We start from the raw sequence: 144,179 nt of genomic DNA on the forward strand, positions 1-144,179 counted from the left end.
CCGCAAAAAGTTAGAGAGGTTTGATACCAGCCTCATAGCACACAGCCAGCTGCAGGTTAGCTTAGCTTAGCATAAAGACTGGAAACAGGAGGAAGCAGCTAGCCTGGCTATGTCCGGAGTTAAAATAATCAGCCTGCCAGCACCTTCAAAGCTTAATGGGGTAAGCTATAAAAAATAGCGGTCAAACTGAATGCATTCAAATAACCACTGGCACTGCTTTTGTGTTACAATAGCAACTTTAATTTCTCTTTGAAGATCAATAAAGTTTGAGAACGACACAAGCACTATTGATGACTTAGGCTGCAGACAGTGAGTTGAAAAGGCATTTTTCTCTAGTGAGCATTAATGGGCACATTGGTTTTCTATGAGCTGCTTTATTTAACTATTCCATTAGGTTTTCTACATAAATCTATGCTTCTCTTTCCTCTTTTTACACCGAGGCTGCTCTGCCTCTAGAAATGTTTATCCAACTAAAAACTTCTTGCTGAATTCCACAGGGACTGCTATATTTGCCAACAATAAGTTGGGGGGATCAATTGAGGCTGAAATCCATAACGGCGTTAACACGCCATCCCATCAGATTCTGGCAGAGGAAAATCGAGTGGACGCCTGTCATTGGAGTTTTGAAGCGAGAGAGTGCAGCTTCACTAACAATTACACCTTTTTTCCAATCCTGTGATGATACCTTTTCATACTCTTTTCATACTGATGATAGTGCTGTGCTGTAATAGTACACTGTGGCAGTCCATCATTGTTACCCTTCCCAGATGCACACGGAGCTCGAACCCTGATCATTAAAAAAATGGCGAGCAGAGGTCTGTCACAGATTACCGACTTGCAATCACACAAAGTAAAACCCATCTCTCAGGTACTGTGTGCACTTAGGCGTTGGAGAGTCTCTATTTATAACCTCTATTGCTGCTGACAGAGTGGTGGTTATTGGAAGAGGTATAAGCCTGTCTGTACCACTAAAATCCACCGTAAGTCTGGTACTGACGGGGGTGGTGGGGCAGTCAGACATCACCCGCTCCCCCCCGGGCCAACTGTGAGGAGTTAGTGGTGACTGAATCACCAAAAAAACCATCTCTGACCCATCTCCCTTCCTCCAGTAAAAAAGAAATAAGCAAGGCCCACTCCCAGATCCACGGAAATTAATTTGAGCCAGTATCCGTGAAGATTTACCATGCTCAGGGAAGCTGGCACAGAGTTCTGGCTTCATATTGATTTTCATGTTGTTGTTCATGTATCTTGTTTTCTCATACCAGGGTGCTGAATCCAAGACAAATTGTACTGATTGTATGTGATACAGCCCACCACTACAGTACACCGGCAGCCTACACGCAAATAACATAAATATCCCCATGATTTATGCGGATTTTAAATAATGAGTTCAGGATTTGAGCACCGGTGAATGGGTTAATGTCCTGTGGTTTGACCACGGGTTTGACGCAGGAATGGTTAATAGGACAGGCAGCAGGTGGAGAGACATGCAGACTGATGAGCAGAGCAGAGGAGCAGCAGAGGAGCAGAAGAGGCAGCAGAGGAGCAGAAGAGGAGCAGCAGAGGAGCCACTGTGTGCGGACAGCTCGGGCTGAGCCGTGGAGAAAAGAAGCGACGATCGCCCGGCACTGATTTTTGCTCCACGCAGCAAACATTGTTCTAATTGCAGGATTTTAAGGCACCTTTTTTTTTTTTAAAAAAAAAAAAAAAAAAAGAACTAGAAGAAGATCTGCTCAGGTTTCTCCGTGTGCCTGCGTCGTCGAACGGGACGCCGGTGACCACCACCACTGTGCGGACTCGCTGCTGCGTAAATGACTTGAGGAACTCTCGTCCAAGTCAGCGCACCGGAGAAAAGCGGCTCTATGGGAAATGAATGTGACCGGGAACCAGCACCCCGAGCTGATCGAGCGACCCGCCAGCCTCCTGGTTCCAACTTCGGCAAGTAAAAAAAAAACCCCAACCTATTCACGTGGATGGAATGAGCTTGAATACATATATAGAGAAGTGAGAAGTGTCAGGGTGTACGCGCGCCGCTCCATCTGTGGTGCGCGCTCTGAACTCCACGCTGTTCGGTGCTCCGGTGCCTTTAAATCCCTGCGTGTCGTTACAGGGCTTTAACATACAACTGTTCCCCGTCATAAGTAGCAGCATCTGCACACGTCGGCAAATATGCTTGAACAAACGTCTAACTTTGACCATTAACACCTCATCACGCAGGGCGCGAGAGACTCGTGTGCAAGTTCGCAACGCGTTTCATTGAAATACGGCATCGCTTGCTTTATTGTTTTCATACGACGTTTATGCCGATTTAACCGGAGGACTGTGCTCGTGAGACAGAGTCCCTTTGTGCCGCTACACGTGACGTGTCATTGGAGCGATACGCAATTACGCATTAAAGTACCGGAAATGTGAACGCAGTCTGGTGTGACGTGGCTTACGTTGAAACGGTGCGTTTTGGGTGGATTTGTCTATCAGCTGTGGTTTGCTAGGTTGCAGCAGGTGTGCTGTACAGACACCAGAGGAGCTTTACTATCAGAACTTTTTGATAATAGTTTGTTTTCTCCATATGCCTGTAATCAACACAGAGCTTCAATGAGTGCGAGGTGAACGTATGCCTGGCTGGTTGAGCATTCATTATGTCATGAATTACATTACATTACGTTACATTACAGTCATTTAGCAGACGCTTTTATCCAAAGCGACTTACAGGAAGTGTATTCAACATAGGTATTCAAGAGAACTACTAGTCACCAGAAGTCATAAGTGCATCTCCTTTCTTAAACAAGCATCTTAAAGCATAAACCAGAGCAAAAGTATAGTGCAGAAGCAAATTACTACGAAAACAATAATTGCAACAGACTAATACGAATACAATAAGTGCTACAAACTACTACGAATAGGATAAGTGCAGTAAACGAATACAATAAGTGAATTCAATAAGTGCAGCGAAACTGATAGCGAACTGATACGAATACAATAAGTGCAACGAACTGATACGAATGCAATAAGTGCTACGAGGAAGGCTCAGGGTAGTACTTCATGAAGAGGTACTGAATGTTTCCATTCTTTTCTTTTGTCAAACACAGATGTGTATTGAGCTGAGCTTTCTTTCCTAAGGGCTTTATATTCAATTGAGCATTGTGGTTAAAGCTACTTCAAAAAGAATACAAATTATTTTTACTTTTTTTATTCGAGCGGCAGTTCATATTCTCTGAGTGGGCTGTTAAAAGCAAAAAAAACCCCCAACACATATTACTTATTGTATTGTGTCTTAAATGATACCAATCACAATCTAATCAGAAAGGGGAAAAGGATATATTTCAGTTTTTACATTACACTGATGTTGATTTAGAATTGTTCCTGATCTGCCAGTCACCTGACACCTTGCATTGTATTTCTGAAGTGGTCAGTCATATGTTTAGAATTCATGCCTACATCCTCTTCTGGCTAAACATGGCCCGTTGTTTTTATTTGCTGCATGGTATCCAGCTGCCTGTTAATACATCCGCTGGACACATAGCACCTCATCATCTCATCAGTCCCCGGGGTCCCTGCTTTGTGGGCTCTTTCCGGTCACAAAGCATTGGCTTTTAAAAAACCGGATACCTGAGCCTCAAGGGACACAAGTCTGTGGCTTAATTCTGCTTCTAGAGTGTGCCCAGTTTTCACACATTTCCCACTCTCCACTTACCACTGAGTGATGGCTAAAATTACACAGCAAGCAGCGATTTCCTGTAGAAATGGGCTCTCCCACAAACGCAGCAATGCCTGCAACGCTCTCACTCCATCATGCATATTTTTGATCACCTGCAGTTCAGGGAGTTGAGCGTGGACTGGTTTGTGCTTCCACAGGAAGGGAACTCAAGACTGTGCAGGCCCCTTAACGAGTCAATCAGAAATGCTTGCAAGTAGCAATCAATCAAGTTCGCCAAACCTAAAAACAGCTTTTTAAAAAATCTTGCATTTGGCTTTTAAAACATGCGGACACTCGAAATTAACGGATATGTTGAAGGCCTGTTTGGTGCCGAAGGTGTTTTAACAGTGTTCTTGATACAGTAGACAGGTTCTTGTGATCCAAACACAAGCAGGATGGCCGGTGTCTACAGTTTGCATGAGTCTGGATGTGTGTTTGAATAGAATGTCAGGGTATATTAGTGCTGTGATGGACAGGAAGCGTTTGCAGAATGTTTACCTGCCTCCCCATGTTAGGAGAGGTCTCCATGCCTGTCTTAGTTCAAGCAGCATTTTTGTCATATGAGGGGTTAAAATGCGCTATGTACATTTCTGTAGACGTAACTCTATGTGACTTGTATATCCATTACACTCCGTGTGTGTGTGTGTGTGTGTGTGTGTGTGTGTGTGTGTGTGTGTGTGTGTGTGTGTGTGTGTGTGTGTGTGTGTGTGTGTGTGTGTGTGTGTGTGTGTGTGTGTGTGTGTGTGTGTGTGTGTGTGTGTGTGTGTGTGTGTGGTGTGTGGGGGCCTTTTTCAGTTCTTGGTAACAACTGGTTTCAATCCAGTGATTTAATAAATTGGTTTGCACCATTCAAGCTTAAGAAACGTCAGAGCTGCAAATACTTTTTCTTTTCTGTAAATTGGTTGCTGGCAAACATCTGGAGCTGGCTGCACCAGCAGTTGGCGAGTACAAACTTAATAAGTGACAAGCAGTTTCATACTGATGTGAATATTTAAAATGACATTTCACCCAATTCCACCCTCTTGGGACGACTCTTCGTTTAGTTTGGTGGGTAAAAATAACTCAGGCTACTTTTTTATCGTTTTGGCAGTATCCACTGACAAAATGTTTGACTCTATCCCTCTCTTTATGCGAGTAGTTGATTTGAGAGGGACAGAGCCTAACCTCAGCAGGCTCAGCTCGACACGCAGCGACTGATAACCATCCTAAACAAATGACATTTCTGATTATTACACCCAACTTTAAATGTTTTTCTATTCTATGTATCTGTTCTAATGCACAGTTTATCTAATAGACTTATTTATCTTATTTTTATGCCTACTATTTAATAATTTTCATTATTGCAAACACAGTTTTGAATGAGTGAGTGAGTGTGTCTGAAATTAACATTCAAAATGAAGCTACTCAGTGACGATTGAACTGCTTCTTATTGTCAGTTCAATCTGGCAACACTGGATTCAACCACCCTTTTTTTACTTTGGTGATGAGCCCTACATTAAAACCTGTACGAAGTGCTTGTGTAAGTTTGATTAAAGCTGGAAACATGTATTGCCTATAGTTCGGTGCAGGGATGATGTATCCTTGTAGGCCAACCCGGAAGTTAGCATCGCACTGGTTCCCTTGGCAAAAAGCCTTTTGGATTTTTTTCATGGATTTTGGATTATTGCAGAAAAAAAGCTCTGCGGCAAACACAAGTTTATGATAATTACATGATTTCTAAGCAAGATAATCTTCCGTATAGACACCACTGTTGTGATATTTTTTTTAGTGTAGGCTGTCAACGCACCGGAAAACGTGATGACAGTAACTTTTTTTTTTTAAGGCACGTACAAGCTTCAAGATAAGATAAGATAAGATAATCCTTTATTAGTCCCGCAGCGGGAAAATTTACATGATTTACAGCAGCATAGGGTAAAGTGCAAACAAGAGACATAGTAAAAAAACCAAGATCAAAACAAGTATTATAAATAAGCAATAAAAACAGTAAAGAATCCACAATAACTGAAATATCATATATACAGACAGAATAACTATTATAACTATTATTGCACAGTGTATTTGTATTGCACAGGTTTTTAGTGTCATGTGGTCTTCAAAACTCCTCAGGTGGTATCTAATGACCTATTTTTAATGTGTAGAACAAAATGTTAAAATCTCTTAAACTTGTGTTTACCACAGACCTTATGTCAGTGTAATGCATTATGATTAACTCATAATCAAAGCCATGTACCTTTCTAAAGGCAGGATAAAAATGAAGTGACACGCATGTCATATAAAATGTCTAACCCCCTGTGGTAACACGCCTGATGGTCTCTTGGCAGGAGCCGCAGAGGCATAATTATACCCCAGTGGAGTGTGAAAGTCGACGCTTTTGTATTCAGGAAGTCAATCATATTTTAACCAAATCACTTCTGTTGGAGCATGAACATGAATTCTCTTTTTAACATTTCATTTTCCCAGAGCCAGGTAATTGGAAATTACACAAAACAATCAGACCTTATTATTTTCAAATATATTAAATATTCAGTTTGCTGAAAAAAAGGTAATATTAAGTCTCTTTCAGTGCCTGAAAAATATTCAATTGTTGTTCCTATCATTGGAGTCAGTCCTTCAAAATGAACAGGGTAATTTAATGATTCCAGATTAGGAATGGGAACACGTTGTTTGACTAGACTTTTCTACCGTTGTTTTATTACATGTTTCTGCACCAAACATTATATATAGACATACAGTGTGTGTGTATATATATATCTATCATTTCCAGTAAGATGGCTGCACAGTTTCACTCTTGAAGGAACATGAACTAATGACAGGAACTCAAGGAACCCATGAGAGTTGTGGAATGGGCCAAAGGGCAGACTCCAGTGTTACATCATAAATTAGTCTTTTTTTTTTAAAGCGTATAATTAGTCCCTGTAGGAAGTGCAATGATACATATATAATACAGTGTTATGCACAGCCATATTCCATAATTCAGACAACTACAAAAGCGGGCTTTAATTAAAGCCTTAATTAGGTGGCGTTTTCAATTTTTAAAGTGTCGAGAGGATATTTTGTCATAAATCCTGATGCGTCAAAACAGGTTGCGCCGTCACTGTTTGAAACTCTTTCTTGAAATGTTTCCCCCAGCAAATAAAAAGAAAGTCGTCCTCTGCATTATTAATACCCACAGCGTTTCATTAGCATTCTTATTTAGATTCGAGGCAGGGAATTTATGCATTTTAATGTCCCCATTCATTTCCAAGTGAGATTTAAAGAAATCTACCTTGCCCCTCTACCAGCCGGTAGTGGATTTTCTTACCACTTATGATAGATGCGCTTAATAATAAAAAATGTAAAAAAGCAATGGTTGTTTTTTCGTCCTTGAAATGGGAATAAACGAGTGTCGGAAATATTCACAGTCCCAGATTGGTTCCTCAAAAACCTTCATTCACCCCGAATTACTCCTCCCACAGTGCCAACATAAGAACAGCCAATCCCCACTCGTGCATAACTCCTAACTGTTACAACATTGTTGGTTTTGTGCATTTGTGTTTGTATTGTTCGCATGAGAGAGAGAGGGACAAAGACACAGGCCTTATACTCTCATATCAAAAAAGAAAAGACACTGTTTCAGACTAGCTTTAAGCCTAATCTATACATTTTCTTCATCTTGTGTTTTGCGCTCACACAACCACACGCAATAGTCTCACACGGGTTGGACGGATTTGGGGTATTTGCGACTATCATAAAGTCTGCCGTCCTGCTATTTGAGCTGTGCGAGACGAGCCTATTCAAACAATGACTATATACAGTGGAGAGGAAATGCATCGAGTGGCTTTGAATTCCCACAGAGACACTCTTGAGTGGAAGATTGAAGCAGGATGATTTCAGTGAGCTCTGTGCATACGAGTCCCCTTCCAGGATATTGACACAGCACGGCTCTGCACACACTGAATTTACTGACACATAGGGACGTGATCTATGTATAAGATATTTTACCTGCAGAGCAATTTCAACCAGGATTTGTGACAAAGTATCATCAAATAACCTAGTTTGCCATTAAGCAGGGGTGCTAATAAGGGCCACAGGGCCTGTGGGATGGGGGGGCATAGAGTGAGCAGACCCTCCAACAATGTGTTGAGTGAAGAGCTGACCATTGCGAGTAGGTCATTTAACCATCTCAGAAATACGGCTGTGTTCAAAGAACAGCTCAGTTAAATTTAAACTCGTGCCATTTGGTATACATGCCCTCATAAAGGCAAACCCATCTGTTAATTGTTCTTGGCTAAAGTCAATAGCAATTTTTAACTTAATGATTTTCTTAATCTTCCTAAACTATACATACCATAATAAACGATTCGATTAAATGAACAATATCTTTGTTATTTTGTATTCCACAGATATGCAGTGGTGATGGGTACGACAGATGATAACATGTCCTGATAGCTTTCTCTTCGATTGCTCTACTTTCCTAATACAAGACATAAGTACCTGTAAAATCCAACACATTGTTGATGAAATATATGCATAATGGTGTGTGTGTGTTGGTGTGCACTTCAGTACTAGCGTGTACCAGTACCCATCGTAATGGTGTCCACAGGGGCCGGTTGTAGCTACCTCACTCCTCAGCCACAAGACATTATTACACTCCAAGTAACTCTACTGCAGAACTCTCCTTCCAATTTCTAATCTTCTTGTTTGGACAAATATAAAGGCTGAATGACTTTCAGAAAATATCTAATTGCGATTATTTTGACTGATGTATTTGTGACACAACTTGGGATATTGAAGGAAATTATGATTTCTTTTTTTTTTTACATCATTGGTATGTCTTCATTAAGCCATTTTCTGACCATTAACCACTAACAAACACCTCAACAAGTATTTATCTCACTTTGCACAGTGAAGCCCGTCCAGATCACCAAGGTTCATGGTTTTAAAATTCAAATGGATATTCATCTTAATAAAGGCCTCCAGGACATCGCGGACAATTCTCCGAAATGGAGCCACAGAGGGACAATTCCCCAAAATTGTGAAAGTGGTTTGCCACTGTGCTTCCACAGGACCTCCAGCATGCAGTTTGATTAGAGTAGTTTGTCTTTTGCGCTGAAGTGCAGAGGAATAGAGTCCCATTCTTCCGGCTGAATTCTTTCCAGGAGGGAGGACTTGTTATTAACCATTGCTATCTGCAGATCCTGTCCCATTATTCCAGTGTTCTTTCTTCACATCTTGCTTTAAAATTCAGAACACGCTCTCTTTTTAGATACTACCGTATTTTCCGCACTATAGGGCGCACTGGATTATAAGGCGCACTGTCAATGAATGGTCTATTTTCAATCTTTTTTCATATATAAGGCGCACCGGACTATAAGGCGCATTAAGCGAAACAAAACTGTCAGTCAGTCAAACTACATTACCCATGACCGTTAGCGGGTTGATGAGTTAATGATGTGGGACGGGGGAACGCGTGTTGTGTTTTCAGAGCGAATGCAGAGTGTGAAATAAAGCCGACATTTATTTACTCCGTCCACAAAAAGCCTTTCTCAGCCCTTTTGTTTCCCACACTCCTACAATATATAAAATACTGATAGCCTTGAGTTTGAAGTCCGCGTCGTAAGCGTGTCTCTTGACAGGAGCCATGTTGGGTCCTTATACACACACACACTGTAATATTATGGTGAAGCACAGTATGTATTACTCCTGACGCTCCTGACTACGGTAGCCGTAATGCTGCTGCGGTGCGGCTTTGTAGTTTACTAAGTCGTACTAAAACATGTTGACAGAGCGCCGTGTACCACACAAAATCGCTTCGCGGTCAGTAACCACAACCAGAATTAATCCATATATAAGGCGCTCCGGATTATAAGGCGCACTGTCGTTTTTTGAGAAAATTAAAGGCTTTTAAGTGCGCCTTATAGTGCGGAAAATACGGTACTTATTGGTAGTGTTTTTATGGGCTTTTTGAAAAATATGTAGGATTTTCTTTCCCATTGTGGTGTCGTCTTTTGGATTAACTTGTAAATACCAAATGCATCCTGATTCTGCAGATTAAAGTTGCCCTTTAGGTCCTTCAAGTTAAAACCGTACATTGAATTAAACGTATGCAATATGCCATCTTGTTCTCCTACAAAATTACATTCCCACGCAACTAATCTGCCCTCTCAATTAGGTTTTAAGATAAACATATTTTTTCCTGGATTAAAGTCTCAGTTTGAAACACATGGTTTACGTTGTAAATTGCAAAAAAAATAAATAAAAAAAAAGCTACAAAACAACTTTATTAGGTTTAGACAACCAAACATGGTTTGGTTTAAAATGACACTAGAATTTGAAACGACAAAAGCAACATAAGGTACTTGGTTAGGTGAGGTGTAGGCAACAAAAGTACTTGTTAAGGTGAGGTGTAGGCAACAAAAGTACTTGTTTAAGTGAGGTGTAGGCAACAAAAGTACTTGATTTGACGGGACATGGACAGCAGTCTACTGTGTAAAGGCTCTGTGTTTTTGGACTCATCCACCGCCCTTACGTTCCCCCTGTGTGGACTTCCACGGACTTATTTCAAACGTATTAGGATACTTCAAAGGCAAAAGTAGTCCAGGTAAAAATACGTCGACCCTCAAAATGTAATTCACAATGCCGTTTCCTTGTATCGCCAGATAAGTTTAAGGTGACGTCTGTACATGCAGTGAGACCATCTCCAGTCCTTTCATATTAACTGGGCATGAAGTCCAGACAAACGATTTTAAGATTCAGTCCTGCCCTTTCATTGTTGCCTTCTAATCATTTCATTTCATATATATAGTGAGCTAGTGATCGAAGTGTTATTGGGGTCTGAAAGATGACATGTCAATGTAGAGCCTCCCACTAATGTTTTAACTGGTTAGCCTCCCAACACTGTGTACAGCTTGCTGACCTCCAGGACTTGGCTGTATTTCTAATGTTACAGCATGCCTGCTCATAATTCATTTGGAGGTGGGTCTCTGAGATTGACAGCGTGGTGCTCAGAACATAGATTAACTTGAATATATCAGTTTAGGAGGACACATTTGTGCAGAGGTTGTTCATGACTAACCATTTGTGATCTCAGGATTGATTCGATAAAAGAATTAGGCCAGCCTTCTTCTCACTGGGGAAACAATTTTTCTTCCTGCAAATGTTCGTGCCTCATTCAGAGTGTGCACAGAGAGGAGTGTCTTTTTACAGACTGGTCTGTGAGGCTGGGACAATGAGGAGCGAGTGAATCAATATGCCACGCACAGCTCTACAATGAAATAAGAATTTACCCATCTTAAATTGTATAAACAGTAGATATCAATCTGTGATGTAGGGCTGTACTGAATATAATTTTTTTTTTTTTACATTCAAAACTTGTAATGAGGTTTTTGAATGAAGCTTTGAAAGTCTGTAGTCTAATGGCGTCATCGCCCTCACAAATAAATCTGAATCTTCAAACAAAATCCTTTTGAATAAAGTGAGTCATTGGATTAAATGAGTTATTTTTCAATTTCTTTTTATGAAAGACCAGTGTCAAGGATTGTGGGGGATATATTGGCAGACATGAATATTTTCATTGGTGTAAATCATCACCTGTAACTAATAATTATTTTGTTTTCTTAACTTTATAATCTTATACCTTATGCTTTGTCATGTTTCTACAGTAGCCCAGAATGGACAAACCAAATGCTGGCTCTAGCGAGGGCCTTCTTCACCACTAGATGCCACTAAATCCTTCACACTTTCCCTTTTAATGACTATAAATAGTCAGTGCATGAATCCCTTTTGTGTGTGGAAGGAGCTAGATCATGACCTCATTGAAGGTGGGTTGAATGTGTTTTTCTGTGTTGTTGATAAATCTCCATAAATAACGTTAACAATTTTTTTGTATGATATAACATTATTCTGTTTGCTGAACAATCTGCTTTCAATGGACCAGGGGTTGCCCCGTTCCTGCACAGAGATTTGCAGAGATGTAGATAAAAGAGATAGCTTTACACAGAAAAAGAAGACAGAAGTTCTTCATCAAAGCAGCTGCTTTCTTAATCTCACATATCGGCCTATAGTGTAACGTCAGCCTATTTATTTGTATGTTGACAGCACGTTGTGCTTTTGCATTTTGTGATTATTTTCTATTATATATTGAAGTTTATAAGTGAGTTATTTAACACGCCTGGCCGAGCAGCGCTATCCATGGTGCTGAAAGAGGGATTTGATTCTGACATGTTAAATTAGCATTCAACATCTAGTTTTGCTGCGTGTGATCGTTTCCCTTATGCGTCTACATGAGGAAAGAACGAGGCAAGAGACTGAAAATACGGCGCTACTTGATATATTAAGTAAATCAAAAAATGTATTTGTATGTTCCATAAAGTTGGAGGTGTCCTAGACAACTACAGTCTGTACAGTCATCACATATTACTCTACGCCATTCAGTGTTAGGTATTAATATTAAAAGGACAAAATTAAATTCAAAGTGAAATTGAACACATTATCTTAGAGCAGTTTCTGAGCGTCAGCCATTCCTCTGATCCGTTTGTTTACTTCCTATTTGAAAGAACATCATTGGCAGATTCAGTCAGGTCAACAACTTATAAAATTGAAGTCTAATAAGTTGTTTAGGGAGCGTGTTCAGAAAAAAATATTTAGTTTATATCACTTAAGATCGAGCATTTGAAAAACTAAAGCAAATGGGACCAATTACTCTGATTGGCACCCCCATATGTCCCCACGCATGAAGAAAAACTTTTGATTGGCCTGTTAACAATACAAAGTAGGATCATTGGATTAACGATGTTACTATCATATCAATCAAGCTTTGTTGGTTCCCAGGAAATTCACAAGCGACCGAGTAGTATGTAAAGTCATATATAAAATATACGTAAATACATTTAAATTAACTTCACATTTACCAGCAGCAAAATTAAAGCGAGTAACACACTAATGCATCAATAATTATTATCCAATAATATAGTATAAATTAGTATGCAATAAATCCATTTGTTTATCAAGGCAATATGTTGTTTTCTTGTTGCATTCTAACAACAAAAAGATCCAAAAGGCTTAATTTTTTATTTCGTATCTTGTCGCCTTTTTCACTACTCCGTAGTTTGCAGGTCTTTGAAGAAGACTATATTATGTATATATATATAATATAAAGAAACAGTTTGATCTATGACATTTTCAAAAGTCCTAATGCTCAGCAACATTTTCACAATATTGCAAACAATTCCTGATGGAGCTTTTCCAAAAGCTTTTCTTTAACTGTAACTCCAGCGTACTTCTGTGAGGAGTCACGCACTGAGTATTGACTGTACCACTGTCTGCTGCAGGTTCACCCAGCATGTCTGAGTCATAAGCCCCTGCTGTTTTCAAAAACACATTAAAAACAGCTTAAGTGCAGACATGCTGCTGCATTGATGAATATAATCCATCACTGTAAATTAGATGACTGTTGACTTTCCCCTCATACAACTTATTAAAAACACAACTTATTAGGAATTACTGCAGTGGTATTTGAAGTCGGTCTGCTTTGCACTAACTGAAAGTGTACAAAGACACTTTTTCACATTTAATTTGCCCCTTTGCTGCCACCACTCTTATGTAAGAGCGTGTCCTAATGGAAAGATGTGAAAGAACAGCTCCACTAAATGTGGTAATTAGCAGCGTGGTGAAAACCATGTTTGGTGAAATTACCAAAGCCGTCTCATTTAAAATTATGGATTATGCTCATCAGTGCAGCTGGGCTGTTCTTTAATGTGTTTTCTGAAAATCGATTAATATTTTTAACCTTTTAACTTAAAAGCTGCCAGGCAACATGGCCTATTGGTGCAAACAAAAGGTCAATTTGCCACAGTTGGACACAATTTCTAAAACGTGCATGTTTGCAACTATTGAAAAATGTGCTTGCTGGTGAAAAAATGCAAGCTCACCGTTTGCAAAATATGTGTGCTTGCACTTTTGCCGTGGAGGTCAGACCTGTCTGCATATTAACTATTCCAAATAAATTAGAAAATGCCCATTATCCAATCGTTTTCTGAGGGTTGTTTATAAATACAGCAAATACTTTGACTTTATGCGTAGTTGTAGCTCTCTGCTTGAAGTTCTAAGACGATTAATGATAAAAAGAAAACCCTAAACTTTCCAAAAACAAACCCCAGGCAAATTAAGATGACAAATCGACATGGATGTTTAACTGTAGAACTGAAAATCCACTGCTATTTCACTGCTGACACAACACTGGGTAGTTTGAATTGACTCAGAGTGCTGGGTTTTGCTTCTCATCCTCTTCTCTGTTTTAATATGAATATCTTAAAAGGATCCAGCTACATATCCATAAGTTTATTGGTTGACGACTATGCGATCAATATATAACTATAAGTTTATAATTAATGAATGTAATTTTGACTGTTGAAGTTGTTCTTGGGCCTTTTTTATTCATGAGGTGGTACATCTTTCAGTCCAGTCATGTTTCATACTTGTTAACAACCTCTGGGTTGAAGTGGATGTTCTTTCATTATAGTCAGGTCCGCAGCCAGAGACAGAAAATTGGGAGTGATGTCTTGCTATGGCCCAGAGACAGTTCCACTCATCGTAACTCGTGAATCATGGCTGAAACTTTATAAAATCGGCGATGAGGGGTTTGTTAAACTGAACTGATAAAACTAAAGTGCGATTCTTTAGAGAGGACTGTAAGCGTAACGAGACTAGATGTTTTTTGCTGCTTTAGTGCATTGGGCGGATTTGATGATGTACGTTATCTGATGGATCTGGACAAAAATGTGTGAGTGAGCCCTGGCCGCTGGCTATATTTATTTAACAGCAATGCCCCTTGTGTGTGTCGCTGGACAGTTGAAGGTTATCAGTATCTGGAAAAAGTTTTCTGCCACTGTAGTTCCACAAAGCGCAGCCAACCGTCAAACTATCCTCGGAACAGGGAGGAGAGGTTCGAGGAGGCAGACATGTCGACACATTCTCACTCCCAACCCGTCAAATGCCGCCGATCGGTGAGTGCCCCTCGTTAGCTTTTAATGTGTCGGGACCCAGTGTTAATATAAGCTAGTAACACGCATAGTGTCCTTTCAAAATAAGACTGCTAGGTTAAGGCAACAACCCACTTAGGTTTAGGCGAAGAGAGTGGTTGACGTTGACTTGAGTACAAGCAACTCACGTCACTACAGAGTGTCTAACGACTTTGACTTTTGCAAGTTAAAATATTTATCAGGGAGGCCTAGATGTGTGACTTTATGTCTGAACAAGAACAGTTAACTTTGACTTGACCTGACTGGTCTGGCACATGGTCAGATAGAGGCATTCAGGCCCCGGGCAACAAAGATCTGTTGGCCCCATTCGACACCCGGCACCACCACCACTGTCTCTTTTAGCATTCTGTTTGTATTCTGTCACCTTCAAGTAAACTAATAGAGCGGTTTCAGCATAAAGCGGGAATATAGACCTAAATATCATAAAAAATGTATGAAAACTATCTTATGCCACAAAGCCCTTCTCCTTACTTTTGGGTTGATTATATCAGCTGTATTGACCTTAACCTTAACTCTGCAACAACCAAAATTAATGTTTGTCTTTGTCTGGTTAACGTGGTATTTGTAAAGCAGGCATTTGTTAAATACTTTTAGTAAATAACAATACTTTTGATTATCTCTCTACAAGCGCAAGTGTGTATTTTTGTAGATCAGAAAGGTTGACCCTTTTGGGGTTTTTTCGCGTCACCAATTTTGTTGGTTCTTTGATGCTGAATGTTAGAAAAGTCGGCTAAACTGCTTTGGAGCCAGATACTGGTACAACCTTCTCTACTACCGTATGATTGAGATCAGTAGCCAGGCAGGATTTTATACCTGAACTATGACCAGGATGCACAAGTTTCATTTCTCTGACTGCGTGGTTTTACTTCACAAATGATGAGCAAAGGTAATAAAATGTATTTTACAGGTAAAAGACTTGAAAAGTGGATCTTATAGGACTTTATTGGGGCAGCTACTCTAAATGTGACCATGAGTAATACTTCATACAATTATGGATAAAGTGTATCAGTAATTATGTATTTATAAAAACAAACAAACTATATCTAGATAAGAAAAAGCAGGACCTGCAAGTAAATGAAAATAAAAAGGAAACTGGTAACTCGGAGTACTTTGAAAATCCTGATCCAGGTGACCAGCCCTAGGAGGCTTCCCAATTTTGGCCTCATTGACATCACTTTGCCGTAGCTGTAGCTAATCAACTTAAACTCTTTAACAACTAAATTGAGTTTGGCTGTTGTTGCCTTGAAAATCACTCTAGTGGCTTGTTTTGTTATGCAACAACACCCAACAACAGATTGTGGGTGAATGAATGCAAGAAATAATAGTGTATATTAATTTCATACAGAGGCAAGAGATAATCCAAAGTAAAGGTGGTAGCTGATTATGTCTGATGGAGGGGGTCTTCGAAGTTATACTGATCTTCATAACATTTCTATATTTAAAGCTCATGGACTTAATAGTTATCCATCGGGATCTCCAGTATTGGGAGAAAGTACTTTGACAGTGTGTCAGACACATTAAATCAACATTTAATGCTTTATGCTGCTCCTCTCATTTACAGATTGTAGCTACACGTTGTGAACATTAATTAGGCTGCCACTAAAAACAGTTCCTGCCCTCTTAGGCAAAAGCTCCTCAGAGATCTAAATTGAATCTTCTATGTTTAGTTATTTAGAACAGTAGTTGGCAGCAAATTAAGTAGAAATCTAATCAGATCTGATTAGGGATTGTGGCTCTGTCAGTGAAGCAATTTCACCTTTGCTGTTAATGGTTGCTGATAATACCTCATAACAGTGTGATATTAGGTATTATTGACTTCTTTTTTTTTGCGAATTACGGATAAATGATGTAATTGGCAACAAAAAATAAGCCTTATTGTTATACCATGAGGATATCGTTGTTTTTTTATATGACAAAAATGAGAATTTTATAACTTATAAAATTGAAACTTAAACATGTTAACAATTGCAAACAAACCGGCATGTAAACACTACAACAAATACAAAGATTGAAGTCATGTCCATATATCGTACACTAAGTCCATAACTTAACAATGATTGAATTAAATTCCACATATTGTACAATAAGAAAAGAATGTAAAAATGATTGAGGTCATGTCCATATATCATAAGATAATTAGTTAACATTAAAAGGATTGAGGTCATGTCTATAAATCAAGTAGAAAATGTTTAATTTATTTAGGTCATGTCAATATATCGTACAATAAGTCCATAACGTAAAATTGATTGAAGTCATATCCATATTTTGTACCATTAGTAGATCACGTAAATATGATTGAAGTCATGTCAATATGCTGTTCGATAAATAGATATTGTAAAAATTATTGAAGTTATATCCACATATCTCACGATAAGTAGAAAACGTAAATCTCATTGAAGTCATGTCCTTATATCGTATAAGTCAATATAAAAATGGTTAAGGTCATGTCCATCTATCGTACAATAAGTTGATAACATAAAAATGATTAAGGTCCATTTCTATACATAGCAAAATAAGTCAATAATGTCACAATGATTGAGGTCATGTCCATATATTACTTTTTAAAGGCAAGCTGCAAGATTGTGCAATAAAGCAGGAGCTGATATAAGTGTCTTGTTTGTTCCAGCCGTGGAAATGTTTTAGCACTGAAAGGGAAAAAAAACTAAAACGAAATGTGGTTGGTCATGCTGCAAACCTGACTGTAGTGCTTCATTTCCAGTGAACTTCGAAAATAACATGTCCCTTTTTAGCAAGAAGTGATCCACTGAGAAAAAAACTATGATTTTTTTTTCCACTTCAAGTGCGCCAAGCGAGGGGAGGTCTACTCTGATGCACTGCTCCTTTCAACTCTGAAAAGTGTACTTTACCCTCTGCCACTGGAACCACAACTGCTATGCCTTGGTACGAACACTGTTAAGTGTTGAGAAGATGGTTGAGACAGTTTGCAGCCGCCGTCTCGCACAATTTAGAGGTGCTAGTGTTTTGTAGAGAAGACGACGCGTCTCTTGAACCTTGTTTGTCGAAACCTGACTGAAAAAACCCTGATGTTTGCTCAGGCAGAAAAGCTGTCCTCTCTTTTGTGCCTAAAGCAGATACTCTAAAGATATACTGTGAAATCTGGTCAGCTGCACACAATGTAAATTACAGCGTGGAGGACAGCAGTCTGTGTTAGTTATATTCCAGACAGTCCAGTGGACAGGCTACCAGTTAACCTCGGTCCCTGCAAACATGCAAATAGTTAAGTATGCTGTACATGTTTTTTCCTGCCAAGGATAATGTTGTTTATTTAGTTAAAGTTACAATATTGAAACTGAGCGATAATCCAGAATGCAGAAAATAAACATTATCTCATGATAATCCAAAAAGGAAATATTTTTTTGTCATGGTGTAATACATGGGTAAAGTATGAACAGTTGCTAACATTAATGACCATCAATGAAGCTACCGGAAGTTTGTGGCTGCTCACAATTCAAGCCTTATCGTGTGTTCAGACGGAGAGCAAGGGAAACAAAGGGCAGCGTGAACCTAGACAAGTTGAATATGTCTTAAATACAACATTTGCTCTTATTCTGAGGCTGGATTTACTTCATAAACATCCAGAAATTAGAGGAAAGATAGAAGGAAAGAACTGGACTTCCTGGTGAGTTCTGAGAACCGTGTTGCTTGCCAGCTCACAGCAAGTGACAGTGGTTGAAATGCTGCTTGGGGTGAATAAACACGAGCGCAAACAATCCAAATTCAAATTAGATTTCTGTCTATATGGGTATTTACAGTGATTGGCTCACGGCTAAAACCTTTTAATTGAGGAAAAAGCTATCAAACAGATTGCTGGGAGCACAGTCAACATTATTTGGCTTTTTAAGAGTTTTTTATATATATATATATATATATATATATATTTTATATTTTTTATATATATTAAAAAAAATGAAACCATACTTATTAGTTCAGCTTTCTGCCATGTGTGACGGTGTCCTAAATGAACACTAGCAACAATTTGAACAGTGTTGGTAATTTGGAGGAACACTTTTGTCACTGCTCTTCCCACTGTTTTGAAGTGGGCTCTTCTGGGAAAAGTTGGTGATACACGCTTCCAAGCACCAATCAGTTAATAAATTAAGCAACATTCGACAGTTGTTTGTTAATGTTGCTAGGCCACTGTCAATCAGATCTTATCAAACCTCCCACACAGTAACTACATTTATATTTTAAGCTTTAAACCAAATGATTTAACTGTACAAATTTCTGAAATCAGCATTTATTGTTGAGAGTGTCTCAAAACTCAATCTACTGAGAGGGTGGATTGTTGGTGAATCATCTATGTCTTGAAATAAAAGAATGTTAAAGCCTTCCAATTAGAACCCCCCCTCTTCTCGTCTCCCAACAACATGTTATCGCTTTTCACGGAACAGAAGAAGTCTGTTCTCTCCTTTTCTGCGCACAGGAAATGAAGCTATCGGCACATCACAAAATCTGGTGAATCGGCGTTAATGATTGATAATCGTGACAACAGGAAATGAAGCATCGTTTAGCGGATGGCTAACATAAGCTTTGCTAATTCCACCATGTTTTCATGCTAACGTAACACTGGACACAGAAAATGAGCGGAACAGTGTGCTGTTTGCCAGCAGCAGAGCTCTGTCCCTGCTCCCCACCGCTAGGCGTTAACAGCCTGGAGGAGAGCAGGCGGACGCTCCAAAGACAGAGGCGCCATGGTTAGATGAAGTTGCTCTCTGAAGCTTGCGCCAACTCTCCTTCCGGCAAAGTAATCTCCCAGCGGTGGGCAGAAAGGTGGCGTGATGAGTGGGAGATAATTCTTGTCTCATTTGTGATCTGATAAACTGTGATTATATCTTATTTAGTGCCCAGTGCCAAAGTCCAATCTACTATATCTGTCCTGTTTGTCGACGCTATATTGAGGCTTTTGTCATACGGAAGTGGGCGTGGTTTCATCTCTCAGCTCCATGCCTTCCCTTTTTTTTTGCATTCTTTAAAATGATGCAGTAGGTGAATTCAAGCTCAGACCTGGGGATGAAGTTGAATACTTAAAATTTCAAAGTAATTTCTTCCAGTGTATAGAAAAGAGACTTAAAGCTTAATGTGTCCACCTTAATATGTTTGCCAATCTATCTTCTTTGCTGTATGAGCACTCTGCCTGGTCTTTATCATTTAGCAATGCAAATAAAATCACTATTGATGTGATCTCTGCTGCCGACATGGTTGTTAGCACTCCTCTAGCCAGTGTGACGAATCTGGCTAATCACCAACTGTCAGGTCAAATTTGCACTCCGATTCACAGAGGACAGAGAGTGTGAAGAAAGTATGTTTAGGGGAGCCTTCAGACGGCAACAGAGAAGCCTCCGACCTTCTCTTGTCTTTGGGAGTTCAGAGATCTCCACAGCTTGTGTGCCACGAGTTCTGTCTGTTCTTTTACTAACTCGGCAACCCCTGCTGACATTTCTAAGTCTTATTATACTTCAGAAAAACAGAAACTACAAACAAAACCCTTCCGGTGGTTGTATTAGATGATCGCTTCAAATATAGCCATGCGAATATCAGGATCCTTAATTGCAAACATGTTTCTCTTCCTTTTCCGTCTTTGAAAATCTTTTTGTAGTTGTTCATAATTTAGATGGTTGTGTCTGAGCGAATTTCAGATATCAAGTGAGACCTTATGCAATGCCTTTGACTGATGCCGTGCTCGCTGTTTGAGTTCACTCACCTACTGTGTTTGAAGATACCCTCCAACTAAACAAATTATACATGCTCACCCTTTGGCACAATTCGTACTTTCACCATCTACAGACAACTTTTGAGTGTAGCTTTGATTTTTCCTTCAGTATTGTACATGGATTCCCAGATGCTACCGAGTGACCTCCCGCCTTCTGTAAATCTTTATTTAATGAGGCAACTTGGCAGACTTCTTTATTTTAACTCGACACTGTGCCTTAAATTGAGTTGGTTTTAAATGGCTGCGAACATTGGAAAACTTTACAGAATTTCATCACCCAAAAGTCATGAAATGCGCACTTGACAGCGAATTTCGAGCTGTCTGGTAAGAATGAATGTGCTTAAGAATGGGGACACTTTAGAGTACTGACTGTGGTCCACATCGGGGGGGATTTAAGTTAGACTTTACTTATGAATCCAATCTCTTTAGACTGATCTGACCGCAGATACTACGGATCAATTTGAGAGCTGCCATTTTGCACGTGCGAGCGAAGTGTGTGTTCGCCAGTGCACGCCAGTACATTATCACATTCTGACATTAAAACATCCAGCCAAACAAACGTCGGCAGATTATATAAATTGTCACTTATTATTTTAATGGCTTAAGGTATTTGCCAGAAGGATTAAAGACACTTTTCGCTTTTATCTGTTAATGCACTTTACGCAAGCTCGTTACTTTTATCGGCCAGAGATCATTTGTGAGGTAAAAGAAGCATGACTCTGTAAAACTACTCAAATTTTTCCAGCAGTGGGTATGTTTTTGTAGGTCAACGAGGCCAATGGGTGGCAACTTTTTAGCTGTTAGAATCTTCCAGTTCAAATTTCCATCATATCATATTCATATTTTAAGCTGATCCAGGACCTTTAGTATTAAGAGCAAGGAGCTTGTGAAAAATAAAGTGTTAAAGTCGGTGTGCCACAGCTGTTATTTCAGGGGAATATTTAATCAGCATTTCATGTCTTCTCTGCTCATCTCGTATTCAGGCTTTATGAGTTATGATAAAAATAAATTATGCTGCTACTCAAAACTGAAGTACTTCTGCCTTCTCAGCCAACAAAGAAAACAGATCTTAAGGACGTCTTTGGGTTTTATTTTAAACTTTTGATACAGATGTTCAGAGTGGAAGACAAATGGATTTGATAAGAGACTCTAAACACGGCACAACAACTGATTTATTAAGCTTTTAAATGCTATATAATGTATTCTAAAGTTACAGATACTAATTGTAAAAAGCATTTATTTAAGTAAATTAACTAAGTTTCAACTTAACTTTCAGTTGTCTGTCTCATGTTTGTCTGATGAAACAATGCGCTTCTTTTCTAACAAATCCATCTGTCTATACAGGCCACCTAACAGCTTGTGTTAAAATGCGAAAGCAGGCCAAAGCAATTTTAATTTTTTTTCTGTTTTACCTCAAAAAATACAGTAATTCTGTTGGGCTCTCGCTGAACGATGCCAAAATGCAGTCGTTTCTGGGTCTTGACTCAGGTCTTGACACAGCGCTTTGTAAAAGTAACAGTTTGGCTCTGACAAAACCATCCGACTCTAGCAGAAATGATTCATTCACATACTACAGACAACTACGGCTTTGATGTTTACCATGACTCGAATCAAAACCTCTCAGACAGTGTCACTAAAACTACAAAAACTGGACATTTTTACGCTTCACAAAAACTGCATTTATTGCAGAGTTGCTGTGGATTGCATTTGGTTGTCAGCTTCACCGCCCACAGTGCAGCTGCAAGGTTTAAATGGAAAAGAGGACACAATTTGCCCACAGTCAGCGCAATGAATATGATATGCTGTCACAAGATTTTAACTCACTTCAGCTTTGAATATATTGCAAATACATGTGCTTGTGCGGCGGCTGTGTGATTTGAATGTTAACTGTGTTTTTTAGTTTTTTTTGTCATTGGATTAAAGAACTTCTGACTTACTGCCTAAGGAAAATATACGACCAGCGTGCGGCTTCTTAACAAGATTGTATTATGAACACGTGTCCCGCAAGGTGGCTTTCATCCCCTCTATTGTTTTCAATCTGCACAAATGTAATGAGGTTGCAAGACGGCACCATAGTCTCTAGAATATTCTTTGTGATCCCACATGACTGCACACACTGTCACACATGAACAAGCAGGCTGAAGAACACCGTCTTTAAATGATAATGCCAAGAGGTGTTACTTTTTATTTTTTTGGGGGAGCATCAGTTCCCACTTCCCACACATTTTTCCCACACTATGGATTTTTTCTTGACGGCCCCCATCACTAAACACTTTGCCGAAAATATTTAACCCCATCATGGTCACCATAGCAATATGCAATGCCTGATGCTACATTTAAAATCAAAGAAAAATGAAACAGTTTTTTTTAAATTGAGAGTCCCGTTAAAGCTGTCCATCCAGTCATGCGTCTCATACATGAAGCCAAGCAATGTTTTCCTTCAATTAAAAGCATTCACACCGAAGGAAGCATGGGTTCAATTAGGTGCCCAAGCAAATGTGAAAGATGTCTTTGTGCGACGCTATCAGATTTTGCTTTTATAACTGACGATAAGGAAGTATAAGAAATGAGTGCTTGTATTTTTTTATTAAAACAAATGCAAACGGTGTCTAAATTTCAAGCCTGTTGTTGGGCTTTAAACCATAGCACAGAGTTACATAAGAGGTGTTCAAATCATAGTTAGTCACAAGTATTATATTTGATATTGTCTTTTTAGCTATTGTTTTAATTGTCTATAGCCTAATCAAATATGTACAGAAGATCTTTAGTTTGTGATGCAGTCAAGCTCTTAAACATCATTATTTAAAGTTAATGGCCTATGTGAATGTCATATGTGATTTACTGATGACAAGATCGAAGACGGGAAATGAAGCTGAAGACAGCTAAATAAGAGAGTGTGTCTTGTTTTGTGTCCCATGGATGTATCTACTGTGCTGCCCAGCAGCAGGAAGAGAGCACGACCTTCATTCCAAAGTCTCTTAAAAAGAGAATTGGTTGACCTCGCTCACGTACGGCTTGTCACCTTTTTCCCCCACTCCATCATCCATGAAGAGGTCAATCTTCTGCTATTCTACAGAAATCTGCCTGCAAAAGAACACAACACTCACATTTCTATTTTTGTGCTCCTTATACTGATCACTGTTTTGTTACCATCAGAGTTGTTTCATAAGCATTTCAGTTTAACACCATTACCCAGGACAGACAGTCACAAAATGATTTAAAGTATAAAAGGAATGTGAAAGGTCCAACATTATATGTGAGCATGCATGTCCACAAATGATCATAAAAGAAACATAGCCTTCATTGTTAACTTTCTACATATGATAAGCAAATGTAAAACATTGCTAAAAGGGTTAAAATGGTAAGGCGCTCTATGTAGTGCAGCTCCTTTTTTATCAACCGTGTCGTAGGAGGCGTTTAATGATACTTCAGCCCAAAGGGAAACCTAGAGAGTAGAACCTGCTACAGTATGAAATGAAAGAGGGGGTGGGCACAATAACTGAAATACAAGAGAAACACATTGCAATACATCCTATCTATGTGAAGCTTCAATTCTAGTGAGACTGCTGAAATCATGCTGATTCTGAGTCTTTAGTAACGGGTCAAGGGTTAGTCAAGGGTCTAAAATTAAGCAGCTCAATGTTTTTGTCTTCCATTTCTGAAATCCATCTAGACAGTTTGGAACTGTAAACACTGAGTCAGTGGTACCAGACAGTAGATATATGGTCGACCATGGTGGCCAACATTTACCAACATTAACATCTTGGTTGAGGCCATTGTTTGTGCGAATGTATTGGACTGCAACATATATGCATTCCTTTCTGTTTCATCCACTCCTTGAATATTAAGCCTTTTCTGTAACTCGCAGTCAAGTCACATCAGTTCAACAGGCAATTGTTTTTCCATCAAACATGAGCTGTTGTCCTTTTCATTTGCTTATATGACACATCATCTATCAACCATATTGACTCCAGTGGCAGGATTTTGATGAATCTCTGGAAAATAATAGTGTTTTCAAAGCAGGAGGGAATTGAGCATCTCACCGCTGTGTTCAGCCATTTTCAAAATGATATACTGTTTGTTTCAATACCCATACTGGGGCTATGTATTATGCAGGAAAATAAAATGTAGTATGTCCCAATACATAGTAAGCGAAATGCAGTATGCTAAAAATACCAGGTTGTTCTACTGTATTCATTGGCATTTTGCAGTATGCAAGCCGCATGCTTTTCTGGCTATTCTGACCCACAATCCTTTGCGCAGCAGATATATGAGCAAGAAGGTCAAAGTTAAAGGTGCAATGTAATGACAAATTTGTGTGTCCCAATTGAATGCATACAGCATGCAACAGTACGTACTTTGTATGGCCAGCTGCAGAATGCACTAATATTAAAAAGAAAAAGTAGGCTATTTTGGGCGCAGAACAAAGTGTCATTGGCCTTCACTAGTTGCATTTCGTTATGCATAGGCATCTCAATCTTTTCATCGCCTCTTCTCCTTGTGTCTTAGTTCTGCCCACAGGAGATGATAGAGGAGGAGGTAGGGGCATTTAACAAAATGATGTACCCATGCCTCTGAGTCGTAGTAGTTAAGTTTGTCAATTAAACTTTAAAGAACTACTCCTTCTTCAGGTCAGTGGTGGCCTCAAAACATTTAGAGACCTATTTACAGAGCCCTGATTTGAATTTTGGAACCTCCAGAATAAATGGGGTGTTAGAAATATATCCAGTAAATACAATTCAGAAGAATACATTTGGACCATGTTACGTCACCTTGATGTAGGGATACTTGAGCTCATCTAAACAGGGGAGTGTGAGACAAAAAAAAAGGGTAAGGTGCCACTGAGCCATATGTGGCTAACAGCACGTTAGAACTTGAAAAAAACTTGGGTTTGTAATTCATTACAGTTAGTACGGTGTTTGTGAAATCAAACTGCACTGTGGTGTGTATGTAGATCTTCACCTACTCAAAGATAGCCATCCATCAAGTGTGACGTCTCTGCCTTGTTGTTTTGTCAGTCGTCTATTGTCATTTCTGTCCTCAAAGTGTCTGAGTACAATTTCCATGAACTTTTTCGTGTCCCCCTTTTTCTTTTTTTACTTAAAGATATGAAGTTCAAAACATGCAATCCGTTTTTTTTTTTCTATTACACAAAAATTCACACTTCCCCAATGTCAAGCAAAACCAATTACCACAAAAGTAGACCGGTAGAATGGGGAACACAAGTGACACATTGAGAAAAGAGGATTAAAATGTTCATTGTGTACATAATTGCTCTGCTTGGCAAAATGTCAATTCCTCTTCTCAATTCCAACAGACAAAATCTGGAATTGCTCTGCTGTACAATGAGGAGACCAACAATACCTATGACGTCTGCCTGAAATTGACCAAAGAGGTATTAACCATACAGAAGCTGGACGTGGTTTGCACCAGTGAAAGTGAATCCCCAGTAAATGTAAGTGCGCCCGAGGGCTCCACACTTTGCAATTGCTATTCGTGATGCATGACTACAGAATACTGTTTCAATGTTCACTATATCCTATTGCCAATAAGAAACTCCCACTTTCTAAAGCACAGAACTGTTGTACTGCGAAGACAGGTGACTGGCGGTCTGGGCTTAAGCATCAAAGTAAGCATATGTTTTTTTGGATTATGGAGAGACTAAAGTGGAAACGGGAAAGCAGTTTTAGCAGCAAATTTCATCACCGAAACTCAACAGCGGCCACCCTCATTTATTCTCTCCTGTGTTTCAGGGAGGTGCAGAGCACAACGTGCCTGTGGTTATTTCAAAGATTTTCAAAGATCAAGTAGGTAAGAAGTGTTTCATTTCTCTACTCCAACGTGGAATTGGAACCGGTTTTCCGATGCAGTGTTAAATGTCATTGATCAAGTTTATTATGAAAATGTTAATGAAATTAGAAAGGGACACTGGATATTTTTCAGGTGACATTTGAGTTCACAATTTAATTTTGAACTTCAACATTTCCTTTATAGCAAAATATTGGGTGAGGACATATTTGCAGAGTAAGTCATAGAAAAGTGAGTGAACAAATTGGTTACATTTTTGGAAAGTCAGATAGAAACATTCAGTTTTGCTCTCTTTACAAAAAGGAGCGAGGGAGGGAGAGAAGGAGACTTGTGATATTCATCTCATGCATGAGTGTTAAGGGGTCCTACAAGTTGGGGAAACGTTTTGACAGAAGAGAACAGTAAAAATTAAAGCGGCATATTCCATTTGACCCCCAGCCTAGCTTAGCATAAAGGCTAGGAACATCAGCGTAGCTCTGAAAAAAACATGCCTACCCCCTAACACTGACTTAGTTAATCAATGTGCCTTTGTTCAAATCACACATGAAACATTCATTTAAAAATCAACAATCTGTGCTTCTACTGGTTGGAATATGAAAGCACCACACCTTATGACCTTATTGACATCCTGAAGCTGCTCCCAGCTGTTGTTCGTCAAGAAATGGTTCCATTGCATAACTCACCCTAAAAATATAAACGTTAAAGCATTTGTTAAAAACCACTTCACATTCCCCTTTTATTTCCCTTAAGTGGTTTTAAGGTTCGAAAAACAACTGAATCCAATTATCTTGTCTCATATATGAGAAGTGGCTGAATTATTAGCAACAAAGACTTGTTTTTGGAATTATTCTTAATGCTTTTTTTCTATAGCCTGAGATATTGGACAACTTAGGATACGTTTGACTCCACATCATGTGTTTGTAATGAACAGTGACCGCAGTGAGGTTTCATTAGACAAACAAGTCGTATAAGTCACCTTTTAGTGTCTTTGTGCTAGCTAGGCTATACATGTCCGGACCCAGCTCCGTGACATGAGATTACCGATCCTCTCCTTTTTGTCGTTGTAGAGGAAGCAAAAAAATGTAGATATACTGTATTTCTTTAAAATCAGCTTTATTGGTTCCCCCACTGGTAAACAATAGGTAAAAGATGAGCTGTTTTTACAAGAAGTAACATAGTTTGCTTGAAATTAAAAAGCAAAAAGAGAAGTTGTTAAGAAAAGTGTGGAAAGAAACACTGAAACGGAGTAAACAGCTGCAAGATTGAAAGAGTAATGTACTCATGCTGTTAACTATTGGGAGAAGAAAAGGCTTTAATCATGTTCGTCAGTTGAATTGTTAGAACTGATTACCTCTCGCTATCCTGTTGGGATTCAATATCAGAGCCTCATGTGAGTGAATCGTTTCCCTGTAATTTGTCCTTTTGCCCACATCCCTCTTAATACCTTTTTGGGATACGAGGAAATCATGTCTTCATATCCCCGGGGGCGCTAAGAGCCCCCTTCACAAGGCTTTACAAATCTTTTCACAACAGGGCTCTCATTGTTTCCTCCCGTGCCACTGCAAATGAGTTTATATCCTGATTAGTTTCAAATTTCATGCTTTCCTGTGTTCTTTCTCTGAGCTGACGTTTCCAGAGATTAGTCAGACAAAGACACTGCTTGCTATTTCCACCACATTACCATGTATGAAATGAGCAATTATTTTCTAATGTTTTCATTAACCTCTGACACTTGACAACTGACGCCTGCAGCCGATCAGACGGGGAAGCTATTCGTCGGGGACGCCGTGTTGCAGGTTGGTACATCAGTTTGTGACTTTTTGTGCTTTGAGGTTGATCCGGGTCACTGCCAAGAGTGACAACTTGTTGCCTCTCAATTTCAGCCCTTCTTCTGTTTTGACAGTGTAATTTCATTTTCAAAATGGGGCGAGATTATTTTTGAAGTTTGAACTGCATGATATTAATCAAATGAGTCATTTAATGTGTCTGCTCTTTCTGCTCAAACATATTCTTTTTTAATTCTGTGGTAGATTAATCATAGGGCTTAAATCATCTACACCCCAAAGTGTCTAGGGTTAAGTAATGCTGTTCATTTAATCTTTTAAAAAGTTAATTTGAATCTGTCTGGCAGGTTTATTTGGCGTGATGTTTATCTAGAAAACCCAGTAGATTCATCAGACAGCCAAGACATATTAATACTCATATTGGAAGTTATTAGGAATGATATTATAAATTGAATCGCTATTGCTTTCACCTTTTGGCTCATGTTTGCCATATTTGCAATGACTTTGAATTGTCACACTGCAGAATATTGCATCTATTTGCTTACTTTAAGCCATGGCAGGGAGGCAGCAAATCACGGGATGGGTTGGAATAGAATAGGAGGGAAAATAAACTTTCTAATTTAATATGAAATATTATCGTATTATAATGTGTTGCTGCTACAGCTCACAGCCATGGACAAATTTTGAGCCGCAAGGGCCTTGGACACAGACGTGTACAGATCCCTGTGGTGAAATTGTCTTTGTGGTTGTTTTGCATCTCTTTGTAGTCATTCTGCGTCTTTTTTAAGTCGTTTGGGTCTCTTTTTGGTGGTCGTTTTGCATTAATTTGTCGTTGTTTTGCATCTATTTGAGGTTGTTGCATCTCTTTGTAGCCGTTTTGCAAGTCTTTGTGGCCGTTTTGCAATTCTTTGTGGTTTTGCATCTCTTTGTGGTCGTTTTGTATCTCTTTGTGGTTGTTTTGTGTCTCTTTGTGGTCGTTTTGTATCTCTTTGTGGTCGTTTTGTATCTCTTTTTGGTCGTTTTGTGTCTCTTTGTGGTCGTTTTGTGTGTCTTAGTGAGCATTTTGTGTTTTCATGGTCACTTTGTTGGTCTTTCTTTCAAGAGATTTGCCTCTCTTTGTGGTTATTTTGTGTGTCTTTGTGGTATGGTCTTTAGGTGTGGTGTGTTTTGTTTTGTGTCTCTTTTCTGGTCTGTTTGTTTGGACCTGCACCTAATAGGCCCGTTCAGTAGGCGTGTACCGTTTCACAGAGGTCATGTTTCTGTTCATATCCAGGTTTTGGAGTCATGGTTCCGAGGAGGTTCAGTAAAAGAAAGCCAACCCAAATACATAAGGATATGTTTATTTCATTTGTTTTGGACAAATGAGTTTGACCATTGGTGGTTCCATTAGCTGTTAGCGGTTGGCCAAACACACCGTCCAAAACAATAAAAGTGAGCCGCAGAGCAACAGCCAAGAGGTACAGTAGCAGTGTGTGTTCTGGTACTGGCCTAAGAGTAGTGAGTAAAGAGTCAGCTAGCAGTCAGTGGCAGTCTGAGGTAGTAGAAGATGTTTTGGGAAAGTATGAGTCACCGCAACTACAAGAGGTCCTTGAGCCTGAATCCACGACTGGGCACCTAAAATATTATGCAGTTTGCTGCAGGTGGGGGAACGGATGGGGGAGGGGGTTGCACCAGGGGTTGCCAATCATTTTCCACCCCTGGCCACCCCTCTGGCCCTGTCGCTGCAGCAAATGAGCATAGAGTTGCTTAATTACACACTTTCTCCCCCCTGTAATTACTTTGTTACTTTTCCACTCTCTCTTTTGGTTTCTTTAGGTCAATGGTATAAATGTGGAGCCCTGCACACATGAGGAAGTTGTGAGTATATTAACTGTTATAAAAAAGCCAACACACTGCTCCATCCATCCGTTCATTGCTGTTCCAGACTTCTACCAGATTCAATCCCAACACCAACAATCAACAATCCCAGTTGTCATCTTGACAAGAGGCTGTTTTCCTTTTGGTTAACCATGTGACAAATTGAAAAATTAAAAAATAAATCCACAGGAGTTGAGGGTGCTTATGTTTTTCAGTGTCTTTTATACAGGTCACCTCTTTTTTTTTTTGTTGTTGCTCAATTTCTCTTTCAAACTTAGCTTCTCTCTTCGTTAAACATGTCCTTTATACTCTTGCCACACCCCCCCCCCCATCTCCCACACACAAACACAGGCACACACTCTTCCCATGTCTGTCGTCCTTGTCTCCTCATGCAGCCCCAAACAGCTGTTCACTAAATTCACCTCCAGAGTGTCAAAACACATGAGCAGTTTCTCTTCAGAAGACAATCCAGAGCTTTTTAATGGCAGGCTGTCCCACTGGCAGCACTGACAGATGCTCGGGCTCAAGTGAGGCGACCGCACAACGTTTGAGAGGATAGCCAGGGATCTGATGGCAGATGTACATTTAGGGTACGAAGAAGTGACAGTCAAGTGTCTCATTTGCGTATTTATTATCCTATTTTTTCCAAGATGCGCGGCTGATGGACAGATTTAATGTTTTAATCCTCTAAACATAACCTTAGTAAATACCTCTTTGACTCGACAACTTTGAGCACATATTTTATATCACTTAAACATCAGATAGTCAGACATTTGGAGCGTAATTACTTTTTCATGTCAGCTGTCACTTTGCTGACTGAAACTCCGGCCCTCAAGTTCGGCCTTTCATGATTTAAGTGACTTCCTTCAAGCTTAAACTAATGAAAACATGTTCTTCACTCTTCTAATGTTTTATTTTGTTTGCTCAGGCTGTGTACGGCTTGACATGAATGTGGCTTGTTTCATTTTCACAAGATTCAATTCTTATCTCGCTGCATCGCTCAATCGTTCTCTCTCTGTCTCGCTATCTATCTTAATCTCAATCTGTTTCTCCCTTTCTCGTTCCCGCCAGGTTCACCTCTTGCGCACCGCAGGAGATGAGGTCACCATCACCGTTCGCTACCTGCGAGAGGTCCCATCATTTCTAAAACTGCCTCTAGGTAAGAGTCGTGTGTTGTTGATGCCACGCAAGCTCACAATAAACTCCATCGCGTCGAGCATTTTCTTAGGGGATAAAGGATTCAACCACGTTTATGGGAGATTGTCTTTTAGCACACCTTGACGCTTTAAAGCCGTTCAATAGATGGGCATTTATTTTTCAAAGTAATAAATTGTCATGCTCGATGGCGTGAGGCAAGCAGTCAGAAACACCCAGAGCTGCAATCCCCTGCTCCTGTACTTACAGCCAGCAGCTGGAAGAGTGGAAATCACAGATTCTAAAATAATCCATGTGGAGCCAGTAAAAGGTGAGAAATCAGGGACGCAGCTGAGAGAGGTGAGAAAATGATAGCGCGCAGGAAAATGAGAACTTGAGGCCGCACTGAACACAAAAAAGAAAATTGGAAATTTTATCAATTTTATAAAGCACTCTTTTAAAGGTAGATGGGACTGCTTTGTCTCTTTTTTATATCAAGTAGAGGAGATAGTTGTGTACCTGGAAAAACTCCAGATATCTAATCTGAGTTTATTCATTATCTATTCTGAAAATGATTGTTAGTTGCAGCAATATTTGATTGACATGGGCAAAAAAACCACCAAATGTCATCTGATTTAAAGTAAAATATTACTGAATTGTAATTGGTACTCAGAAGTACGTGAAATCGTTTTTGACAACAAACTCCTCTTCTTCAACATACTAGCTTTTTATTTCCCCACACAGCTTTTAACCACATCTTGGTGTTTTCTTCAGCAGACAGGGTTTACGGTTCATCTCTATGATAACTGAGTAAACTCCATCTGGTGAGAAAGACTGTCTGATGAAGTTGAAAGGTTCAGAAAATAAGTAGGTAGACCTCAGATTGGGGTGTTTTGTCAAGGTGGAGAATTTTCTCTGTCAAAATTGATATATAACAGATATCACAGTATCATTGAAATTCACTTATTCACTTTCTTCCTTAGAGTCTGTATGCTAAATATGAAGCCACAGCCAGGAGACGTTTAGCTTGGTGTACACTTCAATTTTTGTACGGAGTGAACAAACAAGATGATATTTATATTAAATGTTTAATTCACACACTTTTGAGCTATTCCTTTAATCTCTTAGGTAACACAGCCATGACACATGTGATAGGGAGCGCCGTGTAGCTCATGGGAACTTAACATCTGGGGCATCATCTGTTCACATTTGTGTGCTAGATACAAATGCACAGACTACTAAACCACCAAAAAGTTTTGTCTAAGGAATTAGCTGTAAGCAAAAAAAATTAACGATGTAAAACAAATCATTTCAGTCGCCGCCAGTAAACATGGTGATCATTTTGCACAATTTACCAAATTATGAAGAGCACACAGATGTGGAGAAATCATTAATACTAATAGATGTGCATGAATATTTACAGCTCATTTCATTAACCAACAACACACTCTCCCAAATTCAAACTGAGATCTGTGAGAAGTTCAGCCCTCGTCTCTTCTGGGTAAGTTAACATTCATAGAAGGCGTCGGTGCAGAGGCGCTCAGGTTTTTTGCTGTAGGGTGTTTGGCCGCTGAGTCTTGTTTTGTTGCCGCGAGAACAGAAAAGGTTCAAAATGTATTGTCTCTAAGCCGCCCATTGTTTCACCGTGGCACAAATGACAAGCAGGAGAGACCAGGAGCGGTCTGCCACACGGTGTGACCGAATTAGAAAGAAGGTCTAATGCCAAGCTTGTATCATATCAAAGAGAAGTGTTTGTCTCTTTTGGATTGTCTGTGAGATGCGCTGCAGAATAAAGTCAAAAGCCGGGGCACGTTGTTTGAAATTTAGGAGCAACTCTTGACTTGTTTTCTTTGTTTCTGAAGATATTAAACATTAAAAGAAACATGAAGATGGACTAAATGTTTTGCCGGGATTCTTCAGAAGCCTGTTTTGTACAGAACATAAATCATTGTCTTTTGTTTCTCAGGTTCTCCCGGGCCGTCCACAGATCACAGCCGAGTGTCCTCTCCACTCTTTGACAGCGGCTTACATCTTAATGGAAATGGAAACAACACAGTAAGAAAGATCCATTTGATATTTCATGTATGATGTTATAAAGTAGCCCCTTCACTTTGTGTACCAGTTTGTTTTGTCAGAATGAAGAATTCACTGTGTATACACAGTATGATTGCTAAAAAGTCCATTAAAAGTCCATTAAGACTGCCTGTGTCATTCATATGGACCAATTATCCTCCTGCTCGTTTTGTACCAGAATGCATTGTGTGTTTGGCCACCACGAGTGAACCCTTATACTGGCCTAGCTTTGGGACTACGCAAGTTCACTGAACGGCTAGTGAAGCTTCTTATCGTTTCTCCACAATGACCATAACAATACATTACAACACAAACGCTATCTAGATCTATGAGTACCTCATGTGTGGTTTCAAAGGCTCAGGTGAAACCAGTGTCTCCATCTGGCTGTTCCAACTGAGAAAGGTTAGCAGCTGTACAGGAACGTCAGCCAAGTCTGCATAGTCATGTAAATTCCACTAGGAATGTCTCATCTGCATATGGACCTGGATCTGCATCACACACATTCACGCACACACACACGCACACACACACACACACACACACACAACACACACACACACACACACACACACACACACACACACACACACACACAAACAGTAGTCATTCAGGCTCATTAGACAGCTTGTTGGGATAGAGTGCTGCTGAGTGATGCTGGGATTCATGTGAGGGTCACAAAAGTCCATGGCTAGGAAATGTATTGATATTATATGGATATTATGTTATGAGACTAGATATCTTGCTAGATTATGGATATTGTTATTGAATAATATGGCGTAAAAGCTGTCTTTTCCAATTATAATTTATCTTTTTTTGTAGAGGGATGTGATGATAAGTCCGGGGGTTGTCATCCCTGCACAACTCTATGTAACAAGTAAAACAAGTAATTACTTTTGGTGTTGAATAATTAGCAAAATAATGTAGAAGATGTTTCACTGAGAAATAAAAGCATCAGTTTACGTTGTACTAGTTACTTTCGTCATTGAACAAAGGATGTCTACGGCCTGTTAAGGACAGAAAACACCGTCCTTACTGTCGCCAGCAGGCCTCTTGTTCATTAATTCATTGTTTTTTGTTTTGGTGTATGAGTGAAGAAAGTTTGAACGTTGATGTTGGCAGCAGAATCAGATAAAAACTCATCAGCTCACAATAAGCCTCACTGCATTTTTGACTACATTTTACTTAACATTGGAGGGCAGCATGGGGAAGAAATACTATTCACTGGCTATAGAGACTCAGTTTTTATCATTTTAGCTAGCTCAGCAGGGCTAACCACTAGTGCAGCAGCGCTATCTGCTGCAGCCTGAGCCTTTGTGGACTTTGGCTCGTACAAATCTGCTTTGACTTTGACGTGTTATTAAATATGAAGTAATCCATAACGTCCTCTACGCATATGTGCTAGGACGGTGTTTGGCGCTCCAAAATATGTGGCCCAGCCCTGATAGCTGACTGCTGTGGAGCTGATCTCTTGGCAGAGGGAGGGAAATTAAACTTATCTCAGCCAAACTCTCCCTGTTGATATGTCAGAGGTTAATATAAGTAAACTAGGGTTGTTGATTTTTCAAGCATTGATTAAGCGTTAGCCGTATCTACAAACTGGCCCTGTTTTCATAGCCAGAAAGCTGAAAGAAAGTTACCCAGTGATTTAATTGCATTGATCATTTCAAGTTGAATGTGGGGAAACCCATCTGATTTTTTTGGATTTTTCATGTCATGTCTACAGCCAAATGATCGATGTGTGACACAGTAGCAATACGGCCACAGAAATGCCTCCGCTGCAAAACCACAACAGCCCAATCAGCGACTGGGCTCTCTTAGGATTTGAAGTCTAAATCGTTCATTTTGATCCATGTTTTCTCCTGCAGTGATGTTATTAGCTCCCTGACCTTGCCTGATATAAGAGTGGAGATGGCTATGATTACAGTGTATGCTGCTGGGATGATGTAGTGGCAGCTGATTCCACAGAGGGATATTTCAATCACCAAAGCATGTGTCAGCTCATCACCCATATCAACAGGACAAATTCAGCATTAGCTTCCAAAAACATTTGGTAAATTCCCTATATTGCTATTCTCATCCTAGAGAAATTTGTTCAGGTAACACTAATAATAACCAAATGATATTTATAAGTACGCAGGTACAACTGTGTTGCGTGCGCTGCAGAAATATCAAGCAAATTGCTCTTTACGTCAGTATGTAACGTTTAGCTGGAAGTGCACTGTAAATGCAGATCAGTGGGGGAGGGAAAAAAGGTAAATGTAGCTTTTTCTGCCTGAAGCCCATCTTTTACAGTTTTAATGGTAAGTCTGGATAAGATTACATATTAATATGGTTATCTATAATGAAAAGAGTAGCCATAAAAACAGCATCTCTCGGCTGTCATTTTACATGAATAATTCAGATAAAGCATGAAGAACAGCAGGTGGCCACTTTAACCTTTCATAGATAATCCCGATTTCAAGTGTTTCCATTTAAAATCCTTTGCATGAGCTGGAGGTAGGCCAAACATCCATGTGCACTATAGGCCTTTGCATGGTCTGCATTATTTTTGATTTCCCACTATGTGCACTTGGTTTCTCTGAGGGGAAAAAATAAATAAAAGATAGACGATGACACATGCCTACCTATGCAAAAAAACAAACGAGGCATGACTCAGTGCGACATATCAGGTCAGCAGGCAGCAGGGATCTTTACAATTAATTCTCTGGTTGAAGTTGAAGACAAACACAATTATCCAGGCGGTTTATTACCACAGAAATAAGATTTAAGCAGCAAAAAACACAAAATAGCAAGAACTGGCCTCTAGTTAGTCAAGTGAGATTCTTCTTGCCTCACAAATAAGGACTATTATGTCAGTGGTTGTTTTTGTCTTTAGAGTAATTGCTTGTTGTGGTGTGTTTTTTTTTTTTTTTTTTTTTTTTGTCTCTCTCCCCAGTGCAGTATGAGCCCTGAATCCACTTTAATGTTCAGGATATAATGATAGGGAGCCTCAAGATTTGCAGGAAAGTAGGGCAACTCATAACTTTTTCTTTTTTTCCAGCAAAAGGAAAAAAAATGACATTGCATGCCATTAAGAAATTCTGCATCCTACGAAAGTCTGTAATGGAAAGGGTCATTAAGCCGGAGGTTGAGCAATGGTTGGAATGGTAAATGACCTCAGACGTACTACACAACTTCTGCACATTCTGTATAGTGAGAAAGATGGACTGGGTGTTTCTAATTTATTTTTTTCTGCTGTTGACTCATGCTTTGAGCAAGGGTTATAATTTTCTCATTTGAGAATTATCCTAATGAAAGGCTAATTTAAAAGCTGCACTAACGATGGTGCAAAAGAGTGTATCATGTGAAAGGATTCTCTTGTTGTAATGAACCCACTGAGAATTATCACCAAACTCTGCAGCTCCCCTGAGCTCTACGGGGCCAGTTAGCCTCTTTCGGCTCATTGTGTTAGTTTTATGGCCCGCAATCCAAATGGTTTTGGTTCACTCCAATTCCTGTCATCAGTATTGTTTTTATGGCTGTAACGCTTCATGTATTTGCAATGAACCGTCACGGTACGGGGGTCATGCAGGATACACAGTATGTAGATTAACGCACGTAATGTGGAACAAAAGTTTACTAGCGCAAGTTCCGCCTGCAAACTTTCACCTCTACGCCGTTAGCAACATTTGTTGAGGTTGGCACAACACGCTAATTGGTGTGCGAGTCAGTCAACCCATGGCGAGTGCAAATTAAACACTGGGGCTGGAAGACCCCACCCCACTTCGCCTCTGTGTACACCACTCATTTTTACAAACTATAACAGGCAGCTGTTTTCAGTGAAAAAGCCCTGATAAACACCTCTGTGCACTACCTGCCCAGCACAGTTAGTCAAATAGTTAGCAACTAGCTAATAGACATAGCTATGCATTTAACTTTTGAAAGAGCCACATATTTTTCTCAGTGGTTGGGGAAGACCAAAACAGAGTGAAATATAGAGCGAATATATTGGACTTAAATGGTGAAGTTGGCGGAAATTCAAGGTGAATGCTGATGCTACCCTGTGTCTGCTTAATGTGTAAATAGCCAGTCGTTTGAAAATGCATAAAAAATATCCGCTTCATAAGAAGAGATATAATGTATTTGATCCTGTCAATGTTTTGTTTTTAGGGTTTTCTACTGCTCCCAAGTGGCCAAAATATAAATTCATACTGCTTTAATTACTTTTGCCTCTTTTATAATCTTCTATTCATCGTTCATTTTGAATCATATTGTTCAATTACATTTCAATGTTGTTTTAAGCATATTTGATATGATAATTACTAGTTGTAATCATTTGAACTCAGTGGGCTGCAAGATTAGTCTATTATTTTTAATCATTCAATTGTTTGTGTGCTCGCTAACTTGCAATTCAACAAACAAAGAGACTTTAATGCATCTCTAATTTCTGAAGCTTTTATGTTCCTTTTGATTAATGTTACGTGTGCTGGAGCTGATTGTTAGACCGGCTGTGTGCCAACTCTGTTCTTTTTACCTTCCCAAGTAATGTTGCGGTCAACCTGCCTGACCCAAGGCTGTGGTTGGGGATATATTTTTACATAACCTTGATAATATTCACAAAGACAGAATAATATCCCAAATACATATTGGCACTTATAAAGAGGTATGAGCAATGCTCCTTGCATCCCTGGGACTATTTTGCTGTTTCAAAATACCAAATGTCTCCACAAATTCAATATTTTCAGCACATGAAGTTGAATAGGATGCTTTTATTTTTTCTAGAACATTAGCGGTAAATGCTTTTGATTTGATGTCCTCAGAAGGAAGGACTTCTTCTAGACTCACTAGTTTTCATTAAGGCTCAACAATCACACAGGGAGAAACGGTAGAGAGAGTAAGAGACAGCAATTTCTCCACTGACAGCAGACCCAATAAACCCGAATGCAGCGTAGCCACAAGGGGCACAGTGGGGTGAGGCGTGTGATGCCCCCGTTTTCTTGACAGAAAATACATTGCTTTTTTGATGTTCATATCGCTCTCTACTCCTGTACATTAAACTGCTGGAAGCTGCAAGGACAGCTGAGTCTCTCCTTGGGGGGGCGCTTGGGGCATTCTGGAAATGTAGGAAAAGCAGTCAAAATAGGGGAGGCAAGTTCAGGGATGGTTGATGCGACAAAAAATAAATTGCCATATCTCATCACAGAAGAACTCCTCCAGTGCTCCATGGCAGTAATGAACACCACTATAACTTTACCTCATGGAATAATGTGGTAATGCAGAAATCTTTTCAATGTGTAGCCCCATTAGTATAATGTGTTCTTTCTCACAGGTATCCCTTAGTAATTACCTGGAAAAACTTTCCCGCAATCTAAATTGTTAAATTAAAAAAAAAAAAAAAAATAGCTTTACTAGGAAATACATTTTTACTACATGTTCCTTCTCTTGGCTTTTCTACCACTTTGGTCCGGACTGAAATAGTTAAACAGCTATATCGGTTTGATTGCCATTAGCTTTAGCACATTTATGGCCCCAAGACGATGAAGCCTACCATGTCAGCACAATACAATCGATGCCTGACATTGACAGTTTTTTTTATTAATTGCTGTCTAAATGTCAGATTTAAATCTATAAGGACCCCTGGGATTCAATATTAGTTGAGTCAAATACATTCAAACAATGTTACACTAATTAACCACAAGAAACCAGACCTTCTGGTGACATTTTCTTTATTAATACAACAGTTGTACAACATGGTTTGTTCTCAAAATGTAAATGGAGTTCAAGAGTTCATTAAGAAATGTAATTAACTATTTCACTGACATTTGCCAAAAATGAAGGATATATATATATATATATATAATATTTCCTCACAAAATGTTACCTAATTAAAAATATTAAATGTCCCTTGGAATATTTAACAAACTATACGAACTGATCAAGCACTGTGTATAAAGTGAAATATAATGTCGTAGTCTTGCAAATAAAGGTCCTAAAAATTCAAATTCAGAGAATTTCTATGACTGAGGGATTGCGTTCACAAGACTCTTAACATGGCAACGGTTGAGCTGGCGAGAAAAAGAGTTACTCCATTCGCTACCTTTGACGATATTATTTCAGTATATCTTTACATAGTTGTGTCATGCCTAATTAATGCTCATTTTCAATCGGTATGAATTATGCAAATCTGAGACAGATTAAACAAAACCAAATATCATTTTCTTCATAATTTGTCTTAATGAGGCTAAAAGAAAACATTAAATACCAATCCAGGTCTACAGTTTATTGTGCTACAAACTCTCATAACATGCAGTCTTTCCTTACTGTCTCCTTGAAGGGCCTCTTCTCTGCCTTGCATTCCCGCCTGCAGCTGACAGTCGACCGCTTGTAGCGGTGGAAGACAGTTTTCTGTAAATCACCTTGGAAGTCTAACCTTGACAGATTATAGCAAGATAGTGGTTGGTTGGAAGGCTTAAGGCGGTGTACAGAAAGTAACTTTCCATGATGATGTTCACTTTTATGAGACAACATTTTTATGTACGTAATGTGCTTGTTGACAAAACAACAACGTACAACTTAATAAAGTCTAATTGCATGCAAAAATACTGACAAACACAGCCTCAAAATATGGTGAGAGATAGTGTTTACACTTACTCTGACATTCTACTGCTTCTCAATTATCACCTGAGTGCAGCCAGGTCTCATGAGAAGCTGAGTATGGGATTTAGTCGTGCCAATGACCACTGCTTGCATGTTGTCGGGACCATAAAGTGTGGTAGGTAGCCTCTGAGGTAGATTCAGAAAAAAGACTTAGTACTTAGGACATAGTCAGCTTTCAGCTTGTACTTAGAATTCATATCATGATATGTAATATACTACTGATTGTAAGTCGCTTTGGATAAAAGCGTCTGCTAAATGACTGTAATGTAATGTAATGTAATGTAATATCACTCTGACAGTCTCAAAGGAGATGTCAGCACACAGTTTGAAATATTGTTAACATGAATCCTTTAAAAAATACACCCACAGAAGGTTTTCCTTTAATTGAAAAGATGACCACAGAATTTTATAGAATTTTCCTTGAATGTTCTTTTGATAGACAAAACTTCCATTTAACATTAGACATGCTGATAACTAACATTATCCAACTGCAAGCTGGCATTATTTTCAGCAAAAAATACAAACAAATTGGAGTAGCTAATTTCAACATTAGACAATATAATGGCACACAAGGTTGACGTGTTTGCTGTAAAATAAAACTCAACCTACCAGGAACTAGGACATTTTGGTCTGCTTTGATCCATTTTTTCTCCTTTTTGTTTTTTAACTGAGTATATGAGCCTTCTGTTTGCTTGCTCCCTACCTAATAATAATCTTCAAAAATAGCAACTATTACAATCAACATGGCATTTTTCTTAGGTAAAATATTAAAACTTCTTCACAGGATAGTGCGAGAGGATGAGAACATTGGGCATCAGGAGCAGTTAAATATGGCTCGACTCTCCATCCTTTGCCATTTCAACTACTTTAAGATGTTTCCCTCAAGTATAGAATATCTTCTTTATAGTGTAAAACCAAATAAGTGGCATGCATCAGAGTGAAGAAGTGCTTTATTTAAAGAATGTGTTCCCACCCCTCTAAAATGGTTGTTCCCAAGTCTTCATTTTCATGTTAGCCAGCTGATGTTAGCTTTTACCTTAAAGTGCTGCTTTGTCAAAGTACAGCCTCACAGAGCCGCTAGCATGGCTATACACTTTCGTCTTTAGATTTCTACTGTGACCGACTCACTGATGACAATGTGTCTTGGTTGTTGTTGTTGTTGTTACAATGCCAGATAATGTCATGGTTGATGGGTTTTTCCCTCCGAACACTCACACGACTGAAGCATTTTCCTCCGCTGTAGGCGATTAGCATTCACTAATCTTTGTCGTCAGCAGGCTCTCTCGACATTGAAATGACTGATATAGTTTTCCTTTTCCATTGCACCCTGGACAATTTACACTCCTGATTCATTTACTTGCTTTCAAATAATTATGCTTGGTTCACCACTGAAGTATCAGTATTCATGGAGGAGTGTTTGATTGATGTAAAGAGCAACACTGAGGCTTGAGTTCGTGTTTCCCAGCTCCTCAGCAGCATCACGTGTTTTGTAAGTGTAATACACTCGGACGGCCTGATAGTTTTCAATTTCCTGTCACCACACCGACCCCACTTGACGTTTAACAAAAAGATTAAAAATTCTGGGATGACATAAATGGAACAAAGGGTGATAATTTATTCAGAAATGTAATAATTACTGGGGAGGAGCTGACAGGGGTCTGCATGCGACATGTCGTGCTTCAGCAATGATGTGCGACTCATTTTGCAAAGGTAGGCAGTTTTCCGCTTATCACTATTCCACCCCGAGGCTATTTTTAATTCTATGGCTTATATGTTCAGCCATTTTAAACTCAGAAGAAGGCAGGTGATTTGGTTTCTTTTGTGATTAACACATCTACCTGTACTGTGTGTATAATGCTACAGGGGCTACATCAGGCAGTTTGCCGTTGTTTGGACGAGTTTGGGATTTTGTGCTGACAGACAATCTTTAGCTGCACGAATGATTCACTGTTTGATGCTGCTAAAGCTTCACTCATTTGATCCCTGAGCTTGTAACTCATTAGATAATATGTTATAATGCATCTGTTCTTCATTAAGTGCGTTGTGATTTGCATTTAAATGTGGCACTCTTCCGGCTATCAAAGCTTTCTGCAACATATTGTGCTTCAGGACCTTTTAGAATGGATGCTTTTTGATGCGCTGCCATCAATCTCAGAGGAGGTTTTTCATTAAACTTTTAAATTTTGAACCTTTTTTTTTGAGGCATCTGAAACACAATCTGGTGGTCTGTGAAGTGAAGCCCAAATTCTGACTTTGATATCAGTACTAATAAAAATTGCCTAAGATTAAAGGATTGCTAAAGTATAAAAATGCTCTACCACACTTTTTATCAAAATTGATACAAGTTCTGAACCAACCACATCAGCTCTAGGCTCCATTCTAGGCAACTTCACTAAAGAGCTGTACAGTCTGCTTCAAAGCTGTCTTCTCAGCATCATATATAAATTCTGGGATTATTCTCCTTTACTGAAAAGACTCAACCTCTGTCCTCAAACTCTAAGCCATAACAGACCCTTTTCAAATCTCGCTATCATGTTCAAACTGCAGCATTGGATAAAATAAGATGATCCTTTATTAGTCCAACAGTGGGGACATTTATATCCAATAGCAATCTTCTTGATAAGTTTCAGTCAGTATAAACATGGCGTTCCACAGGGATCAATACTTGGACCATGTATGTTTTATGTGTACACTCTGCCAAAGCTGCCAGAATTCTTAGAAGATCCACCAGGTTTGATCATATAACTACCGCCCTAATGTCTTTGCATTGGCAACAAATACAGTGAGGGCTGATTTCAAAATCCATTTGATTTAAAAGGCTTTAAATGGACTAACTTCTTTTTAAATCTCCAGTCTTCCAGCTACTCCGTTAATGCAATCTTTACCTTTACTTTCTCTTGAACGTACTGGTTATTTAACTGTTTCTTAAAATAAAAAATATTTATTTTTATTACATATTTTACACATATGATAATACTGTGTAAAAATAATTCACAACCTCTTATATTACTTTATATACACCTGTACAGATATGGTCACGGACTATCTCGCCACCTTCTTACACTTTTATTTTGAGTGTAATTAACTTCCCAAAAAAGAGAGAAAATGCACAATAAACAAGGACAAAGATTTATTTGACTAATATCATTGCATCAAGCAAATTAATGATTTCATGTGACAAGATTTTTCTACAATTAAACAAAAATAAAAATGGACCAATTGTTTTGGACAAAAGAAGCACAATTTAAATTCAGTACCCTGCTTACTTTGCTTAAGTTAAAAACACAAACCAAGCCAGGACTCTTGGTGTAGTCATGTGCTCGGACCTCTATTTAACGTTCACTATAAGATGATTACAAAAAATTGTTTACTATCACCTCAAGATTATATCAAAATGAAAAGAAATTGTGGCGTTGCAGGATCTAGAAAAAGTTGTCCATGTGTTTATCTTAAGTGAACTCAATAGACCTAATCGGTCTTTACAGGTCTCAGATCAGACAGCTGCAGCGGATTCAGAACGCTGCTGTTCGAGTCCAATCTAAGACTCTGGAAAGTGGATCTCATCAATGCAGTGCTCAGATCCTTACACTGGCTTTCTGTTTGTCAAATAATTTACTGCAAATTAAATTTTACTGATGGTTAACAAATCCCTGGATAGTTTAGCGCTAAAATACATTTCTGATTAAAACTAAACATGGAGGAATAGCATTCAGATTTCATGCACCACAGATCTGGAACAAACTCCCAGAAAACTTCTGATCTAACTCTTACTTCTTCAGGGCTTCAGACTTTTCTCGTTGTTATACAGCAGTGAACCATTACTTTATTTCAGTTATATGAAGGCTTCAAGCTATTGTCAAAAAGAAAACTTTGGCACAAAAGAGTTGAATGGGAGACACTGTTTACAAGCACAGAGTGGCCTATCAAACGTGATACGAGCAGTAGACTGCTAATGAAGGGAAAGAAGTGTTGGCCATTACAGTGATAGTGCAATGATGTAAAGTGCATTCTAAAGTCTTTCTTGCGCCCATGTGTATTGCAACCATCACAAAGTACCCATAACCATACCACATTAACACATTTGTTATTGCTATAAGCCAGGCACATTTAGGCTGCAATTTTAGCTTTTTCTATTGCTCATTTACTGCCTATGAAAAGCCCAAATGCACCTGTGTGTTTGCCACAGTCAGAAGCTCATACTGCAGTCTCACTTCTCAAAAATCCATTAACCGCTCACAGGGACAAACTGCTGCCAAGATTAATGTAATCCATCAATTTACAAAAACAGTGGATTTTTCCCTAACATGCCTTAATGACGTCAAGAGACATTGGGCCTCATTCACAAACAGTACGTACAAATCTATGCTTAAACCATGCTTACGAAAGTTTTACGCATGTGTTTTACTGAATGCATCCTATATTATACCCACATTAATAAAAAAAATGCTTTAATGGATAACAATATTTAAAATCGGTTTTATTTGATTTCCCCTTTCATCCTCATCAATTCATTTTTTTTAATTAAAATATATATATTTTGAAGCTTGAACTTCAATGACTATCATATTTTATGATGCCATCACACAAAAAATGTATGATTTGATGATATTGTGGTTATGTCAATGTTATTTATTGTGCTGTTAGATTGCTGCTATTAAATAAAAAATCCTGTTTTGAATTTTAGAAATAATTACCTTTATCTTTTTCCTGGAGTTATTCTAAATGTTTGGATCACACTACTACCAATGCAGCCACAACCAAAATATAATTGTACACATAGTATAATACTAGTAATATTTTTTAAATGCAGTAGTACAGAAATACAGAATAAGCAGAATATATAGACGCAAGAAAGATAGCAGCAGATATCAAAAAATAAAACCAAAGTATGTAGGGTGTGTCTTAAAAGGAGAAGATAACAATCGTTAGTGATTTATTGGAGTGATCGTTCCATTACAAAAAAGTGAGACGGATAATATCTCCTATGTTGGAGATGCTATCTCAAGCGGTCTCGTACATAGGAGATAAGCTTGATTGTTTTTAACGGCTTCCTTAACATTCATAAAAGTGAGGAAAATTGAACATCATTAGTCAAATATCTACAACAAAAATGTTGTCAATATTATGCATAGCTGTAGAAAATATAGTCTGGCTCTCACTGCTGTGGTGTCTGCGTCATTGCACAATAAGAAAAGAAAGGCATTATTTTGATAATTCAGCTGTTTGTTTTGTTTTTGGGAAAGTGATTGTTCACCTGGTGTGTGTGTGTGTGTGTGTGTGTGTGTGTGTGCGTGTGCGCGTGTGCGTGTGTAGAAGCTGGTGAAGACTTTAATTAGATAATAATGGTTGATGGTGCAGATTTTACCCTTAAAGCAATCCTCTGTGTCAAAGTCTGTCATTTTGATGTCAGTGGAATACTGCTACATTACATACTACTGATTAATCCGAGTCAAGAAACAATTTCTTTGATCATGTAAATGGTGCAAGTGTTTCATACAGACCACATCCTCTTTGATCAAAAGGAGCAAGAAGCTCATTGGCATTGTTCATGTATTCCACGCAGGCTCCATCACCCCCTTCGCCCTCAGCTAATGAGCCGAAGTATGAGAAGCGCTGGCTGGATGCTGTCTCCCTGCCCTTGTTGATGGCCAGAGTCTCCAGATACAAAGCTGGCACAGATCAATTAAGGTAAGGGTAATCCAGCATGATATAATTCACCTCCAAGGTACACAGTTCACTGAGCACAGTTGTTGGCTTAGCAAGCACTTTTCATTTAAGCGAGGGGACGTTAATGCCAATATCTATGCGCAGGCATAAACAGCTTAGAAGGTCACCGCAGCTGTGAGGCTCGGGCTCAGAAGGTGTGACTGTGAGAACACTGGGCGAGCTTGTTAATGCATTTGATTATTATGCCTGTCCTTTTTGTATTGATTTTCATGCAAACAGTTTTGGTTTTTTTCGTTTTTTCTTTCTTTTGAAGCTTTTTCGATCAGTACGTTTTATTTTTCAAAGTGAGGGGCAAAGAAAAGGTGGATTGTTTTACAGAAATTACAGATAGTGCTGCTAACATTTGGCAGCCAAAACGTCAGATCTCATATAGCATGCTAATATACAAGGCTGAATCACATTCAGTTATTCCAACTCACTCCTACACGTATTTGTGTTTGGTAAACTCATGACCGACACTAATTACAAAATGAGTATTATCACAGTCTGACAAGAAGACAATTAACATTTTTTTATGTCTTTTATATTTGGATAATTATTTATTGGCCAAAATACAACCAGTTTGGCTTAAATAATATACTGATATTCTACGTGTAGTACCATGTATTTATGGGGCCGAGTAACAATGAATAGCTGTATGCAAAAAATGAGCTAAATGAAATATAAAATTGAATCTTTTCAAATTGTTTATTTTCAAATTAGAAATGATTCACCTTAGTCAGTTTTCCTTATCACTTCTTGCACTCTTGCTGAGCAGAAGTCTCCTGGTCTTTAGGGTGTGTCTAGTTCCACAATTCTAGAATAGCAAGTACATAATGATAAAGAAATAATGGAAGTCTGCGCTGCGGAGTTAATTAGAAATGTTTATTAAACTTGTTTATTGGACACCTCATTGGGTTTTATCCAATTTAAAGCCAAAGGCAGCTGGTTTCTCAACCTTTTTCACCATTCACGGCACCCTTTAAAAATATGTAAAATGTCAGTCAACCCTGTTTAAAATGTTGTAACACTGAACATCTCTCCGAGGTCCAACACATGCACCCCAATGGTTGTAATGAGAGAGAGAGGGAGAGGTATAAAAATGCATAAATGCGCTTACTATTAATGAGAAACCTCAGCCTGGGACGATGCACATAGACACAACCGCTCTATTCTGGTAGGGATGGATGAGAAGCTGACACTGAGCTGCTGGACCACAGCCTGTTCTCCCTGTAGATGTTGTTGATCTGAGTTAGACTAGAAAAGCTCAGTTCACACAAATATGTCAGGGACCAGGGCAGCAGAATCACACTGGCGCTACTTGAAACTATTGGGTTCTCCTTCTCCAATGATACCCTAACCAATGTCCAAAGATGTGTCTTCAAATTTCATTTTTTAATGTGCAATCTTTGTTGGTGTCTGCCACTCACACCTGAGCCAGCAGTGGCAACTCCAAGGTTCACGGACCTGGTCAAACTGCTCAAAAGAGGAAAAAATATGGCTAAATATCTCCTCGCAATCTTATTATGTACCGATTATAAAGAAGTATCGAGTCTATACTGTAGGAGAATGTCCCCCTGTCAATGGAAGGGATAGGTTGTCGTAAGTTTCAACACAGCAACTCTGGATCAACATTTAAACCTGTTATTACACTTATACTAAAGTCATTATAGTACAAAAGAATAGAGAAGAGGAAGCCAAACAAATGTCGGATCATTGCTAATGATAGTAATTACGTTGGTAACTATGGTAGCACTTATCATAATAGTCATCATCATGAATAAATAGGCTAATAAACATTAAGAGGGAACATAGAGGCACATTGACAAATGGATTTTGATTGATTGATGTACTTTTGGGTCAGTGAGCAGCGTTATTTATTATGGTAGAAAGTTAGTATGCTTAAACAAAACTATAAAGACAAAGCTGTATCTCTCATCTGCATTTTTTTGGTCCCAAATTGCAACACTGGTTCTCTCCTTTGAGCCACTTATTGAGTCATTAACATAATAACAAATAGAGAAACACTGAACAGTTTAACAAGGTGGGAAAAGCAAATGTATAAAAATTCAATAAAAAAGTATTGAACGATCAAAAAAATCCAAGTAACAAAACCAAAATTCCCTCAGACGCTCAGACCAAGTCCAGAGGAGAAAAAGGTCTTGGTCCTCTTCGGGATTGAAGAGGAGTCAAACCAGTCTGACAGCAAGAAGAGTTAAAACATAAGGCTGCCGTCAGACAAACTCTGTGGCACAGTTGCTGCGGGCCACTGAAGTCAGTCTGAGTTAGAGTTATCCAAGGTCACACGTGACATTGTTTATATAGTCTACCTGCATGTGAGCAAGATGGAAGACTTACAGTGTTAAAGCACTGCCTCTGGCGGGAGTAAGGATGGAATGGAACAGCACCTTTTCTATGCTCGTCTGCACTACTGAGGAGTGCTCAGATACCTCAGACTTCCCCTTAGCCTCTAGGCTTTATTTGGATAAAGCTGCAATCCTGTAAAACTAATTCTGCCAGGTGTTAAGTCCAATCAACAGTTTAATGACTGCTTTGCCGCAGAGGGAAATATTGAAGGAATGTATCGATGAGATTTGGAGCTTAGTCACACTAAACCCAGGCAACCCCGCACTGAATCTGGAATAGCATGGAGTTCAGTCGATAAGGAGCCCTGGAGGCAGCAAGCACGTCAATATCAAGAGTTTGCTCTGCAAAACATGGCCGACATGGGTATATCAGAATGCACAAATACAGATCAGATCAGTTTGGATGTTAACTAGGGTCAACAGTTGAGAATATTTGCCAAGATGATCGCAGAGGAACATGGAGAAACTTAGTTTGTTTCTTTGGATAATTTATGGTAATCTTTTCCTTTCTTAATCTAGCACTGTCATGATCCGATGATTACAATTTATCATTTCACTTATCATTCTTTTGCATTTCACTTTTACCAGAACACAAATTAATTTTATCTCTTTTTAACATGACAGAGGAGAGATGGCAGTTGTGAGATTAGAGGCTAGGGAGCCTGGCAACAAAAAGCAACCAAAAACCCCTCTGCTGTACAAACATTGGATCTGTTGACACAAGTGTGAGGTCAAGTGTCCTTTATACCTTTTACCGGTTAGCAGACTGGCAGAGGAACTTCAATTCTTTCTTTCTTACTTACTTACTTACTTCCTAGTTTATTTACATTTATTTAATTGATGCTGAGAATCTTAGATATTGGACCCAATTCATTTAATTTGCCTGCTTTTCTCTCTGACTAGTTTATTAAAAAAATGAAAGTAAGAAACCGATTAATTTCCATCTCAAACTCGAATCTAATGATCACACCTCATCTTAAAGTAGACGTGTGCCTAACCAAGTGTTTTTTTCACAGTTTAAGCTTAGGAAGAAACAAATATAAAACAAAAATATAAGTTGTGTTGCGTTGTCTCACATTAGACAGATCAGGTTTGGGGGATGTAGTGTCTTATGTTTTCATTTAGGTGTTATTTCTTTATAAAGATCTGCACCAGGCTGTCATATTGTTAATTTAGAGGCGAGATTAATTGATCCCATTGAGAAAATTAAGCTGCGTGATTGTTACGCCCCAAGTTAACTTTGGTCACAAGCATATTTGCACCTTTGACCAATAGAAAGCCTCTTTACAGTGCTAACTCTTGATGGAAAGGAGCAAGCATTCAGGAAGAGCGCCAAACTTTGTAGCAAAATTTAGTTAGTGGCCAATGGTAGAAATGCCATTTTCTGGCTCCGTGGTGTCATAGATCTCCTAAAGATTTTTTCCCATGGTCTTACACTTGGCAAGTTTTGTAACGTTAATGGTAATGCTGGTGCGCTTTAGGCCCCTTAATGTGAAAGATTTGTTTATTTTCATTTGAATACTACACTCAGAATTCAATCCTTTTTTTTGCTTCATACGGCAATGATGAACTTTTAAAGGAATGAACGGGGCGTCTCCTCCGACCCTGTATCAAGTTCTGTTTATACATCCATGGGATGAAGAACAGGAGAGTCCAAAATGCAGGAAGCTATTGTAGCTTATTAGCTGTGGTTGACCATTCAATTTTATTGAACTGTCTTTGTCGAAAATATAAAACTGTTCAACAGAGCAGCAGTTTGCAGAAAGTTTTGAGACGGTACAAATGTGTCTTTTGAAAACACTGTATATTTGTCCTGTTTGCACCTAAACTAGGCCAACAAGTTTGCTAACTGGCCATTAGCAAATTTCATAGTTTAGAAAGCTTTATTTTCCCTCCTCAATCATTTTTTTTACTGAACAAAATGGTGTTCAATGATGAACAAAATGTCAGGGTGAGTCAACAGATCAGTTTACTGAGAAGCTAGCGCAAATCAGGCTAGTTAGCTCTCTCGGTACAGCAGTTAGCCAAATAGCCCTGCTAGTAGCTATGTCACCAAGCCTCCTATACCTTTTAAAAAAGATATATATAAAAATCTAAATGTAATGTATATAATCTTTAGCTATAGCTTTTCCAATGCACGCCTTTCTTGTTCAAGCTGCGTGTTAATGTTCTTACTGTTTCCTTAAAGTACTTAAAGCCACCCTCATTGAAGTTGTGATCAATATTGCAACTCCGAGTTTCAGGGTAAAGCAAGAGGAGCTACCATTACTGTTGATGGGAAGGTATTGTTGACTCAGCTAATGTTGATGTGGACTCTGCAGACCGTGTTGTTGTTGTATCTGTAACCTCACAAAATGTTTTTGTGATCATTTCTAGTACATATGCTCCCAGATGGGATGACATAGTTTTTTCTCTCAATTACCCAATATACTGGAGAATTGTTTTTTGTTCATGTATAAAAAAGGTGTCTGTAACCGAGGTCACATGAATAGCTGACCGTGAAAAAGCAGAGTGTAGTTCTTGTTTCTTTCCCCGCACAGATTCTCCAGGCGGTTGTCAGACTAGGCACTGATAGTAAGGTACTCTGTGCTTTTTGTTTGAGCTGTCCAAACTGACATTTGTAAAAGGGTATAGAAACCTACAAATGGCAAGAATAAAAGCGTTCAGCCTTTTCCGTATATTAGCCATCGGTTATGTTGGAATTAATGAGAAGAATACGATGATTTATGATCCAGTCCTAGGTTTTTTTTATTCAGCTGTGTGCTACTAGTTTGATTCAAGTATCACTGATTCAAAAGCAAACATGTTTCTGTCATTAATTATGCTGAAAAACGAAATGCCCCAAAGATTGCTTGTATCCCTGTGTTACTTATCAGTAGACACATATTCCCTCTCACTCACAGCTGGATTCCTCCAAAAACACTTTTCCCGTCCCCCAATACTTTTTTCATGCATATTGACCAGGTGATATGACGCTGTTCCATCTCAATGAGTTTTATTACTGCCTAGTCAGCAGGCAAGGCGCAATAGTTTATGCCGTTGGGAACTGTTTGAATTTAAGAAAGAATCACACTCCCCCTAGATCCCATCTCTCAGTCAGGTTTTTAGTTCTGCTCACTGAAGGTGACAGGGTTGTGTTCTCATGACATTGATCCGCCAGCTGTCTGTCACTTTGATTAATCTCTGCCTTTGGAGCTCTTCATTCATTGCACTTTCATCCCTTCTTGCATTCCTCTCCCATCCCCATTACTGCATGCCCTCAAAGGGTTTGCATTAATTGAAAGGCATCCAACTGATATACTCTAGATTCTGTCTAATGTCATTTCATCAGTTGCTCACTTTATCTCTGCAGTTCTCAATAAAAGAGAAGACCGATGCTTTGCAAGACAAATCATAGAAAAAAGAAACATCTATTACTGATGCTTTACAGTCATACAAATCACAGCGTATAGCTAATTTGGGTCAGGCACACTGACACAGAGAGAATTGCCCCCCTTATTTAATAAAAAACAACAACATTTAAGTCCAGTGAAAATCACCCCTGGAGAGCTGCAGGGTCAGTTCACAGCCAGCGGAACATACGATTTTAACAAGCCGATTGCAGATACAGTATGAAAGCCATGCTCACCAGAGGATTTGTTAGGAATGCTGACTTTGTAACATCAAACCTTGAGGAGCGTGCGTGTGCGTGCGTGCGTGTGTTTGTGTGTGTGTGTGTGTGTGAGGGAGAACTGTTTGGTTAAGGAGCTGTCTTAGAGAATTTCCCTCCTCATACTGTGCATTCAGTTCCTTCAGTTTTTTCTGTTTATCAGCCTTCACCTCACGTACCTCCACAACATCTCCCCGCTTCTCATGTGCACTCAATGTTCAACATTTCCTCTAGCCTTCACGTTATTCCCCCTAATGTTGCAAAGTCTCCACTCCGTCTCATGGGATGCTAAACCATCACATAAAAAGTGCTTCTGTGTTAAACGACAACTATCCTTGAGGCTAAATGTATCAGCAGCATGCAAATACATGGAAATGAAATCTCAAATAATATCAGATTTTGCTGATGAGTGCGATCTCTCTCTTTAGATGACCTCATCAACACCCTATCTACTGAAAACTTGAATTGTGTGTCGGAAAAGCACCTTAACCTTGAAGAGCTCCACGGAGATGACAGAATTCTTATAATGTCCCTTAAAGATGCCAAATACAAAATAACATGCACTGTAAAATAATGAAATCCTTATTTGTGATGGGTCGCTTTCTCAAAATATATCAAACATGTCATCTAACGCTCTTCCAGAAAGCATTTAAGTGTATTTTCCCGAAATGCTAAACTGTTTTATTTTTTTATGCATTGAAGCCACAATTTACTGTATATTTATGGGGCTGTCCTGCACTGTTGAATGCAGATAAGTTTTTATCCTTTTTATTGCAGCCAGTAGCTGAGTCATGCTTTGTTCTTCTAGGGACATTCAATTCTAAAAACAGTTGTTACCTTACCACAGAAAAAATGTGATCAGAGAAACATTCACCCAAATACGACTGTCATTCTCAGGATGTTTAAAGACTCGTGAAGCGTCTCTCCAAAGCATCTGTTTTTATAACTAGTTGTCAAAAGCCCATCAAGCTTATGTAAGAGGTTTACAAGTCTAACTGCCTAAAGTAACTTGACAGAAGTAACGAGCAGCTCGAGCTTCACTTTGTGCAATGTGCCTTTCAATCCCCAACGCGCCTGCCTAATTTTGACCTCTTCTCTCCTTTAGGTCCAACTGTTTTGAAATCTTTGCCTTGGATGGAGCCAGCACCAATATTCTTCAATTTTGCACTGCTGCAGAAAGCACCGACTGGCTCCAAGCAATATCTACAAATATCAATGACTTAACACAGGAGAATGTGAGTCCATCTCTAAACATTAACGACCTGCTTGGATCTTTCAGCTGGTCTTTATTGAAATTGAAGGTGAAAAAAAAGAAGTGATTTTCACATATTTGTGATCATTTTAAATATGTGAGTACTTGATTGAACTCTCATGACATCCGTTAACTTAACAAGTCAAGCATAATAACTTGCATAACATATATATATATTTTTTGTTCTTAAAGAAGATGGTATATTTGATTTAATTTATGTGGTCATTTTAAAGTGGTCCTATTATGCTTTTCCACTTTTTCCCTCTCCTTTAGTGTGTTATATATATTTTTGTACATGTAAAAGGTCCCTAGAGTGTAAAACCTGAAGTCCACGCCTAAAAGGAGTAACCCTCCCCCTCAGAAGCTCCTGAGCTCCTGAAACGGCTCGATTGAATTCTTTCCTTCACTTCCGTAACTTTATGAGGTCGTAATGTTACAGAACTGACGTAAGACTCCTTCCGGCTAGTTTGGCCCTCAAACAACAAAAGAGCTCCAGAGGAAGAGTTTTTTTAAATGTGAAACGTTGACCAATCACAACAGAGCGGGCTAGCTGACCAATCAGGGCAGACTTCGCTTTCTGGAGGGAGGAACAAACACTACAACGGAGCATTTCAGAGAGAGGGTGAGAAGAGGTGCTGCAGGACAGCCAGGATGAGAAAAACAAGGAGGATTATGAGCATTAACGCACGTAAACATGTTGTAACTGTAACTTGAGATAAAAATATGCACCCGGAAAATGGCATAATAGGGCCTGTTTACGTAATCGCAATGGCCAGATTATTAGTTTATGCCATTAAAAAAAACTCAGTGAGTTTTAACCTATAATCCACTTATCTTTTTTAAATCCATAACACCATCTTAATAAAGCAAACCTAGAAACATGTAATAGATATGTTTTGCCCACAGTTTCTACATGTATTTTCCCCTTTTTCATTTTTCACAGTCACATAGACGACAGCAGCATAGTTTTGATGGACCCTTCCTGACAAGCACTCATTGAGTCCCAGTGGCACCTCTCCCCCTCTGCTGACAAAAAGCAGCCTCTCTGATACCTAATTAATGACTGCAAAGTAGTCATTCGGCATGTGCACTTCTCTCTCTCTGTCTCTCTCTTTCTCTCATTTCCTCCTATTTCACTTTGATTATCACACTGATGATGTGACGCATTTTTGTTGAGAATGCAGACGTACTGTATCCCCCGCGTTCGTCGATCGCACAGCTGCCTTTTTTAAAAAAGTGTGATTAATTCATGCCTGCATCACCTAATTACGGACGTGGAGTGTGATTGCTAAATGGCCAATCAGGATGTAATTGTGTGCCCGCTTTGGGAGAGAGCGGAACTTTTGTTTTAATGACCTACAACCTTTAAATAGACTCTGAGACACCAATGGGGTCCCTCATGTGTTTGAGGATGACTGTCATCCGGCAGGGTGGAGGACTACTTGATACTGTTTGATGTTCTCTTCGAGAGACTAAAGCAGAAAGAATCGGGCAGCTTGTTAGTGCCTAATTATATAAGGGCTTCAAGTGACAATTTACCTTCACTTTGTAACGGAGGTGAGGCGAGACAGGAGCCGTCCCCATGCTGAGTGCAATATGCTGACACAGCAGGGGGTCCATTCAGTCTGGAAATGTTTTGCACTGCTTGGCAACATTTCTCATTATCTTCACCTCCAAGATACACTTTGGGAGAGGTAAACACTGTTTCTGGGACTCTAACTTTATACTTGCTTGGAGCCTCAGGGTGGTTTTCACATTATTATTGAGGTTTATATTGGACATTATCTTGAGTTTTATCAAGTAAATGAATGAAACTGGAAAAATGCAAGTTGCCTCAAATGGTGACCATTTATAGATTAAACATACATGTATGACTGTTGCAAATAGTCATATCTGTTATCTTTTTATAATCACTGATTGCTATTTTCATTTTTCTCACAGATCAAGATCGTCAACAAATACTGCTCTTCAGATGATCAGGTATGCTGACACCGGCCTATTTTGTCATTCCAGTCCAATAGACTTGAAACTAGATACATAATTGCAGCTAAGGAGATCCTTCCCCAGGCTGTTCACTCACAGCCTTCTTTGCAAGAAAAATGTTACATCGTACAGGTGTACGGAATCATATCATCTGCATACGACGCAGCTGTCCTGGCAGCTCTGGATTTTGTCCACAGGCCAATAAAGAGCTTGGAAACATTTTGGAATATTCCAGTCAGCAGATGGTCAGGAAGGAGTCAAGACCAGCATGTAAAAATTGATGTGCATTATTCATCACAAGATCCAGTGTAGATGCAGTGTAGCAGATGAAGCGGCACAGTACATACAGTACAGTTATGCTGCTTAGAGGAAAGCAGAGGAACATCCCAAGTCATCTGAGGTAGATAAAAGGTAAATTGTTGCATTGCAGCTGAGACTGCACCGCCACTGTACAGCGGGGTGTCTTTCAAATGTATCCCGTCACAGATGCCTCTTTGTAGTTCTTTAACTCAAAGCACATTTTGCTATTCTGGTCTGTTTATTGAGCAAGAATAATTGTCTTTTGTGTTTATTTCTTCTACTTAAAAAAAAATAAAAAATTCTAATTCTAATATTAAACCTGTGTAAACGTCATCTTCTATATCTCTGCAGATTGTTCACATGGGCTGGGCATGTGAAAGCCCAGAGGGCAGCGCCGCTGGTAGAACTTCAGCATTCAAGTTCCTGGCACTGAGAGGACCATATTTTTATATCTTCAGAAGCCCCCCGGTAACTTGACTGTATCATTTTTTGCTTTGAAAAAAACTCTACTTTATTCATTCCGATCTGTTTTAAAGCTAATTTCAAAATGGATTTTTGTCAAAAACATCTGAAGGTTATCGCAGAATTTATACTCACACGTGCAAATGATTAATACTGTGACTTAAACTCAGCATAAGAAAGTGTTCAGGGTCTTTTTGTCAGATTTTATGTCTGCTGCTCACTGAACTGTTATTGTCCCCTAGCGTGCTGCACGGGCTGCGTTTTTAAAACAAGTTGGCAGCATCTGTGAAATACTATATGCTTCAGTTATAATTTAATAAGAGAAGACAGGCAAGCAGTAATTGGTGCTGAATTTATATTTGTTGTGATCATGGCTGACTGTTGTGTCAGTTAAACAGGGATTATACATGATTATGCACTATTGCTGTTTTCATTTTTACAATGTGATGTTAATTAGATCTGTCAACATGTATCACATTTGATGCACTGGATTAGTTAAAGGTGCAATGTGTTACACCTGGCCACATGCTCCAAACCAAAAAGGAAAGTTCTGATCCCTATTCCTGAACTACTAACTAGCGCAAAATTCAAAACTCTGAGAGCTGCTAACAATAACACCACTATCTTATATATTGATGTGTGGCAACAGTCTATGGTTTATAATAAAACTTACCTAGCTCAGTTTTAGCAAGACCATAGATAAAAGAAAACCGCATCAAAACTATATATCTACGATATTTGGAAGGTTTTTCCGTACAATTTGTTTCGTGATTAATTGCACTAAATATGCATTTAGCTCAATACCCAACATTTGATTACCTACCAGTCTAAAAAGAAAAGTTGAGTTCAGCATCAAACCTCATCGTTCGTCAATGAGTGGACGAACGATTTCCAACATTTATCACGGATATGGATGATTTTTGAATGTTTAAAACTAAAATTCTGGCCATATGTTTCACATTGCACCTTTTTAAGCGAGATTTGATTTTTGCCACCTCTGAGGTTTAAGTATCAAACCACGCTGCTAAACTTCAGGTTTTATTCAAGCTATACTCTTTACTGACTGATTTCATTCCAATCTGGTTAAAGGTGTAATAATCAGTAATACTAACTGCTCCGGTGTTTTAGCAGTGTTAGCATTGTTGTTACACCATACAACTGTAGATAATATTGTATTATATAAAACCTGTTTTACTCCTTTTTTAATGTAACATCTCACCAATAGTTTCAGCCATTCACTCTTTTTGGTGGCATTATGCATTTTGTCCTTGCTGAAATTCAGAAGAATGTTCTCCACTGGTGCAAGATGCAGCTCCTCATCATAGTACTAACACAATCACAGTAATGAATGCCCTTAAGGCTTTATAGCTTAACCAAAACTTCACTGTATAATTCAGAAAGTGTTTCCTATCTCCAAGTGGTCTGAGAGAAATCCAAAGTGGCCGCTGGCCAACAGATGATATTTAATACAGGTCCAGTATCAGTTTTTAAAATGTTTCCGCCTGACTGCCAGGGCTAGTGAACAAAAGGATTCTAGCCTTTTGTGCTGTGTTTGTTAGTGATATGACATAAGCCCTTACCCCATTAGTATAAAAAACACTCTAGTCCAAAGTATGCCTCTTTCATCTTCTTACTTCATTTGGCAAGTGTTTCGGCAGGTTAATCATGTTTACTCTCTGGACACTGTGATTTGTTGTGCCATGGTTGGGGTGTGCACATTATGATTTGTTCAGTCTGTGTTGGTCTGTCCTTCCTCCTGTGGAGGAGCTTTCGTCATACTTTGACTCTGTTTGACAAGCTGTTGTGGCTCACCTCTGTTTTAAAGGTTCCCAAGCAGGCTCTTGTCTCTGGTTTTCAATCATGTTCTAAGCTCAACATTAAAGGCAGACTTTGTGTTTGGGGACCTGTCTAGCCCCCCTCTTTCCTATCACTCTTTGTGAGCTTCTAAGAGGCTAAATTGTCATCAGACCTATAGCCGATGGGTCCAAGCTGGCTCCAATTGCAGCATCTTGTTCGACCCTCTTCTTAAAACAAGAAAGCAGAAAAGGATGACAAAAATGATTGGTCTATAAAGATTTCAAACTGATATTTCCTGACCCTGATCAAGTGGGATTAGAGCCATCACTTGTGCAGTCTTTATGAGAGACTAATCTGAATAGTTTACTTTAAGGGAATATTAAGACATTATGTAAAATATTGTTATTTGCTTTCTTGCTGAAGGTTGCTGAAGCTGTTGACAACAGGGCAAAGAAGCTACAGTGTCTGATCAAGACATGTCCGGCACATAATATTTATGCTAAGCAAAGCTACACGGCTGCTGGCTGTGGCTTCATATTTGATGTACAAACATGAGAGTAGTGTTGATCTTATTTCACTCTCAGCGAGAAGGCAGAGTTCTGTGACACAGAGCTGAGACGTTCGGCCAGCTGCTTTGCTGGAGAATACCGCCACCACTACAATTTGACCTGCCACTGACCCCGGCCTCATCTCACCAGGATAACATGGATGCTTGATGCAAATCTCACATCCATGAGTGACGTAGTAGCTCATACAGTATGTGCCTTCTGTGGACCAAAGCGTTGCATCTTGAGTTCTGTATTCTCCAGTTTGCCGAAGTCTCCAACACTGGTTCACAGACGACTGTGCAGAATAAGGCAGCTGTCTGTAAAGCACATATTGTCAATTCCCTCACTACATTTCTTGCTGCGTGTTAGATAAGAGATGGTAACTCCAGCTGTTTGTTTCCAAGACAATAGTCTGGCCTCGTCTAGCACAGACACTCAAACTGAGATGTTGATAGCATCAAACAGGCCTGTGTGGGGGCAGACTGTCTTTAGCTCTGCTAGGGGCAGCGCCACAGCGAAGAGAAAACCATCAATGTTAGATAATTTTCAACAGCATTGTGAGTGATGCCTCACTCTAGAGACTTCAGATATCAGTGTTCTGTGCCAAAAAAGTAATTGGCTTAAAATAAATATTGCTCATTTAAACCAGCATAAGCATCTCTGCAAAGACACTTAACATAGAGGAACTGCCTTCATGGACCATATATATATATGGTACACAAGTTGTCTTAATGCAGCAGGAAATGTCTCTGATTTCTTCTTAAGGCTGATCCTTCCACAGGCTAAATAAGATTTTTTTTTTTTTTATTTTAAATTGGGGAAGTTTTCGTGTTAGCTTTCAGAACACAACTAAAGCCTGATGGGAGCCGGTGAGAGCAGCAGTAAAGTCTGTCCAAATGTAGAGCGTTGTTTATCTTGACACAGACCAATAAAACGGCACCAACATTTCATGTTGACGAGCTGTTAGTGTGAGATGTCATCAGCCATATTTCTGACAGATTGCATTAGTCCTGAACATAGTGTGTTTATTGTACAGTCGTCAAAACTATGGTTCCATGAACTGAAAGCATGCAGCACCTGTAAGCAGGCTTTTGTTGAAATATGGCAGAAGTCAGTATCCCTGAGGTAGAGAGGACCTGAATATGTAGCAGGAAAGCATTAGTGCATGCGCTTTAATGAAACACACCCTGGAAAATCAGAATATATAACATACATAACTAAGCATTAAGTATTTGGATAAGGAGGTGTGCTGCAAACAAGTGCAAAAGAAAACAACTTTGATATTCTGCCGCTTCATCTCAGGTTCCTTTATGTTTATTTCATAGATCAGTGCCGCTGACTGGGGACAAGCTGAAACAACGTATAACCTCTATGAGGTTCTTTTCAAGGTCCACAAGGTAAGTTAAGAGCAGGGTGCTGTGATGTGCATCGGGGGTGTTCAAAATGTGATCACTGCAGCTTTCATCTCAGTATAGATGGCTGCTTTTTCTCTTTTTATCAGATGGAATAGTGTTTCAGGGAGCCTACTAAACAGGGCTCTCTCATGACCTGAGGTGATATTTCTGATTGGCGAACCGGGAAATCTACACTGTGAAAGTTCTTTGTTTAACCTGAGAACTACGGAATTTATTTAAGAGGAAGCAAAATCTTTTCCCCAGCATGTAATAATTAATATTTTGTGTTACAGCTGTGGATGGCAGAGGACTGCTGGCTCCAGGCGAGGCTCTACTTGGGGCTGGAGCATTCGCCTGAGCAGCAGGACAACGAGTCCCTGTGCTTCAGTATTCTGGTCGGCCACGGCCAGAGCCACACCTTCAGGGTAGAGCTGGCTACGGACCTGGCTATCTGGGAGAAGTCCTTCCAAAGAGCTGTCTTCTTGGAGGTGCAGCGAATACGAGTCAGTATTTTTTTGTTGTTGCTCAACCTAAGAGCTGACCTGTTTTTAGGTATTTCAAAAGAACTACTTGGATTAAAGGAGTTCTCAAAGCAGGAAAGCCTCTTACAACACCTTTTCACAATCTCAAATGGTGACATGAAACCTTTTTTCTGTTTGCTGAATTTAAGATCACGGCAGTACTTTGTGTGCTTAAAAGGTTCTCTGTACTATACTCGAAGCATTAATATAACATCAAACAACTATTTGGTATGTCGCTCTCCCTCCGTGTGTGTTGTAATCCCAGTTTCTCTGCGCTTAGTTCACAAAGCCGAACCGGCCATGCGTGCCTTTTAGTGCTACTTAATGGCCGCCACCTTCCATTTCTTTTACACGGCGGTTACAGCTGATGCATCGTCCTGAGATGCGGCTTTTCAGCACTCAAATGACGCGGTGAGGCGTCAACAGATGATATGGTTTTGTTTCAGCCTGCTTCGTTCCATCTAAAAAAAAATGCCATTAGCCAGAATTCAGTGCTATTTAAGGAAATAACTATGTCGAGCAGCGCTTGAACATCACTCGGTGATTCAGGGACAATGCAGCAGGCCACGCTTGGCTGTTTTGTTGCAGTTTGTAGCTTGTATTGTGAACATAGCATTGGTCTCTTTTCTAAAGATGCTTTTTCAATGATACACATATTTTTCTCGTGGGAGTAAATTCCAATGGCATCCGTCAAAGCACAAGGATTCACTTCTATTTCATCATAATTGCTCTCTAAATTGAAACATACTGGCTACCGTACCAGGGCTTCCCCAATTGTCTAACCATCTGATGCAGTTTTTTTAGAACCTGTTCTTTGTGAGAGTTTTGCATTTTTTGTTCGGCTACTTGTGGATTCAACACTTATGTTGTCTTCAGACTCAGCACAGTGTTTTAAGTGATATTTCAATAGTGAAATACTTTAGTTGGAAGTTTTGCTTTGTTATTCAGCTACTGGTGTGTCATCATTGCTATTGTGGTCAGCTGTGTTTTATCAGATGGCAGATGTTATCAGTAAGTGTGTGTGTGATAATGGATGGTGCGAGCTGCACTTCATATTGAAAGTGAATTAACTCAATGCTAAACCCTGATCCACACTATGCTACTATCGTGGATCAGGGCCAAATACCTAAACCTGATGGGTTAGCTGATATAGCAGCAGAATCCTGTTTGTGTTGCACTAAATGTTTTTTCCAATTATACAAGAGCGTTTGCTGTGTGCAGTGTAGCGTGTGTGTGGCACCGAGAGACAGTCAGATCTTTAAGATATAAAAACGTAGTAACAGACTTTTTATTGATCAGGCTTTTATCACACATGCAGTGGTTTTTTTCTCACAGATATTGACCCTCTGTACGGAAAAAAATCATCTGTAACAATTACTTTTAAAAACTGTTCCTGGCTCACCCCTGTGCTGTGACTTAACTACTTCTGAGGTATGACATTTATCGATGCAAAGCTCTGTGATGCCAGCGACAGTTTAGCCCTATCCCGGCAATTGTCAATGTCTACACAAATTGCCCAAATCTGTCAAATACAATTATGAACTGCAATTTATAATTTACGCAAAAATATACGTTTATTGCTTGCAACAAATGTGACTCTTCAGTAAATAACAGAAAACAAAAGCCTGGACAGTATGTAAGTAAACTTAATGGAAAACAATATATAATGACTTTGCATCCAGTTTCGGATGCCTAAGGATTTATATAAAATTGATATTAATATGCAGATTCGGTATTAAAGAAAATAAATGTGTAGCTTATCAACCAACCATTATGAAACCTTTTTAATTCGTGTTGAAGTTAAGATTTTACTTTCTATTGCGCTCATGTGTATAATGGATTATAAAAATGCCTAAAGAATAATAATGTACTTGTAGCACTCTATAATTTTAGATACAAGCATACATATACATAAGCATTACACATTATAGAGCATTTTCTAATGACTTATAAGGTCTCATGATGCTTCATAATTATTGGTCACTCACTGACTTTTTTTTGCAAGAATCAGTGCATTATAAATAATATAGTTCTAATTTGTGTATAATGTGTTATGATTATTGTTATAATGTAATATAAGTAACTGAGTGCTTATAACTATGATTATACAGTGATATTAGCAGCTCTTCATGCATTATAAGTGTTTACAATGCATTACAGACATGGGCTCAATAGAAAGTGTTTCCAAAAATTCTCCTGAATAAGTGTTTCTTTACACTCTAGTTAACCACAGTGTCAAATATATTTTTAACATTTTTTTCAAATTAGTACCGGCCCTTCCTTCCAATTTTAATGCTCCATCAGTGAGAAGTGATTCCTTGTGTCCAAAAAGTCTAATAGTCTAATCTGTTGACACATTTTGTGCAGCTTTAAAACTTCGTATTAAGAAATTGATTAAATGTAATATTCAAAGCTAGGCAGCGCTCTGTTTTCCATAAATGTTATTGCTACTTAAAATGTTTTTAGCTTGAGTAACCCAAAGAATTGGTCTTCACATCAATGAACCATTAAATTACCACTTAAGCAAGTATGTTTAATGTGTGAAGGCGATCAACTCTTGTGGAGAGTGCATTGTTAAGCAATTCTCAGAAGCAGCTGTCTCTTGTCCACCAAGAGGCTCAAACATGAACTAATTGGAGTCCAGGCCTTATTTTTCTAGGGTTTGCTCTCTTTGTGTTCCATAATGTTTACATTTTCATTACTTACTTAACTATGCTTCCATTTACTGGCTAGCAGTCACATGCAGGGCCCAACAAAACACTCTTCACTGCAGTTCAATAAGCCTGCATACAATGCATTACAGCTTGATACCTGTTCTATTGCTAATTTTACCGCCCTGATTTGGATTGCTCAAATACTTGAAAACCCTTATGCTTCTTTCTGTACATACTTGCTCTGTGAATACAACTGGGAAATGCCTCCTTCCAGTACCAACAAGTGGAATATACGTGAATTATTTTAACAAAGCTTCTATTATGATTCACCAGGCATTATTTTTTTAGGAGGTATGTACACAGCAGGGAATCCAGCAGAGTTTAGAGCCTGAGGTATTTAATATGAAATCACACCAATGGAATCAATTGTGCCTAAGATGGGCAAGAGATGTATTTTATAGTTTATGATATGGACATTATAAACAGATGTTTTGAAGTGGTTAGTGTTGGACCGAATGTCATTTTCTTACATTCAAAGCTTTTTCAAATGAAGCGTTGAATGTCATCACCCTAAATATAAATAGAAAAAAATATATTTTTGTTGTTCTAGTATAGAAAAGTGTGGATCAGCTCTGATGTCATCCAAAATTCATGTGTAGGCATAAATCATCCGCCTGCCACTTACCCAAATAAATAGTTTTCTCAGATTCAGAGACCCACATCCACATGGACATTTCCCTTCCCAGCCACTACCAGTCCCTGTAGTGCTAAGGGGTCTGTTGGCTGGTTGCTTTTTAAACCGTGTATTGTAAAGATGTGTGAGTGTTTTTCAGATTTCAATTTACTTTGATTAGAGAGGCTGCTCTCAGTTGCCTAATTATAAACGTTTCCATGCGGTCAGTAATGTCCCTGCAGAAAATATATATTGTGAGACAATTAATCAGCAAATCTAAAAACTGTAGGTATTAACTTGACAGATGAAACGGAACCGAACTTTTAGCTTGTGAAATGATCAATGAAGCAATGCTAGAGTTCTTTGTGCTTAAATACCAGGCGGCAACCTCTGTTCATCAAAAGTGGCACCGAAGTGGAAGGGTCTTAAAATTGCATTTATTCAACTTTAGAATTTCTCCACTCTAATCTTCTGTGTTGTCAAATGTCTCTTAAAGTATCTTTTAAGATGGTTTCATGTTGTTTCTGCTGCTCTCTATGTTAACATTTTAGAGGATGTAACAATTTTTTCCCTCAATAATGATGTCTTTTTTTGTAGTTTTTTTGTGTTTATTTTTATTACCCAGCCCACGGATATATAACATAATGATATAATACATCTAATGTAATTATGGTTCTGTTAGATTGTTGCCAGACCGCCCCGTTGTTACAGATGCATGCTTCCCTTTGTGTGCGGCAAGAGGGAGAGCAAACAAGATTTTGACGGTAAACTTGTTTATTGAAAGGCTAAACAAATATCGATATGAAGCAGAATTTTCCGTTAGATAAAAACATGTTAATTTTGTAAATGATAACATCTATCTTTTTTCAATAAATTTCACTTTTGGACTTTAACACGGTCTGGAGATATTGGACATTTTTGGATAACAACAATGTTATGCAGTCACCATTGGTATCTAATGCTACAAATATTACAATATTATTCACTACCAAGCCTGTTTGCTTTATTGGCATACATGGCGTACGCATACATGGAATTTGACTCCGGTTACTTACGCTCAATAATACACAGAAACAGACAAATAAACAAAAAGAAAATCAAGGAGGTCCAAGAAGAAAAAAGGATAAACATTAACAATTTTGTACACAAAAATATAAAAATGCAAAAGTATATATATATATATATATATATATATATATATATATATATATATATATATGAACATAAAAACACAAAAAACGACAATGAAGTGTTGATAAAAGTGCAAATATGCAGAGTGCAAGGCTGCTTGAATAAATATGTAAACAATTTGAGTTTAAAATTACCGGGTTGTTACACATGGATTTGTACCAGACAGAGGATGAACGATTAACTGTTCATGAGAGTGACGGCCATGGGAAAAAAGCTGTTCTGGTGTCTGGTTGTTTTGGTGTACAGTGCTCTGTAGCGCCTACCAGAGGGGAGGAGTTGGAACTGGTTGTGTCCAGGGTGTGATGGGTCTGCAGAGATCTTTCCTGCCCGTTTCCTGACCCTAGAAATGTCCTGTATGGAGGGCAGGCTGGCACCAATGAGTCTCTCTGCAGACCTGACAGTCCGTTGTAGTCTGTTCCTGTCCTGTTTGGTGGCCGATCCAAACCAGACAGTGATGGAACAGCAGAGAACAGACTGGCTGATGCCGGAGTAAAACTGAATCAGCAGATCCTGAGGGAGGTTGAACTTCCTGAGCTGACGTAGGAAGTACAACCTCTGCTGGGCCTTTTTTCTGATGGTGTCGACGTTGGAGGCCAAACTTAGGTCCTGGGATATTGTGGATCTCAGAAACTTGTTACATACTGCTGTTTAGTATGTAAACATGAGAGTAGAGGATATTACTGCTTGAGTGAAATGTTTCACTTTGTCTGCAACTTTGCAGAAATACAGGGTTTAAACAGTAAATATGCACATAAAAAAGATTGATGAAAATTGAATGTTGAATTAGAATTTGATGCAGCCCTTCAAGATTAAAAACCTAGAAAACAACTTTGATATAGCCTTCAACACTAGAGTCATTAAGTGAAACTCTGAATGAAAGTCAATTTCATTTGCAATTATAAACATTATTACACGGTTTCTATCCCACTTATACTGTCATAATGGTCAAATGACATAAAAGCCAATTCATGGATTTTCCTTAATTTTTTGACACAATTATGCCACTTCATGTTTGTATAATTATCCTTAATGATAAGTCAACAAGTTCCACCTTAATTATTAACAATGAATATATATATATATATATCTCTCTCTCTCTCTCTCTCTCTCTCTCTCTCTCTCTCTCTCTCTCTCTCTCTCTCTCTCTCTCTCTCTCTCTCTCTCTCTCTCTCTGTGTGTGTGTATATGTATGTGTGTGTATATATATGTATATATATATATACATACATATGTATATGTGTGCTTGTAATCAACTTTTTATTGAACTAAGAATACAAGAAAGAAAGATGGTACCTGAAAGTACTAAAGACTACTTACAAATGTGTAATTAATACATACATAATATGTCACAAACTTATATAACAAGACAATATCAAGAAATTGCGTTATAATGTTTATAAAATAAAATATGTATAGAAATAAAAAAGAATGTAATTAAAATAAATTAACAAAGGAATGAAGGTGGCATGTAATATAAGAAAAAATATATTTTATAGGATCAAATTCCACAATAAGTCTTGATCATGCTGTAACAGCAATATGTTTCTATTATAATATCTGTCCACTCCCTTTCTGTCTGACACACGTTTAAAAAAAATTTCTTCGCTATTGAATAACTTAATTATTAAAATCAAAGAGTATAAAGTATTACATTACCTTAATGCCATAGTGAACAGCGTCTATCTCCACCATGCATTCCAGCATACACCCTTCAGTCCATCCAGACTTGCCTACCACAGCTGTTATGAATTACACCCTCCATAGAACCAACAAACACTAGAAACACATAGTAATTAAATTGGTAAATAGTTTTGACTCTTATTTATTTGAAACGAGTTGCATACTGTAAGCTCAATGATAAGCACCGGCGTAGGCTTTCTTGCTAAAAGCACAACTTGAAATATTTTTCATGTATTAGCTTTGGAAGCTTCCACAGTGCCATGGTCACACATTGTATTCAGGAATGAAGAAAGTATGCCACATGTCAGGTCAGACTCTTCATGAAATGGCCAACGGTGCCTTTTATAATTTTACCCCATTTCCATCCTTTCACTCCTCAAGTGCGGCTAACCAAAGATGAAGGCTAAAATTGCTACGAAGCCTGGGGGCTTTTGTACTCAGGACCCTTAAATAGGAACATTTATAAATAATACAAAACAGAAAACCTGTCAGATGATATTTGAATCACTAGCACAGTGAAATCCTTTCCGGGTCAACATGGGAGCCAGATGTAATTAAATGGCTTCCTACTTCACCAGTTGTCCTGTGGGGTCAGCCAGCAGTATGGTTGCCTCTGGCACAGGACACAGGCTCTTAAGCAAAAAACGTCAATCTCAGAGTATTAGGAGCCATGTATAATCCCTTTTACGTTTGGAGGACTCATGTGGTCACTGAGAGTTTAGAGTCATAATTCTGCTGGACTTAATTACATTCTCCAGTTAATTCTGCTAACTGCTAAGCTTTAAAACAGCTTAATCGGGAAGGGACCTGTACGTTTTAAATATACCAACATGACATTGTTATTAGTCCTGTCTTAAGTTACCTTTAACCAACATGAGGGAAGTTTAACATACAATAAGGAAAATTCCTTCACACAGGTCACTGTGAATTCACGTGTGTCCCATTTGGACAAATTGCACAATTCTCTTCAAATTTGACACAATAGTGCCCTTGGACTCAAGGATGAACGGATTAGAATTTGGTGGTCAAAGGTCACTGTGACCTAACAAAACCCGTTTTTAGCTAAAGCTCAAGTTTTCATATGCTAACGAAGCCAATTTTACACAAATGTTTATAAAAATACGATGTGATGACACACCATACAGACATGGGTGTAAACTGCAGCATGACTGGTTGGCGAAGGCATTTCACCTCAGGGCGGTAATTCTATTTTTTCACCTGTTTTGTCAGACTGACCATAGCAAATGAGTTTCCTGGGTAAGTTCTGTTACTTTTTTATTCCATTTAAGGACAAGCTTTTCCACTTCAAGCAGTTTAATATGCATTTGACTGAAGTGCCTTCATCCCATGATATTTGTTATTGATGGGTGCTTTCCAGAGTGCAAATACTACCAAAAAGTAGAGTAGAAATGTCCCTGATCAGTACACTTATAAAGTATCTGTTTGGTACGGTCTCGTATATGTGAAGTATTAATGGATGCTTCCTACTGCCCCTGCTATTTGAGGTGAGGAAGTTAAACAGATGTGTATTTGCTCATCCAATCAGCAACTTCTTCAACAAAAATGTTGAATGCATTTCTTTCCTCACAAGACAGTTGCAAAAGCCAATTGTTTGAATAATTGGAAAGTGTCACAGATGTGAGAATGTAGAAAGCCACCACACAGAATCTTTCTACTAAGGGAGGAGTTTACCAAAGAATGACGGAATTACATTTATTATCATAGATTCCTACAGCAAACAGCCCTGCACACAGGTATATTGTCGGCATTCTGCGCCCTATACTCACTTTCAGTCCCACCCACATGGTCCGAAAACTGGTGTATGGGAATGAGTCAATCTGGACCACCCTAGACATAAGTTACATCCCTTTAGGGCACCGCAACTCACAATAGAATCACATCCCCATAAGTTTGCAGCGCAAGCAAAATCACTGATTTCATTGCTGCCCCTTGTGGCTGATGGCTAGAAAACACTAGTCATACTTGCAGTGTGTATATCCCATCAGCCACAAGGGGCAGCAAAGAGAACATTCCGGCTTGGCCCACTGAAATAAAGTGAAGGTGAATTATAGTGAAGAGAAGAAAGGTGGAAAAGTTAATTTTGTGCGTTTTGAAATGTATGGGTCTGTGTAAATTTACGCTCAGATTTACTGGAATTTAAGAACAAAAATGCCAAGCACTGCATAAAATCTCAGAAGGGCAAGGGTGCCCGGTTAGAAAATGAATATTGTAAATATTTCTCATTCCATTACAGAACCGTAGTATCGTAGTTAGCTGCGTTGTAGGATTATTTGCGTGTGTGGGGTTGTTCTGTAGCTGGTGTTACTTGGGGAATCCATATTAAGGCGAGAAAAAGGCTTTATTTTTAAAAAGTGAAGCATCCAGACCTGTCACCAATACATTTGATGAGAGTACTAAATGGGGGCTTAGGAAGACCCAGTGTAATGGCCATTAGAGTAAACACCCTAAATATACTGTGATAAGTCATAAAGAACGAATAATAATTCAAATATATGTAATGGCCTCACATTGACCTCTTTTCTTCACCGTGTCTGAGGAATCCTTTTCCACTTTATAACTATTACTGCTCAAGCTCAACCGCTTAAATATTTCATTAACAAAGGTGGTTGGGCTCTCTTGACGTTCTCATGATTGATATCAGCAAAAACAATGTTGACATGAAATACTCCACCTGTGACCTGCAACGTTCTGTGGTAGCAGGCTGTCATTGTAACAAGGTGAATCACTGAGCAAAATATTTAATTCATGTGTTGACTTAGAAGCTACAAGTTAGTAGAAAATCTGAGCACATTGCGTATTCCCTCATGCAACACTCTGTGGGCACTGCACTATCCAAGCTCTGCATACTGTAATTTCCCTGAACACTTTGAATGGCAAAAATGAACCGCTAACAAACCAACCAAGAGAAGAGGACATACCGGCCTTTTGAGAGCTGTAAATTCAAATTTTACGGGTGAGCCATTTCACAAAGCTTTGTTAATAACTCCATATGCAGTTGATATTTAAAGAAATTATTTCACACAGTTGCACTTAAGACCAACAGAATTTCAAAAGGTCTTCATATATACATATTTTACATTCACCTTCAGAATCAAAGGTGCTTTGATGTAATTATGCAGCGTATTGTGCTGATTGTCTGTTTTCGTTTTTTAATTACATCGAATATAATAGTGTTTAAATACAGGCATGAGCTATAGAGGGTGATACATTTTTTTGGAAGGGTTCTGTTACTTGCTCTGCAAAATTGTTGACATGGCATCATGTCAGCAACCCCGAAGTTGTAAAGCCACAGTTTAGCCACTATGTCAAATTGCCTTCAAAGCCCAGCGGTCTCCCTGGGGCCTGAACGGAAAGTGAGAACGGAAAGCTTGACAGGAGCAGAATTAACATTCCAATAATAGATGAAAAGAACAGTTGATTGGATGAATGGTAATCCATGTAGGGGACCTTTTACAAAAGCTGAAATCATCTTTCATTTGTTAGTGCAAGTTAGAGTTAGGTGGCAAGCAAAGCTTTACTGTCAAGACGCTAGCCACGTTTCCATAAAATTATGCAATTTGTTTTGTTATAATTAATGAGAATGCCATTGGTTAAAGATATTATATTCACTACTGCCACATAAGATTAGATTGTAAACTTGGCAGTGGATTCAAAACTGACCATTAAATAGATTGTCCAGGTTTTGTCTCCTTAGTGCACCTTGTGCTACGTGATATATGGCACCAGTAGGGTAGGATAATAAAGAAGCACAGGATCAAGGCACTGCCCAAGATAAGAGTCCTGGATGAAGGAACACCTCCTGAGTGAGAGGAAGAAAGTCAGCTAGAAAGACCAGGTGAACTGGTTGGATATGTGTGTTTAGTTAATGTTATCTATAACATCACTTGCTGTCAACAGCAAAGCCGTGGACTTGTACATTAACTGGTGTGTTGTTTTTGTCCTGCATAGAGGCAAAAACAAGCAACTGGATGGATGCAGAATGGACTGGTTATCCTCTTTTCACTGCAACAATATCAAGTCCCAATGCAGAACTCCTCTGCTGCTCCAAACATTAGCTTCAAAGGGGGAATGATAATATGCAGGAGTGTTTGATGCTGCAGTCACAGGGTTAGCTCATAGCCAGATAATGGGGCTGAATCCACTCTGGATGTGACATCAATGTCAACTGTCAAGTTGCAAGTGACATTTAGGGCAGTTTTATATCCAGTCAAAGCAACCAGATGGATACGCACTTATGTTAAATATAAATAATATATATATAATAAAACAAAACTTTGAATTTGAATGATTTGTGCATCCGGAACACAGGCATTTGCCCACATCAATGATAAAAGTGCTGTTTAATAACTCCTTACTCTAAAGCAAGAACACTTCTTACTAAGTCAAATCTGCATGGGCAGTTTTCCCCCCTATCAGTATAAAAGTATGAAATATGATAATGAAGCATTTTTTTTCAGTCTTTAATGATGTAAATGTGGGACACCTTCCTTTGGGAAACCAATGAAAGCGATGAAGCATTAAAATTTGCTTGTGATTCTATGTTCTCCATCCAATTAGGCTAGCCTCCTGTGGCTTCTGAGGAACACTCAACGCAGTCCAACTTAGGATAACCTTCAAAATGACTGGATGTGAGCATTACATAAACATTGCTGATGAGGTAGAAGTAGGGGGTATAACTGACAAAACTGTCCAGCCTGCGCTTTCCTGCTCGTTCGCCCTATTTCTTTTCTTTTTTTCTTTTTTGGTAGAAACACAACATGGCATTGATGTGGTCTTTTAGCTCACAGCAGGCAGTCTACTTGTGCCATTTTTCACTTTTTTTATCCCTCTCCCTTTGTCTTTGAAATAATCAGGAGAACACTCCTGCTGGTGAGAGGAGACTCTGAGCTCATTTAACCTGTTCTTTCTCCAGTATTCAAGAGAAAATAGGCTACGTTTAACAAAACTCTTAGTTTAAAGTGACTATATTCAATATGGGCCTCATTCACCATCGTCACAACCATTCGTAAGACATATTGGTAGGACTTTCTTTGCCCATGTTAAGCAGTTAAAATAATAACCACTTACACTTAAATGCAGATCAATTATTTTAATTGGGAACCATCCATTGGTGATTGATTATGTTGTTTATAGGCCCAAGGTAGCGCTAGTTCAGCTCCCTAGGCATAGTCACACAATGACATACTCACTGCTGCTGCAAGATGTCACATATATCTGAGGAGGGAACACATTTTCCAGGACCATGTAGATATATTTACAGAGAGTGATGAGTACTACTTTGGTAGCTGTCTTCATGGAGCTGTGCAGTAGTTTGGAGCCAGCATCTTTTTCTGTGTTATTTTATATCCACTACTGACATGACTCAATATGTCAGCTTGTTTGGCTTTTACTCCCTGCAGAAGTACCTCCACTTCACAGCTATTGAACATAAATATATATACATATATATATTTTTTTTACACGTTTCAAGTCAGGTGCTCCACCCTCCTTAAACTAGTTTGGCATTCCTTACTTGATTGTTAACTTCATCTTCTACTTCTTTTCAATTCTAGGTGTGCACATGGCCTTGCACTCTCATCCCCTATAATGTGGATTGGCAGGTCATTAACTTTGCTAATATGGCACTCGCCTTCAAGTCATGGCAACAAAGGGATTCATCATTGTAAGAACACAAGTGCGAACAATATGGCAGTTTAAAGTGGGTTTGTATTAGGTACTTCTCCATAGTCAGTGTATTACCTACAGTAGATGGCAGTATTCACGTCTCCAGTTTGTAGAAATTCACTGGAGTTTGGGAACAGGAGCCAATCAATATACTTATGTTGACAGCAGCAATATGCCAGAATACAGTTCTGCATGGGACACTGATTATTGGCAAAGAGAGAGAATTTTCTGTTAGAATTAAATTTAATCCAGCCGGATCCCAGAGCTAACAACTTAAAAGGTGATAATGTGTGAGTGCTGTCTTTGCAGCTCGTGGACAATGCCCTCAAGTGGCAAAAAATAACTACCAGCAACACACCCAAACAGTTCTTATGTATACAACAAAACATGTCATGCCGGTAGAAGCCATTCTTGGCGTGACTGTATCTACAGGTCCTGTTCTACTACTGTTGTTGCCAAGATATTTTAGATCAGTTGTTCATTATAATAAGGCATTTTTAAAGTGATGAAATTTGATACACAGCAGCAACACAATCTCATGGAAATGCATATAATGGCATGCCACTTTTAAGGATATTTTGTGAATTATGTTTACACATTTTAAACTTTCCGCGTGTCACTTAAAGTGTCGTTTCATCATTCACAAATTGTCAAATAAGGACCCACTGTTGCAGTTTTGAACATGTGTTTAATTTAATTCAAACAAAAGGAATCGGTTAGGCTTAGGAAAAGATCATGGTTTGGGTTAAGATAAGTACAGTTGTTACATAAATTAACACAAACAGCAATCTCCTACGTGCAAGTCGTGTTTTTGACCCATCCACCACCCCATTCCATGTCCTAATGCAACAATAGGCTCAACTTTCTGTCTTTGGCTGACATCCAGCTGCTGAAGTTTTCCACTTGCTTCAGCTGATGTGCACAGGGCGTGGTGTTAAGTGCACCGTGACTCTTATGCGGTTACAGGTTGGCAGAGCACGCATCTGACCACACCTCACAGCTCTTCAGCTTGCTGTTCAGTTGGTCCTGGTGTTTGTATCTTGCATCTTCCTTTTTATTGGATTACCTTACCTTTTATCTCTTTTTGTGACCAAATTATTACTACTGCAGTGCAATACTACACACTTGTGAGAATATATTTTTTTTCTCATACCTTTCTTCTGTTTTTCCTTTTTATAATCCCCCACCCATGCTCTTACTTCCGTCAGACTAAGCTAAGGCGATGTTATTAAAAAAATGTTTTTTATTTCATGTCGCTAATTCTCCCAGAAAAATCCCTTCCAATTAGTGAAGTGTAGTCACAGTTAACCATGTCACAACACAGTCTTGCATGTGGTGACAGGAAGAACTTAGCGGCTGGCCTGCCACTGTTTCTTATCCCTGTCACAGCTGAATTCACGACACCACTAAAGACGGGGGGGTTGAGGTCTGTGAGCAGAAAACCCTTTCAGTGAAAAGACTGTACGGTCCCTTGCCGTATTCACTGCACACTGCACTCTATAATTGAAATCACCAAGTCCCTGCTGTGTTCTCAAGAGAAACACACACAAAAAAAAGAGAATAAAAGCTGTATATAACATAAACAGAAAATCAGAATACAATTCTTGGTATTCCAGCGGAGTGGAGGACAAAAAAATGAAGTCATGTGGGAAGAAAAGCCTTTGGAGGGATATTGCTCCACGGAGAGTAGAACACTTACACATCAGTGCTTTTCAAAAGACCTGTAAAAAAGAAATGTGAGACATATGCTCCTTTGTGTTGCAGCATCAGAATGAATGTTAAAGATTCATGGCGTCCAAAATGGATTTCCTCTGTCATGTGTCTTGACATTATCAGGATGCTGCACAGGATGCCGTTTTTGCTTACAGCTCGTGCGGGACAAAACAAAATCAGATTTTCTCTTATTATCAGATCTTCAAAGCCTAAACTGCCACTTTAACAAGAACTCTCATGTGAACACATGGAAGATGTATACATGAGCAAAGGAAAGTGAATACAAAGACATTGCTTTATACAAAATGGGTTCAAATATTACTGTTTTTTATTTTATTTACGCATAATCAGAATAGAATATGATACAATTGCATATTCGTATTGTTAGTTTTATTAGTATTTACCTTTTTACAAATATCACTTGTTGCGTGTTCCAAATCCTGCAGCAATGAGAGATTCAAACATACCTTGCCTTGACATTGTTGATTCAAACTCACTGGTTTATGATGATTCATTGTCATGGTAGACAAAAGGAACAAAAGGATAAAAGTATGTTCACGCATGCCAGCATTTGGTTTGGCCCCTCAGTGGTGGAATGAACTCCCCACTGACGTCAGAACAGCAGAGTCGCTGCCCATCTTTCGGCGCAGGCTGAAAACTCACCTCTTCATGAAGTACTACCCTGAGCCTTCCTCGTAGCACTTATTGTATTCGTATTAGTTTGTTGCACTTATTGTATTCGTATCAGTTCGTTGCACTTATTGTATTCGTATTAGTTCGTTGCACTTTTTGTATTCGTATTAGTTTATTGCACTTTTTGTATTCGTATTAGTTTCTTTCTGCACTGTACTTTTGCTCTGGTTTATGCTCTTAGATGCTTGTTTAAGAATGGAGATGCACTTATGACTTCTGGTGACTAGTAGTTGAATACACTTATTGTAAGTCACTTTGGATAAAAGCGTCTGCTAAATGATTTGTAATGTAATGTTTGGGTTTCCAGTAGCTCTGTGTGTTTAGTATCAGTCCCAAGAAAAACTGTACAAGGAGTTAAGATCAATTGCTGATGTCGGACAGTTTTTTATTCATTATTTCAAGGCTTCATTTTCTGTAGGAGGACAAAATTACAAACGGGAGACAATAATTACACTTGGCCCAAAAACGCAAAACAATGAAAGACGGCCACTCTAGTGGAAGTGAGATCTTATGGGTGGCAGCCTGAGTCGTCAGTGATGAATGTCAAGGATCAGGGTTGGTTTTTGGGTTGCACTTTCTCCAGGATGTCTGCATTAAGACCCTGTCACATCAGAAAGTGCCACAGCGGAATTCATCCGCACGTCAATGCAAAATATGTGGGGCTAGACGCCTGGTATCTTAGGGACTACTCAAAGCGCCATAGGCACATTACTGTAGCTGGCAGGCTAACTGCTCTGGCGCTACATGGATGGGGCTATTCTCGCAGTAGTGAGTCACAATGAACTCTCATAAATTCATTAATTAATGAGCCATAAGCCGTTTGACTTGCGAAAGACTTGATTTTCAGGTTCCTGGCATCTTGCATGACGGCTCGCTTTCACTCTCATGGGAACCCTTGAACATAACAGTGCAAGTGTTGCTGTTAATAGTAACACCTGCGTCAAAATGTCTGCTGTGAGAAAGTCCAATTGAAGAGGGAGAAACCGCTCTCTGCGCTAAACATTCTGGCTTACCGCCGGTTAACAGGCTTGTTAGCTCGACTTGCTAACTGTCAGTAAGCTTGGTTGTTAAAAAATGAAGTTCACATAGTTTGTTTAGGAGACTTTTTTGTACTTCTTTCGTCTTTTGAGTAGAAATGTGTTCTCCGGCAGAGGAGGTTAAATAAAACTGGATGGAGCAACACTGCTAATAAGTTTTGACAGCTTCCTCAATTTTTGGATGCTCCATTTCAGCCCAGACGGCTTGCTATTGGTAAACAGTGCAACTTTGTCTGTCAGTGTTCTTCACTTAAGTTAATTCCCTTGAAATTTGTTTATTTCTCTCACATTTTGCAGTATCCAATGCCGGTATGACCAGTCACCAAGCCTTTTAAGGACCATTTTATAAGTCATTCCTCATTGGTAACAGGCTGATTCTTCAGTGAAATATAAGAGAGAATGGAGCCATCACAAATTACATTAGTTACACCTGTGCTTCGCCCGCTATGAAGGAGCAAAGCCTTCTTTCTGTGTTATCAAAGAGGACATTAAATGAATGCTAAGACGGAGATGTATGATGAATACCAAGTTAATTATGATTTCACCCCCTGCAAATAATGGGCTGCATTCACAGCCACAAATTGTGAACAGTGAAATTAAGATATTACTTATTTATATACAGTACAGCCATAGTTAAAGGTAAAATGTATTGTGTGCTTCTATGGTCTTCATGTATTGCTGTTGTCTTGGATGCTCATACAGATAAATGTACTAGAGTACTATATGTACAGTTATTACAGAAGTGTAAAAATCTAAATATAAATGGTTATCAATCCTCTCTCAACAGTCCAAAAGCTACATGTGCAGCAGCCAGGGGAATGTGCTGTGCTTCACCATAGATTTTGGATCTGGCTTCACCTGCTCAGAAGGCACTTCAAAGGTGAAGTATAGATTTGACATCTTTTTTTCTGTATTGATACTCTGTATGTGTCCTTACTCACTCAGGCTTCTTTTGTATTCTAATATGTATTTTTATTAGCCACAAAAAATACAAAGGGAGACTGGAATGGAATGTCCCAATTTTGCACAATGGACTTACAAGAACACAGTGGAGGGTTACTGTATGTCATAGAATGGTATGCCATTGTTAAATGGTACATTTTGAGATTATTTTGGCAACCATGTCTCATTTTGAGTGTGTACATTTCGTGTTCATTTAATCACTGCAAGAATGGCACAGCACTGATTTCCAAACTAGTAAGGTACTTTTGTTGTAAATTTTACAGTTCCTCAACACACTATTACCCATTGGAATGTCAGGTCTTGATCATGCAGGTCTCTCTTTGTAGTAAGACATGGTATTTAAATCTTGTGCTCATTATTGAAATCCCTTTGCTGCTGGGTTTTATAATCCCCTCCCTCCCGTTTAGACCGTACTGTGGCGATATAAGTTCTCTCAACTTAAAGGCTCCTCTGATGATGGGAAAACCAGGGTAAAACTCCTTTTCAAGAATGCTGAAAGCAACCAAATAGAGATGAAGGTAATTAAAAAGGTGTTTTGTTTTCTTTGTTTACATCAAATTACACAATAAGCTGTAATTTTGAGCACTTTACTGCTCACTGATGCCAAGGAGCTAATGTGCAATTTAACAGAGTGTCTAGTGAGAAATGTTTCTGTGTTTGGTGTACTAGTTTAGTATTCGGTTTGAGAATGTATTTATTTAAAATAAAAACATCTTGTACATATTGATGCGTCTCTCTGTCCTGCTTTTTCAGGAACTGGAGTTTGCTAATCTAACAGCCGTCCTTCACTGTATACATTCTTTTATTGCTGCAAAAGTGGCCTCCATGGACCCTCTCTTTATGTGCAGTCAAAGCCACCCTGGAAATTACATGAACACTTAAGAAGACATGTCCTCATTGTCATGTACTCCTGTTGCAAATCCGCAATATTGTGATTTCTAGACAGAGCTAATTGATATGTATATACAGTTCTTGCTATTTTTGTATGGACTTCTGAAGATAATAAATATTTGTAAAAGACTGTAAAGGTAGATAATGTATGAATTAATAGTGGAATGAAGATGTTATTTAATTTTTGACAAACACAAATACAATCCAAACAGATGAGGAGTTTTTCCTTTTCTTTCACATTCTTTTTTTCATCACATTATGGATTCTCAGCGGATTCTACTTGTCACTTTGAAACGCAGCACCCGTGCTGCCATATGGTGTAGAACTGCCATACATTTGACAACAGGACACGAATCGCCAAACATAGAAGCTGCCACTATTTTTAGCAGATAATCTCAGCTTGTGCTGCATCTATGAAGAATAATGATGCCATTCTTACATCTAGTGAGTAAGAACATTTTTAACAGACGAAATGAATCTGATACTGGCTTACTGTCATGGGGTGGATTCACATTTATGACAGACCTTAGACAGGGATTTTATTTACTTCGAATTCACAGTTGAACAGTAATGAAAAAGCTAACCTTTCTCTGTTCCCAGTTCCTCTGGTTTACTTTCCTTACTTTTGTAAGTCTTTTGTCAGTGAACACAAACACCACAGTACAATGCAGTCTAATAAGCCTCCAAATAACCACTGAATTGAATCAACATATCTCTCTGATTAAATTGTATGATGTTTGTGCTATTGTGACCATCATTTTGTATCAAATAAAGGCAAGAGTTTCCAATTTCTCTGGGCAATGAGGACCTTTTAATGTTAATGTGACATTTCAGCTTCAAAGTATTATTAAAGACATTTTCATCAACTCCCGATCTAATACTGTGGACAAACTATATTTCTTCAGGTGAATTATGTAATGGTTTTAGTGTGAAAAATGCATTGCTGTGTTTGCAATAAATTGCTCGTAAAGCACAACTGCCTGCCATCTGACACATGTCACAGCTTCCTGTAAGTTTAACCTTTGAATGTGGAGGGCGCGCAATGGATTCAACTTTAGACCTGCAACTAAAGGTTGTAAGCTTGTCCCAGAAATGTGATCTGACGAAACTGTTTGACATACTGGATCTGAAATCCTAGGGGCGGGGCTAAGCGTAGGGTCATTTAAGGAAGTTTATTGCATTTTACCAATTCCATACAGATTTACTAATAGGATACTTAAAAATGTGCATAAAAATATGTTGACTTTCTGCCTTGTCACCATTAGGTTGCCAAGCAACAAGAAATACACAGATAACCCCTCGTAAAACTTAGATTTTTGCATGAATTAAACTACATGTGCTCTTTAGAAGTATTGGTTGGCAAATTCTGTTACTTTTGGACAGGGCCAGGCAGACCAACCAGTCTAAGCTAACCATCTCTTGGCTGTGCCTTCATATTTGATGGGAAAATAAATGGGTGGCATTGATCTTTTATGTAACTCATGGCAAGAAATCGAATAATCATATTTCCAAAAATGTCATGCTATTCTGAGGGGTATCTTAAGTGCCTATCGATAACATGTAGGCTAATGGTAGTCAATGCTTTTATCCATTTTACTCTATTTACTTTTATCAGAATATTCCCCTTTTTTCCCCCCAACTCCTGCTGTTGGCGAGGGGATGATTCTCCTTTTATACAAGTCAATATCTGCTTCTTGTCACTGAGAGGTGACTCGCCTGCAAAGCATATAGCACACAGATGCTGTCCCCATTGGTTCCAACTCCACAAAGGCAGCCTGACATACGAGTTGGTGTTTGAAGTGCAAGGAAGATCCCTTGAACGCCTCCCACTGGTGAGTGATCACAAGTTGCATTTGATAGGCAAAGCTGGAGTTGGCACTGCAGGACATTGAACCCTGGCATTTGTGGCGGTTCCTTACTCTACATGCATTATTTTCTCTCTGTATCTGCATCTTGGATAGAAATGGTAGACAATGGAAGCCGCAATTTATAACTTTGGCTTCATTTTCAAGAGAGAAATGGTTTCAAAAACTGTCAAAGACCATTTTAATTTCAGCTGCAAAGTCAAACAGATATACAACTTCACTATTAAAATGCCATATTGTATAAAACTGCATTTCAAGTGAAGTGAAGGGTCAAGTGAAGGGTACAGTGAATGTAACCTAATTTTCATCTATGTGTCATGGTGGATATTATTTACCTAGCAGCTCTGAATCTATTACCACGTATCACTTCATTTAAGGAATACAATGTAAACTTCAATATGCTGAACATTGCACTGTCCAACCATGTTTCTCACTTTAAAAAGTGGCACTTGAATGCCTCAGGTTCCATGAAGCAGGAGAAAGAAACCCTTAATCCCTAGTTTAGAGCTCCACATTTGGTTTTTGAGACCAAGAGCCTTTTGACTTTCCAAAGGATTCCAAAGTTGATCTTGTTCACAGCAATTATTTTGTTTTACTTTGGGAGCTTCTTACAACAAGACTAAAGACAAGATTTTCAAAATACCTAGGTTTTGATTCTTAATTTCAGAAATTGTAGAATGTAAAGTCTTCCTGAGTACTGAGCATGTTACTTTGGTGTCCTCAATAGTAGCTGCGTCCCTGCCAGGCAAAAGGTACTTCTTATCATACCCTTGTGTGTTGTATAGCGTAGCTTAATTGACCCGGAAGGATTGAATTGCCATTCAATAAATACATTGGAGAAGTTATTGAGATCAGTGAAACATTGGTTTACCACTGACCTTCATTACAATGATAAATAACATGATTATGCAACAAATAAAAAACAAAAAGGAGCAATGTGTAGGATTTGCAGGGATTTAGTGACAGACATGGAATATAATATTCATAACATTGTATAATCACCTGTGTTTTTGTGAGCCATTTATATGTCTATATAAGAAGCAGGTCCTCTCCTCACAGCCATGTTTCTATAGACATTGACTTAAGCGAGGACCTTTCTGCTTTTAAACTTTACCTGTAGGCCGCTGCAGTTCTCTGTGACGCTCGGAAAGGGAGGGGTTACTCACCACTAGATGCCACTGAGTCTTACACACTGCTCCATTCAATTTCTTTGTGCAGGAGAAATACACTGAGAAATGTGTTACTATTTTGACTCTGTGTTATGATGGTGTCATATGAGGTGTTGTATTATTTAACAGGACTGCGTGAAAAATGTAATTTCACTGAACATCTGTAACAAGTATGAATACAAATTTGAATTGAGCTTGGGCTTTTAGAGATTTAGGATCTAGAGGACTTAAAAAAAGTTTGCTAATTGCTGATCCATTATGTAACATCGACAGTGAATAAGTCTTGGAAAAAAGCAACAGTTGTCAGAAAAAAACTGGAATATTTGAAGTCAACCCAATCGACTACCATAGCATAATTTACCATGTATTAGATTAAACATCTTTCGACACAGTGAAAAAGTGCAACTGCCCCTATTACATTGTACTGTATTGTGCAGGTGTCTGTTATTTTATCCATCCTCCAAATTACAATAATTAATCATACTCCTAAGTATTTCCCACATTGAGCACCAAATACTCAGATATGCCATACACTTATTTTTAGATGTCACTCGCTTCATTCTCTACCAACACTGAGAGCAATTTGTTGAAACTTTTGTCTGACACTGTTTTGCGTGGAAGCTAAAGCAGGCACTGTGACAACAAGGTTGCACAGAGAGCCACAGCTGTGTCCCCGCTGCTGAAGTCACTGCCGGCTGCCGCCACACACACAGCATCATCAAGTTACATCAGCACCATGTGAAGCATGAATTTCGAGTACGCTGCTCAACTATCAATGGGCCGTGACTCTCACAGTTGACTCCGCTGGCGCCATTGGACCCTGAATGCTAACTGAAGTATTTGTGATGAGGAGAAGTTTCCAGATGAGAGGGTTCAGACTAAGAACCATAGGCCTACAGTATTAAAGTCTACAACAGTTTTAACTAAATCAATTTTAGAATTGAATTAATGGCTGTGGCGTAGTGGAGAGAGCAAGGTAGTTCTCCAATCAGAGGATCGGTGGTTCGATACCCAGCTTCGGCAGTCGATGTGTCCTTGGGCATGATACTTAACCCCAAGTTGCTCCCGAAGGCTTGCCATCGGTGTGGACTGGATGTTGCATGAATGTTAGTTAGAGTCTGATGGTGGCACCTTGCATGGTAGCCCTGTCATCAGTGTGTGAATGGGTGAATGATATGTAATATACTACTGATTGTAAGTCGCTTTGGATAAAAGCATCTGCTAAATGACTGTAATGTAATGTAATGATGGAGTTATTTTTTTTGTATACAGCTGTGGAATTTGGTGCAAAATCAATATATTCCCTTGGAATTGCTGCAATTGGTGGATTTCCTTGCTGAAGTGACTTGCATTGAGTTCAACTAGACGGTGCTAAAGGAGAGCTGGAGAGTCTAAAATGGAGGAAGCTTTTATAGCTATCAGAAGCTGTGTTACATTTGATTAAATGTAATACCTCTGTAAGTACTTGAAAAATGACGACTGGTATGCAAACTGAACTGATTGATGGTTAGCCACCAAGCTAACTAGCTTGCCAACTGACAGTAAGAGGGTTTGCTCGTTCATAGAGCTTTTTCTACTTCAGTAACTCATCACAGAGTGAAATGTACATGAGCCACGCCAGTTAAAAATAATTAGATTCATACTTTGTTAAACAGTTTGACAATGTTAAGTCACATATATATATTGTATGCATTTTTAGGCAAGGCTTCTTACAATTTCCAAATAACCGTTACCCCTGGACTTGTTATTTTGGATAAGACTACTGGTGATCAAGTAATTCTGATTGTATTACATTGACTGTCAGTAAAATCTAAAATTGTAGCTGTAAAATTCCCTGCTTAACTACACCTTAATTTGCTACATTGAATATGGACAGATTAGACACTTGTTTGCAAAAGAACCTACACATAATGCAATTTGTCTGTTTGAAGAAGTGGCTAAGATAATGGGCCGAAAGAAAGCAAGTCAACCAAGGACAAGAGAAACACTGAAGTTACTCTAGTGGGGGTGGTTTAGCCTCCTTAACCTTGCTCATGAGCTCCCTGCTTTATCTGAATATATAAGGACAGGTTTGACTGTGCACAGAGCACTATGATAAGTCTTTACTGATATGTGAAAATAGTTGACTCTTCAATTGTAAACTGCCCACTAAAAATGGCTTGTCATTTTAATTTAATTTTCCTTATTATGTTGCTCTGCATTATTCTCCGAAGGGCTTCAGCAGATGAATCCATGCATTTAAACTGTAAGTAACTTTTTAATGTTTTTGCATAAATCTTTTTTTCATCTCTGATCATCTGTGATTGTGGTTGAAATAACATTTTGGAAGATGTAATAAAAAAAAAACTAAACATTTCAAACCATTCCTAGCCCACTCTGAGATATAGCCATGGAAACAGCATAGTCAACATTCTTATGTATTATCGAAAACAATTTCAATATCTTAAAACAAAAAATGGCAATTGCTTTGAAGACAACATTTTTTTCTTCTATTGTATGTCTGTTTGGCTTTAAAGCAAGTCAGTAGATTTACTACCAAATCTGACAACGTTGCATTCAAGTTAAAATGCTGAATATAAAGCTGTTAAACACCCACTTGTTTTGTGTATTGAAGTGTTGATGCCTCAAATACACTGACATTTATAATGTAGCACATGTAGCACTCAATATGTTTTAGCCAGTGATGAAATAAATACTCAGATCCTGTACTCGAAAGTATTGATAGTCTACAACAAGGTAAAGATTCCATTATAAGTTCTTAATACAAATTGCTTATATAATGTGAAGGACTTTTCCTTATTGTATGTTAAACTTCCCTCATGTAGGTTAAAGGTAACTTAATACAGGGCTTCACAGGTCAGGTCAACTGTCTGTCTCTCTTCCCCTGCCTCACTCTATGCGCCTGATAACGCAGAGTTGGTTCTGGCAGCTGGTAGGCCAAGGCCATCTAGAAACCTTCTGTATTCGGTTTAGACTCACCAGGCTGTCGTCTGGTTGGAGACGCTGGATAAGAGAGACTACAGAGGATATGTTGTTGCTGGGACAGCAAGGGTATATGTATTTCCTTGTTTAGATCTTGTATCCAATAGAATCCTCACACATGCCAGGCTGATTTAGAAATAACCCTATTTGGATATAGCGGAACTTAGCTGGTCTGGGGAGGGTTAAATACTGTGCTCAAGCACACCATCTTCAGAATTGGGTAGCAGTACGCTGTGATTCACACGTGGTGTTTCCTGATCAAGCTTCAATAAATGTTACGACTTAAGACATCTGGGTCTGCCTAAACTTCTCTGTCTCGAGGGAATTAGCTCTAAGATTTCCATCACATATAATAGTAAAGAAGTATTTAGCAAAATGTACCATTAAAACTTAAACCAACTACTCAGGAAAAGGATGAAAAACCACAATTTGTGCTCATCTTTCTCTTGTTTTTAGTGAAAGTGAGCCTTAAACAGATTTTTTAAATGACACCATAAGAAAACAATATATGGACTTTTGAATGACTTGTAACAAGGGACAACAAACAAGGGGTCCAAAACCAAAAAGGTTAGGAACAACTGGTCTAATATATAACAATGCATTTTCTTTTATAAGCTTGTCCAATGTGTTTTTTAATGTAAGCAAAAGGTGAGGGAAAAAAAAAATCTTTCTAAAATGTGGACTAGAAGCAGGCAGTAGCATCACGTATATCAATTTCTGACTGAATTTACAGTATCTCAAAATTGTATTTAAGGCACTGTTCTTGTATAAATATTTACCTTCAACCTCTTTTCACAGATGATTTTTTAGTCACAGATTTTCATGCTGTTCTATTACGATACTGTTAATCTTGCAGCCACAAATGTCAGAGAACTGCTTATCTCCTCACATCAAGAAAGCCTTCAAATTGTACATGGAGCTTCACTCCACTCTAGACAACGGTAATGAACTTATCAAATGAGTTATCACCTTTCTGTCTCTGTTTATACTGTACAAAAAAAAAAAAAGATACCAAAGCTCATCCTTTTACACTCCTGTGCTCAGACCAAGCTCACCCTTGTCTTCCACGCATGTGTTTACATTCCTTCGGCAAACGGAGCCGGAGACCCTGGAGATTTCCCGAGCTGCAGAGGTGTTTCAAACAACTCTACAAGCCTTCAAGAACATAGCCAGACAGAGATATAAAAGGGATGTCACAGCACCGGGTAGAATTGCTTTCTTTTATTAAATTCAGAGGTTTGATATGCTCCAAAAGACACAATTCCATTAGTCTTTGTGTTAACTTTGCCATGTCACAATGCTAGGGCTGCTTTCCTGGGAGGACGTGCAGCTGATAGCAGAGCTGTCCAAATGTCCTCCTGTAACACATCCAGCCATCTGTCTGCAAAGTCATCTCAACAAGTACCGCTCCATATCTGGCCACTGCAATAACAGGTAGCCAACTGGCTTCTTACCTTTCCATAAATTGAAGAGCCAGGACTATATTGTCACAGAGCAAACGAAACAGTCCAAGAACCAATAATGCAAGCAGAATCTTTTGTTTAATTTTGCAAAGTAAATAAATGACCATCAGTTAAACATTGATGAAGTAACTACTGAAAAGTCACATATTAAAAAATACATTTCTCACCATGTTGCTAATCCAAACACACCACACTTCCAAGTTGATTAAATATGAAAATGCCGAGTTTAAATTCCCTAAATTAGCTGATGCACTGTAGTGTATTGGTAAAACTAGTATACTAAACTCTTTTGTAAGGAAAACAAATGAATAAAACTAATTGCAGTATTTGCGGACATGCTTCATGATTCCTTTTGTTAGGCAAAATCCTCTCTGGGGAGCAGCCAACACTCCGTTGGTCAGGTGGCTTCCAGCTCAATACGAAGACGGAGAGAGAGAACCCAAGGGTTGGAACCGAGGATGGCTCCATAATGGATTCCAACTTCCCCCGGTAATCTACAAAATGCTGGTCCGACGGACACAAAAGTCTTGGCGGTGAAATTAGAAATAAAGCGAGCTCACCCTGCAAAACCCAAGTTAATGTAGCTTTCCATTTATTTTTTTGCTAACCTGTTTTACTGCAGATAAAGTCCACAGTAATTTAGGAACAGCAGATGTGTGTGTGTGTGAGATGACACAGATTATGGTTGAATTTGAATATTGTGGCCTGTTTATTAAAAAAACACCATTCGTTACACAGAGTGAGGTCCTTTAGTGGAAGAACTGATCAAATATGCATCAGTTGTATCCAGCATGCAGTTTACCTCCTTATATAAGAGCTATCATTTCCTTACATTTTTAAGATATTTAATAATCTTTGATCCATTTGTTGTAAAAATGTGTCATGTAAATAATATCTTGGATACTGTATGCATTGCATAACTCTTTTTTTAATCAGTTTCCAAACTGCTTTTGGTTGGAAAAATTAGGATGTGAGAGACAAATATCACAGCCCCCTTTGTTGAGCTTAAGACATTCATCTATTTATAACACAAGTTAATGAATTAAAGAATGAACTAGTGCAAACAAACAAGAAAGCTATCATCCATTGTAGCCCCTGACTGGGACACAATGGGCCTTCCTCAGAAAATTTGTTCATTTCCGTTTATGATGAGATAATAAAAACACTGAGTGATAAATGGCAAGCCACCGCAGAGATGGGTGGGGGGAAATGCAATTGGGCACTATTAAAAAATGTAGTTCTCACTGTCATCCAAAATAACAATTCCTACTGTGTTCACAGCCTTGGGAAGTCAGCCAGAAAATAATAAGGAGCTCTACTAAACAGATGGATCAAGTCTATTCTCAGCTGCTGGTGGAGTGGGGCCAGTACATCGACCATGACATAACCTCTACCCCTCAAAGCAAAGGCAACGCTGGTTTTTGGACTGGGATGAACTGTTCAAACACATGTGAAAATGTGCATCCATGCTTTCCCATTGAGGTAAACTTAAACAATCTTTGGACATTTTGCTTTCCTGTACTTCATTTTGCTTGCTCTATGTTACAAATGTATGTTAAAGGAATTGTTTCCCATTTTGGAAAGTAGGCTTATTTGCTCTGTTGTCGAAAGTTAGATGAGCCAATCGATACCACTCTCATATTTGTCAGCTCAATATGAAGCTTGAACCAGAAGTTGGTGAGCTTATATTAGTATAAAGGTGAACTTCCTGGACTTTCTGACTTCCCACACAACCAGCAGAGACTGTCAGGAACTCAATGCTCTCGACTAAGAAATAGTCAGGCACAAAAGCATACTTTTTTCCCCCACTAGGTTCGCCGAGTCCCAGCTTAGTGCTGTGCTAGTACTTGTTACCCGCATGCATCCTTTTGTTTGGATGGAAGCTGGTTTTCTTGTTCCGCTTAACATGTTTTTACATTTGCATTGCTGCCTTTGTTTCCTTAAAAGCAGGCTTTTGGAAAAAACTAAGTACAAGAGAAGAGTTTAAATAGATGGAGCACGGCAACAAAACAGTGCTAGATACCAATAGCACGCCAGAGTACAATATTACATTCAGTACATCTGATGTTCACCTGTCAGTTACCCTGTAACAAATAGGACCGAACCTTTGCCGCAGTCATAGCTAGCATCCAATCATACTAGCTATGAAATTCAAATCCCATCACCCCCCATTACCTTTGAACGGACCAGTCTAGCTGCTTTCCCCCTGTTTCAAATCTTAATTTAAATTAAGATTATTTACTTAAATCAGTCTCCTCATCTAACTAGGCAAGAAAGCAAATAAGCAAATTAGCTTGTTGATTTGTTCCTTTACAATTCCACCTTCACAAAACCAACACATTTGATAAATAGATCAAAAGAAGTTAAATATGCCATTGAAGCAGCTTGCAATAGAAGATGTTGTGTTTTCCACAGACAGTTGATTCCATCACTGGTGCACAAAGCTGCATGCCCTTTTTTCGCTCCCAACCAGCCTGCTTGGTCAATTTTGGCTTTGATATTCGACAAGCTCTGCAGCGACAACAGATAAACGGCATCACATCATTCATTGACGCTTCAGGTGTGTATGGCCACAATCCAAGGTTGGAGGGCTACCTTCGTGACCTTAAAGGCCTCAATGGGAAACTTGCTGTCAACAACCAATTCAGGGATCCCAAGGGAAGACCCTACCTTCCATTCGTGTCCACTCTGCCATCAGCCTGCCTACAGAATCCTCACGGGGAGAGGGTGGAGTGTTTCCGTGCTGGGGACAGTCGGGTTAATGAGGGTCTGCCCCTGATCTGTTTGCATACACTGTGGCTGCGGGAACACAATCGGATTGCAGAGGAACTGAAACACATAAATGCTCACTGGAACCCGGAGACTATTTACCAAGAAACTCGCAAGATTATTGGAGCTCTGCATCAGGTATGTGACCAGTAACTGAAATTGTTTCAGCATGCTAAAATAAAAACTTATTTTAGCTGATTGAACTGAACTACACTGTGCTGACATGCTGACACAAATAGGGCAGCAACTATACATTACTTTCATTATCTACTAATCTGCTGATTATTTTCTTGATTAATCGTTCACTTTATACATGGTTAAAAAAAATGTCAATAAATGTTGACACAAGTTAACACATTTAAAAGAAAAGCAACATGGACAAGGAGTACAGGAAAAATGGAAATGAAACCATCTACTATTCCATGACTGAGGCAGATCATATGGTCTGATCAAAAGCTCCTGAAAAAAAGCTACTATTGTTACCTCAGATATTCAAAAACATTTGCTCTCTCTGCTATTGGATGAAATATACATTGTTACAGGAGTGTCAAAGCTGCAGTGATTGTCATACTATTTTTCAGCAACTGACAAAAACAATGCACACATTTTTGGACCACCCTTTCGAGTTGGTTCAGTCGAACCTGTCGCTGTCAATCACAGTCTGTCAATCCACACAGAGGTCTGATTGTGTACAAAGAAGGATGCCATTTAGCTGAACTGCAACCATAGACGTATCTTCTATTTCATGAAAATAGAACATGCGGAAGGATAAGCTAGTCTGTGTTAAATGACTATGTTTACCATCAACACTGATCGGCTATCCACATAAAAGGTGGCGAGTTTTCCTTTACAGTGGATTACATATCTACTTGGATGTGGAAGGGGTGGCTCGTAGTGACAAACCCACAGAGAAATATCACCCAACTGGGCAGTTCCCCTCAGCTCTACGGAGGGTTTTAGTGTCTTTCAGTTTGTTGTTTTGGTTTTACTGCTATTTACTTAATTTAGTTCACTCTCACCCCTCTTACAGCCTCATTTCCGTATATAATAAATTCTGTGCCTGGTAACGTCCTGCTAACAAAGCTCTTCCACAAGCTGAGCAATATTCTATTTCTGTATAGACATTGTGTTAGATTTTAACCGTTGCTCTTTTTTCCCCTTACATCTTTTTCTTTTCTTTTTTAAATCAAAAACAACCCACTTCAGTGGTTTCTAATGTATCTCTTTTAATTAAGTCTGTTCTTCTGAGCTGATATTCATTTGCTCAGTGCAAACCCTACAAACTTATATGTGTTAGCAGGGCAGGGCAGCCATCAGAGCCCAGCAGGAAAAAAAACTGTGTGGAAGATTGACAAGTCATAATCCCTCATCATATAAGTAGTCTTTGTGCAAAGAAAACACTAATGAGCAAACAGTTCTGCTGAGTCACCTTACTATTGTCTCTGTGTGTGAGGTTCCTTTTTGGAATTGTCAGTAGCGATGCAACATTTCTATTAGCTGTATGACGGGCATTATATAAGGTGAAGGAAATGTTGGGTAAATTCACGCTATACATGATAATAATTAAGAAAAAAGTATTTTTTAATGGAAATGGTTCATTGCTTCTAGTGAAGGGGATAACTGGACTGTGGTACTAGGCTGTAAAGTTTCTGAAGCATTTCTGAGCAGAGAAATAAGTCTGTAATCTGTCACTTTTTAAGAGCTGACATTTGACCACAGCAGTGGATTAACAACTGCTATGTTCAGGTGACCCAGGGACAATGCCAGAGAAAAGAGATTTACAGTATCAAAAAGAGCTGGGTCTAAGGTGGATGGGTTCTTTAAATCATTTGTGAAGATGAAGAATAAAAGGCAGGTAGAGGATTTACATACTGTAGCTATAACCATGACCAGTTTGGAAAATCTCTTTATTGGAGGTGGAGTGAAATGTGAGGCACTATCTGCTCTGACCAGCCTGCAAACCAGCAGACTGTAACCTTTTTTTTTTTAAGAAAAACCCCCCCCAAAAGTTTAGATGTAGAATTGGAGGAGCACTTAAGCTTTTCGGTTTTTTTTCATAATCAAATCTTCCATTTTGTTACACTATTATCTCTTACTCTTCCCCCTCCCTCAGTGGGTAAAGGACAGAGTCAGCTAGAGAAAAGTGCACCCTGTGGCTGTGCAAAGTTCATTCTTCTGGCACACAGTATTAATGTAACGCAGGAATTGCCAAACAAATATGGCATGCTGGACAACTAGATTTAGATTAAAAAATGGTAAAACTGCATTTCAGATTTCTGTAAAGAGTCAGCTTGTGTTAAATTTATGTAGTGATGTTGTATGTGAAAAGGAAAGTGCGATAATAAACTGAGTATAGCACAGAAAAGGGTTCTTGCCCTTATCTGTGTTTTGGAACAGTACATGCTGTTTTACAGGAACACTGTGTAACATTTAGGGGGATCTATTGGCAGAAATTGAATACAATAATTATGTTTCTATGGTTAATAATTTACCTGAAAATAAGAATTGTTTTGTTTTTGTCAACTTAGAATGAGTTGTTCATTTCAACATATGGAGTGGGTCCTCTTCACAGAGCCCGCCAGGTTGCACCGCCATGCTTCTACAGTAGCCTAGAATGGACAATCCGAGCACAAACTCTAGATAGGGCCATTCAGGTTTTCATGTTTTCGTAATGCCACCGTAGTTCTTCTACACACTTTTGCACAGAAGTTTCAGTTGGTTGCACCTCACTGCTAGATGTGGCCAAAACCCACACACTGCAGCTTTAAACTAAAGTCATATACTGAAGTCTTGTATAGTTTTAGCTTTAATGTAAGTAAAACCATGTGCCAAAAAGTAAGCAAAATTGTATTCCTTCAACACGTGGCTTCACTAATTAGTAGAACAGCCTCTCTTCTGCAGCTCTACTCATTTTTCAATGCATTCAACGTAGTTTAACTTTGCATTGAAGGTGGTTACCCACTAAGCTAAACCACCTTTAACAGCATGACTATAATCCATCTAACATTGATGACGCCTGCCTATCAGAAAGCCATCTCATTTTATGCAGAGCAATAACAAACCCCCCTCTACTGTTAATTCATAAACATAACAAAAAATGTGAGATCCTTATAAATCAATGCTTGATTTAGCGTTGTTGTGTTACTGTTTATTACTTTAGTATAAATGTTGATATGTCTGCCTGTAATGAAAAAAGTTTGCTAGTTATCCAATCCCACTTAGTAAAAAAAACCAAAATACTCTGCAGCCCTTTCAGCTCTCAGCGGCTTTTATCTCATTGTTATGTATTGTCGGTCCATATGGTTGAATCCCAACAGCTCTCACCAAGCCCCCCCATTTAAATCCTCAGACAGCTGTTCCCAGCAAACAAGCACACACAGGGCGAATGTAATGCAAGATGCTGTTTTCATACAGCAATATTCTTGACAAGGCACTGTGAAAGCACTGTTTTAATGCATTAAAATATGCGCTATGGCAGTAATTACTCAGAAAAAATAAAACACTTCCAGGCCAAGGTTAGTGTGTAATTAGGCAAGGAATGAAACATAACTGGTAAAAGTGTCTTCAGAGGTGGATTCTAGTGGATCTTTTCCCTTTTTAAGGAATTTACTGTTTGTATTTCAGACACAACGTTAACCATTTACTGTATTTCTATATCACCAAACTTCTGTTTTTGCAAGAATGTATTGGCTGATCTTCCCTTCCCGTCTGCTTGCTTTCATGATTGGATATGGCAAAATAAACAAATACATCCATTTTCCGTAACCTGCTTATCCAGTTAAGGGTCGCAGGGGTGCTGGAGCCGATCTCAGCTGTCAATGGGTGAAGGCAGGGTACACCCTGGACAGGTCGCCAGTCTGTCGCAGGGCTGACATATAGAGACAAACAACCATTCACACTCACATCCACACCTACGGGCAATTTAGAGTCTTCAATGCACCTAAGCTGCATGTCTTTGGACTGTGGGAGGAAGCCGGAGAACCCGGAGAGAACCCACGCTGACACGGGGAGAACATGCAAACTCCACACAGAAGGTTGTCCAGCCCGGGAACTGAACCCTGGCCCCTCTTGCTGTGAGGCGACAGTGCTAACCACTACACCACCGTGCAGCCTAAACAAATACAAAGTAGCTTTTTTTGAATGCACTTAAATGTGAAAGATTGATATCTCGATCTCCTCTCAACGGCTCTCAACATGGCTGGCCTCTCCCAGCTAATGGTGCCAACAGCGCTAACAGTGCAAATACTGTAGTGCTAACAGAGCTAACAGTGTTTTCCTGAGGGGGAACCGGAGGAAGGTTGGGACGGCGTTATCAGCTGTGACCGCCATATGAGAGCAGTGGAGAGCGGCGGCCATGAGAAGCCACTGGGGCACTCTTACATGCACGGAAATGCACTAAAAGCATGCTCGGCTGGCCCATCTATCTAAACAAAGCAAGGAGAGCTCTAGTATCAACACATACAGAGGGGCAGTGGCCTCAGTCTCAGCTCAGGTAGACATTAAACCACTATATATTACAGAGCTAAATAGCGGTTTGCCTCTAAATTAATGTTTAAAATGTTAATACAGCTCCTTAAACACTTAAATAGAATACTTTAAGCTACCTCTTTAGTCTGTTAATGCTTGTTCTGTACTTAATGCATAAATTCCCACCCCAATAGCATTATGGGTACACTTTAGTTTCAGCAAGATCTTCCTGTTATCATTTGAATCATTATTCATAATTTCCCATGCATAAAAAGAAAAATCTATCCTCTAGTCAAGTCAGAGAGTGAGGCCAGAGGAAGGCAGGGAAGTATTCCGACTAACTGTCTGTGGGAAGCCACTAGAAAACTGTGGGTGAATGTGGTACTCTACATGGCCTGCCGAAAACAAATGGAAAGGTCAGTAGCCATTTCAATACCGAGTGAAAGCCTGTTATTTGCAGGAAACAGTAAAAATAAATCAACCTACAGCATGTGTTGACATTCTGACTTGCTTTCTAATCGAGGTGCACAGTAGTCAAGACTGTTGCTTATCAAGTATGTAGTGTAGGACCATATCATTATGCTCTATTTAGTTTTTAAGTGGTCGGGACATTGCAGGAAAAAGCTTTAACGCTTTAAAGGGCCAGTCCTGTTCTGTTTGGGGTGAAGGTGTGAAGTAAAATAATTACTACAAGGGTAGAGTGATGCAATAGGTATTCACTATTTACTTGAGTAAAAAGACCACTGCAACAATCTAATAATGTTACATTCAAAGAAAAAGTCCTCAAATGCCTTCTGCGGTAAACAAACATAAATATTATTTGCAAAACATACTTGACGTATCAAAGGTTAAAGTCCTCAAAATGCTGCTTTAGGTATAGCTAGTTTTTCCTATTTTACATACAGTTAGGCAATTAAATTCAATAACTCCGCACCTATGAGTCAGGCGCCTCCAAAGGGTCACAAGATAAATCTGAAGGGTTGAGCGATTATCATTGGGGTTGGAGAGAAAAACAGAACAAAGTTCTACTAGATACATTTGTATTGATATGTTGGGCTTAGCTCTGATTTTTCTCCTTTTTCTTTGGCCTAGAGGGGAAATCACTCATTTTTGAAACAGCTAACAACTCATCTGAGATGTGACAAACGGCCCCAACTAGACATGACACTTTGTAAGGGTTCACAAGCCAGAACAACACTGGATTCATTTTATGCAACACAGAACTTATTATAAGCTTTTCAAATGGTTAGTGTTTTCATGTAAAGTCCAACTACTTAAAAAAATAATTTTTAGTACAATATTTGTGTAAATATTTCTTTGATACTTTCCACCACTTTATGGATGACTGGATGATCCCTAACTATAAGCTGTGCAGAAAAAGAGTCAGAAAGACTGACATTGCAGTCTGGTGACTGCTCCTCAAAAGAGACCAGAGTTATCTCCAGGACTGTGGCTTAGGACTGAGTCAGTCTAAGCTGTGTTTTCTTGTCACAGTTGACATGTTGTGGCTCAGCTTCAGTTTGTGCAGAAGGCTGCTTGCATGTCACTAATGCAAAAAAACTCACATTGGAATATTATATTTAATGTTCTTTTTAAAGGTTTGGGGCTGTTTTTAATTGTATTAGTGTAAACGTTTTAAGGGATAGTTCGAGATGTTTAAAAGAGGAGGATGTATAAGGTAATCAGACATAGTGTATTACCTTCCAAAGAGCTTCACATGGGGGCAGAAGCAAAACGTATTTTAGCACCCAAAAGAAAAAGTCTTAGTTTAAGTATATTTAAAATATTTTTTTATATTTTCACTGCTTTACCTTGCCACCTCACAGCCCTTTCTGACTGGGAACTGAAACATGATCTTTGCCTTTTTCAAAGCCACCAGACTCCTTAAAAAAAAGAGTAATTTGAACTTGCAGAACACATGAGTTGCTGGTCTACTACTGCCTTGATTAGTCTATTTGTGTTAATGTGTGACTCTGGTGTTTTAAAGGGTTAGTTCTGATTCACCAAAGTCACACATTAACACAAACAAACTAACCTGTCGAGGCAGCAGTAAACCAGCAACTCCCATGATTTGCAAGGTAAAATTATATATTTTTTCAATGGAGACTGGTGGCGAAAACATAGATTGATGAAACAGCCACAGTTAACCATCGGAAAGGGCTACCTCATGGATAGGTAAACCAGCTTAGTTTTGAATAAAAATATAATAAGAATTAATATAATAATAATATATATATTTTTTAAGTGGGCCTTTCTTTTAGGAAGGCTAAAATATGTTTAACTGCTGCCCCTCTTCACAGCAGTACATTGCTTTTCTTCTGCAAGGTAATGCCTGTCTGCTTCTCCAAATTGTGGGCTAACCGCCATCTGCTGTTGGTAATACATTAACTATGGATAAGTACCTTAAACAACCCCACTAGAAACAACAAAACTATCCCTTTAAGTCTACTCTACCCAGATTACAGTCTGGGACTCTTGCTATTCAGTGAGTCAATTAAGCACATTAAGTGAAATGATCCAGTCTATGTCATCATTCTTGCCTTAACAAGTTAATCTTCAACAGACTGATGTTGTTTCATTAGTATCACCAAAGCAAGAAAAAAGTTAATTGTGTCTGGTTCACTGCTCCATTGTGATCCCACTAATGTGTGTGTGTGTGTGTGTGTGTGTGTGTGTGTGTGTGTGTGTGTGTGTGTGTGTGTGTGTGTGTGTGTGTGTGTGTGTGTGTGTGTGTGTGTGTGTGTGTGTGTTTGCATCCGTGCGTGTGCATGCGTGCATATGCATTTGTGTGATATGTGTTAAGATTCAGGTGGTGAACTGAGGCCTTTATAAATAATGATGAGGACAGATGGAATCATCTGCAGTGAACTATGAGGGAAAAAAATGTGCAATAATTTGGAAATTACACAACTACTCATCTCACTGGAAATCCTATGGGAGTTACTTTTAGCTGTATGCATATACACATTCACAATATATTGTTAATAATTTCAAAATGGTATATATTGGAGTTATTTGTTAAGTTATATTCTCATTTTAATCCTTTGTGACTTCATAGAGTTCTTGAGATACACGTTATCCTCAGATATAAGATCTTCTTTCATGACTATCTAAGAGATTCTTTTCGCTTCTTTTGGATTCCTCCTTCTCTTTTATGACTCCCAGATCATAACCATGAGAGATTATGTTCCCAAAATCATTGGCCGGGAGGCTTTTGATTATTACATCAGAGCCTATCAGGGATACGATCCAACCACAGATCCCTCTGCCTCCAATGTCTTTGCCACCGCTGCATTCAGGTTCGGCCACGCTACCATCCCTGACGTCATCAGGAGACTGAACGAGAGCTTCCAGATGCATGAGCGCTTCCCCAACTTGAGGCTGCGCAACACTTTCTTCAGTCCATGGAGAATAGTCACAGAAGGTCAGTACACTCTTATGAAGCTGCCTTTTGGAAGAAATAATGTATCCCGCAAGCACACGAAACAATACTCTATTTAGGTCAGCTTGAGCATGACTTTTTTTCAGCATGAATGCCTGTGTAAGTGTTATAATTACTTGCATGCAATTCGAGTGACTCTTTTGAGGTAGACCACCGAATAGACACGTTTATCTAGAGTATGAATGACCTGCACTAATATTGTATGTCATACCTAGTATGTGACATATACAGGACACTGTGCTCCCAGTCCCTAGAGACTCATTTCACAAGGCGCAATAATCCATCTGACACACTGACGGGACCTTTTCCATTAAATATCAGTACATTACTTATTCATTACTTATTTCGTACTTATATGCAGGATAGTACATTATCTGTCATATGCAGGAGATGCACAGGTAAAGGCTTAAATTAAAAGCAAATTCTGCTATTTTTAATCCTCATTTCTTGTCATTGTAACCAGTCTCTGCTAACTTTGGACTCATCAATTCTGCTGCAGAGATGCAGAAAAACCACTTACATTGTGGCAATCAATATGTACGTTTATACGTACGCACAAAGTATATATCTACGGATTAATTTTACTCCAATAAGAGCTTTTGCTGAACTCAAGTTTTTACCTTGTTGCAATGATACAGAGAGATGTGTTCAGCAGTCTTTTCACCAAGCACAGGTCTATTCCTTTTTATGAAACTGTGTTTTCATGAACAACAGAGTATTCATCCCCAACAGTCCACTCATCCTGTTTGCTTAAATGAAATAGTTTTTTTGAACAGCATAAAGATAGCAAACAGTATAGTTCAGAAAACGACTTTACTCACTAACCATAAACATTCTGTTTTTCTTGTGTGTGGGATAAGGGATTACAAGCATGCAAAAGTGAGCATGCTGTTTTCAGTAAAGTGACAAGCTACATGATCACTGAGTTTGAAGTCCATATTGTCCAAAAATGAATGTCAACAGGAAACATGTTGTCTGATGTGCATTCAGAGCAATCCTGCATTCCACAGGGGAAAACTATACCTTATAATAACTATAAAAAAATAAGCAATGCTGTTCTTGTCACTAGGTGGACTTGTACCAACCTTGAGAGGTATAATTGGAACTGCGGCCCCAGATGTTAGCGCAAACATGCTGTTAACAGAGGAGATAACAGAGAGGCTGGTGGTTTTGAATGTGCCACAGTCCATGGATCTGGCCTCACTGAACCTGCAGAGAGGACGAGATCACGCTCTCCCAGGTAAGTGCTATGCTTAATCAGTGCTATTCAGCTAAGCCTGTCAGATCAGAGTGACAATCAACGAACATGGCCCAAGTTAATCCTCAGATCTTTCCTTTGTCCACACACATGCCTTTACAATAACAGACTATTCTTCTGTCAAACCATTCATAAACAAGATGATGTTTAGAGGAAATATTCACTTGAGTAAACAACATCAAGTCCTTTCAGCAGCTTTATATGGAATTTTCTGCTTCCTGGTTCTTTGCAGTTTTGACCATTGGAACTGAACAACAGGAGAAGGCTCTACAAACCTCTTTGTATAGTTTTATAGCTCAGTGGTGACAAGAGACCATAGCTACTGGGTTATAAACAGCTTGAGAGCTTGGTACTACCTCAGTCAGATGGAGGATTATTTATCAGGCAGACTGGACTAACATTCAACTAAATATCTGGGTGCCCACGCACAGACTTTGCTACTAGGTAATGGATTGGGGGGAGTCATTTTACCAAGGGGGTTAGCACCCACCCACAAATTGCTAACGAGGCCTATCTCATCTCATCACATTTTGGCAAATGCGCATATTCACTTTCTTTCAGAGAATTACAAAATAAGACAGATAGCACTCTCATCTGTTCACTAAATATATAAAGCAAGGCGATAAGCTTACCGTGGTTTGGGGGGAACTCAACCGATTTCACACATCAAAGTCTGTCTGCTTGGGGAGGAGCCTACTGTATATGTGAAAAAAAGTTGTGTGAAGGCTGATAACTTGCCTCTAGTGATGTCACATGAGTTAGCGTTGGATCGGCCTTAAGAATCAAGTTTGAAATTAAAAAAAAATATCTTGGTGTGTGAAGTTAGAGCGAGGTGAGTCTCTGTGCTGGCCAGGAATTAGTCCAGCACATAATCCTTTGTGAAAACACAACTTATTGTTTTTACACTTTTTTGTACATACAAACGATATATGACTTGTGAGCTAGTGAGATTTAGAGGTTCTTTTGGGTGGTATTTCATCTTTTGAGAGCTAGCTTGCTGTTTCCCCTGTTTACAGCCAGCTAAGATGACCCTCTCTTGACTTTCACTTTATATTTATAACACAGACATTGGAGAATGGTATTGATCCTCTAGTGTAACTCTCAAATGGATATGCTTACTTTAAATTGTGATGAAATTACTTTTCAGGATACAATGATTGGAGATCATTCTGTGGACTGGAGCGCATTATGACACTGGAGGGTTTCAAAGAGGTTGTAAGAGACTACAGGGTTGCAGAGAAGATAGCCCAAATATACAAACATCCTGAAAATATTGACGTATGGCTTGGAGGACTTGTTGAATACATGTTGCCTGGCTCAAGAACTGGTCCCCTCTTTGCTTGCCTGATTGGAAAGCAGATGAAAGCACTTCGTGATGGCGATAGGTACATTAATATTTGCTTGACTTAAAAAAAATGCTATGTATTAATATTATGTACCAAACCATAATGGCACAGTTTAAAGTACATTTCTTGGTCAACCTTTGAAAACTTTTATTTGTTGAAACGGAGAGATCATCCGTTTTTTTTTTTTTTAGGTTTTGGTGGGAGGCTGAAGGTGTGTTCAGCCAGCTACAGAAGGCTGAACTCTCAAAAGGTTCTCTGTCTCGGATCATCTGTGACAACAGCGACATAAGGGAAGTCCCCTTTGATCCTTTCAGGCTCGGGAAATACCCCTATGATTACATCTCTTGTGATCATGTGCCATCAATTAATTTGGAAGCTTGGCGAGAGGAGAAGAGCCAAGGTGGGCTTGAGAAACTGCAGTGGTAGTCCCAGTCCTAATTTTTTTTTCTTTTTAAAATTTTACTTATCACATTAACATGAGAACCTTTTATCTCTCAATTCCAGACTTAGAACAATGCGGCATTCCAAACATGATAAAGAATGGGGATTTTATTTTGTCTTCTACAAATGGCAAACTGGTCGCTCTGTACTCCTGTTACCATGGTTTCAAGTTAAAGGGTGCCGCTGCAATAGTTTGCGAGGGAAATCGATGGAGTGATCATCCCCCACAATGTACAGGTACGTCAACTATTTTTGCCATGGATTTGTTTCATAACATTTGTTTGTGATGACTGTCATAATGCCTATGTGAAGTAGTTTGAAATGAAAGGCAGATTCCACTCTCAGCTGGTAAATATCATATCCTGATTGTATGAACGGCTGCATATTGAAACAGATCAGCATCAGAATTGGTTATAGATTTGGTTATAATCAACAGACATAACCAAGCACATATCTATCTTTCAAATGTTGTACTGTTGTGCTCTTGTCTGACTGGATCTTTACTGCTATCTGCTGGTAGTATTGGAAAACAAGGAAATGTTCCAATGGGAAATATAAAGGGTATAGGGCTGATTTGGGATTTGAACAATCTTCAAGTTAATAAAAGTAAGTTCCACCTGCAGCATTTGTATGCACCCATTTGTCATGGAGACAAACAGTTGTGAATGGGTTTAACCACCTTTCAGGAATCCATTTATGTCAGTGAGGTATGAAGGTCCTTGCAAGAACCAGAGTTTGGTAATCTTTTGGGGATAGGGAGATCAATTGTTGTTATGAGATTTAATTTCACCTTATATTCATAGGCTGTATTTCAGAAGTGAACGTAGGTACCATCACTTCATCCATTAGTTTGTAGACTTCGGTGGAAGCCTCGAGTTCAGCATTTTGTCCCATAGGATCTTTCGCCGTTGTGATCTAGGGTTTTTTTTTGCAACCAGAAGTGACACAAGATGGTGGAGCTAAGTACAACAAAACACTGACTAATATTATTAAAATATTATATATCAGAAAATGTTAAGAAATAAGCTTAAGAGACGGAGGTAACAAAGATGTTTGTGAATGGATGATTGACTGCCATTGACTGCGATCATTATTGTGCCATGTTATATTGAATTGTTGCTAAACTTACCATGACGTCTTGTTTTTATTTTTGCAGGGAATCAGAACTAACTTGTTGAGAGTGCAGCGGATAAAGAAATGCTTCAAAGTTTAATAACTACGCTCAGGGAAACGTTGCTATCCTTGTTCTCTTTTCCTCTATATATCATGATTTTGTTGATTAACGGTATGTTTTTTTGAAAAATGGAATAAGACACTAATTAAGATGATGATCATATTTAATGAAAGCTGCCAATAGTTTATAACCTCTTTTATATTTGGTAGACTTTTACTGTCTCTTATTAATTGCAATGAATTAAATTTTGGTCAATAAAGATATATATACTAATCTGGAAATAACAACACTTTTTTGTCATGATTTCTTATAACACAAGAATGAGGTTTAATTTAAGGTTTCACAGCTTTTACCGCTCTGAACATGGTGATATTCTTTTTTTATGAGTTATGGATATCAGTTTTAGAAAACAACGTCCAACAACCCGTGATAACATTTTCAAACGAATAAATCACTATGATAACATGAAAATTCTCATACATTAAGATTTGTGAGATATATTTTGTTTGCTTCAGAACATGTATTGGTGAGAAAGTTGCTGCAACATGAGCTGATAGGTGACCTGTCACATAATTAAATACCTTCCTGTTTTGTAAAGTGACAAAATGAGTCATTCATACGTGACACCTGTAAATTAATACATACAAATAAGGCGGTTGCTGAGAACCTGCTTTCTGGTGTGGACTGCAATTTCAAGTTACACTTGAACTTCTGGGAGGCCTGAGAATTGTACTCAGAAATACGTCATTAACAAAAACATTCTCGCAAACTAGATAAATACATATTAAAGACTGACTGCTTTGTTTGAAGTGCAGTTAGGTTTTGTTTCTCTCATCTGCTCATTCTCTTATTGGCACACTATTTTTGTCTCTTTATCTTGCTTTTCCAGTCAACATACAATATCAACATGTATGTGTCTCCTAATGCACCAGAAAAATACTTTTACTACCCTCAGCAGTAAAAAAGAAAGATCATCTTAGTTTGACCCAGTAGATCAAATCAGAGTTTGAAAATGCAGTGAAGCCAGTTCCAAGGAACAAACTGCTGGATCAAATACCTTGTGATTCTCTCCTTTCCAGTGGGTGTTCCCTGTAGCAGCCTCTTTCTCTTGTATCAAATTACAGCTACTCATACACACTGTACAACAACAGAAATATTGATTTTGTAATGGTCACGGGTGAAATTCATTTTTTGTTGTGTTCAGAAAGGCTTTTGACAGGGCCAGAAACAGCCCAGTGTGTCAAGATACAAATCACAACTCGTCTACGCATAAAAGCACCAAAGGATCCCCACATGGCTTCATTTCAGACTGGCTATTTTTTAATCTGTGATCTGCCATCTACAGTCTTTTATCATGCAAATAATCATATATTTGTGTATCCTAATGAAAAAAAAGCTAAAGCCAAGAAATGGAAACACAAAGGTAATGTAGTGTAAAAGGAAGGATAATGAAGTCGAGTGTGGCCAACGTGTGGAAAAAACCCTGCATAGAAATGTTGGAGAGTGAGAAGTACTGGCACCTCCTAGTCATGTGATGCTTTAGTTGAGAATATTGTTTGTTTAAATGTTCCCTGGTGTGCTTCTATTTTTGGTATTCTGGCAGTACTAAGGCAGCAATTTCAGTAATGAGTCATCTTGGTGTGGCCAAAACAGGCAGAGTTCCAATCTACATTTCTGACAATTCACTGCCCTTCCATTTCAGGTATCTGGTTTTTTTTTTCTTCCACTTTTTGGAGCGGTTATCTCTCCCATTAAGCATTTGGCAAAAAGAAGGAAAACACTGTGCAGGCTACAAGTCTACTGAAGAACTGTATAAACATTTTAGACAAATAACCTGAATTTGAAACATATTATGCAAGTGTGTCGGTATATACTCTAAGTACAAGGAAAACGCCAGAACATTTCTCATCTATCTAACTATAAAGCAAGGAATCTCTGTCTGTCTGTGTGTATGTGGGTATGTAATAAGCATATTTTGAGAACCAACCTGGTCACACTCCCAACTCCTCAAATATGGATGGTGGTCAGTGCTCCTCAGTATCTGATACTAGCGCACAGAAGCACCCTTTAGCATGTCACTTGAGTCGTTAGTCATGTGAGTCGTAAGGGCAGTTCTTCAAACGGCCACTTGAGCCATGCTCCAAAAGCGAGTCAATCTCCATAGACCCCATGTTAAAAATGCCGAACTTTACAGCAGTATTGCTTAAATTATATTAAGGCATGAAGTTAAGCATAATTAAGGAGCAGTGACAGGTTGGGGCCGTACCAGGTCGCAAGCTGCTAGCTGTCTTTTCTGCATCGTCACGCGGGCCTCAGCTCTATGGACGACCAACCCCTTTGCCCGTTTTGGAATTAGTCGCAAGTTAGGCTGTGTCGTCCCTGCCAAGATGGTAACAGACAGAGCAACTCACTTTGAGATTCATAATTTCAGAAACCTTTGGGTGACTTCACTAACTACGTCCATATTTAAAATAATATCAGCAAAATGCACTTTCAATTTCAAACAGTAAATATATATAAAAAAATGTACTTTATATAATTAAAGTTTAATTGTCTTCTGAAAATAAGATGTCAATGTAAATGTGTATTTTTTAGAATTGGATGTTTTATAATAGCTTTAAAACGATTACCTCCTTGGAACATATCACGTAATACCCAACATTTATAATATGTGAAAGTAAGTTTGGAGTTTTGTTTCTCACTGATATTCATGATGTCTGGTCTGACTGCAGTTTTTGCTTTAAGGTGTGTCTGATACACAATAGTTACAGGCATCAAGAAGGTGGTGCCAAAAGGGAATGCCAGTGTTTATTTATTGATGGCAGGATAACATTCTCTTCATTTGATCACCCGATGTACTAGGTCTGACGTTTTTCTTATTTGCTATGAACTGGTGCCATGGTATTACCTTTCGATGCCATTCTAAAGCTATGACTAAGACATATGTTAGGTAAAGTTATAAATGTGAATATGACAGCTGCTGCACTCAAAAGTAGCAGTGGCATTTATTTACATTAGGTACAGCGATACTCAGAAACCATAACAGTGTGTTCTGAGCTACACGAGCAACATTGCTTACTGGCAGATTTTTTCTTTACAGACTTTACGATTTCTCAGAGCTGCTCTGGAGGCAAGAGTGCATTATAAATTGAGTAGCTTTTCAATTAATGAATCACTGAAAAAAGTCAATTCAATTAATAACCTTTCACTTAACAGGCAATTTTGATATTGATCATTATTTCATGTGTGCAAGTTTTAATTACAGTGGGACTTAATTGACCTCCATATGTTTGTAATGCATTACTTAATTCATAACACTCAGTTATGTAAGGTTGATCAGTGGGCATTTGAAACGCAGTATGCCTATTAGCTGTTGACGTTACACATTCCTTATTGGCATTATCATTAATGAATTCAAGTTTGTCATGACTTTAATCTGTCTCCGGACTTATTTAGAAAATTACCAAGTTATGCTTTAAAGATGCACATACTGCGCAACAATAGAAGCTGGCTCATGCTTTCCTTAACTGAGGAGAAACTGTAATTCACCGATTCAGGGAATCCTAAAGCTCAAAAATACATTTTCGAGCATTTGCATTCACTTGATTTTTCTTTACTTTGACTTGGCTTTGCTTCTTTGCCCTCAAACTATATAAAAATGACACAATACCATGAAACAGGGTTCTTCCAGCAGTATGTCGCTGAAATAAATGCTTTTCAGCTCGAAGACAGCAAACTCCCATGAGAAAAAAAAGGCCTGCAAATCAATCAGTGTCCTCTTGTCACCTGTGTAACATCGAACAATAAGGTGACTGCACCTTTAGCAGTGAGTCAGCAGCAGAACAGCAGCTGCAGTTCTCCTTTGGTCTCTCTTTTATAAGCCAGACACTGTGCACTCATAAGTATTTTAATAAGAATACAGTCCAATACATAATGTGTACACTAATATGTGTATGTTGGAAGAAAATACACTGGAGACATACTAAATAGTGGCAGTTGTTCATGCAAAACATTAGTGAATTGCAAGCAAATGTAGACAACTGCCCTAGACAACTAAAAATATAGTATTTAGTAGTATTTACTTTCATTAACTTTAACCGTAACCACAACCTTTCCCTAACCAAGAAATAATTGCCTAGATGTTAGTTTACTATAATCATTATCTTATACATTAACAACAGAAAGCCTATAATTGCTTTGTATTGTATTGTGTAATGCATTGGGCTATGTGTTTATCTAATAAATAAACTGAGTGACAAGCTTACATACTGGAATTTTGTTTACCTAACATTTTGAGCATCATATGAATGATTCATATCTGAAGTTCAGATATGATTTGTTTCCTCCTCCCGATATATAAACCTGCTTGCCTTCTAATTGTAATCCTCACTTTTCTCTGACAAGGCAAAGAAGAAAGAGAGGTGAGCTCACCCTATCGTACATCTTCCTATGGCTTATCTTACTTTTTTAATGTTTAAGCATAGGTAAAACTTTTTATTTAAGGGAACTTGAATGACAGATGATTTTAACCATATAGATGTTGTTATTGGATGCACTTGACCTAACAAGGCTCGAGTGGTGCAGTCAGCTAAAAAATGTATCTTTATTACTAGTCAGTTCAGTGATTAAAGTGTGAGTTTAAATGTGAATTTTGCACTTATTGAAATTTGGTCATATTGGACAGAACTTTTTTTTCTTCATAACAGAGATGCAAAGGGATGCACATGCCTCTGATCACCATTATTTCAACTTCTTTCTTGTATTCTTCTTCTTATCAAATGCCAGTTAAATACATTGAAGATCACTTAAGGTGTACAAAATGAAAAGGTGAGCAGAACATTGTTCTCAACCATGGGTGGCCCAAGAACTTCAGTGCAAGTTCTGCTACTGTCAGTTGTCGGGCTCGGTAAGTTTCCCCCTCTTTAATTCTGTACAAATATTTGGATAAGGATCATTCACTTTTTTGCCAGTACACATGATAAATATTTAAACTACAAATCTTTTTCTTTAATTCCCTCAGCATGTATATCACCATTGGTCTCTTCAAGCGTAAGTCAGTTTGTTTGTATTTGATTGTAGCACTAAATGTAATACTCAGTTTTTTATGTTATCTGTAAAATACTAAATAAATATGCTTTCATTTTGCTTTTCAGGCAAATACGACATCAGGTAAGGAGCATTTTTCTTTTATTAATTCTTAATTGGGAAATGAAGTATATACTCAGAATTAACATTGTGATTACTCCCTATATTATCAATTATGTTTTGATATATGTAGGGCCAGGTCCAGTGACATCTGAAAACAGGTCAGTATGCAAATTTCAAATAAAACTCTTGTTTAACATTTTACTGGACGGATTAAGACTGTTCACCAGGAATATCATTTCAATAATATTTTGTTATTGTTCAATGTAATGTTAATTTTTGTTTCACCATTTTATTTTGTTCTAAAAGCAATGCAAGTGATGGTTTCCAGGAAACCTGCCACGCGGTTAATCCACTAAATCCCAGTCACAGAGTAAGTCTTTCAAAATGTACATTAGTTTTTAATTCACAATGTCCCATAAACCCTCTGTGTAACATTTGAAAGTCACAACCAAGAAGTGGTGATAAATAGCGCCCCCTTGTGTTCACTTGCCAACATTAATCCCTGCTTGACACCTGTTGGTCACATGTTGCTCTGTATTAGAAATATGTCTATTTGTGTTCCCTCTAGATATCAGCTGCAGTGGACACACTTGCAGGGGAGCTGTTCTGTAAGAGGGGTAAAAATGATGAGTTGGAAGAAAACCTCAGAGAGATTGTCGAGTCCACTTTAAAAGTCTTCCTTGAGCTGGTATATAACTTACTTTACTTTTTTTTCTTTTTCAAATATTTGTAACATGTATTTTGTTATTTTAATGTTGTCACTGAGGGATTAAAACATTAAACTCATTCCTTTGGAAGCAAATAACAACAACCTGCAAATATCTTCTCTACAACGATGTATGGTGGCTACAGTAATGAATGCAATTATTCAAAATTGTAAAAATAGTCTTAAGCAAAGCATCATTTAACGGCTGTATAATTATTACATAGATGCCATGGCATCACATTTCACTTGTTTAAGTGCATAGACTAAACTTATAAAGACATATATTCAGAGTATACTCACATTCATAAGTAAGAAATATACGATTTGGATGAAAATATCTGCATTTTGCATATTTTTCAGTTATTCATTATTTAAAATAGAATCCTACCTGTATAAGACTTCCTTATATTAAAACGTTAATAGTTTTTTAACAGCACAATTAAAGAATTTACAATTTTGACAGCTTTTAACATTCAAAAGATGTTGATATGAGAAATACAGCTCCTATCAAAGTTTGATTTCAACTATGTTTTATCACAGAGCAACAATGAGTCTGGACTCAATGTTCTGGATGTATTTGGTGTCCTGGACAGTCTACGTCTGGGTAACCACAGTGACTCAAGATTCATCAGACTGTGGTTCTCAGTAAAGATGGCTCCTCTTTTGCACTATGTTGACGAAAACTTCCTGATCCAGCTGAGCAGTCAGAACTTCAGCTGTAGTTCTTTCCAAGAATTGTAAGTGAATCCATTTCCATTTTACTGATGCAAACAGATGAACGCTAAAGGCTAATCGTTATGAAATGCTTAGTAAATTAACTTAACTCGATAATTTTGCAAATTAGAAGATTAGCTCATACATTTTTTCACAAACTCTGACAAAAAAACAGCCAACACAGGTACAGAAGATTAAACAAAAAATCTGAAAAGATCAAAAAAACTAAAATGACACAAAAGTCAATTTAAGAATCAATGGTGAATGAAAGTTATTGTTCCTGTCTGATGATTTTTTTAAGGATTGAGGCTATCGGCGGGAAACTGGAGATATCTGAAGACAAGGAGGGAAAACTAATCTATGAACACTTCATTCAAGCCTTCCTATCAAGAAAGAATTTACCAGGTAAAATTATGAGAATATGTGCTAAATGTGTCAGAAAATGAATCAAATGATAATTAATATAAGGGAGAAACAAAAAAGAAATGTATTTTAAAAACTGAATTAAACAAACAGAATTGCATGAACATTAACAACTCTAGAACAGATTATTCAAAATGGAATGACAATAATCCACTCACAATTCGTTTGCATTAAATATTGTTTTGTTTTACCTCTTTATTCTTTCTTATTAAAAATGCACAGAACCTGGATGCACACAAAATGTGAATGGAAGTGCAGAATGGCTGAGAAGAAATTTTGGAAAATTGGCAATATTTGCAACTCTTGAGGATCTAAAACAAATTAACAACAATTTCTCTGCAGTGAGTAATATAATATTCTATGAATTCAAAATATTAATAGATATAATATCATATGTTAATGTTTGTATTTTGTTTTCTGACAATAATGATGATGAGTGAAAACAAAATATTTTTATGGTGTCATCAGAAAGAGGTTGTGGAACAACTCTCACCAAACCAGAAGGCTGAACTGATCCTGGATCCACAAAGCGGCGCTTTGGAGGATGAGGACTTCATAAGGAAGGTGTTAACAGACTTGACAGAGTCCTCTGATGATGAGCAGTTCAATCTGTTTTTCCAGGCTTTTGCAAACAACACCAAGCAGGTGAGTGCTTAACTTTAAGATTGCCATATTTTACCACAAAGTTGGCCGGTAAACTGGCCTGTTGGAAGTTGTCCAAGGGGGGGGAGAATTTGGCAGAACCTAATAAGCGGCCAAGATTTCACTGAAAAGAACACATTTCTGTTATGATTCTTGAATGAATGGTAACCAATGATGGCTTAAGTGATGCCCCTGATGCACTAAAGTACAAAGATTTGCCAACAAGATTGCTCTCATTACAAAGGTTTCAGTAATGTAAAATGTCTTCCTGAACTGAAATTGAATCCTTTTTTCCAGAAAAACATCACCCTAATCAGAAATCCAGATGTACGAGACACCATCTTGAACCTGACCTTGACAGCCCTCGCTCCTAAATTTGAAGAATTTGAGCCTGAAGACTTTGAGCTGTGGTTCCAGGTCAATTTGTTTACCGTGATGGCAAGCTTCCACCCTGGCAGCTTGGTGGTGATCCCAAGTAACATCAGCTGTGTATCCTACACAACTATGTAAGAGATGATATTTCTGCTGTCCAAAGCTAAACATTTTAAGTTTGCAGGATGATGTTAAACTTTGACTCCTGACAAGTCTCAAGGATTTCTGTTTTCTTCCTTCAGACTCACTGGTCTTCTGAAAAGTTTGGAATCCCTGCCGTTGCACATTTCACAGGGTTTGAGATCAAGCATAACGTCACTCAAGGAGACATTCACACGTACGTGGCAAAAATGCTCTGCTGACAACCTTTTTCAGATTTGCCCATTGCCACTACTGTGATGACAGCTGTACTGATGCAATGCTTTCATTTCAATATTCCCTTAAACAGGTTGCTCAGTTCCAGATTCCTTCATGGTGAGTTCATTTGTATGGGTGTATTGATGGGGTTTACAATATTTGATCAACATTTACATGAAACAAGTTTGGCACATTAGCCTTGTTAATGAGGCCATGTTGATATATTTTAACATTAAGTAGCTTTTGCTACTAGACTAAGAATTATGCTTTGCTTGTTTCCAGTGCAAGGAGACTCCGGTTGATGGTAAGTCTCTAAATTACCAGATATTTCAACTTTGATGACAAGATTGCATTCTGAAGGTTCAATATCTGACACGCAAATATTGTCTTTTCACAGAGGACCTCATCTGTGCTGCAGTTAATAGGTGGGTGAATTACTGTTTTGTCTGGTTCTGGGTTTTGCGTAAGTAAAGTTCTCTTACACAATCTAACTAAGTTGACAATGGTTTACTTTTTTATTGTTCTCCTCAGACCACAACTTGAACAAATCCTGTCTGTTAGCAATTCCTCTGAAGCCCTGTGCACTGTTACCATCACTGAGCATGCCTGTTCCTCGGTAAGACTGTTATATGTAAGCTGTGAATCCACAAGAATGATTTGGCTTTTGCTACATCACCCTCCTGATACAAATCTCCATAAGCTCTGAAAGTGTTTATTTTATTTCTTCTCAAATGTTTCCAAGGCTACACATCTCACAGCCAGCAACTTGGTCACCCTGATGGACTGCTCACTGGAAAGCCACAGTACATACCCCGTAGAGGTCTGGAAGCTTTTCTTCCAGAAAGCTTCTCCGGCGCTAGACCAGGCTCTTGATACATACGCCAACATGGTACGTCAAATCCCCAAATTTTACAAAATTGGTGTTTCCATGTGGGAATATTGTGTCAAACCAAAATTATTTTTCCAATTCCAGGCCCCCAACAACAGCAACCCGTCCTTGTCACATGCGCTTGAGGCTATTGGGGAGGTGGTAATTGCCAACTTCAGTCAGGCACAACTGCAGAGTGATGCCTTGGTCAGAAGCTGGTTCCAGACAAAGATTCGCCCGTTTCTGGCCTCTCCATCCCCCAATTTCCTATTCTGCCTAAGCTCAAAGAACTTCAGCTGCCATACTTACCAGACTGTGTAAGCACATATGTGATATATTGCTCCACTGTGAACAAGATTGCAGAGGCACCTGCTGTTTTCTAATTGCTAAGGTATTAAAAGCCTTCTCTCAAATTTAGCATCCGGGCATTCAGCAGCCAAACGGCATCCATGGACAGAGAAAGCCAGCAAGCAGTCTTCACTCATTTCATCAAGCCCTTCCTTTCAAGAAATGAGTCATCAGGTAAAGGCAGGCGCTCAGGCGCAATTTGGTTAAGTCTTGATGGCTTGTGGTGGTTATCCCATGACATGACTTTGTTTCTGTTTTCTTTGCAGATCCTGGTTGCGTCTCATTTATTGGAGGTAGTAAGGAGTGGCTAGAGGTCAACCTTGGCAGCTTCTCTGGTTTTGCAACCCTGCAGGACCTGCAAGCCCTGAATGCCAACTTCTCCAGTGTAAGTGGCGACTGCAGTTATTGTATTCCTATTCCAAACTGGAATGTCTTACCTTTGGTTTTGCAAAAACTACTGTTGGATTTAATATTGATTTTCCCTTTATAGGCTGAATCGTTGTCAGTGCTCACTCCTACTCAGGTGGCACAGTTGACACTGAGCTCACTGGCCTTGAATGACACAGACCAAATCGACCGTGTGTTTGAGCGACTTGAGGATGGTGATGCTAAGGAAAATGTGAATGAATACCTGACACAGTTGACAGCAAATGGAAAGGTAGGCTACTCTTGACACCTGGGGAGAATGGATAACGGATGGGCTTCAAACCGAGCATAGACAGCAATTAAATAAGTATCTAACCCTCTGCATCAGTTGTAGGGCACTCCTTCATCTCAGATATTTTTGTAACATCCTTTGTTGCATGCTGTGTGGGGTACCATGGCTTTTAAATCCTCTCATGTTGTCATTTGACAGGTCCCTGATTTCCAGCCTGTTGTGAGAGATCGTGTGATGAATAGGACCTTCGCCATCATCAGTCTCCATTTCCCACGATTCGAGAAAGACGACTGGTTTTCTTGGTTCCATCTGATACTGGTTCCTGTCCTCCCAAGTTTCAGCCCAATGATGCTCAAGAATGCAACGGCAAATATAAACTGCACAAACTACCATGTCGTGTGAGTAGCATTTCAAGAACAAGCAAGATTGCATTGCAAAAAGTGCAAAATTCTCATGGTGGACAGCATAAGAATGTTTATTTTTTTGCCCTCTGCAGTGTGAGTGGGATAGCCAAAGCTTCCCCTACAATGCCATCGCATAGACGAAAAGCAGTCACAGAAGTTCTGCTAGGCTACCTGAGAAAATCTGGCAGTGTCATCAACAGGCCAGGTAGGGCTAATGCAGTAAATTGTGCCATGTGGTTGCTTATGTGGGCTTGCCCATTGTCTTTGAATTGTGAAAAAGTACGCTGAAATGGCAGTGAGAAGAACACTGTCCATTGACTTTTCCATGTGTTTCAATGCAAAATAATACCTACTAAATGATACGTGTTTAATGTCCATCCACGTGCCTTAGTTTGCAGGCAGGGAATTCAGAGTGATGCGGAATGGATTGAAGCAAACCTAGGTCCCTTTTCCCAATACACAACATACTCTGACCTCAAAGTCTTCAACCTCTCTGGAGTAAGTCCTACATATTGCTACCAATCTTTCTTGAAAACAGCCACACAATACTCGCAACTTGGAAAATCTGCACACAGTTGTGGGTTTGCCATGTCAAAGGGAAAAACATTAATTTATCCTCTACGTTTGTGTTATCAGGTAGCAGTTGTGGACTCCCTCTCAGCAAACCAGAAGGCTGAACTGATCCTGGATCCACACAGCGGCGCTTTGGAGGATGAGGACTTCATAAGGAAGGTGTTAACAGACTTGACAGAGTCCTCTGATGATGAGCAGTTCAATCTGTTTTTCCAGGCTTTTGCAGACAACACCAAGCAGGTGAGTGCTTAACTTTAAGATTGCCATATTTTACCACAAAGTTGGCCGGTAAACTGGCCTGTTGGAAGTTGTCCAAGGGGGGGCGGGAGAATTTGGCAGAACCTAATAAGCGGCCAAGATTTCACTGAAAAGAACACATTTCTGTTATGATTCTTGAATGAATGGTAACCAATGATGGCTTAAGTGATGCCCCTGATGCACTAAAGTACAAAGATTTGCCAACAAGATTGCTCTCATTACAAAGGTTTCAGTAATGTAAAATGTCTTCCTGAACTGAAATTGAATCCTTTTTTCCAGAAAAACATCACCCTAATCAGAAATCCAGATGTACGAGACACCATCTTGAACCTGACCTTGACAGCCCTCGCTCCTAAATTTGAAGAATTTGAGCCTGAAGACTTTGAGCTGTGGTTCCAGGTCAATTTGTTTACCGTGATGGCAAGCTTCCACCCTGGCAGCTTGGTGGTGATCCCAAGTAACATCAGCTGTGTATCCTACACAACTATGTAAGAGATGATATTCCTGCTGTCCAAAGCTAAACATTTTAAGTTTGCAGGATGATGTTAAACTTTGACTCCTGACAAGTCTCAAGGATTTCTGTTTTCTTCCTTCAGACTCACTGGTCTTCTGAAAAGTTTGGAATCCCTGCCGTTGCAAATTTCACAGGGTGTGAGATCAAGCATAACGTCACTCAAGGAGACATTCACACGTACGTGGCAAAAATGCTCTGCTGACATCTTTTTTCAGATTTGCCCATTGCCACTACTGTGATGACAGCTGTACTGATGCAATGCTTTCATTTCAATATTCCCTTAAACAGGTTGCTCAGTTCCAGATTCCTTCATGGTGAGTTCATTTGTATGGGTGTATTGATGGGGTTTTCAATATTTGATCAACATTTACATGAAACAAGTTTGGCACATTAGCCTTGTTAATGAGGCCATGTTGATATATTTTAACATTAAGTAGCTTTTGCTACTAGACTAAGAATTATGCTTTGCTTGTTTCCAGTGCAAGGAGACTCCGGTTGATGGTAAGTCTCTAAATTACCAGATATTTCAACTTTGATGACAAGATTGCATTCTGAAGGTTCAATATCTGACACGCAAATATTGTCTTTTCACAGAGGACCTCATCTGTGCTGCAGTTAATAGGTGGGTGAATTACTGTTTTGTCTGGTTCTGGGTTTTGCGTAAGTAAAGTTCTCTTACACAATCTAACTAAGTTGACAATGGTTTACTTTTTTATTGTTCTCCTCAGACCACAACTTGAACAAATCCTGTCTGTTAGCAATTCCTCTGAAGCCCTGTGCACTGTTACCATCACTGAGCATGCCTGTTCCTCGGTAAGACTGTTATATGTAAGCTGTGAATCCACAAGAATGATTTGGCTTTTGCTACATCACCCTCCTGATACAAATCTCCATAAGCTCTGAAAGTGTTTATTTTATTTCTTCTCAAATGTTTCCAAGGCTACACATCTCACAGCCAGCAACTTGGTCACCCTGATGGACTGCTCACTGGAAAGCCACAGTACATACCCCGTAGAGGTCTGGAAGCTTTTCTTCCAGAAAGCTTCTCCGGCGCTAGACCAGGCTCTTGATACATACGCCAACATGGTACGTCAAATCCCCAAATTTTACAAAATTGGTGTTTCCATGTGGGAATATTGTGTCAAACCAAAATTATTTTTCCAATTCCAGGCCCCCAACAACAGCAACCCGTCCTTGTCACATGCGCTTGAGGCTATTGGGGAGGTGGTAATTGCCAACTTCAGTCAGGCACAACTGCAGAGTGATGCCTTGGTCAGAAGCTGGTTCCAGACAAAGATTCGCCCGTTTCTGGCCTCTCCATCCCCCAATTTCCTATTCTGCCTAAGCTCAAAGAACTTCAGCTGCCATACTTACCAGACTGTGTAAGCACATATGTGATATATTGCTCCACTGTGAACAAGATTGCAGAGGCACCTGCTGTTTTCTAATTGCTAAGGTATTAAAAGCCTTCTCTCAAATTTAGCATCCGGGCATTCAGCAGCCAAACGGCATCCATGGACAGAGAAAGCCAGCAAGCAGTCTTCACTCATTTCATCAAGCCCTTCCTTTCAAGAAATGAGTCATCAGGTAAAGGCAGGCGCTCAGGCGCAATTTGGTTAAGTCTTGATGGCTTGTGGTGGTTATCCCATGACATGACTTTGTTTCTGTTTTCTTTGCAGATCCTGGTTGCGTCTCATTTATTGGAGGTAGTAAGGAGTGGCTAGAGGTCAACCTTGGCAGCTTCTCTGGTTTTGCAACCCTGCAGGACCTGCAAGCCCTGAATGCCAACTTCTCCAGTGTAAGTGGCGACTGCAGTTATTGTATTCCTATTCCAAACTGGAATGTCTTACCTTTGGTTTTGCAAAAACTACTGTTGGATTTAATATTGATTTTCCCTTTATAGGCTGAATCGTTGTCAGTGCTCACTCCTACTCAGGTGGCACAGTTGACACTGAGCTCACTGGCCTTGAATGACACAGACCAAATCGACCGTGTGTTTGAGCGACTTGAGGATGGTGATGCTAAGGAAAATGTGAATGAATACCTGACACAGTTGACAGCAAATGGAAAGGTAGGCTACTCTTGACACCTGGGGAGAATGGATAACGGATGGGCTTCAAACCGAGCATAGACAGCAATTAAATAAGTATCTAACCCTCTGCATCAGTTGTAGGGCACTCCTTCATCTCAGATATTTTTGTAACATCCTTTGTTGCATGCTGTGTGGGGTACCATGGCTTTTAAATCCTCTCATGTTGTCATTTGACAGGTCCCTGATTTCCAGCCTGTTGTGAGAGATCGTGTGATGAATAGGACCTTCGCCATCATCAGTCTCCATTTCCCACGATTCGAGAAAGACGACTGGTTTTCTTGGTTCCATCTGATACTGGTTCCTGTCCTCCCAAGTTTCAGCCCAATGATGCTCAAGAATGCAACGGCAAATATAAACTGCACAAACTACCATGTCGTGTGAGTAGCATTTCAAGAACAAGCAAGATTGCATTGCAAAAAGTGCAAAATTCTCATGGTGGACAGCATAAGAATGTTTATTTTTTTGCCCTCTGCAGTGTGAGTGGGATAGCCAAAGCTTCCCCTACAATGCCATCGCATAGACGAAAAGCAGTCACAGAAGTTCTGCTAGGCTACCTGAGAAAATCTGGCAGTGTCATCAACAGGCCAGGTAGGGCTAATGCAGTAAATTGTGCCATGTGGTTGCTTATGTGGGCTTGCCCATTGTCTTTGAATTGTGAAAAAGTACGCTGAAATGGCAGTGAGAAGAACACTGTCCATTGACTTTTCCATGTGTTTCAATGCAAAATAATACCTACTAAATGATACGTGTTTAATGTCCATCCACGTGCCTTAGTTTGCAGGCAGGGAATTCAGAGTGATGCGGAATGGATTGAAGCAAACCTAGGTCCCTTTTCCCAATACACAACATACTCTGACCTCAAAGTCTTCAACCTCTCTGGAGTAAGTCCTACATATTGCTACCAATCTTTCTTGAAAACAGCCACACAATACTCGCAACTTGGAAAATCTGCACACAGTTGTGGGTTTGCCATGTCAAAGGGAAAAAACATTAATTTATCCTCTACGTTTGTGTTATCAGGTAGCAGTTGTGGACTCCCTCTCAGCAAACCAGAAGGCTGAACTGATCCTGGATCCACACAGCGGCGCTTTGGAGGATGAGGACTTCATAAGGAAGGTGTTAACAGACTTGACAGAGTCCTCTGATGATGAGCAGTTCAATCTGTTTTTCCAGGCTTTTGCAGACAACACCAAGCAGGTGAGTGCTTAACTTTAAGATTGCCATATTTTACCACAAAGTTGGCCGGTAAACTGGCCTGTTGGAAGTTGTCCAAGGGGGGGGGAGAATTTGGCAGAACCTAATAAGCGGCCAAGATTTCACTGAAAAGAACACATTTCTGTTATGATTCTTGAATGAATGGTAACCAATGATGGCTTAAGTGATGCCCCTGATGCACTAAAGTACAAAGATTTGCCAACAAGATTGCTCTCATTACAAAGGTTTCAGTAATGTAAAATGTCTTCCTGAACTGAAATTGAATCCTTTTTTCCAGAAAAACATCACCCTAATCAGAAATCCAGATGTACGAGACACCATCTTGAACCTGACCTTGACAGCCCTCGCTCCTAAATTTGAAGAATTTGAGCCTGAAGACTTTGAGCTGTGGTTCCAGGTCAATTTGTTTACCGTGATGGCAAGCTTCCACCCTGGCAGCTTGGTGGTGATCCCAAGTAACATCAGCTGTGTATCCTACACAACTATGTAAGAGATGATATTCCTGCTGTCCAAAGCTAAACATTTTAAGTTTGCAGGATGATGTTAAACTTTGACTCCTGACAAGTCTCAAGGATTTCTGTTTTCTTCCTTCAGACTCACTGGTCTTCTGAAAAGTTTGGAATCCCTGCCGTTGCAAATTTCACAGGGTGTGAGATCAAGCATAACGTCACTCAAGGAGACATTCACACGTACGTGGCAAAAATGCTCTGCTGACATCTTTTTCAGATTTGCCCATTGCCACTACTGTGATGACAGCTGTACTGATGCAATGCTTTCATTTCAATATTCCCTTAAACAGGTTGCTCAGTTCCAGATTCCTTCATGGTGAGTTCATTTGTATGGGTGTATTGATGGGGTTTTCAATATTTGATCAACATTTACATGAAACAAGTTTGGCACATTAGCCTTGTTAATGAGGCCATGTTGATATATTTTAACATTAAGTAGCTTTTGCTACTAGACTAAGAATTATGCTTTGCTTGTTTCCAGTGCAAGGAGACTCCGGTTGATGGTAAGTCTCTAAATTACCAGATATTTCAACTTTGATGACAAGATTGCATTCTGAAGGTTCAATATCTGACACGCAAATATTGTCTTTTCACAGAGGACCTCATCTGTGCTGCAGTTAATAGGTGGGTGAATTACTGTTTTGTCTGGTTCTGGGTTTTGCGTAAGTAAAGTTCTCTTACACAATCTAACTAAGTTGACAATGGTTTACTTTTTTATTGTTCTCCTCAGACCACAACTTGAACAAATCCTGTCTGTTAGCAATTCCTCTGAAGCCCTGTGCACTGTTACCATCACTGAGCATGCCTGTTCCTCGGTAAGACTGTTATATGTAAGCTGTGAATCCACAAGAATGATTTGGCTTTTGCTACATCACCCTCCTGATACAAATCTCCATAAGCTCTGAAAGTGTTTATTTTATTTCTTCTCAAATGTTTCCAAGGCTACACATCTCACAGCCAGCAACTTGGTCACCCTGATGGACTGCTCACTGGAAAGCCACAGTACATACCCCGTAGAGGTCTGGAAGCTTTTCTTCCAGAAAGCTTCTCCGGCGCTAGACCAGGCTCTTGATACATACGCCAACATGGTACGTCAAATCCCCAAATTTTACAAAATTGGTGTTTCCATGTGGGAATATTGTGTCAAACCAAAATTATTTTTCCAATTCCAGGCCCCCAACAACAGCAACCCGTCCTTGTCACATGCGCTTGAGGCTATTGGGGAGGTGGTAATTGCCAACTTCAGTCAGGCACAACTGCAGAGTGATGCCTTGGTCAGAAGCTGGTTCCAGACAAAGATTCGCCCGTTTCTGGCCTCTCCATCCCCCAATTTCCTATTCTGCCTAAGCTCAAAGAACTTCAGCTGCCATACTTACCAGACTGTGTAAGCACATATGTGATATATTGCTCCACTGTGAACAAGATTGCAGAGGCACCTGCTGTTTTCTAATTGCTAAGGTATTAAAAGCCTTCTCTCAAATTTAGCATCCGGGCATTCAGCAGCCAAACGGCATCCATGGACAGAGAAAGCCAGCAAGCAGTCTTCACTCATTTCATCAAGCCCTTCCTTTCAAGAAATGAGTCATCAGGTAAAGGCAGGCGCTCAGGCGCAATTTGGTTAAGTCTTGATGGCTTGTGGTGGTTATCCCATGACATGACTTTGTTTCTGTTTTCTTTGCAGATCCTGGTTGCGTCTCATTTATTGGAGGTAGTAAGGAGTGGCTAGAGGTCAACCTTGGCAGCTTCTCTGGTTTTGCAACCCTGCAGGACCTGCAAGCCCTGAATGCCAACTTCTCCAGTGTAAGTGGCGACTGCAGTTATTGTATTCCTATTCCAAACTGGAATGTCTTACCTTTGGTTTTGCAAAAACTACTGTTGGATTTAATATTGATTTTCCCTTTATAGGCTGAATCGTTGTCAGTGCTCACTCCTACTCAGGTGGCACAGTTGACACTGAGCTCACTGGCCTTGAATGACACAGACCAAATCGACCGTGTGTTTGAGCGACTTGAGGATGGTGATGCTAAGGAAAATGTGAATGAATACCTGACACAGTTGACAGCAAATGGAAAGGTAGGCTACTCTTGACACCTGGGGAGAATGGATAACGGATGGGCTTCAAACCGAGCATAGACAGCAATTAAATAAGTATCTAACCCTCTGCATCAGTTGTAGGGCACTCCTTCATCTCAGATATTTTTGTAACATCCTTTGTTGCATGCTGTGTGGGGTACCATGGCTTTTAAATCCTCTCATGTTGTCATTTGACAGGTCCCTGATTTCCAGCCTGTTGTGAGAGATCGTGTGATGAATAGGACCTTCGCCATCATCAGTCTCCATTTCCCACGATTCGAGAAAGACGACTGGTTTTCTTGGTTCCATCTGATACTGGTTCCTGTCCTCCCAAGTTTCAGCCCAATGATGCTCAAGAATGCAACGGCAAATATAAACTGCACAAACTACCATGTCGTGTGAGTAGCATTTCAAGAACAAGCAAGATTGCATTGCAAAAAGTGCAAAATTCTCATGGTGGACAGCATAAGAATGTTTATTTTTTTGCCCTCTGCAGTGTGAGTGGGATAGCCAAAGCTTCCCCTACAATGCCATCGCATAGACGAAAAGCAGTCACAGAAGTTCTGCTAGGCTACCTGAGAAAATCTGGCAGTGTCATCAACAGGCCAGGTAGGGCTAATGCAGTAAATTGTGCCATGTGGTTGCTTATGTGGGCTTGCCCATTGTCTTTGAATTGTGAAAAAGTACGCTGAAATGGCAGTGAGAAGAACACTGTCCATTGACTTTTCCATGTGTTTCAATGCAAAATAATACCTACTAAATGATACGTGTTTAATGTCCATCCACGTGCCTTAGTTTGCAGGCAGGGAATTCAGAGTGATGCGGAATGGATTGAAGCAAACCTAGGTCCCTTTTCCCAATACACAACATACTCTGACCTCAAAGTCTTCAACCTCTCTGGAGTAAGTCCTACATATTGCTACCAATCTTTCTTGAAAACAGCCACACAATACTCGCAACTTGGAAAATCTGCACACAGTTGTGGGTTTGCCATGTCAAAGGGAAAAACATTAATTTATCCTCTACGTTTGTGTTATCAGGTAGCAGTTGTGGACTCCCTCTCAGCAAACCAGAAGGCTGAACTGATCCTGGATCCACACAGCGGCGCTTTGGAGGATGAGGACTTCATAAGGAAGGTGTTAACAGACTTGACAGAGTCCTCTGATGATGAGCAGTTCAATCTGTTTTTCCAGGCTTTTGCAGACAACACCAAGCAGGTGAGTGCTTAACTTTAAGATTGCCATATTTTACCACAAAGTTGGCCGGTAAACTGGCCTGTTGGAAGTTGTCCAAGGGGGGGGGAGAATTTGGCAGAACCTAATAAGCGGCCAAGATTTCACTGAAAAGAACACATTTCTGTTATGATTCTTGAATGAATGGTAACCAATGATGGCTTAAGTGATGCCCCTGATGCACTAAAGTACAAAGATTTGCCAACAAGATTGCTCTCATTACAAAGGTTTCAGTAATGTAAAATGTCTTCCTGAACTGAAATTGAATCCTTTTTTCCAGAAAAACATCACCCTAATCAGAAATCCAGATGTACGAGACACCATCTTGAACCTGACCTTGACAGCCCTCGCTCCTAAATTTGAAGAATTTGAGCCTGAAGACTTTGAGCTGTGGTTCCAGGTCAATTTGTTTACCGTGATGGCAAGCTTCCACCCTGGCAGCTTGGTGGTGATCCCAAGTAACATCAGCTGTGTATCCTACACAACTATGTAAGAGATGATATTCCTGCTGTCCAAAGCTAAACATTTTAAGTTTGCAGGATGATGTTAAACTTTGACTCCTGACAAGTCTCAAGGATTTCTGTTTTCTTCCTTCAGACTCACTGGTCTTCTGAAAAGTTTGGAATCCCTGCCGTTGCAAATTTCACAGGGTGTGAGATCAAGCATAACGTCACTCAAGGAGACATTCACACGTACGTGGCAAAAATGCTCTGCTGACATCTTTTTCAGATTTGCCCATTGCCACTACTGTGATGACAGCTGTACTGATGCAATGCTTTCATTTCAATATTCCCTTAAACAGGTTGCTCAGTTCCAGATTCCTTCATGGTGAGTTCATTTGTATGGGTGTATTGATGGGGTTTTCAATATTTGATCAACATTTACATGAAACAAGTTTGGCACATTAGCCTTGTTAATGAGGCCATGTTGATATATTTTAACATTAAGTAGCTTTTGCTACTAGACTAAGAATTATGCTTTGCTTGTTTCCAGTGCAAGGAGACTCCGGTTGATGGTAAGTCTCTAAATTACCAGATATTTCAACTTTGATGACAAGATTGCATTCTGAAGGTTCAATATCTGACACGCAAATATTGTCTTTTCACAGAGGACCTCATCTGTGCTGCAGTTAATAGGTGGGTGAATTACTGTTTTGTCTGGTTCTGGGTTTTGCGTAAGTAAAGTTCTCTTACACAATCTAACTAAGTTGACAATGGTTTACTTTTTTATTGTTCTCCTCAGACCACAACTTGAACAAATCCTGTCTGTTAGCAATTCCTCTGAAGCCCTGTGCACTGTTACCATCACTGAGCATGCCTGTTCCTCGGTAAGACTGTTATATGTAAGCTGTGAATCCACAAGAATGATTTGGCTTTTGCTACATCACCCTCCTGATACAAATCTCCATAAGCTCTGAAAGTGTTTATTTTATTTCTTCTCAAATGTTTCCAAGGCTACACATCTCACAGCCAGCAACTTGGTCACCCTGATGGACTGCTCACTGGAAAGCCACAGTACATACCCCGTAGAGGTCTGGAAGCTTTTCTTCCAGAAAGCTTCTCCGGCGCTAGACCAGGCTCTTGATACATACGCCAACATGGTACGTCAAATCCCCAAATTTTACAAAATTGGTGTTTCCATGTGGGAATATTGTGTCAAACCAAAATTATTTTTCCAATTCCAGGCCCCCAACAACAGCAACCCGTCCTTGTCACATGCGCTTGAGGCTATTGGGGAGGTGGTAATTGCCAACTTCAGTCAGGCACAACTGCAGAGTGATGCCTTGGTCAGAAGCTGGTTCCAGACAAAGATTCGCCCGTTTCTGGCCTCTCCATCCCCCAATTTCCTATTCTGCCTAAGCTCAAAGAACTTCAGCTGCCATACTTACCAGACTGTGTAAGCACATATGTGATATATTGCTCCACTGTGAACAAGATTGCAGAGGCACCTGCTGTTTTCTAATTGCTAAGGTATTAAAAGCCTTCTCTCAAATTTAGCATCCGGGCATTCAGCAGCCAAACGGCATCCATGGACAGAGAAAGCCAGCAAGCAGTCTTCACTCATTTCATCAAGCCCTTCCTTTCAAGAAATGAGTCATCAGGTAAAGGCAGGCGCTCAGGCGCAATTTGGTTAAGTCTTGATGGCTTGTGGTGGTTATCCCATGACATGACTTTGTTTCTGTTTTCTTTGCAGATCCTGGTTGCGTCTCATTTATTGGAGGTAGTAAGGAGTGGCTAGAGGTCAACCTTGGCAGCTTCTCTGGTTTTGCAACCCTGCAGGACCTGCAAGCCCTGAATGCCAACTTCTCCAGTGTAAGTGGCGACTGCAGTTATTGTATTCCTATTCCAAACTGGAATGTCTTACCTTTGGTTTTGCAAAAACTACTGTTGGATTTAATATTGATTTTCCCTTTATAGGCTGAATCGTTGTCAGTGCTCACTCCTACTCAGGTGGCACAGTTGACACTGAGCTCACTGGCCTTGAATGACACAGACCAAATCGACCGTGTGTTTGAGCGACTTGAGGATGGTGATGCTAAGGAAAATGTGAATGAATACCTGACACAGTTGACAGCAAATGGAAAGGTAGGCTACTCTTGACACCTGGGGAGAATGGATAACGGATGGGCTTCAAACCGAGCATAGACAGCAATTAAATAAGTATCTAACCCTCTGCATCAGTTGTAGGGCACTCCTTCATCTCAGATATTTTTGTAACATCCTTTGTTGCATGCTGTGTGGGGTACCATGGCTTTTAAATCCTCTCATGTTGTCATTTGACAGGTCCCTGATTTCCAGCCTGTTGTGAGAGATCGTGTGATGAATAGGACCTTCGCCATCATCAGTCTCCATTTCCCACGATTCGAGAAAGACGACTGGTTTTCTTGGTTCCATCTGATACTGGTTCCTGTCCTCCCAAGTTTCAGCCCAATGATGCTCAAGAATGCAACGGCAAATATAAACTGCACAAACTACCATGTCGTGTGAGTAGCATTTCAAGAACAAGCAAGATTGCATTGCAAAAAGTGCAAAATTCTCATGGTGGACAGCATAAGAATGTTTATTTTTTTGCCCTCTGCAGTGTGAGTGGGATAGCCAAAGCTTCCCCTACAATGCCATCGCATAGACGAAAAGCAGTCACAGAAGTTCTGCTAGGCTACCTGAGAAAATCTGGCAGTGTCATCAACAGGCCAGGTAGGGCTAATGCAGTAAATTGTGCCATGTGGTTGCTTATGTGGGCTTGCCCATTGTCTTTGAATTGTGAAAAAGTACGCTGAAATGGCAGTGAGAAGAACACTGTCCATTGACTTTTCCATGTGTTTCAATGCAAAATAATACCTACTAAATGATACGTGTTTAATGTCCATCCACGTGCCTTAGTTTGCAGGCAGGGAATTCAGAGTGATGCGGAATGGATTGAAGCAAACCTAGGTCCCTTTTCCCAATACACAACATACTCTGACCTCAAAGTCTTCAACCTCTCTGGAGTAAGTCCTACATATTGCTACCAATCTTTCTTGAAAACAGCCACACAATACTCGCAACTTGGAAAATCTGCACACAGTTGTGGGTTTGCCATGTCAAAGGGAAAAAACATTAATTTATCCTCTACGTTTGTGTTATCAGGTAGCAGTTGTGGACTCCCTCTCAGCAAACCAGAAGGCTGAACTGATCCTGGATCCACACAGCGGCGCTTTGGAGGATGAGGACTTCATAAGGAAGGTGTTAACAGACTTGACAGAGTCCTCTGATGATGAGCAGTTCAATCTGTTTTTCCAGGCTTTTGCAGACAACACCAAGCAGGTGAGTGCTTAACTTTAAGATTGCCATATTTTACCACAAAGTTGGCCGGTAAACTGGCCTGTTGGAAGTTGTCCAAGGGGGGGGGAGAATTTGGCAGAACCTAATAAGCGGCCAAGATTTCACTGAAAAGAACACATTTCTGTTATGATTCTTGAATGAATGGTAACCAATGATGGCTTAAGTGATGCCCCTGATGCACTAAAGTACAAAGATTTGCCAACAAGATTGCTCTCATTACAAAGGTTTCAGTAATGTAAAATGTCTTCCTGAACTGAAATTGAATCCTTTTTTCCAGAAAAACATCACCCTAATCAGAAATCCAGATGTACGAGACACCATCTTGAACCTGACCTTGACAGCCCTCGCTCCTAAATTTGAAGAATTTGAGCCTGAAGACTTTGAGCTGTGGTTCCAGGTCAATTTGTTTACCGTGATGGCAAGCTTCCACCCTGGCAGCTTGGTGGTGATCCCAAGTAACATCAGCTGTGTATCCTACACAACTATGTAAGAGATGATATTCCTGCTGTCCAAAGCTAAACATTTTAAGTTTGCAGGATGATGTTAAACTTTGACTCCTGACAAGTCTCAAGGATTTCTGTTTTCTTCCTTCAGACTCACTGGTCTTCTGAAAAGTTTGGAATCCCTGCCGTTGCAAATTTCACAGGGTGTGAGATCAAGCATAACGTCACTCAAGGAGACATTCACACGTACGTGGCAAAAATGCTCTGCTGACATCTTTTTCAGATTTGCCCATTGCCACTACTGTGATGACAGCTGTACTGATGCAATGCTTTCATTTCAATATTCCCTTAAACAGGTTGCTCAGTTCCAGATTCCTTCATGGTGAGTTCATTTGTATGGGTGTATTGATGGGGTTTTCAATATTTGATCAACATTTACATGAAACAAGTTTGGCACATTAGCCTTGTTAATGAGGCCATGTTGATATATTTTAACATTAAGTAGCTTTTGCTACTAGACTAAGAATTATGCTTTGCTTGTTTCCAGTGCAAGGAGACTCCGGTTGATGGTAAGTCTCTAAATTACCAGATATTTCAACTTTGATGACAAGATTGCATTCTGAAGGTTCAATATCTGACACGCAAATATTGTCTTTTCACAGAGGACCTCATCTGTGCTGCAGTTAATAGGTGGGTGAATTACTGTTTTGTCTGGTTCTGGGTTTTGCGTAAGTAAAGTTCTCTTACACAATCTAACTAAGTTGACAATGGTTTACTTTTTTATTGTTCTCCTCAGACCACAACTTGAACAAATCCTGTCTGTTAGCAATTCCTCTGAAGCCCTGTGCACTGTTACCATCACTGAGCATGCCTGTTCCTCGTAAGACTGTTATATGTAAGCTGTGAATCCACAAGAATGATTTGGCTTTTGCTACATCACCCTCCTGATACAAATCTCCATAAGCTCTGAAAGTGTTTATTTTATTTCTTCTCAAATGTTTCCAAGGCTACACATCTCACAGCCAGCAACTTGGTCACCCTGATGGACTGCTCACTGGAAAGCCACAGTACATACCCCGTAGAGGTCTGGAAGCTTTTCTTCCAGAAAGCTTCTCCGGCGCTAGACCAGGCTCTTGATACATACGCCAACATGGTACGTCAAATCCCCAAATTTTACAAAATTGGTGTTTCCATGTGGGAATATTGTGTCAAACCAAAATTATTTTTCCAATTCCAGGCCCCCAACAACAGCAACCCGTCCTTGTCACATGCGCTTGAGGCTATTGGGGAGGTGGTAATTGCCAACTTCAGTCAGGCACAACTGCAGAGTGATGCCTTGGTCAGAAGCTGGTTCCAGACAAAGATTCGCCCGTTTCTGGCCTCTCCATCCCCCAATTTCCTATTCTGCCTAAGCTCAAAGAACTTCAGCTGCCATACTTACCAGACTGTGTAAGCACATATGTGATATATTGCTCCACTGTGAACAAGATTGCAGAGGCACCTGCTGTTTTCTAATTGCTAAGGTATTAAAAGCCTTCTCTCAAATTTAGCATCCGGGCATTCAGCAGCCAAACGGCATCCATGGACAGAGAAAGCCAGCAAGCAGTCTTCACTCATTTCATCAAGCCCTTCCTTTCAAGAAATGAGTCATCAGGTAAAGGCAGGCGCTCAGGCGCAATTTGGTTAAGTCTTGATGGCTTGTGGTGGTTATCCCATGACATGACTTTGTTTCTGTTTTCTTTGCAGATCCTGGTTGCGTCTCATTTATTGGAGGTAGTAAGGAGTGGCTAGAGGTCAACCTTGGCAGCTTCTCTGGTTTTGCAACCCTGCAGGACCTGCAAGCCCTGAATGCCAACTTCTCCAGTGTAAGTGGCGACTGCAGTTATTGTATTCCTATTCCAAACTGGAATGTCTTACCTTTGGTTTTGCAAAAACTACTGTTGGATTTAATATTGATTTTCCCTTTATAGGCTGAATCGTTGTCAGTGCTCACTCCTACTCAGGTGGCACAGTTGACACTGAGCTCACTGGCCTTGAATGACACAGACCAAATCGACCGTGTGTTTGAGCGACTTGAGGATGGTGATGCTAAGGAAAATGTGAATGAATACCTGACACAGTTGACAGCAAATGGAAAGGTAGGCTACTCTTGACACCTGGGGAGAATGGATAACGGATGGGCTTCAAACCGAGCATAGACAGCAATTAAATAAGTATCTAACCCTCTGCATCAGTTGTAGGGCACTCCTTCATCTCAGATATTTTTGTAACATCCTTTGTTGCATGCTGTGTGGGGTACCATGGCTTTTAAATCCTCTCATGTTGTCATTTGACAGGTCCCTGATTTCCAGCCTGTTGTGAGAGATCGTGTGATGAATAGGACCTTCGCCATCATCAGTCTCCATTTCCCACGATTCGAGAAAGACGACTGGTTTTCTTGGTTCCATCTGATACTGGTTCCTGTCCTCCCAAGTTTCAGCCCAATGATGCTCAAGAATGCAACGGCAAATATAAACTGCACAAACTACCATGTCGTGTGAGTAGCATTTCAAGAACAAGCAAGATTGCATTGCAAAAAGTGCAAAATTCTCATGGTGGACAGCATAAGAATGTTTATTTTTTTGCCCTCTGCAGTGTGAGTGGGATAGCCAAAGCTTCCCCTACAATGCCATCGCATAGACGAAAAGCAGTCACAGAAGTTCTGCTAGGCTACCTGAGAAAATCTGGCAGTGTCATCAACAGGCCAGGTAGGGCTAATGCAGTAAATTGTGCCATGTGGTTGCTTATGTGGGCTTGCCCATTGTCTTTGAATTGTGAAAAAGTACGCTGAAATGGCAGTGAGAAGAACACTGTCCATTGACTTTTCCATGTGTTTCAATGCAAAATAATACCTACTAAATGATACGTGTTTAATGTCCATCCACGTGCCTTAGTTTGCAGGCAGGGAATTCAGAGTGATGCGGAATGGATTGAAGCAAACCTAGGTCCCTTTTCCCAATACACAACATACTCTGACCTCAAAGTCTTCAACCTCTCTGGAGTAAGTCCTACATATTGCTACCAATCTTTCTTGAAAACAGCCACACAATACTCGCAACTTGGAAAATCTGCACACAGTTGTGGGTTTGCCATGTCAAAGGGAAAAAACATTAATTTATCCTCTACGTTTGTGTTATCAGGTAGCAGTTGTGGACTCCCTCTCAGCAAACCAGAAGGCTGAACTGATCCTGGATCCACACAGCGGCGCTTTGGAGGATGAGGACTTCATAAGGAAGGTGTTAACAGACTTGACAGAGTCCTCTGATGATGAGCAGTTCAATCTGTTTTTCCAGGCTTTTGCAGACAACACCAAGCAGGTGAGTGCTTAACTTTAAGATTGCCATATTTTACCACAAAGTTGGCCGGTAAACTGGCCTGTTGGAAGTTGTCCAAGGGGGGGGAGAATTTGGCAGAACCTAATAAGCGGCCAAGATTTCACTGAAAAGAACACATTTCTGTTATGATTCTTGAATGAATGGTAACCAATGATGGCTTAAGTGATGCCCCTGATGCACTAAAGTACAAAGATTTGCCAACAAGATTGCTCTCATTACAAAGGTTTCAGTAATGTAAAATGTCTTCCTGAACTGAAATTGAATCCTTTTTTCCAGAAAAACATCACCCTAATCAGAAATCCAGATGTACGAGACACCATCTTGAACCTGACCTTGACAGCCCTCGCTCCTAAATTTGAAGAATTTGAGCCTGAAGACTTTGAGCTGTGGTTCCAGGTCAATTTGTTTACCGTGATGGCAAGCTTCCACCCTGGCAGCTTGGTGGTGATCCCAAGTAACATCAGCTGTGTATCCTACACAACTATGTAAGAGATGATATTTCTGCTGTCCAAAGCTAAACATTTTAAGTTTGCAGGATGATGTTAAACTTTGACTCCTGACAAGTCTCAAGGATTTCTGTTTTCTTCCTTCAGACTCACTGGTCTTCTGAAAAGTTTGGAATCCCTGCCGTTGCAAATTTCACAGGGTGTGAGATCAAGCATAACGTCACTCAAGGAGACATTCACACGTACGTGGCAAAAATGCTCTGCTGACATCTTTTTTCAGATTTGCCCATTGCCACTACTGTGATGACAGCTGTACTGATGCAATGCTTTCATTTCAATATTCCCTTAAACAGGTTGCTCAGTTCCAGATTCCTTCATGGTGAGTTCATTTGTATGGGTGTATTGATGGGGTTTTCAATATTTGATCAACATTTACATGAAACAAGTTTGGCACATTAGCCTTGTTAATGAGGCCATGTTGATATATTTTAACATTAAGTAGCTTTTGCTACTAGACTAAGAATTATGCTTTGCTTGTTTCCAGTGCAAGGAGACTCCGGTTGATGGTAAGTCTCTAAATTACCAGATATTTCAACTTTGATGACAAGATTGCATTCTGAAGGTTCAATATCTGACACGCAAATATTGTCTTTTCACAGAGGACCTCATCTGTGCTGCAGTTAATAGGTGGGTGAATTACTGTTTTGTCTGGTTCTGGGTTTTGCGTAAGTAAAGTTCTCTTACACAATCTAACTAAGTTGACAATGGTTTACTTTTTTATTGTTCTCCTCAGACCACAACTTGAACAAATCCTGTCTGTTAGCAATTCCTCTGAAGCCCTGTGCACTGTTACCATCACTGAGCATGCCTGTTCCTCGGTAAGACTGTTATATGTAAGCTGTGAATCCACAAGAATGATTTGGCTTTTGCTACATCACCCTCCTGATACAAATCTCCATAAGCTCTGAAAGTGTTTATTTTATTTCTTCTCAAATGTTTCCAAGGCTACACATCTCACAGCCAGCAACTTGGTCACCCTGATGGACTGCTCACTGGAAAGCCACAGTACATACCCCGTAGAGGTCTGGAAGCTTTTCTTCCAGAAAGCTTCTCCGGCGCTAGACCAGGCTCTTGATACATACGCCAACATGGTACGTCAAATCCCCAAATTTTACAAAATTGGTGTTTCCATGTGGGAATATTGTGTCAAACCAAAATTATTTTTCCAATTCCAGGCCCCCAACAACAGCAACCCGTCCTTGTCACATGCGCTTGAGGCTATTGGGGAGGTGGTAATTGCCAACTTCAGTCAGGCACAACTGCAGAGTGATGCCTTGGTCAGAAGCTGGTTCCAGACAAAGATTCGCCCGTTTCTGGCCTCTCCATCCCCCAATTTCCTATTCTGCCTAAGCTCAAAGAACTTCAGCTGCCATACTTACCAGACTGTGTAAGCACATATGTGATATATTGCTCCACTGTGAACAAGATTGCAGAGGCACCTGCTGTTTTCTAATTGCTAAGGTATTAAAAGCCTTCTCTCAAATTTAGCATCCGGGCATTCAGCAGCCAAACGGCATCCATGGACAGAGAAAGCCAGCAAGCAGTCTTCACTCATTTCATCAAGCCCTTCCTTTCAAGAAATGAGTCATCAGGTAAAGGCAGGCGCTCAGGCGCAATTTGGTTAAGTCTTGATGGCTTGTGGTGGTTATCCCATGACATGACTTTGTTTCTGTTTTCTTTGCAGATCCTGGTTGCGTCTCATTTATTGGAGGTAGTAAGGAGTGGCTAGAGGTCAACCTTGGCAGCTTCTCTGGTTTTGCAACCCTGCAGGACCTGCAAGCCCTGAATGCCAACTTCTCCAGTGTAAGTGGCGACTGCAGTTATTGTATTCCTATTCCAAACTGGAATGTCTTACCTTTGGTTTTGCAAAAACTACTGTTGGATTTAATATTGATTTTCCCTTTATAGGCTGAATCGTTGTCAGTGCTCACTCCTACTCAGGTGGCACAGTTGACACTGAGCTCACTGGCCTTGAATGACACAGACCAAATCGACCGTGTGTTTGAGCGACTTGAGGATGGTGATGCTAAGGAAAATGTGAATGAATACCTGACACAGTTGACAGCAAATGGAAAGGTAGGCTACTCTTGACACCTGGGGAGAATGGATAACGGATGGGCTTCAAACCGAGCATAGACAGCAATTAAATAAGTATCTAACCCTCTGCATCAGTTGTAGGGCACTCCTTCATCTCAGATATTTTTGTAACATCCTTTGTTGCATGCTGTGTGGGGTACCATGGCTTTTAAATCCTCTCATGTTGTCATTTGACAGGTCCCTGATTTCCAGCCTGTTGTGAGAGATCGTGTGATGAATAGGACCTTCGCCATCATCAGTCTCCATTTCCCACGATTCGAGAAAGACGACTGGTTTTCTTGGTTCCATCTGATACTGGTTCCTGTCCTCCCAAGTTTCAGCCCAATGATGCTCAAGAATGCAACGGCAAATATAAACTGCACAAACTACCATGTCGTGTGAGTAGCATTTCAAGAACAAGCAAGATTGCATTGCAAAAAGTGCAAAATTCTCATGGTGGACAGCATAAGAATGTTTATTTTTTTGCCCTCTGCAGTGTGAGTGGGATAGCCAAAGCTTCCCCTACAATGCCATCGCATAGACGAAAAGCAGTCACAGAAGTTCTGCTAGGCTACCTGAGAAAATCTGGCAGTGTCATCAACAGGCCAGGTAGGGCTAATGCAGTAAATTGTGCCATGTGGTTGCTTATGTGGGCTTGCCCATTGTCTTTGAATTGTGAAAAAGTACGCTGAAATGGCAGTGAGAAGAACACTGTCCATTGACTTTTCCATGTGTTTCAATGCAAAATAATACCTACTAAATGATACGTGTTTAATGTCCATCCACGTGCCTTAGTTTGCAGGCAGGGAATTCAGAGTGATGCGGAATGGATTGAAGCAAACCTAGGTCCCTTTTCCCAATACACAACATACTCTGACCTCAAAGTCTTCAACCTCTCTGGAGTAAGTCCTACATATTGCTACCAATCTTTCTTGAAAACAGCCACACAATACTCGCAACTTGGAAAATCTGCACACAGTTGTGGGTTTGCCATGTCAAAGGGAAAAAACATTAATTTATCCTCTACGTTTGTGTTATCAGGTAGCAGTTGTGGACTCCCTCTCAGCAAACCAGAAGGCTGAACTGATCCTGGATCCACACAGCGGCGCTTTGGAGGATGAGGACTTCATAAGGAAGGTGTTAACAGACTTGACAGAGTCCTCTGATGATGAGCAGTTCAATCTGTTTTTCCAGGCTTTTGCAGACAACACCAAGCAGGTGAGTGCTTAACTTTAAGATTGCCATATTTTACCACAAAGTTGGCCGGTAAACTGGCCTGTTGGAAGTTGTCCAACTGGGGGGGGGGTAGAATTTGGCAGAACCTAATAAGCGGCCAAGATTTCACTGAAAAGAACACATTTCTGTTATGATTCTTGAATGAATGGTAACCAATGATGGCTTAAGTGATGCCCCTGATGCACTAAAGTACAAAGATTTGCCAACAAGATTGCTCTCATTACAAAGGTTTCAGTAATGTAAAATGTCTTCCTGAACTGAAATTGAATCCTTTTTTCCAGAAAAACATCACCCTAATCAGAAATCCAGATGTACGAGACACCATCTTGAACCTGACCTTGACAGCCCTCGCTCCTAAATTTGAAGAATTTGAGCCTGAAGACTTTGAGCTGTGGTTCCAGGTCAATTTGTTTACCGTGATGGCAAGCTTCCACCCTGGCAGCTTGGTGGTGATCCCAAGTAACATCAGCTGTGTATCCTACACAACTATGTAAGAGATGATATTCCTGCTGTCCAAAGCTAAACATTTTAAGTTTGCAGGATGATGTTAAACTTTGACTCCTGACAAGTCTCAAGGATTTCTGTTTTCTTCCTTCAGACTCACTGGTCTTCTGAAAAGTTTGGAATCCCTGCCGTTGCAAATTTCACAGGGTGTGAGATCAAGCATAACGTCACTCAAGGAGACATTCACACGTACGTGGCAAAAATGCTCTGCTGACATCTTTTTTCAGATTTGCCCATTGCCACTACTGTGATGACAGCTGTACTGATGCAATGCTTTCATTTCAATATTCCCTTAAACAGGTTGCTCAGTTCCAGATTCCTTCATGGTGAGTTCATTTGTATGGGTGTATTGATGGGGTTTTCAATATTTGATCAACATTTACATGAAACAAGTTTGGCACATTAGCCTTGTTAATGAGGCCATGTTGATATATTTTAACATTAAGTAGCTTTTGCTACTAGACTAAGAATTATGCTTTGCTTGTTTCCAGTGCAAGGAGACTCCGGTTGATGGTAAGTCTCTAAATTACCAGATATTTCAACTTTGATGACAAGATTGCATTCTGAAGGTTCAATATCTGACACGCAAATATTGTCTTTTCACAGAGGACCTCATCTGTGCTGCAGTTAATAGGTGGGTGAATTACTGTTTTGTCTGGTTCTGGGTTTTGCGTAAGTAAAGTTCTCTTACACAATCTAACTAAGTTGACAATGGTTTACTTTTTATTGTTCTCCTCAGACCACAACTTGAACAAATCCTGTCTGTTAGCAATTCCTCTGAAGCCCTGTGCACTGTTACCATCACTGAGCATGCCTGTTCCTCGGTAAGACTGTTATATGTAAGCTGTGAATCCACAAGAATGATTTGGCTTTTGCTACATCACCCTCCTGATACAAATCTCCATACGCTCTGAAAGTGTTTATTTTATTTCTTCTCAAATGTTTCCAAGGCTACACATCTCACAGCCAGCAACTTGGTCACCCTGATGGACTGCTCACTGGAAAGCCACAGTACATACCCCGTAGAGGTCTGGAAGCTTTTCTTCCAGAAAGCTTCTCCGGCGCTAGACCAGGCTCTTGATACATACGCCAACATGGTACGTCAAATCCCCAAATTTTACAAAATTGGTGTTTCCATGTGGGAATATTGTGTCAAACCAAAATTATTTTTCCAATTCCAGGCCCCCAACAACAGCAACCCGTCCTTGTCACATGCGCTTGAGGCTATTGGGGAGGTGGTAATTGCCAACTTCAGTCAGGCACAACTGCAGAGTGATGCCTTGGTCAGAAGCTGGTTCCAGACAAAGATTCGCCCGTTTCTGGCCTCTCCATCCCCCAATTTCCTATTCTGCCTAAGCTCAAAGAACTTCAGCTGCCATACTTACCAGACTGTGTAAGCACATATGTGATATATTGCTCCACTGTGAACAAGATTGCAGAGGCACCTGCTGTTTTCTAATTGCTAAGGTATTAAAAGCCTTCTCTCAAATTTAGCATCCGGGCATTCAGCAGCCAAACGGCATCCATGGACAGAGAAAGCCAGCAAGCAGTCTTCACTCATTTCATCAAGCCCTTCCTTTCAAGAAATGAGTCATCAGGTAAAGGCAGGCGCTCAGGCGCAATTTGGTTAAGTCTTGATGGCTTGTGGTGGTTATCCCATGACATGACTTTGTTTCTGTTTTCTTTGCAGATCCTGGTTGCGTCTCATTTATTGGAGGTAGTAAGGAGTGGCTAGAGGTCAACCTTGGCAGCTTCTCTGGTTTTGCAACCCTGCAGGACCTGCAAGCCCTGAATGCCAACTTCTCCAGTGTAAGTGGCGACTGCAGTTATTGTATTCCTATTCCAAACTGGAATGTCTTACCTTTGGTTTTGCAAAAACTACTGTTGGATTTAATATTGATTTTCCCTTTATAGGCTGAATCGTTGTCAGTGCTCACTCCTACTCAGGTGGCACAGTTGACACTGAGCTCACTGGCCTTGAATGACACAGACCAAATCGACCGTGTGTTTGAGCGACTTGAGGATGGTGATGCTAAGGAAAATGTGAATGAATACCTGACACAGTTGACAGCAAATGGAAAGGTAGGCTACTCTTGACACCTGGGGAGAATGGATAACGGATGGGCTTCAAACCGAGCATAGACAGCAATTAAATAAGTATCTAACCCTCTGCATCAGTTGTAGGGCACTCCTTCATCTCAGATATTTTTGTAACATCCTTTGTTGCATGCTGTGTGGGGTACCATGGCTTTTAAATCCTCTCATGTTGTCATTTGACAGGTCCCTGATTTCCAGCCTGTTGTGAGAGATCGTGTGATGAATAGGACCTTCGCCATCATCAGTCTCCATTTCCCACGATTCGAGAAAGACGACTGGTTTTCTTGGTTCCATCTGATACTGGTTCCTGTCCTCCCAAGTTTCAGCCCAATGATGCTCAAGAATGCAACGGCAAATATAAACTGCACAAACTACCATGTCGTGTGAGTAGCATTTCAAGAACAAGCAAGATTGCATTGCAAAAAGTGCAAAATTCTCATGGTGGACAGCATAAGAATGTTTATTTTTTTGCCCTCTGCAGTGTGAGTGGGATAGCCAAAGCTTCCCCTACAATGCCATCGCATAGACGAAAAGCAGTCACAGAAGTTCTGCTAGGCTACCTGAGAAAATCTGGCAGTGTCATCAACAGGCCAGGTAGGGCTAATGCAGTAAATTGTGCCATGTGGTTGCTTATGTGGGCTTGCCCATTGTCTTTGAATTGTGAAAAAGTACGCTGAAATGGCAGTGAGAAGAACACTGTCCATTGACTTTTCCATGTGTTTCAATGCAAAATAATACCTACTAAATGATACGTGTTTAATGTCCATCCACGTGCCTTAGTTTGCAGGCAGGGAATTCAGAGTGATGCGGAATGGATTGAAGCAAACCTAGGTCCCTTTTCCCAATACACAACATACTCTGACCTCAAAGTCTTCAACCTCTCTGGAGTAAGTCCTACATATTGCTACCAATCTTTCTTGAAAACAGCCACACAATACTCGCAACTTGGAAAATCTGCACACAGTTGTGGGTTTGCCATGTCAAAGGGAAAAAACATTAATTTATCCTCTACGTTTGTGTTATCAGGTAGCAGTTGTGGACTCCCTCTCAGCAAACCAGAAGGCTGAACTGATCCTGGATCCACACAGCGGCGCTTTGGAGGATGAGGACTTCATAAGGAAGGTGTTAACAGACTTGACAGAGTCCTCTGATGATGAGCAGTTCAATCTGTTTTTCCAGGCTTTTGCAGACAACACCAAGCAGGTGAGTGCTTAACTTTAAGATTGCCATATTTTACCACAAAGTTGGCCGGTAAACTGGCCTGTTGGAAGTTGTCCAAGGGGGGGCGGGAGAATTTGGCAGAACCTAATAAGCGGCCAAGATTTCACTGAAAAGAACACATTTCTGTTATGATTCTTGAATGAATGGTAACCAATGATGGCTTAAGTGATGCCCCTGATGCACTAAAGTACAAAGATTTGCCAACAAGATTGCTCTCATTACAAAGGTTTCAGTAATGTAAAATGTCTTCCTGAACTGAAATTGAATCCTTTTTTCCAGAAAAACATCACCCTAATCAGAAATCCAGATGTACGAGACACCATCTTGAACCTGACCTTGACAGCCCTCGCTCCTAAATTTGAAGAATTTGAGCCTGAAGACTTTGAGCTGTGGTTCCAGGTCAATTTGTTTACCGTGATGGCAAGCTTCCACCCTGGCAGCTTGGTGGTGATCCCAAGTAACATCAGCTGTGTATCCTACACAACTATGTAAGAGATGATATTCCTGCTGTCCAAAGCTAAACATTTTAAGTTTGCAGGATGATGTTAAACTTTGACTCCTGACAAGTCTCAAGGATTTCTGTTTTCTTCCTTCAGACTCACTGGTCTTCTGAAAAGTTTGGAATCCCTGCCGTTGCAAATTTCACAGGGTGTGAGATCAAGCATAACGTCACTCAAGGAGACATTCACACGTACGTGGCAAAAATGCTCTGCTGACATCTTTTTTCAGATTTGCCCATTGCCACTACTGTGATGACAGCTGTACTGATGCAATGCTTTCATTTCAATATTCCCTTAAACAGGTTGCTCAGTTCCAGATTCCTTCATGGTGAGTTCATTTGTATGGGTGTATTGATGGGGTTTTCAATATTTGATCAACATTTACATGAAACAAGTTTGGCACATTAGCCTTGTTAATGAGGCCATGTTGATATATTTTAACATTAAGTAGCTTTTGCTACTAGACTAAGAATTATGCTTTGCTTGTTTCCAGTGCAAGGAGACTCCGGTTGATGGTAAGTCTCTAAATTACCAGATATTTCAACTTTGATGACAAGATTGCATTCTGAAGGTTCAATATCTGACACGCAAATATTGTCTTTTCACAGAGGACCTCATCTGTGCTGCAGTTAATAGGTGGGTGAATTACTGTTTTGTCTGGTTCTGGGTTTTGCGTAAGTAAAGTTCTCTTACACAATCTAACTAAGTTGACAATGGTTTACTTTTTTATTGTTCTCCTCAGACCACAACTTGAACAAATCCTGTCTGTTAGCAATTCCTCTGAAGCCCTGTGCACTGTTACCATCACTGAGCATGCCTGTTCCTCGGTAAGACTGTTATATGTAAGCTGTGAATCCACAAGAATGATTTGGCTTTTGCTACATCACCCTCCTGATACAAATCTCCATAAGCTCTGAAAGTGTTTATTTTATTTCTTCTCAAATGTTTCCAAGGCTACACATCTCACAGCCAGCAACTTGGTCACCCTGATGGACTGCTCACTGGAAAGCCACAGTACATACCCCGTAGAGGTCTGGAAGCTTTTCTTCCAGAAAGCTTCTCCGGCGCTAGACCAGGCTCTTGATACATACGCCAACATGGTACGTCAAATCCCCAAATTTTACAAAATTGGTGTTTCCATGTGGGAATATTGTGTCAAACCAAAATTATTTTTCCAATTCCAGGCCCCCAACAACAGCAACCCGTCCTTGTCACATGCGCTTGAGGCTATTGGGGAGGTGGTAATTGCCAACTTCAGTCAGGCACAACTGCAGAGTGATGCCTTGGTCAGAAGCTGGTTCCAGACAAAGATTCGCCCGTTTCTGGCCTCTCCATCCCCCAATTTCCTATTCTGCCTAAGCTCAAAGAACTTCAGCTGCCATACTTACCAGACTGTGTAAGCACATATGTGATATATTGCTCCACTGTGAACAAGATTGCAGAGGCACCTGCTGTTTTCTAATTGCTAAGGTATTAAAAGCCTTCTCTCAAATTTAGCATCCGGGCATTCAGCAGCCAAACGGCATCCATGGACAGAAAGCCAGCAAGCAGTCTTCACTCATTTCATCAAGCCCTTCCTTTCAAGAAATGAGTCATCAGGTAAAGGCAGGCGCTCAGGCGCAATTTGGTTAAGTCTTGATGGCTTGTGGTGGTTATCCCATGACATGACTTTGTTTCTGTTTTCTTTGCAGATCCTGGTTGCGTCTCATTTATTGGAGGTAGTAAGGAGTGGCTAGAGGTCAACCTTGGCAGCTTCTCTGGTTTTGCAACCCTGCAGGACCTGCAAGCCCTGAATGCCAACTTCTCCAGTGTAAGTGGCGACTGCAGTTATTGTATTCCTATTCCAAACTGGAATGTCTTACCTTTGGTTTTGCAAAAACTACTGTTGGATTTAATATTGATTTTCCCTTTATAGGCTGAATCGTTGTCAGTGCTCACTCCTACTCAGGTGGCACAGTTGACACTGAGCTCACTGGCCTTGAATGACACAGACCAAATCGACCGTGTGTTTGAGCGACTTGAGGATGGTGATGCTAAGGAAAATGTGAATGAATACCTGACACAGTTGACAGCAAATGGAAAGGTAGGCTACTCTTGACACCTGGGGAGAATGGATAACGGATGGGCTTCAAACCGAGCATAGACAGCAATTAAATAAGTATCTAACCCTCTGCATCAGTTGTAGGGCACTCCTTCATCTCAGATATTTTTGTAACATCCTTTGTTGCATGCTGTGTGGGGTACCATGGCTTTTAAATCCTCTCATGTTGTCATTTGACAGGTCCCTGATTTCCAGCCTGTTGTGAGAGATCGTGTGATGAATAGGACCTTCGCCATCATCAGTCTCCATTTCCCACGATTCGAGAAAGACGACTGGTTTTCTTGGTTCCATCTGATACTGGTTCCTGTCCTCCCAAGTTTCAGCCCAATGATGCTCAAGAATGCAACGGCAAATATAAACTGCACAAACTACCATGTCGTGTGAGTAGCATTTCAAGAACAAGCAAGATTGCATTGCAAAAAGTGCAAAATTCTCATGGTGGACAGCATAAGAATGTTTATTTTTTTGCCCTCTGCAGTGTGAGTGGGATAGCCAAAGCTTCCCCTACAATGCCATCGCATAGACGAAAAGCAGTCACAGAAGTTCTGCTAGGCTACCTGAGAAAATCTGGCAGTGTCATCAACAGGCCAGGTAGGGCTAATGCAGTAAATTGTGCCATGTGGTTGCTTATGTGGGCTTGCCCATTGTCTTTGAATTGTGAAAAAGTACGCTGAAATGGCAGTGAGAAGAACACTGTCCATTGACTTTTCCATGTGTTTCAATGCAAAATAATACCTACTAAATGATACGTGTTTAATGTCCATCCACGTGCCTTAGTTTGCAGGCAGGGAATTCAGAGTGATGCGGAATGGATTGAAGCAAACCTAGGTCCCTTTTCCCAATACACAACATACTCTGACCTCAAAGTCTTCAACCTCTCTGGAGTAAGTCCTACATATTGCTACCAATCTTTCTTGAAAACAGCCACACAATACTCGCAACTTGGAAAATCTGCACACAGTTGTGGGTTTGCCATGTCAAAGGGAAAAAACATTAATTTATCCTCTACGTTTGTGTTATCAGGTAGCAGTTGTGGACTCCCTCTCAGCAAACCAGAAGGCTGAACTGATCCTGGATCCACACAGCGGCGCTTTGGAGGATGAGGACTTCATAAGGAAGGTGTTAACAGACTTGACAGAGTCCTCTGATGATGAGCAGTTCAATCTGTTTTTCCAGGCTTTTGCAGACAACACCAAGCAGGTGAGTGCTTAACTTTAAGATTGCCATATTTTACCACAAAGTTGGCCGGTAAACTGGCCTGTTGGAAGTTGTCCAAGGGGGGGGAGAATTTGGCAGAACCTAATAAGCGGCCAAGATTTCACTGAAAAGAACACATTTCTGTTATGATTCTTGAATGAATGGTAACCAATGATGGCTTAAGTGATGCCCCTGATGCACTAAAGTACAAAGATTTGCCAACAAGATTGCTCTCATTACAAAGGTTTCAGTAATGTAAAATGTCTTCCTGAACTGAAATTGAATCCTTTTTTCCAGAAAAACATCACCCTAATCAGAAATCCAGATGTACGAGACACCATCTTGAACCTGACCTTGACAGCCCTCGCTCCTAAATTTGAAGAATTTGAGCCTGAAGACTTTGAGCTGTGGTTCCAGGTCAATTTGTTTACCGTGATGGCAAGCTTCCACCCTGGCAGCTTGGTGGTGATCCCAAGTAACATCAGCTGTGTATCCTACACAACTATGTAAGAGATGATATTCCTGCTGTCCAAAGCTAAACATTTTAAGTTTGCAGGATGATGTTAAACTTTGACTCCTGACAAGTCTCAAGGATTTCTGTTTTCTTCCTTCAGACTCACTGGTCTTCTGAAAAGTTTGGAATCCCTGCCGTTGCAAATTTCACAGGGTGTGAGATCAAGCATAACGTCACTCAAGGAGACATTCACACGTACGTGGCAAAAATGCTCTGCTGACATCTTTTTTCAGATTTGCCCATTGCCACTACTGTGATGACAGCTGTACTGATGCAATGCTTTCATTTCAATATTCCCTTAAACAGGTTGCTCAGTTCCAGATTCCTTCATGGTGAGTTCATTTGTATGGGTGTATTGATGGGGTTTTCAATATTTGATCAACATTTACATGAAACAAGTTTGGCACATTAGCCTTGTTAATGAGGCCATGTTGATATATTTTAACATTAAGTAGCTTTTGCTACTAGACTAAGAATTATGCTTTGCTTGTTTCCAGTGCAAGGAGACTCCGGTTGATGGTAAGTCTCTAAATTACCAGATATTTCAACTTTGATGACAAGATTGCATTCTGAAGGTTCAATATCTGACACGCAAATATTGTCTTTTCACAGAGGACCTCATCTGTGCTGCAGTTAATAGGTGGGTGAATTACTGTTTTGTCTGGTTCTGGGTTTTGCGTAAGTAAAGTTCTCTTACACAATCTAACTAAGTTGACAATGGTTTACTTTTTATTGTTCTCCTCAGACCACAACTTGAACAAATCCTGTCTGTTAGCAATTCCTCTGAAGCCCTGTGCACTGTTACCATCACTGAGCATGCCTGTTCCTCGGTAAGACTGTTATATGTAAGCTGTGAATCCACAAGAATGATTTGGCTTTTGCTACATCACCCTCCTGATACAAATCTCCATAAGCTCTGAAAGTGTTTATTTTATTTCTTCTCAAATGTTTCCAAGGCTACACATCTCACAGCCAGCAACTTGGTCACCCTGATGGACTGCTCACTGGAAAGCCACAGTACATACCCCGTAGAGGTCTGGAAGCTTTTCTTCCAGAAAGCTTCTCCGGCGCTAGACCAGGCTCTTGATACATACGCCAACATGGTACGTCAAATCCCCAAATTTTACAAAATTGGTGTTTCCATGTGGGAATATTGTGTCAAACCAAAATTATTTTTCCAATTCCAGGCCCCCAACAACAGCAACCCGTCCTTGTCACATGCGCTTGAGGCTATTGGGGAGGTGGTAATTGCCAACTTCAGTCAGGCACAACTGCAGAGTGATGCCTTGGTCAGAAGCTGGTTCCAGACAAAGATTCGCCCGTTTCTGGCCTCTCCATCCCCCAATTTCCTATTCTGCCTAAGCTCAAAGAACTTCAGCTGCCATACTTACCAGACTGTGTAAGCACATATGTGATATATTGCTCCACTGTGAACAAGATTGCAGAGGCACCTGCTGTTTTCTAATTGCTAAGGTATTAAAAGCCTTCTCTCAAATTTAGCATCCGGGCATTCAGCAGCCAAACGGCATCCATGGACAGAGAAAGCCAGCAAGCAGTCTTCACTCATTTCATCAAGCCCTTCCTTTCAAGAAATGAGTCATCAGGTAAAGGCAGGCGCTCAGGCGCAATTTGGTTAAGTCTTGATGGCTTGTGGTGGTTATCCCATGACATGACTTTGTTTCTGTTTTCTTTGCAGATCCTGGTTGCGTCTCATTTATTGGAGGTAGTAAGGAGTGGCTAGAGGTCAACCTTGGCAGCTTCTCTGGTTTTGCAACCCTGCAGGACCTGCAAGCCCTGAATGCCAACTTCTCCAGTGTAAGTGGCGACTGCAGTTATTGTATTCCTATTCCAAACTGGAATGTCTTACCTTTGGTTTTGCAAAAACTACTGTTGGATTTAATATTGATTTTCCCTTTATAGGCTGAATCGTTGTCAGTGCTCACTCCTACTCAGGTGGCACAGTTGACACTGAGCTCACTGGCCTTGAATGACACAGACCAAATCGACCGTGTGTTTGAGCGACTTGAGGATGGTGATGCTAAGGAAAATGTGAATGAATACCTGACACAGTTGACAGCAAATGGAAAGGTAGGCTACTCTTGACACCTGGGGAGAATGGATAACGGATGGGCTTCAAACCGAGCATAGACAGCAATTAAATAAGTATCTAACCCTCTGCATCAGTTGTAGGGCACTCCTTCATCTCAGATATTTTTGTAACATCCTTTGTTGCATGCTGTGTGGGGTACCATGGCTTTTAAATCCTCTCATGTTGTCATTTGACAGGTCCCTGATTTCCAGCCTGTTGTGAGAGATCGTGTGATGAATAGGACCTTCGCCATCATCAGTCTCCATTTCCCACGATTCGAGAAAGACGACTGGTTTTCTTGGTTCCATCTGATACTGGTTCCTGTCCTCCCAAGTTTCAGCCCAATGATGCTCAAGAATGCAACGGCAAATATAAACTGCACAAACTACCATGTCGTGTGAGTAGCATTTCAAGAACAAGCAAGATTGCATTGCAAAAAGTGCAAAATTCTCATGGTGGACAGCATAAGAATGTTTATTTTTTTGCCCCCTGCAGTGTGAGTGGGATAGCCAAAGCTTCCCCTACAATGCCATCGCATAGACGAAAAGCAGTCACAGAAGTTCTGCTAGGCTACCTGAGAAAATCTGGCAGTGTCATCAACAGGCCAGGTAGGGCTAATGCAGTAAATTGTGCCATGTGGTTGCTTATGTGGGCTTGCCCATTGTCTTTGAATTGTGAAAAAGTACGCTGAAATGGCAGTGAGAAGAACACTGTCCATTGACTTTTCCATGTGTTTCAATGCAAAATAATACCTACTAAATGATACGTGTTTAATGTCCATCCACGTGCCTTAGTTTGCAGGCAGGGAATTCAGAGTGATGCGGAATGGATTGAAGCAAACCTAGGTCCCTTTTCCCAATACACAACATACTCTGACCTCAAAGTCTTCAACCTCTCTGGAGTAAGTCCTACATATTGCTACCAATCTTTCTTGAAAACAGCCACACAATACTCGCAACTTGGAAAATCTGCACACAGTTGTGGGTTTGCCATGTCAAAGGGAAAAAACATTAATTTATCCTCTACGTTTGTGTTATCAGGTAGCAGTTGTGGACTCCCTCTCAGCAAACCAGAAGGCTGAACTGATCCTGGATCCACACAGCGGCGCTTTGGAGGATGAGGACTTCATAAGGAAGGTGTTAACAGACTTGACAGAGTCCTCTGATGATGAGCAGTTCAATCTGTTTTTCCAGGCTTTTGCAGACAACACCAAGCAGGTGAGTGCTTAACTTTAAGATTGCCATATTTTACCACAAAGTTGGCCGGTAAACTGGCCTGTTGGAAGTTGTCCAAGGGGGGGGGAGAATTTGGCAGAACCTAATAAGCGGCCAAGATTTCACTGAAAAGAACACATTTCTGTTATGATTCTTGAATGAATGGTAACCAATGATGGCTTAAGTGATGCCCCTGATGCACTAAAGTACAAAGATTTGCCAACAAGATTGCTCTCATTACAAAGGTTTCAGTAATGTAAAATGTCTTCCTGAACTGAAATTGAATCCTTTTTTCCAGAAAAACATCACCCTAATCAGAAATCCAGATGTACGAGACACCATCTTGAACCTGACCTTGACAGCCCTCGCTCCTAAATTTGAAGAATTTGAGCCTGAAGACTTTGAGCTGTGGTTCCAGGTCAATTTGTTTACCGTGATGGCAAGCTTCCACCCTGGCAGCTTGGTGGTGATCCCAAGTAACATCAGCTGTGTATCCTACACAACTATGTAAGAGATGATATTCCTGCTGTCCAAAGCTAAACATTTTAAGTTTGCAGGATGATGTTAAACTTTGACTCCTGACAAGTCTCAAGGATTTCTGTTTTCTTCCTTCAGACTCACTGGTCTTCTGAAAAGTTTGGAATCCCTGCCGTTGCAAATTTCACAGGGTGTGAGATCAAGCATAACGTCACTCAAGGAGACATTCACACGTACGTGGCAAAAATGCTCTGCTGACATCTTTTTTCAGATTTGCCCATTGCCACTACTGTGATGACAGCTGTACTGATGCAATGCTTTCATTTCAATATTCCCTTAAACAGGTTGCTCAGTTCCAGATTCCTTCATGGTGAGTTCATTTGTATGGGTGTATTGATGGGGTTTTCAATATTTGATCAACATTTACATGAAACAAGTTTGGCACATTAGCCTTGTTAATGAGGCCATGTTGATATATTTTAACATTAAGTAGCTTTTGCTACTAGACTAAGAATTATGCTTTGCTTGTTTCCAGTGCAAGGAGACTCCGGTTGATGGTAAGTCTCTAAATTACCAGATATTTCAACTTTGATGACAAGATTGCATTCTGAAGGTTCAATATCTGACACGCAAATATTGTCTTTTCACAGAGGACCTCATCTGTGCTGCAGTTAATAGGTGGGTGAATTACTGTTTTGTCTGGTTCTGGGTTTTGCGTAAGTAAAGTTCTCTTACACAATCTAACTAAGTTGACAATGGTTTACTTTTTTATTGTTCTCCTCAGACCACAACTTGAACAAATCCTGTCTGTTAGCAATTCCTCTGAAGCCCTGTGCACTGTTACCATCACTGAGCATGCCTGTTCCTCGGTAAGACTGTTATATGTAAGCTGTGAATCCACAAGAATGATTTGGCTTTTGCTACATCACCCTCCTGATACAAATCTCCATAAGCTCTGAAAGTGTTTATTTTATTTCTTCTCAAATGTTTCCAAGGCTACACATCTCACAGCCAGCAACTTGGTCACCCTGATGGACTGCTCACTGGAAAGCCACAGTACATACCCCGTAGAGGTCTGGAAGCTTTTCTTCCAGAAAGCTTCTCCGGCGCTAGACCAGGCTCTTGATACATACGCCAACATGGTACGTCAAATCCCCAAATTTTACAAAATTGGTGTTTCCATGTGGGAATATTGTGTCAAACCAAAATTATTTTTCCAATTCCAGGCCCCCAACAACAGCAACCCGTCCTTGTCACATGCGCTTGAGGCTATTGGGGAGGTGGTAATTGCCAACTTCAGTCAGGCACAACTGCAGAGTGATGCCTTGGTCAGAAGCTGGTTCCAGACAAAGATTCGCCCGTTTCTGGCCTCTCCATCCCCCAATTTCCTATTCTGCCTAAGCTCAAAGAACTTCAGCTGCCATACTTACCAGACTGTGTAAGCACATATGTGATATATTGCTCCACTGTGAACAAGATTGCAGAGGCACCTGCTGTTTTCTAATTGCTAAGGTATTAAAAGCCTTCTCTCAAATTTAGCATCCGGGCATTCAGCAGCCAAACGGCATCCATGGACAGAGAAAGCCAGCAAGCAGTCTTCACTCATTTCATCAAGCCCTTCCTTTCAAGAAATGAGTCATCAGGTAAAGGCAGGCGCTCAGGCGCAATTTGGTTAAGTCTTGATGGCTTGTGGTGGTTATCCCATGACATGACTTTGTTTCTGTTTTCTTTGCAGATCCTGGTTGCGTCTCATTTATTGGAGGTAGTAAGGAGTGGCTAGAGGTCAACCTTGGCAGCTTCTCTGGTTTTGCAACCCTGCAGGACCTGCAAGCCCTGAATGCCAACTTCTCCAGTGTAAGTGGCGACTGCAGTTATTGTATTCCTATTCCAAACTGGAATGTCTTACCTTTGGTTTTGCAAAAACTACTGTTGGATTTAATATTGATTTTCCCTTTATAGGCTGAATCGTTGTCAGTGCTCACTCCTACTCAGGTGGCACAGTTGACACTGAGCTCACTGGCCTTGAATGACACAGACCAAATCGACCGTGTGTTTGAGCGACTTGAGGATGGTGATGCTAAGGAAAATGTGAATGAATACCTGACACAGTTGACAGCAAATGGAAAGGTAGGCTACTCTTGACACCTGGGGAGAATGGATAACGGATGGGCTTCAAACCGAGCATAGACAGCAATTAAATAAGTATCTAACCCTCTGCATCAGTTGTAGGGCACTCCTTCATCTCAGATATTTTTGTAACATCCTTTGTTGCATGCTGTGTGGGGTACCATGGCTTTTAAATCCTCTCATGTTGTCATTTGACAGGTCCCTGATTTCCAGCCTGTTGTGAGAGATCGTGTGATGAATAGGACCTTCGCCATCATCAGTCTCCATTTCCCACGATTCGAGAAAGACGACTGGTTTTCTTGGTTCC

The 144,179-nt window shown here is 39.8% G+C and overlaps 1 protein-coding gene across 2 annotated transcripts; it reads left to right on the forward strand.

Annotated features, from left to right (window-relative positions):
* Positions 1 to 1,544: 1,544 nt before the first annotated feature.
* sntg2 (syntrophin, gamma 2) lies at positions 1,545 to 77,759 on the forward strand. 2 transcript variants are annotated; one of them, XM_054613960.1, is made up of 17 exons: positions 1,545 to 1,938; positions 25,761 to 25,898; positions 26,016 to 26,072; positions 26,197 to 26,254; positions 28,004 to 28,047; positions 29,851 to 29,892; positions 30,964 to 31,051; positions 32,993 to 33,081; positions 45,299 to 45,423; positions 52,562 to 52,691; positions 54,650 to 54,688; positions 55,343 to 55,459; positions 59,124 to 59,195; positions 59,486 to 59,695; positions 75,827 to 75,919; positions 76,410 to 76,520; positions 76,756 to 77,759. In XM_054613960.1, the coding sequence occupies exons 1-17, from the start codon at positions 1,870 to 1,872 to the stop codon at positions 76,882 to 76,884; spliced, it is 1,611 nt and encodes a 536-aa protein (XP_054469935.1). In that variant the 5' UTR covers positions 1,545 to 1,869; the 3' UTR covers positions 76,885 to 77,759. The 2 variants fall into 2 exon arrangements, with proteins under 2 accessions (XP_054469935.1, XP_054469936.1); XM_054613961.1 differs by lacking the exon at positions 1,545 to 1,938 and adding an exon at positions 11,352 to 11,493.
* Positions 77,760 to 144,179: the final 66,420 nt, after the last annotated feature.

The sequence above is a fragment of the Anoplopoma fimbria genome, chromosome 15 (assembly GCF_027596085.1).
Source record: "Anoplopoma fimbria isolate UVic2021 breed Golden Eagle Sablefish chromosome 15, Afim_UVic_2022, whole genome shotgun sequence".
In the NCBI taxonomy this organism is placed as follows: domain Eukaryota; kingdom Metazoa; phylum Chordata; class Actinopteri; order Perciformes; family Anoplopomatidae; genus Anoplopoma; species Anoplopoma fimbria.

What these genes read in the sequence shown, in the direction of transcription:
- sntg2 (XM_054613960.1), top strand. Translation starts at nt 1,870, where the DNA reads ATGAATGTGACCGGGAACCAGCACCCCGAGCTGATCGAGCGACCCGCC. An exon ending in CCTGCACACATGAGGAAGTT is followed by an intron (nt 29,893 to 30,963) that starts GTGAGTATATTA and finishes CGTTCCCGCCAG; the next exon opens with GTTCACCTCTTGCGCACCGC. An exon ending in GCAACCAAATAGAGATGAAG is followed by an intron (nt 76,521 to 76,755) that starts GTAATTAAAAAG and finishes CTGCTTTTTCAG; the next exon opens with GAACTGGAGTTTGCTAATCT.